Source organism: Brassica napus, chromosome C1 (genome assembly GCF_020379485.1).
Source record: "Brassica napus cultivar Da-Ae chromosome C1, Da-Ae, whole genome shotgun sequence".
NCBI classification, from domain to species: domain Eukaryota; kingdom Viridiplantae; phylum Streptophyta; class Magnoliopsida; order Brassicales; family Brassicaceae; genus Brassica; species Brassica napus.
Genome location: NC_063444.1, coordinates 50,576,683 through 50,693,830, shown reverse-complemented (window position 1 = coordinate 50,693,830; position 117,148 = coordinate 50,576,683). Strand labels below are relative to the sequence as shown.

At 31.7% G+C, this 117,148-nt stretch overlaps 16 protein-coding genes across 18 annotated transcripts; 10 read left to right on the top strand and 6 right to left on the bottom strand.

Moving 5' to 3' along the window:
- The first annotated feature begins 18,416 nt into the window (after window positions 1-18,416).
- Window positions 18,417-20,023, top strand: LOC106432871 (RING-H2 finger protein ATL51). Its single transcript, XM_048746318.1, has one exon. The coding sequence runs from the start codon at window positions 18,825-18,827 to the stop codon at window positions 19,845-19,847; it is 1,023 nt and encodes a 340-aa protein (XP_048602275.1). The 5' UTR covers window positions 18,417-18,824; the 3' UTR covers window positions 19,848-20,023.
- Window positions 20,024-22,924: 2,901 nt separating this feature from the next.
- LOC106387555 (non-specific phospholipase C4) lies at window positions 22,925-25,325 on the top strand. The gene is made up of 5 exons (XM_013827435.3): window positions 22,925-23,503; window positions 23,630-23,827; window positions 23,934-24,343; window positions 24,489-24,659; window positions 24,744-25,325. Exons 1-5 carry the CDS (start codon window positions 23,061-23,063, stop codon window positions 25,145-25,147), a joined length of 1,626 nt encoding a protein of 541 aa, XP_013682889.2. The 5' UTR covers window positions 22,925-23,060; the 3' UTR covers window positions 25,148-25,325.
- Window positions 25,326-26,222: 897 nt separating this feature from the next.
- LOC106386433 (uncharacterized metal-dependent hydrolase YabD) lies at window positions 26,223-28,304 on the bottom strand. Of its 2 annotated transcripts, XM_013826287.3 has the most exons (7): window positions 27,899-28,285; window positions 27,738-27,811; window positions 27,417-27,498; window positions 27,115-27,266; window positions 26,871-27,024; window positions 26,680-26,784; window positions 26,223-26,591 (listed from the first exon to the last, which is right to left on the bottom strand). In XM_013826287.3, exons 1-7 carry the CDS (start codon window positions 28,019-28,021, stop codon window positions 26,481-26,483), a joined length of 801 nt encoding a protein of 266 aa, XP_013681741.2. In that variant the 5' UTR covers window positions 28,022-28,285; the 3' UTR covers window positions 26,223-26,480. The 2 variants fall into 2 exon arrangements, with proteins under 2 accessions (XP_013681741.2, XP_048602273.1); XM_048746316.1 differs by having other exon boundaries at window positions 26,871-27,266; window positions 27,899-28,304.
- A 988-nt stretch (window positions 28,305-29,292) lies between these two features.
- Window positions 29,293-30,725, top strand: LOC106385288 (bromodomain-containing protein DDB_G0280777). Its single transcript, XM_013825215.3, has 2 exons — window positions 29,293-29,775; window positions 29,970-30,725. The coding sequence occupies exons 1-2, from the start codon at window positions 29,378-29,380 to the stop codon at window positions 30,547-30,549; spliced, it is 978 nt and encodes a 325-aa protein (XP_013680669.2). The 5' UTR covers window positions 29,293-29,377; the 3' UTR covers window positions 30,550-30,725.
- Window positions 30,726-30,811: 86 nt separating this feature from the next.
- On the bottom strand, window positions 30,812-34,197 carry LOC106387300 (U-box domain-containing protein 7). 2 transcript variants are annotated; one of them, XR_007318689.1, is made up of 3 exons: window positions 33,742-34,197; window positions 30,956-31,854; window positions 30,812-30,921 (listed from the first exon to the last, which is right to left on the bottom strand). XR_007318689.1 is itself a non-coding variant. In XM_013827131.3 (2 exons), exons 1-2 carry the CDS (start codon window positions 34,116-34,118, stop codon window positions 31,041-31,043), a joined length of 1,191 nt encoding a protein of 396 aa, XP_013682585.2. In that variant the 5' UTR covers window positions 34,119-34,197; the 3' UTR covers window positions 30,812-31,040. The 2 variants fall into 2 exon arrangements, 1 of the variants encoding a protein (XP_013682585.2); XM_013827131.3 differs by having other exon boundaries at window positions 30,812-31,854.
- A 688-nt stretch (window positions 34,198-34,885) lies between these two features.
- Window positions 34,886-35,287, bottom strand: LOC111210731 (polcalcin Bra n 2-like). The gene has a single exon (XM_022711288.2). It carries the CDS (start codon window positions 35,285-35,287, stop codon window positions 35,036-35,038), a length of 252 nt encoding a protein of 83 aa, XP_022567009.1. The 3' UTR covers window positions 34,886-35,035.
- A 104-nt stretch (window positions 35,288-35,391) lies between these two features.
- On the bottom strand, window positions 35,392-36,628 carry LOC106432866 (mitochondrial inner membrane protease ATP23-like). Its single transcript, XM_048746317.1, has 6 exons — window positions 36,389-36,628; window positions 36,183-36,304; window positions 35,957-36,094; window positions 35,793-35,876; window positions 35,571-35,707; window positions 35,392-35,457 (listed from the first exon to the last, which is right to left on the bottom strand). Exons 1-5 carry the CDS (start codon window positions 36,492-36,494, stop codon window positions 35,573-35,575), a joined length of 585 nt encoding a protein of 194 aa, XP_048602274.1. The 5' UTR covers window positions 36,495-36,628; the 3' UTR covers window positions 35,392-35,457; window positions 35,571-35,572.
- An 857-nt stretch (window positions 36,629-37,485) lies between these two features.
- Window positions 37,486-45,746, bottom strand: LOC106387295 (protease Do-like 7). Its single transcript, XM_013827125.3, has 24 exons — window positions 45,324-45,746; window positions 45,113-45,183; window positions 44,776-44,910; window positions 44,634-44,692; window positions 44,498-44,534; window positions 44,060-44,185; window positions 43,699-43,788; window positions 43,139-43,204; window positions 42,989-43,045; window positions 42,800-42,865; window positions 42,520-42,627; window positions 42,205-42,285; window positions 41,665-41,714; window positions 41,139-41,304; window positions 40,291-40,743; window positions 39,936-40,118; window positions 39,757-39,862; window positions 39,382-39,552; window positions 39,216-39,295; window positions 38,911-39,138; window positions 38,525-38,740; window positions 38,220-38,377; window positions 37,994-38,105; window positions 37,486-37,857 (listed from the first exon to the last, which is right to left on the bottom strand). The coding sequence occupies exons 1-24, from the start codon at window positions 45,589-45,591 to the stop codon at window positions 37,693-37,695; spliced, it is 3,252 nt and encodes a 1,083-aa protein (XP_013682579.2). The 5' UTR covers window positions 45,592-45,746; the 3' UTR covers window positions 37,486-37,692.
- Window positions 45,747-47,430: 1,684 nt separating this feature from the next.
- On the top strand, window positions 47,431-48,011 carry LOC106385385. The gene has a single exon (XM_013825308.3). The coding sequence runs from the start codon at window positions 47,628-47,630 to the stop codon at window positions 47,844-47,846; it is 219 nt and encodes a 72-aa protein (XP_013680762.1). The 5' UTR covers window positions 47,431-47,627; the 3' UTR covers window positions 47,847-48,011.
- A 7,468-nt stretch (window positions 48,012-55,479) lies between these two features.
- On the top strand, window positions 55,480-63,396 carry LOC106432881 (homeobox-leucine zipper protein HDG8-like). The gene is made up of 10 exons (XM_048746324.1): window positions 55,480-58,085; window positions 58,180-58,297; window positions 58,394-58,582; window positions 59,446-59,892; window positions 60,218-60,322; window positions 60,437-60,640; window positions 60,728-60,908; window positions 61,328-61,587; window positions 62,256-62,345; window positions 62,450-63,396. Exons 1-10 carry the CDS (start codon window positions 57,970-57,972, stop codon window positions 62,834-62,836), a joined length of 2,097 nt encoding a protein of 698 aa, XP_048602281.1. The 5' UTR covers window positions 55,480-57,969; the 3' UTR covers window positions 62,837-63,396.
- Window positions 63,397-64,290: 894 nt separating this feature from the next.
- Window positions 64,291-68,524, top strand: LOC106387293 (UTP--glucose-1-phosphate uridylyltransferase 2). Its single transcript, XM_048746161.1, is given in 21 exon segments — window positions 64,291-64,447; window positions 64,519-64,566; window positions 64,717-64,808; window positions 64,888-64,978; window positions 65,265-65,325; window positions 65,411-65,488; window positions 65,574-65,624; window positions 65,734-65,807; window positions 66,093-66,165; window positions 66,262-66,319; window positions 66,431-66,543; window positions 66,754-66,786; window positions 67,069-67,121; window positions 67,198-67,210; window positions 67,212-67,277; window positions 67,363-67,419; window positions 67,506-67,589; window positions 67,673-67,771; window positions 67,879-67,983; window positions 68,075-68,146; window positions 68,263-68,524. Coding segments are annotated over 21 exon segments (1,413 nt in total). The 5' UTR covers window positions 64,291-64,382; the 3' UTR covers window positions 68,290-68,524.
- An 828-nt stretch (window positions 68,525-69,352) lies between these two features.
- LOC125580760 lies at window positions 69,353-71,174 on the top strand. The gene is made up of 5 exons (XM_048745848.1): window positions 69,353-69,471; window positions 69,576-69,823; window positions 69,942-70,153; window positions 70,351-70,603; window positions 70,727-71,174. The coding sequence occupies exons 2-5, from the start codon at window positions 69,581-69,583 to the stop codon at window positions 71,018-71,020; spliced, it is 1,002 nt and encodes a 333-aa protein (XP_048601805.1). The 5' UTR covers window positions 69,353-69,471; window positions 69,576-69,580; the 3' UTR covers window positions 71,021-71,174.
- An 876-nt stretch (window positions 71,175-72,050) lies between these two features.
- On the top strand, window positions 72,051-73,948 carry LOC106385854. The gene is made up of 5 exons (XM_013825752.3): window positions 72,051-72,178; window positions 72,265-72,512; window positions 72,619-72,830; window positions 73,147-73,399; window positions 73,496-73,948. Exons 1-5 carry the CDS (start codon window positions 72,127-72,129, stop codon window positions 73,787-73,789), a joined length of 1,059 nt encoding a protein of 352 aa, XP_013681206.2. The 5' UTR covers window positions 72,051-72,126; the 3' UTR covers window positions 73,790-73,948.
- A 946-nt stretch (window positions 73,949-74,894) lies between these two features.
- Window positions 74,895-76,670, top strand: LOC106432856 (expansin-A13). Its single transcript, XM_013873703.3, has 2 exons — window positions 74,895-75,426; window positions 76,153-76,670. The coding sequence occupies exons 1-2, from the start codon at window positions 74,930-74,932 to the stop codon at window positions 76,463-76,465; spliced, it is 810 nt and encodes a 269-aa protein (XP_013729157.2). The 5' UTR covers window positions 74,895-74,929; the 3' UTR covers window positions 76,466-76,670.
- Window positions 76,671-77,589: 919 nt separating this feature from the next.
- LOC106385221 (NAC domain-containing protein 45) lies at window positions 77,590-81,167 on the top strand. Its single transcript, XM_013825163.3, has 6 exons — window positions 77,590-78,828; window positions 79,397-79,677; window positions 79,760-80,038; window positions 80,124-80,375; window positions 80,471-80,537; window positions 80,627-81,167. Exons 1-6 carry the CDS (start codon window positions 78,414-78,416, stop codon window positions 81,031-81,033), a joined length of 1,701 nt encoding a protein of 566 aa, XP_013680617.2. The 5' UTR covers window positions 77,590-78,413; the 3' UTR covers window positions 81,034-81,167.
- A 127-nt stretch (window positions 81,168-81,294) lies between these two features.
- On the bottom strand, window positions 81,295-82,759 carry LOC106385939 (vesicle transport protein GOT1). Its single transcript, XM_013825839.3, has 6 exons — window positions 82,533-82,759; window positions 82,177-82,268; window positions 82,017-82,097; window positions 81,808-81,905; window positions 81,644-81,725; window positions 81,295-81,554 (listed from the first exon to the last, which is right to left on the bottom strand). Exons 1-6 carry the CDS (start codon window positions 82,561-82,563, stop codon window positions 81,516-81,518), a joined length of 423 nt encoding a protein of 140 aa, XP_013681293.2. The 5' UTR covers window positions 82,564-82,759; the 3' UTR covers window positions 81,295-81,515.
- Between the last annotated feature and the right edge of the window lie 34,389 nt (window positions 82,760-117,148).

The following is a 117,148-nucleotide window of genomic DNA, read 5'->3' as shown; positions in this document are numbered from 1 at the left end:
TAAGGCTCAAAACCTCTTTGAACATCATTATATGTTAGTGTAGGATGCAACTAGGCATTATTAAAACAATATTGTCATTTTTTTTGAAATTTTCTCAAAATCTATGGGCTAACCCCTACAAAAATTGAGTTTTTGGTAAATACTTTATATACTGAAGCCTATAATCTTTAGTGTTGTTTTAAAATTCTACCATATTCTACATTTGTATTAATGTATGCTAAACTTTTTTCATGGTAATGAGCATCGTCAATTGTTTTTATCAATTAATTTAATAAAACTTCATAATACTCCCTAAATCGATGGAATAACCACTAAAAATATTATTTCTTGATAAACGGAGAGCACAAAGGCTCCAAACCTCTTTGAACATCATCATATGTTAGGCAGGATGCAACTAGGCATTAAAACAATATTGTCATATTTTTGAAATTTTCTCAAAATCTATGGGCTAACCCTACAAAAATATTGAGTTTTGGTAAATACTTTATATACTGAAGCCTATAATCTTTAGTGTTGTTTTAAAAATTTCTACCATATTCTACATTTGTATTAATGTATGCTAAACTCTTTTTCATGGTAAATGAGCATCGTTCAATTGTTTTTATCAATTAATTTAATAAAACTTCATAATACCCCTAAATCGATGGAATAACCACTATAAAATATTATTTTCTTGATAAACGGAGACGACAAAGGCACAAACCTCTTTGACATCATCATATGTTAGTGCAGGATGCAACTAGGCATTAAAACAATATTGTCATATTTTTTGAAATTTTCTCAAAATCTATGGGCTAACCCCTACAAAAATATTGAGTTTTTGGTAAATACTTTATATACTGAAGCCTATAATCTTTAGTGTTGTTTTAAAATTTCTACCATATTCTACATTTGTATTAATGTATGCTAAACTCTTTTTCATGGTAAATGAGCATCGTTCAATTGTTTTTATCAATTAATTTAGTAAAACTTCATAATACTCCCTAAATCGATGGAATAACCACTATAAAATTATTATTTTCTTGATAAACGGAGACACAAAGGCTCCAAACCTCTTTAACATCATCATATGTTAGTGCAGGATGCAACTAGGCATTAAAACAATATTGTCATTTTTTGAAATTTTCTCAAAATCTATGGGCTAACCCCTACAAAAATATTGAGTTTTTGGTAAATACTTTATATACTGAAGCCTATAATCTTTAGTGTTGTTTAAAATTTCTACCATATTCTACATTTGTATTAATGTATGCTAAACTCTTTTTCATGGTAAATGAGCATCGTTCAATTGTTTTTATCAATTAATTTAGTAAAACTTCATAATACTCCCTAAATCGATGGAATAACCACTATAAAATTAATTCTTGATAAACGGAGAGCACAAAGGCTCCAAACCTCTTTGAACATCATCATAGTTAGTGCAGGATGCAACTAGGCATTAAAACAATATTGTCATATTTTTGAAATTTTCTCAAAATCTATGGGCTAACCCCTACAAAAATATTGAGTTTTTGGTAAATACTTTATATACTGAAGCCTATAATCTTTAGTGTTGTTTTAAAATTTCTACCATATTCTACATTTGTATTAATGTATGCTAAACTCTTTTTCATGGTAAATGAGCATCGTTCAATTGTTTTTATCAATTAATTTAGTAAAACTTCATAATAACCCTAAATCGATGGAATAACCACTATAAAATTATTATTTTCTTGATAAACGGAGAGCACAAAGGCTCCAAACCTCTTTGAACATCATTATATGTTAGTGCAGGATGCAACTAGGCATTAAAACAATATTGTCATATTTTTTGAAATTTTCTCAAAATCTATGGGCTAACCCCTACAAAAATATTGAGTTTTTGGTAAATACTTTATATACTGAAGCCTATAATCTTTAGTGTTGTTTTAAAATTTCTACCATATTCTACATTTGTATTAATGTATGCTAAACTCTTTTTCATGGTAATGAGCATCGTTCAATTGTTTTATCAATTAATTTAATAAACTTCATAATACTCCCTAAATCGATGGAATAACCACATATAAAATTATTATTTTCTTGATAAACGGAGAGCACAAAGGCTCCAAACCTCTTTGAACATCATCATATGTTAGTGCAGGATGCAACTAGGCATTAAAACAATATTGTCATATTTTTTGAAATTTTCTCAAAATCTATGGCTAACCCCTACAAAAATATTGAGTTTTTGGTAAATACTTTATATACTGAAGCCTATAATCTTTAGTGTTGTTTTAAAATTTCTACCATATTCTACATTTGTATTAATGTATGCTAAACTTTTTTCATGGTAAATGAGCATCGTTCAATTGTTTTTATCAATTAATTTAGTAAAACTTCATAATACTCCCTAAATCGATGGAATAACCACTATAAAATTATTATTTTCTTGATAAACGGAGACGACAAAGGCTCAAAACCTCTTTGAACATCATCATATGTTAGTGCAGGATGCAACTAGGCATTAAAACAATATTGTCATATTTTTTGAAATTTTCTCAAAATCTATGGGCTATAATCTTTAGTGTTGTTTTAAAATTTCTACCATATTTTACATTTGTATTAATGTATGCTAAACTCTTTTTCATGGTAAATGAGCATCGTTCAATTGTTTTTATCAATTAATTTAGTAAAACTTCATAATACTCCCTAAATCGATGGAATAACCACTATAAAATTATTATTTTCTTGATAAACGGAGACGACAAAGGCTCCAAACCTCTTTGAACATCATCATATGTTAGTGCAGGATGCAACTAGGCATTAAAACAATATTGTCATTTTTTTGAAATTTTCTCAAAATCTATGGGCTAACCCCTACAAAAATATTGAGTTTTTGGTAAATACTTTATATACTGAAGCCTATAATCTTTAGTGTTGTTTTAAAATTTCTACCATATTCTCTATTTGTATTAATGTATGCTAAACTCTTTTTCATGGTAAATGAGCATCGTTCAATTGTTTTTATCAAATAATTTAATAAAACTTCATAATACTCCCTAAATCGATGGAATAACCACTATAAAATTATTATTTTCTTGATAAACGGAGAGCACAAAGGCTCCAAACCTCTTTGAACATCATCATATGTTAGTGCAGGATGCAACTAGGCATTAAAACAATATTGTCATATTTTTTGAAATTTTCTCAAAATCTATGGGCTAACCCCTACAAAAATATTGAGTTTTGGTAAATACTTTATATACTGAAGCCTATAATCTTTAGTGTTGTTTTAAAATTTCTACCATATTCTACATTTGTATTAATGTATGCTAAACTTTTTTCATGGTAAATGAGCATCGTTCAATTGTTTTTATCAATTAATTTAGTAAAACTTCATAATACTCCCTAAATCGATGGAATAACCACTATAAAATTATTATTTTCTTGATAAACGGAGAGCACAAAGGCTCCAAACCTCTTTGAACATCATCATATGTTAGTGCAGGATGCAACTAGGCATTAAAACAATATTGTCATATTTTTTGAAATTTTCTCAAAATCTATGGGCTAACCCCTACAAAAATATTGAGTTTTTGGTAAATACTTTATATACTGAAGCCTATAATCTTTAGTGTTTTTAAAATTTCTACCATATTCTACATTTGTATTAATGTATGCTAAACTCTTTTTCATGGTAAATGAGCATCGTTCAATTGTTTTATCAATTAATTTAGTAAAACTTCATAATACTCCCTAAATCGATGGAATAACCACTATAAAATTATTATTTTCTTGATAAACGGAGACGACAAAGGCTCCAAACCTCTTTAAACATCATCATATGTTAGTGCAGGATGCAACTAGGCATTAAAACAATATTGTCATATTTTTTGAAATTTTCTCAAAATCTATGGGCTAACCCCTACAAAAATATTGAGTTTTTGGTAAATACTTTATATACTGAAGCCTATAATCTTTAGTGTTGTTTTAAAATTTCTACCATATTCTACATTTGTATTAATGTATGCTAAACTCTTTTTCATGGTAAATGAGCATCGTTCAATTGTTTTTATCAATTAATTAATAAAACTTCATAATACTCCCTAAATCGATGGAATAACCACTATAAAATTATTATTTTCTTGATAAACGGAGAGCACAAAGGCTCCAAACCTCTTTGAACATCATCATATGTTAGTGCAGGATGCAACTAGGCATTAAAACAATATTGTCATATTTTTTGAAATTTTCTCAAAATCTATGGGCTAACCCCTACAAAAATATTGAGTTTTTGGTAAATACTTTATATACTGAAGCCTATAATCTTTAGTGTTGTTTTAAAATTTCTACCATATTCTACATTTGTATTAATGTATGCTAAACTCTTTTTCATGGTAAATGAGCATCGTTCAATTGTTTTTATCAAATAATTTAATAAAACTTCATAATACTCCCTAAATCGATGGAATAACCACTATAAAATTATTATTTTCTTGATAAACGGAGACGACAAAGGCTCCAAACCTCTTTGAACATCATCATATGTTAGTGCAGGATGCAACTAGGCATTAAAACAATATTGTCATATTTTTGAAATTTTCTCAAAATCTATGGGCTAACCCCTACAAAAATATTGAGTTTTTGGTAAATACTTTATATACTGAAGCCTATAATCTTTAGTGTTGTTTTAAAATTTCTACCATATTCTACATTTGTATTAATGTATGCTAAACTTTTTTCATGGTAAATGAGCATCGTTCAATTGTTTTTATCAATTAATTTAATAAAACTTCATAATACTCCCTAAATCGATGGAATAACCACTATAAAATTATTATTTTCTTGATAAACGGAGACGACAAAGGCTCAAAACCTCTTTGAACATCATCATATGTTAGTGCAGGATGCAACTAGGCATTAAAACAATATTGTCATATTTTTGAAATTTTCTCAAAATCTATGGGCTAACCCCTACAAAAATATTGAGTTTTTGGTAAATACTTTATATACTGAAGCCTATAATCTTTAGTGTTGTTTTAAAATTTCTACCATATTCTACATTTGTATTAATGTATGCTAAACTCTTTTCATGGTAAATGAGCATCTTTCAATTGTTTTATCAATTAATTTAATAAAACTTCATAATACTCCCTAAATCGATGGAATAACCACTATAAAATTATTATTTTCTTGATAAACGGAGACGACAAAGGCTCCAAACCTCTTTGAACATCATCATATGTTAGTGCAGGATGCAACTAGGCATTAAAACAATATTGTCATATTTTTTGAAATTTTCTCAAAATCTATGGGCTAACCCCTACAAAAATATTGAGTTTTTGGTAAATACTTTATATACTGAAGCCTATAATCTTTAGTGTTGTTTTAAAATTTCTACCATATTCTACATTTGTATTAATGTATGCTAAACTCTTTTTCATGGTAAATGAGCATCTTTCAATTGTTTTATCAAATAATTTAATAAAACTTCATAATACTCCCTAAATCGATGGAATAACCACTATAAAATTATTATTTTCTTGATAAACGGAGAGCACAAAGGCTCCAAACCTCTTTGAACATCATCATATGTTAGTGCAGGATGCAACTAGGCATTAAAACAATATTGTCATATTTTTTGAAATTTTCTCAAAATCTATGGGCTAACCCCTACAAAAATATTGAGTTTTGGTAAATACTTTATATACTGAAGCCTATAATCTTTAGTGTTGTTTTAAAATTTCTACCATATTCTACATTTGTATTAATGTATGCTAAACTCTTTTTCATGGTAAATGAGCATCGTTCAATTGTTTTTATCAATTAATTTAATAAAACTTCATAATACTCCCTAAATCGATGGAATAACCACTATAAAATTATTATTTTCTTGATAAACGGAGAGCACAAAGGCTCCAAACCTCTTTGAACATCATCATATGTTAGTGCAGGATGCAACTAGGCATTAAAACAATATTGTCATATTTTTGAAATTTTCTCAAAATCTATGGGCTAACCCCTACAAAAATATTGAGTTTTTGGTAAATACTTTATATACTGAAGCCTATAATCTTTAGTGTTGTTTTAAAATTTCTACCATATTCTACATTTGTATTAATGTATGCTAAACTCTTTTTCATGGTAAATGAGCATCGTTCAATTGTTTTTATCAATTAATTTAATAAAACTTCATAATACTCCCTAAATCGATGGAATAACCACTATAAAATTATTATTTTCTTGATAAACGGAGAGCACAAAGGCTCCAAACCTCTTTGAACATCATCATATGTTAGTGCAGGATGCAACTAGGCATTAAAACAATATTGTCATATTTTTTGAAATTTTCTCAAAATCTATGGGCTAACCCCTACAAAAATATTGAGTTTTTGGTAAATACTTTATATACTGAAGCCTATAATCTTTAGTGTTGTTTTAAAATTTCTACCATATTCTACATTTGTATTAATGTATGCTAAACTCTTTTTCATGGTAAATGAGCATCGTTCAATTGTTTTTATCAATTAATTTAGTAAAACTTCATAATACTCCCTAAATCGATGGAATAACCACTATAAAATTATTATTTTCTTGATAAACGGAGACGACAAAGGCACAAAACCTCTTTAGACATCATCTAATGTTAGTGCAGGATGCAACTAGGCATTAAAACAATATTGTCATATTTTTTGAAATTTTCTCAAAATCTATGGGCTAACCCCTACAAAAATATTGAGTTTTTGGTAAATATTTATATACTGAAGCCTATAATCTTTAGTGTTGTTTTAAAATTTCTACCATATTCTACATTTGTATTAATGTATGCTAAACTCTTTTTCATGGTAAATGAGCATCGTTCAATTGTTTTTATCAATTAATTTAATAAAACTTCATAATACTCCCTAAATCGATGGAATAACCACTATAAAATTATTATTTTCTTGATAAACGGAGAGCACAAAGGCTCCAAACCTCTTTGAACATCATCATATGTTAGTGCAGGATGCAACTAGGCATTAAAACAATATTGTCATATTTTTGAAATTTTCTCAAAATCTATGGGCTAACCCCTACAAAAATATTGAGTTTTTGGTAAATACTTTATATACTGAAGCCTATAATCTTTAGTGTTGTTTTAAAATTTCTACCATATTCTACATTTGTATTAATGTATGCTAAACTCTTTTTCATGGTAAATGAGCATCTTTAATTGTTTTTATCAAATAATTTAATAAAACTTCATAATACTCCCTAAATCGATGGAATAACCACTATAAAATTATTATTTTCTTGATAAACGGAGACGACAAAGGCTCCAAACCTCTTTGAACATCATCATATGTTAGTGCAGGATGCAACTAGGCATTAAAACAATATTGTCATATTTTTTGAAATTTTCTCAAAATCTATGGGTTAACCCCTACAAATATATTGAGTTTTTGGTAAATACTTTATATACTGAAGCCTATAATCTTTAGTGTTGTTTTAAAATTTCTACCATATTCTACATTTGTATTAATGTATGCTAAACTTTTTTTCATGGTAAATGAGCATCGTTCAATTGTTTTTATCAATTAATTTAATAAAACTTCATAATACTCCCTAAATCGATGGAATAACCACTATAAAATTATTATTTTCTTGATAAACGGAGAGCACAAAGGCTCCAAACCTCTTTGAACATCATCATATGTTAGTGCAGGATGCAACTAGGCATTAAAACAATATTGTCATATTTTTTTTAATTTTCTCAAAATCTATGGGCTAACCCCTACAAAAATATTGAGTTTTTGGTAAATACTTTATATACTGAAGCCTATAATCTTTAGTGTTGTTTTAAAATTTCTACCATATTCTACATTTGTATTAATGTATGTTAAACTCTTTTTCATGGTAAATGAGCATCTTTCAATGGTTTTATCAATAATTAATAAAACTTCATAATACTCCCTAAATCGATGGAATAACCACTATAAAATTATTATTTTCTTGATAAACGGAGACGACAAAGGCTCCAAACCTTTTTGAACATCATCATATGTTAGTGCAGGATGCAACTAGGAATTAAAACAATATTGTCATATTTTTTGAAATTTTCTCAAAATCTATGGGCTAACCCCTACGAAAATATTGAGTTTTTGGTAAATACTTTATATACTGAAGCCTATAATCTTTAGTGTTGTTTTAAAATTTCTACCATATTCTACATTTGTATTAATGTATGTTAAACTCTTTTTCATGGTAAATGAGCATCTTTCAATTGTTTTTATCTAAAATTTAATATAACTTCATAATACTCCCTAAATCGATGGAGTAACCACTATAAAATTATTATTTTCTTGATAAACGGAGACGACAAAGGCTCCAAACCTTTTTGAACATCATCATATGTTAGTGCAGGATGCAACTAGGAATTAAAACAATATTGTCATATTTTTTGAAATTTTCTCAAAATCTATGGGCTAACCCCTACGAAAATATTGAGTTTTGGTAAATACTTTATATACTGAAGCCTATAATCTTTAGTGTTGTTTTAAAATTTCTAACCACATTCTACATTTGTATTAATGTATTTGAAACTCTTTTTCATGGTATATGGGAATCGATATAATTTGTTTATCAATTAATTTAGTAAAACTTCATAATACTCCCTAAATCGATGGAATAACCAATATAAAATCACTATTTCTTGAAAATGGAGACAACAAAGGCTCAAAACACTTTGAACATCATCATATGTTAGAGAATGATCCAACTATGTATTAAAACAATATTGTCATATTTTTTGAAATTTTTTCAAAATCTATGTGATAACCCCCTAAGAAAATATTAGTTTTTGGTAAATATATTATATACTAAAGTCTATAATCATTAGTGTTGTTTTAAAATTTCTAACCACATTCTACATTTGTATTAATGTATTTGAAACTCTTTTTCATGGTATATGGGAATCGATATTATTTTTTTATCAATTAATTTAGTAAAACTTCATAATACTCCCTAAATCGATGGAATAACCATTATAAAATCACTATTGTTTTATAAAACGGTGACAACAAAGGCTCCAAACGTCTTTGAACATCATCATATGTTAGTGCAGGATGCAACTATGCATTAAAAAAATATTGTCGTATTTTTTGAAATTTTCTCAAAATCTATGTGGTAACCCCTACGAAAATATTGAGTTTTTGGTAAATACTTTATACACTGAAGCCTATAATCTTTAGTGTTGTTTTAAAATTTCCAACCATATTTTTACATTTGTATTAATGTATGATAAACTCTTTTCATAGTAAATGAGCATCGTTCAATTGTTTTTATCAGTTAATTTAGTAGAACTTCATAATTTCCTTAAATCGATGGAGTAACTATTATAAAATCACTATTTTCTTGAAAAACGGATACAACAAAGGCTCCAACCCTCTTTAAACATCATCATATCTTAGTGCAGGATCCAACTATGCATTAAAACAATATTGTCATATCTTTTGAAATTTTCTCAAAATCCATGTGTTAACCCCTACGAAAATATTAGTGTTTGGTAAATATATTATATATTGAAGCCTATAATCTTTAATGTTGTTTTAAAATTTCTAACCACATTCTACTTTTGTATTAATGTATTTGAAACTCTTTTTCATGGTATATGGGAATCGATATAATTTTTTTATCAATTAATTTAGTAAAACTTCATAATACTCCCTAAATCGCTGGAATAACCACTATAAAATCACTATTGTTTTATAAAACGGCGACAGCAAAGGCTCCAAACGTCTTTGAACATCATCATATGTTAGTGCAGATGCAACTATGTATTAAAAAATATTATCGTATTTTTTGAAATTTTGCAAAATCTAAGTGGTAACCCCTACGAAAATATTGAGTTTTTGGTAAATACTTTATATACTGAAGCCTATAATCTTTAGTGTTGTTTTAAAATTTCTTACCATATTTTACATTTGTATTAATGTATGATAAACTCTTTTCATGGTAAATGAGCATCGTTCAATTCTTTTTATCAGTTAGTTTAGTAGAACTTCATAATATTCCCTAAATCGATGGAATAACCATTATAAAATCACTATTTTTTTGAAAAACGGATACAACAAAGGCTCCAACCCTCTTTAAACATCATCGTATGTTTGTGTAGGATCCAACTATGCATTAAAACAATCTTGTCATATTTTTGAAATTTTCTCAAAATTCATGTGTTAACCCCTACGAAAATATTTAGTGTTTGATAAATATATTATACACTGAAGCCTATAATCTTTAATGTTGTTTTAAAATTTCTAACCACATTCTACATTTGTACTAATGTATTTGAAACTCTTTTTCATGGTATATGGGAATCGATATAATTTTTTTATCAATTAATTTAGTAAAACTTCATAATACTCCCTAATTCAATGGAATAACCACTATAAAATCACTATTTTCTTGAAAACGGAGACAACAAAGGCTCAAAAACTCTTTGAACATCATCATATATTAGTGCATGATCCAACTATGCATTAAAACAATATTGTCATAATTTTTGAAATTTTCTCAAAATCCATGTGGTAACCGCTACAAAAATATTGAGTTTTTGGAAAATACTTAATATACTGAAGCCTATAATCATTAGTGTTGTTTTAAAATTTCTAACCACATTCTACATTTGTATAAATGTATTTGAAACTCTTTTTCATGGTATATGGGAATCGATATAATTTTTATCAATTAATTTATTAAAACTTCATAATACTCCCTAAATCGATGGAATAACCACAATAAAATCACTATTTTCTTGAAAATGGAGACAACAAAGGCTCAAAAACTCTTTGAACATCATCATATGTTTATACAGGATCCAACTATGCATTAAAACAATATTGTCATATTTTTAAAAATTTTCTCAAAATCCAAGTGTTAACCCCTACGAAAATATTTAGTTTTTGGTAAATATATTACATACTAAAGCCTATAACCTTTAGTGTTGTTTTAAAATTTCTAACCACATTCTACATTTGTATTAATGTAATTGAAACTCTTTTTCATGGTATATGAGAATCGATATAATTTTCTTATCAATTAATTTAGTAAAACTTCATAATACTCCCTAAATCGATGGAATAACCACTATAAAATCACAATTTTATTGAAAACAGAGACAACAAAGGCTCAAAAACTCTTTGAACATCATCATATGTTAGTGCAGGATCCTACTATGCATTAAAATAATATTTTCATATTTTGAAATTTTCTCAAAATCCATGTAGTAACCGCTACAAAATATTGAATTTTTGAAAAATACTTAATATACTGAAGCCTATAACCTTTAGTGTTGTTTTAAAATTTTTAACCACATTCTACATTTGTATTTATGTATTTGAAACTCTTTTTCATGGTATATGGAAATCGATATAATTTTCTTATCAATTAATTTAGTAAAACTTCATAATACTCCCTAAATCGATGGAATAACCACTATAAAATCACTAATTTCTTGAAAACGGAGACAACAAAGGCTCAAAAACTCTTTGAACATCATCATATGTTAGTGCAGTATCCAACTATGCATTAAAACAATATTGTCATATTTTTTGAAATTTTCTCAAAATCCATGTGGTAACCGCTACAAAAATATTGAGTTTTTGGAAAATACCTAATATACTGAATCCTATAATCTTTGTGTTGTTTTAAAGTTTTTAACCACATTCTACATTTGTATTAATGTATTTGAAACTCTTTTTATGGTATATGGGAATCGATATAATTTTTTTATTAATTAATTTAGTAAAACTTCATAATACTCCCTAAATCGATTGAATAACCATTATAAAATCACTATTTTCTTGAAAAACGGAGACAACAATGGCTCCAACCTCTTTAAACATCATCATATGTTAGTTCAGGATCCAACTATGCTTTAAAACAATATTGTCATATTTTTTGAAATTTTCTCAAAATCCATGTGGTATAACCCCTACAAAAATATTGAGTTTTTGGAAAATACTTTATATACTGAAGCCTATAATCTTTAGTGTTGTTTTAAAATTTCTAACCACATTCTACATTTGTATTAATGTATTTGAAACTCTTTTCATGGTATATGGAAATCGATATAATTTGTTTATCAATTAATTTAGTAAAACTTCATAATACTCCCTAAATCGATTGAATAACTACTATAAATCACTATTTTCTTGAAAAACGTAAACAACAAAGGCTCCAAACGTCTTTGAACATCATCATATGTTAGTGCAGGATGCAACTATGCATTAAAAAAATATTGTCGTATTTTTTGTAATTTTCTCAAAATCCATGTGGTATAACCCCTACAAAAATATTGAGTTTTTGGTAAATACTTTATATACTGAAGCCTATAATCTTTAGTGTTGTTTTAAAATTTCTAACCATATTTTACATTTGTATTAATGTATGATAAACTCTTTTCATGGTAAATGAGCATCGTTCAATTGTTTTTATCATTTAATTTAGTAGAACTTCATAATATTCCCTAAATCGATGGAATAACTATTATAAAATCACTATTTTCTTGAAAAACGGATACAACAAAGGCTCCAACCCTCTTTAAACATTATCATATGTTAGTGCAGGATCCAACTATGCATTAAAACAATATTGTCATATTTTTTGAAATTTTCTCAAAATCCATGTGTTAACCCCTACGAAAATATTTAGTTTTTGGTAAATATATTATATGCTAAAGCCTATAATCTATAGGGTTGTTTTAAAATTTTAACCACATTCTACATTTGTCTTAATGTATTTGAAACTCTTTTTCATGGTATATGGGAATTGATATAATTTTTTTATCATTTAATTTAGTAAAACTTCATACTACTCCCTAAATCGATGGAATAACCACTATAAAATCACTATCTTTTTATAAAACGGAGACAACAAAGGCTCCAAACGTCTTTGAACATCATCATATGTTAGTGCAGGATGCAACTATGCATTAAAAAAATATTGTCATATTTTTTGAAATTTTCTCAAAATCTATGTGTTAACCCCTACTAAAATATTTAGTTTTTGGTAAATATATTATACACTAAAGCCTATAATCTTTAATGTTGTTTTAAAATTTCTAACCACATTCTACATTTGTAATAATGTATTTGAAAATCTTTTTCATGGTATATTGAAATCGATATAATTTTTTTATCAATTAATTTAGTAAAACTTCATAATCCTCCCTAAATCGATAGAATAACTACTATAAATCACTATTTTCTTGAAAAACGGAAACAACAAAGGCTCTAACCCTCTTTAAACATCATCATATATAGTGCAGGATCCAACTATGGTTTAAAACAAGATTGTCGTGTTTTTTGAAATTTTCTCAAAATCTATGTGGTAACCCCCTACGAAAATATTTAGTTTTTGGTAAATATATTATATACTAAAGCCTATAATCTTTAGTGTTGTTTTAAAATATCTAACCATATTCTACATTTGAATTAAAGTATGATAAACTCTTTTCATGGCAAATGAGCATCGTTCAATTGTTTTTATCAATTAATTTAGTAAAACTTCAGAATATTCCCTAAATCGATGGAATAACCACTATAAAATCACTATTCCACTATAAAATCACTATTTTCATGAAAGCGGAGACAACAAAGGCTCAAAAACTCTTTGAACATCATCATATGTTAGTGCAGGATCCAACTATGCATTAAAACAATATTGTCATATTTTTTTAATTTTTCTCAAAATCCATGTGTTAACAACCCCTACGAAAATATTTAGTTTTTGGTAAATAATTTATATACGGAAGCCTATAATCTTAAGTGTTATTTTAAATTTCTAACCATATTCTACATTTGTATTAATGTATGATAAACTCTTTTTATGGTAAATGAGTATCGTTCAATTGTTTTTATCAATTAATTTAGTAAAACTTCATAATATTCCCTAAATCGATGGAATAACCACTATAAAATCACTACTTTCTTGAAAAATGGAGACAACAAAGTTTTCAAACCTCTTTGAACATCATCATATGTTAGTGCAGGATGCAACTATGCATTAAAAAGATATTTTTATATTTTTTGAATTTTTTTTCAAAATCTATGTGGTTAACCCCTACGAAACTATTGAGTTTTTGGTAAATAATTTATATACTGAAGCTTATAATCTTTAGTGTTGTTTTAAATTTCTAACCATATTCTAAATTTGTATTAATGTATGATAAACTCTTTTCATGGTAAATGAGAATCGTTCAATTGTTTTTATCAATTTTTTTTTGTCATCAATTAATTTAGTAAAACTTCATAATATTTCCTAAATCGGTGGAATAACTACTATAAATCACTATTTTCTTGAAAAACGGAAAAAACAAAAGCTCCAACCCTCTTTAAACATCATCATATGTTAGTGCATGATCCAACTATGGTTTAAAACAATATTGTCGTGTTTTTTGAAATTTTCTCAAAATCTATGTGGTAACCCTCCTACGAAAATAATGAGTTTTTGGTAAATAATTTATATACTGAAGCCTATAATCTTTAGTGTAGTTTTAAAATGTCTGACCATATTCTACATTTGTATTAATGTATGATAAACTCTTTTCATGGCAAATGAGCAACGTTCAATTGTTTTTATCAATTAATTTAGTAAAACTTCATAATATTCCCTAAATCGATGGAATAACCACTATAAATCACTATTTTCTTGAAAAACAGAAACAAAAAAGGCTCCAACCCTCTTTAAACATAATCATATGTTAGTACAGGATCCAACTATGCATTAAAACAATATTGTCATATCTTTTAAAATTTTCTCAAAATCCATGTGTCCCTACCAAAATATATAGTTTTTGGTAAATATATTATATAATAAAGCTTGTAATCTTTAGTGTTGTTTTAAAATTTCTAACCACATTCTTCATTTGTATTAATGTATTTGAAACTCTTTTTCATGGTATATGGAATCGATAGAATTTTTCTTATCAATTAATTTAGTAAAACTTCATAATACTTCTTAAATCGATGGAATAACCACTATAAAATCACTATTTTCTTGAAAACGGAGACAAAAAAAGGCTCCAAACCTCTTTGAACATCATCATATGTTATTGCGGGATGCAACTATGCATTAAAAAAATATTGTCGTATTTTTTGAAATTTTCTCAAAATCTATGTGGTAACCCCTACGAAAATATTGAGTTTTTGGTAAATACTTTATATATTGAAGCCGATAATCTTTTGTGTTGTTTTAAAATTTCTAACCATATTCTACATTTGTATTAATGTATGATAAAATCTTTTCATGGTAAATGAGCATCGTTCAATTGTTTTTATCAATTAATTTAGTAAAACTTCATAATATTCCCTAAATTGATGGAATAACCACTATAAAATAACTATTTTCTTGAAAAACGGTGACAACAAAGGCTCCAACCCTCTTTGAACATCATCATATATTAGTGCAAGATCCAACTATGCATTAAAACAATATTTTCATATTTTTGTAATTTTCTCAAAATCCATGTGTTTAAAACCCCCCCCCCCCCCCCCCCCCACAAAAATGTTAAGTTTTTGGTAAATATATTATATACTGAAGCCTATAATCTTTTGTGTTGTTTAAAAATTTCTAACCACATTCCACATTTGTATTAATGTATTTTAAGCTCTTTTTCATGTAGGATGCAACTATGCATTAAAACAATATTGTCGTATTTTTAAAAAAAAATTCTCAAAATCTATGTGTTAACAACCCCTACGAAAATATTGAGTTTTGATAAATACTTTATATACTGAAGCCTATAATCTTTACTGTTGTTTAAAAATTTCTAACCACATTTTACATTTGTATTAATGTATTTTAAGTTCTTTTTCATGGTATATGATAATCGTATATATTTTGTTTATCAATTAATTTAGTAAAATTTCATAATACTCCCTAAATCGATGGAATAACAACTGAAAAGTCACTATTTTTTTGAAAAACGGATGGATGAAAATATCACTAGTATGTTATAGTGGTAGTATGTGTTTGGATCAGTTGTCTTGACTCTCTTTCTATCTGATTATGCAGTGATGGTAAGTGATATTGTTATATATATATATATATATATATATGTATAGAGAGAGAGAGAGAGGTCAAGCAACCTTTAATGTGCAGCTCCTGGTAAGTTTGAAACTCAGAGCTTGAATCAACTGTCTTGGATCTAATCACCTTTTTTTTGGTTTTGATAGATGGAGTCAACAGAGAGTTGGGAACCTGGTACTGTCATTTTGAAAAGATCAGGTCCCCTTATTAAACAACAACGTAGAAGCTGTGCTTCTAAGAGAAATACTCAAAGAGCTCCTGGTAAAACATCTCTTCACATCGAATTTTTTTTTAAAGAAAAAAACTTAAAACTATGTGTTTTGTTAATAGAATGTGTCTCATGAAAAAAAAATTGCAAATAAAAGTACCATGTGGAAAGTCAAAACAGTTTGTTTTGATAAGTTATGATGGATCTTCACATTATAAGCACTCCCAATGTTCGGTACATAATATAACAGCTCTTTTATTTTACTTTTCCAGTTTTATCATATTTTTGTTCTACAAATTCATTTTTTAAATCATTATTTTTTGCGTTTTGTTACACTAGTCTTGACTATGAGAATGCTTCAAAGCAAGGTAATGTATTTTAAGAATTACTGAAACTGACTTATCCTGTATTCATGTTGGTTCTATCTAATCGTATATGATATCTTCTATATATGCTCAATTATAACCATTACAAGTATATACTAATAAACTTTATTTTCATGAGGGCAGGCACTGGACGAACGCAGAAAAGGACGAGTTTAGAGTTAGTGTGACTACAGAACAGATCCATCCTCGAGTTTTGCAAACATGTTTACTTAATTCTGCGATTCATATTGAGCAATAATTGTTGTAGCTATTAGTATTTATATTGTTTATTGTCGTTTAGGTATTTGTTTCCCCTAATTACAGTAACCTATACATAAATTATTTTTGGGTTGAGCTTTGGTTTTAAACCGAGCTAAAAAGTATTTCTTCCAAAACATGAGTTTATATAATATAATGTATCTAATTAACTTTAACCAGTTGGCACAACAACAACAACAAAGGGACAACTCTAGCCATGTGCAAACAGTATGTGTAATCAATCATCTAAGATAATATCATATACTTAAATTTACAGTTATCTTAAACCCAGAAGAGGGTCATGTATATCATTAGATCAACCTTACTATGTTCTCGATTAAGTCATTCATAGAATGACAGGATGTTAACTTTTTAATGAATATGATTTCTTTACTTTTTGTTACACAAATGATCGTGTGTTTTGAATCGCAATTTAAATTCGATTACCGAGATTATATTAATGAGACATAACTCCTACGTACATATGTTATTTTGTAGCAAATGGTTGGACTCTGGAGAGTTCTTATCAATCATCGAGCGTCCTGCAAATTATAATTTATGGTTATTTAGGTTAGGAATATAATAATCGATGTCAAAACAAAAGGGGGTATTTTAGCAAAAAAAAAGGAGTATAATAAATTAATAATCATGGCAAGATTCTTCCTACAAAACATGTCGATGTGATAGACGTTATCAAAGATGCTATAGCAATTAACCTTTCTTGGAAAATTCTACATTGCTATTAAATTAGAAAACGGAAAATGAAAAAAAAAAATCATAATGCATGCAGCAGTGAAAATTGTTTTTATTACTACGTAGTACGTACGTTGATGTCGATAAATACTTTTGTAGACACTAGTCAGTATACACATGATGTAAACTGTACTGTATTTTCTGACCACAAATCCATAAATTACGTGAATAAACTCTGACATCCACGTGGCCCATGTTCACATTCGTCAACACTTCACCAACCATTGTTAATTACTTAATTATGCCTTGAAAAAGACTAAACCACTCTCCTTTTTCTTTGTTAACACTAACCTTTTCTTTACTCAAAATAAATACTCCCTCTGTTTTTAAATGTAGGTAGTTTTACCAAAAAAAATTTGTTTCACAATATAAGTAGTTTACATATTTCAATGCACTTTTTCATTTATTGGATATTGTGTGACCAATAAAATAATGTTAAGTTTTTTATAATTGGTTAAATTAATTGATTAAATGATATATTTTTTTAGATAACAATTTTCTAAATATTTGTGCTTTTATGTAAAACTAATTATAATTAAAAACAGAGGGAGTATAAATCACAATGTTTACTTATGATGTAGAGGTATGAATCATACGTAATAATTACTGGAACTTAATATCATTTACATTTTCAATTTTTTTGATAACTTAACTAACTCCATTTACTACACTAGCCCATTTCTCAAGGTGCATTATTTATGCCTAACCCACCCTCATTTTTCTTTGTTAACACTAACATTTTCTTACTCATAATATATAAATCGAACTTTCACTTTAACCATATGATATACGGTAATAAGCAGTGGAACATACTATCACTTACATTTCCAAAACTTTAAGAAATTAACTCCATTTATTCCACAACCCCATTTCTCAAGGTATGCATTATTTATTTCACAAAGATAAGAAGCATAAAGCGAAAGCTAAAGAACAACGAGAAATAAATAAATAAAAGCATATTCTGCACCTTTAGTTTATAAAAGAAGAACATTCACTTAATTAACAAAATCATCATTTCTTCACTAAATTAACATGATCATCATCATATAAAGCTACCATAACTTTGATTAATATATCTCTCTAATGATATCAATTATCTCAACACTTAACAGACAAGCATACCCCAAGAAAAGGAGATAGAGAGAAGAACACTTCACCTCTCTTATTCTTCTTCCTCCCTTCCTCTCTCCTCTGCAACAACAGCACCATCAATGAGTTCTACAGTAAACCCAAACAATCCATGGGCTACATACGATTCCTACAGAGACTGCTCACAAGGAATATGCAGCGTCTACTGCCCTCAATGGTGCTACGTCATCTTCCCACCTCCTCCTCCTTCCTTCTTCCTCGACGACGAAGATGATTCCTCCTCCTCCGACTTCTCCCCTCTCCTCATCGCTCTCATCGGAATCCTCGCCAGCGCCTTCATCCTCCTCGGCTACTACACACTAATCTCCAAGTATTGCCACCGCCGTCGCCAAGCCTCCTCCTCCACCGCCGCCTCTATCAGTATCTCTTCTTTCGTCACCGAAGCTCCGGAAGGAAACAACGGAGCTCCGGATCCGACCCGAGATGGACTCGACGAGACTCTGATTAAATCGATAACGGTTTACAAATACAGGAAGGGAGACGGATTCGTGGAATCTTCGGATTGTTCCGTTTGTTTGAGTGAGTTTCAAGAGAACGAGCGGTTGAGGTTGTTACCTGAGTGTAACCACGCGTTCCACGTGGCGTGTATTGATACGTGGTTGAAGTCTCACTCTAACTGCCCTCTCTGCCGCGCCTTCATCGCCGGGAACATTGAATCCGTCTCCGCATCTAATCAGCGGATCTCCGCCGCGAACGACTCGGTTGATCGCCACCGTCTGAGTGGAGATTCCGTCGTTGTTGACTTAGATCTGGAAATAGCCAGATCTCGAGATGAGAGGGTGGCTAACGAGAACGGCGGATCGACGCCGAAACCACCGGAGCGAGAAGATCGGAGATCGGCGTCGGTAAATTCAGGCTCCGTGGTCTTGATCGCCGATATACTGAGGGAGATTGAAGACGACGAGGAGGAATCAGCGGGTGTAGGGACGTCTCGGCGTGGAGGAGATGAGGAAGGAGAGAAGACGCCGCCGCCGTCGTCAGAGTCGGCGGCGAGTCAAGCAGGCGGAGGAATTTCGAATTTTCTGGGGCGGAGTTCAGTGGCGGGTAAATTTGTTAGAACCAGAAATTACCGTTTACCGAATTGAAAAAACGGTTAATATTAGGAAATTGGATGCGAATTGGCTTATCCGGTTGGTAATCTTATACCGGTTAGAGAGAATCATTGTTAAACCATTTGGAAACAGAGAGCAATTTTCTCTCCTTTTATGTAAAGTTTTGAAAATTACTGCCCATTTATTCTGAAGTATCTACTTTAAATTTATTCTGTATGCTTTTCTTTTTCTTTTCTAATAATGTTGCCAACTAGAATATAAGTAGCATATTTCATAGTTTCATACTATATACGTTTCATAGCAATTCATATATATTTTTCTAGTATTCAGAAATTTCTAATGATTGAACATATGTTTAGCATTTTTGTTGAGCTTTTTATAAGAAAAGCTATGATGTAACGCCAATCATTAACATCATTATGTAAACAAACATATAATATTACACAAATTATCCAACCACGGGAGTGTTTTCATATATTTCACTAAAACTTTTATTCCATTTGTAAATTGGAGTGTCATAAAAATATATATGTATATTAAAATAAGCCTAAAAACATTTGCATATATAGTAAGTTTTCTTGGTAAAGACATATAATAACCCGAAGAAAAATTCAATGAAAATGTTATTTGTAGTTTGATTTTCAGTACGATCTCTACGTCGAGGTTTTGGTTTCCAAATATAAAATGCTTAGTCATTGAATGTATATATGTTTATCAAGTTTTGGGAAGTTGATGATTTTTAAAAAATTTGGTAAGTTAAGCGGTAACACATTATCACCGCCGGTTCACCACAATGACATCATATAGTTCATGATCAAGCTATGTAGACACAAAATAAAAAGATGTCATCATTATTTTGAAGGCATTAATCCTCCTAAAATCAAGGGTGTTTGTATATCTCACACCTACACACACTATCACCCTATATATCTAAACACAAGTTCCAGAGGAAAACAATCATTCTAAATACTCATAGCATATCTTGATCTTCTTTTCGTGATGGCTAAAAGCAACCCAATCTCAATTCTTGTAGCTGTTATCTTCTTTGGCCTGATGATCGTGTTGTCATCGGCTAATAAAATGCATCGTCTAGACAACAACCGAAACAAAGCAAAAGTGATGAAAGAAGAAGATCCTCAACTTCAAGGGTTCCACCCTAGAGAATGTGTGGATGCCATCAAGAGTGTAGAAGGTTGTTTCGAGGCAATTCATGGGCTATTCAATGGACATCGTGGTGGGTTGAGGCATTCTTGCTGTAAAACGCTTAATGGGTTTTCTGATAATTGCTGGTCCACTTTGTTTCCCAGGAAACGTTACCTACGTATCACAATTAAATTGATGTGTCTTTTTAATGAAATGCATGTACACTGATCCGAAAGTTAAGTATTAACTAGTCCCTCGTAGTACTACTTTATATTTTAGACAACGTGGTAAATCACGTCATGATGTAACCTTCCGATGAATTCTTTATATCAATAAACTAGAAATCCTTTTAATTATTTGCATTTAACTTCAAATCATCGTTGATTATGGTGATGAACCACCCTATAAGGCTAAAACACAAAAAATTCAAAAATTAATATCCTTTAAAAATTCTGAAATGAAACATAACAATTATGTCAATAAAAAGTTTAAAGTCTTGTAATTTTTATTTTGACATCTTTTGTTGTTACGAAATATTTTGCCGATGTATTAAAAATCGTTTGATCGTCTTTTCTTCACGCACTTCTAATTATGGATGTGTTAGATTTTTCATTTTTGTATCGTACACTTCAGAGTTTTCCTGTATAATATTTTATTGTATAAGAACTAGTATATATACCTCCTGAAACTCAAATGGTTTGAGCTATGTAGTTAGCTGGTGTGAATTGTATATGTAAAAGAATGCTTGTAACCGTTTGAATAATATGTTAAATTGACGACAAAACAAAATGATTCATGAGACAAATTTCCATATAAATGTTATTGATATCCAATAACCTAGCTAATTGCTAACCTAAAAGAACAAAACTCCTGACGTAAGACATGATAATCGATCATGGTTGGACTTTCCAACATAATGATATAGAAGAAACTTAGGCTCGCCTTAATTTTCCATTTCTTGTATGGGACGTCACAAAAATTGATCGAGTACAAGTTACCCCCTTCGCTACTACGATACGATGCAATAGATTGACACTGTTTATTTTAGACAGAATTCATATCAGGAAATCTAAAGACTTGTCGTGGTATGTTGCAATATTGGTGGACTGTCAGAATCACAAGCAGAAATACAAATATACACCAAAATTAGTTAATATTCCAGTTTGATCGGAAGATCATACATATTCTATTTATCTTTCTTCCCACGGGTTCGAGTAATATATTTATTTTATGAAAATGTATCAACTGGAGGAATATGTTAGGTGTAGTCTTAATTAAATCTCCCACGTCTTGGCATATTCTCCGGTTGATATAGAACTATAAGCATATTCTCTTTATATTCGTTGCAATAACGTGTATATTTTTTTCTTGACAACTATCTTCTCATGTTCCTATCTGTTTAGAAGTCACAACTCACAAGTAATTAAAGTTTTGTATTATTTATTTATCTGCAAGAAAATGAGTCCAAAGAAAGAAACATTCAATTTAAGGATAAGTGACTACAAGAAAAGCACAAGAGTTGAGCTTAAACACTAATAATTCAGATTAATACGAACTAGCGAAACAGAAAAGACTTGGATACAATATCTAAGGAATTAACGTGTTGTATCTAATTATCTACAGAAATAAATTTCTAAAGAATTGATTAAAACTATAATTTTCGTCAAAATAAATTATATTAATATACGATAAATATAAAATAGTTCGAAAAGAAACCAATACATTTGCAGAGGAAAACTGAAATATAAATGAAAAAGTAAAGTATATTACATTTTTGTCATGAAATGCCACCCTTTCAAGTTACTACAAATGGTAACTTTCCATCTTTTGAGTAGTGTCGCTATCAATTACTACTCCTCACAAAAATTGGTAAAATTCAATGGATAATAGCCATGACGTGCGTCTTTTTGGTTTGCTACCTACTCATATAAAACTCTTTCTTGAAATCTTCAATGGGTACATATTCAACAGTATATTTGTACGAGTGTATATATAAAATGTTTATTATGTACATATAACGTGTTGGTCTATATATATATATTATAAATCCCAGTTTTTTTTTCCTTCTCAAACATTGAACATTCAAAATACAAACGAGGCAGAATGGCACAGACGACTTTAGGCTCAGGATCATATCCAATCAAAACCATCGTCGTGTTGGTTCAAGAAAATCGTTCTTTCGACCATATGCTCGGTTGGTTCAAAGAGCTAAACCAAGAAATCGACGGTGTCACGAAGTCAGACCCGAAATCTAACCCGGTTTCCTCCTCTGACCCAAACTCTCTCCATGTCGTCTTTGGTGATCAGTCTCAATACGTTGACCCAGATCCAGGTCACTCCATTCAGGATATCTACGAACAAGTGTTCGGTAAGCCATGGGATGCAAGTCACCCGGACCCAAACCCGGGTCCAGCTACCATGTCTGGGTTCGCTCAAAACGCCGAGCGAAACAAGACCGGGATGTCATCTGCTGTTATGAACGGATTTAAACCGGACGCTTTGGCGGTTTACAAAGAGTTGGTTCAAAACTTTGCCATATGTGATAGGTATGCCGTTTTGGCTCATCTCCCTTCTATATTACTTAAAATTATTTTCAGTTGTGACTTTGTTTCTGATATTAATTCTCACGGTTTATAGAAAATTTCATGTTCTTAACAATCTTGTTTGGAAAGGTGGTTTGCGTCGGTCCCGGCGTCGACCCAGCCAAACCGACTGTTTGTACACTCGGGAACATCACATGGAGCATCGAGCAACGATAGGAAACTACTAATCGAAGGGTTTCCACAAAAGACGATATTCGAGTCGCTGGATGAAGCTGGTTTTAGCTTTGGCATTTATCACCAATTCCCTCCTGCTACTCTCTTCTATAGGTTTATTTCATTCGTTACGACTATAACCAAATGATTTGCGTTAATACAGTTCAACAACCTTATAGTAAAAATTATATAATTTTATTAATATTTTGTGTGTTTTCAGAAATCTGAGAAAACTTAAGTATTTGACACATTTTCACCAATACGGATTACAATTCAAGAAAGATTGCAAAGAAGGGAAGTTACCGAACTATGTTGTGGTCGAACAACGTTGGTTCGATCTATTGTTAACTCCAGCCAACGACGATCATCCATCTCACGATGTTTCCGAAGGTCAAAAGCTAGTGAAAGAGGTCTACGAGGCCTTGAGATCGAGCCCACAGTGGAACGAGATTTTATTCATTATAACATATGACGAGCACGGTGGGTTTTACGACCATGTCCCTACTCCGGTCGAAGGAGTTCCTAACCCGGACGGTTTGTTAGGACCTGAACCGTATAACTTTGAATTTAACCGGCTTGGCGTTAGGGTTCCGACTTTCTTCATCTCTCCTTGGATTGAGCCTGGAACAGGTAAATTAAATGATTACTTTGTAGTCTCTCCAGGTTTCATTTATCAAATTTTATGTTTAGGAAACGTAGTAATTTATAATCAAACACATCTAATTTAGTTTAATCTTCTTAAAGTAAAATTTGATTATTTTGGTAAAATGTGTAGTTCTTCATGTTCCGAATGGACCGTACCCTAGGTCACAATATGAGCACTCATCAATTCCTGCAACGGTCAAGAAAATTTTCAACCTCAAAGATTTCTTGACAAAGAGAGATTCATGGGCTGGCACTTTTGAATCTGTTATTACAAGAGATTCACCAAGACAAGATTGCCCTGGTAACTATTGAGTCTTCATTTATTAATAGTTTCTATAAAAATTATGATTATTTCGGATAAAACTCGAATACTTTTGCTTTTTAGCAACACTGTCGATTCCGGTTAAACTGAGAGCGACGGTGGCAGAAGAAAGTGCACAGTTAAGTGAAATCCAAGAGGACCTCGTCATCATGGCTGCGGGATTAAGAGGAGACTACAAAAACGAAGAATTAATGCACAAGCTTTGCAAAGAAACTTGCGTTGCAGACGCTTCCAAATACGTTATAAACGCGTTTGATAAATTTCTAGAAGAGGCTAGAAAGGCAAGAGAAAGAGGATGTGATGAAAACGAGATCGTTTACTGCATGGATGATGATAATGATGATGATGATGATCATGCTGAAATGCCATCATCATCACAATCAGAAGCACCGCATGCTGGTCCTAAGCCGAAAACTCAAAGGTCTTTTTTCAACAAGCTGTTCTCTTGCTTTGCTAGTCATGATTGAGTGACTATAGCTGAAACTTCAATGTAATTAAAGTGCTTATTTGTGTGTGAGGGGATAATTGAGTGTTGTGTTGTTGTGTTTAAGAAAATAAAGCTCCAGTTTCTCTTGCATAATGATTTTTCTTTGATTATGAACTACTATACCTTAGTCCATAGATGAGATTAAATTGTTCGATTGATGATTTTAAAATATAACACATTAATTTTCATCTAAAACACATTTGAAACGTTTTGTCATATATCAACCACTAAAATTATTTATCTAAAATGAAATATTAAAAAATATATTGCGTGCTTCAATTAACAAAATGTATTAGCCGACAAAGGAAGTTAACAAAACGTATAATCTTTCATGTAAATGTTTTTTACTTAAAATGTGCTACGCACTGTAGTGTAGCAAATACTTTAGTCAAGACCAACTTTTTCATCGGTCAAGACCTAATTCATCTACTCGACTTATTTTACAAAGATAAAAGACTGGTACTTTTTATTTCTTTGTTCACATGACAATCTCGAATGTATTACATTAAGATTACGTATGCTCACGTTTTGAATAAAGGAAAAAAAAGCCAAAAAGAAGAGAGAGTGATGTTGTTATTTGTAGTGATGATAAGTCTTCCTCCTCTTCTTGATATGACAATTGCAAGCATCCACGGACCACAGTCAAAGAAGCCATGCAACCAATGAACCAAACTTCCTCTTCCTTTATCTTCGTTTTTTGATCTTCTTCTTGGCGTACATTCTAGATTCTCACTCTCTCTTTTCTTGATGTGATCAGATTCTACGTCGAGCCTCAAAAAGCTTCTTATTATTATTTTCTCAATTTAATATTCTTTCTCTAGCCACCTTATCGTGAAATTGCTTCTGAGAAACAAACAAAACCTGCCCAACAATTCTCAATGGAAGCTTATCGTCCTTTGAATTCACAAGCCTTTGATGAAAGCGTATTACATTCAAAGTTATATCATGCTTTAGGAGATCAGTCTTATTCAAGATCAGTTTCTTTTCTTTTTCCTTGATTTATAGTTTCACTCTCACACATTGTACTTATACATATAGAGACAAAGATTAAAACCTTATTAGATATCACTTTTATTATTACGACAGTAATAACAACATAACTGTTTTACACAAGACGAGAAAATTAAAGTACATATTGGTCAAAGAACCTCCACCAAGTTACAGAACCAACAATTAGTGAAAGATGGTTTTGGTAGATGGCTTAGTTTTATTAACAACAAACAAATAAGCAACAGCAGAAGCAGAAGATGATGAGTTTTCTGTCCCTTTGATGTTGTAGAGACACACACATACACACACACCATTTATTGGTCTTAAAGCAATTTAGAACCTGGATAAGAAAACAATCTTACAGTGTTCCCATACGTTAACTCCGCAAGGTCTTCTTTCTTGATGTTTGACAGGTTTGAAACATATTCTAGTACCTGTTAATCACGTAAAACATCCGACAATAAAGGTGTAATATATTTTCAGAAGAAACAAGAAAAAGGTAAGAATAATTTAATATCATACAGCAACAATGTTTGCAGGTTCATTGAGAGTTGGCTCCGAGCTCTCATCTGATTTTGGTAACCCGTCAGGAGAATCTGTCTCTAACAAGAACCTATCGGAAGGAATCTACAAAAGACCGGAGGAATATATATATAAATCATTTTTTTTTCTTTATCAAGTTGTTGTATAGTTATTGAGGGAATAAAACAAACCGATTTCAAAGTGTTCTTTGCGATTTTCTCATCAATGTAAGTGAACCAGCCTGATAAGGAGAAGTATGCACCAAGCTCAGCAAGTTTAGGAACAACTTCAGCTGTACCATTGAATGAATGAAGAATCACACCAGCAGGAAAAGGCCCTACGGATCTGCATATATTTATATCGAGGAACTTAGATGCTACATACGGAACAAAAAACATAATGGGTTTTCCCTTCAATCGTTGTATAAACATATACCTCATTATCTCGAGCAGATCATCGAATGCATCGATGCAATGAACAGCTACTGGTTTGTTCAGTTCTTTGGCAAGTTCAAGCTGAGGGCGAAACACGGCAAGTTGGTCTGAGTAATCAATGCCTGCTGCTAAGGGACTTTTGTCCAAACCAATCTGCGCAAAAATGTTATTAGTTTGACATCAATGCTCTTTAGAGATATCAGACAAAAAGGGTTTTTCAATATACTCTCCAAAACCATATATTTAAAAACATATCGTTTCAGTTTTGATGAACCAAGTATCAAAGATATGAAGAGGCTTAACCTCCCCAACAGCAGCCGTAGGAGTTGTCTCAAAGAGCATCCTCAATGTGTTAAGCCAATGAGGGCTCCTATCTGCAATAAACCTGAAAAAAAAAAAAACATGAATGAAAAGAAAAAGGTCTGATCTGAAAGATCATTTGCAATGTTCAAAAACTCGGTATGCGTAATATTAGACGTCTTATAAGAGACTAGTGCTTAGACGGGCGCATAGACCGATTTTTTGAACAATTAGACTGATTTTTTTTTTTAAATCATTATAGAATAAATGTTTCTGTTATGACCATTTTTATGACAATGATTTATTTGCATACAACATCCATACCAAGGATGAATTCCAAAGCAAGGAATCACAGAAGGATACATCTCTCCCATCTCTTTCACCAAGTCCCAATCTTTCTGCTTCCAAAAAGACAAAACCGGTTAATAAAGTATCCACCATTTTTGTAACAGTGTCCGAATGATTATAAAAATGTTTTAAAATACCTCAGAGGTTCCATTGACTGCGAAATTGGTAACACCAACAGCTAAAGCAGCAGATATGAGCTCAGGGGCTTTGTCGATGACTCTCTTATCTTGAAGGTGACAGTGAGCATCAAACAACTTCATTTTCACCGCGAGGTTCTTGTCTCTGTGGCTCCTTTCTTCTTTTTTGAGGTCTATATATAATAGAATGGATATGCAAAAACGTATATAGCTTCACCCCAAAGACATGGTCTCATCAATGAACAACACAGAGCGTTGACTTTTGAGATAGTTTGAGGTTTAAGTAACAGAGACTACAAGGCTCTGATCTGGATTTTCATGAGACAGAAGACTATAGTGGCAACCTTTGTGAAAACAAATAATTTCCGTAAAAGTATATAATAATATAAAATTTTGTGTGAGATTAAAGAAAGGAAGAAAGATAGGTTTAAATAAGAAAAAGACAGCTAAGAATCATAATCCACAGATTTAAATATAAGAAAGACAACTCAAAATCATTATCAAATCCGAAAACCTAAATCAAACCAAGCTTGATAAAAATGAATCTAAACCGAATCAGACATAAATACCAAATGAAACTTGTTTTATGGTATTTTGGTTATGGATTTTATCTGAACCAAACCCAAACCGATGGATATTCGAAAAACCCCGAAAACATCAAAATTTTGAAAAATACTAATACCAAACACGTACTCAGTTCCGAATAAGTACTCAAAATACTCTAACGATATCATTGAGTATCTAAAATAAATATCTAGCTATTACATGAATAATTAACTCAAATACTTAGTTTAATATATTTTAGTATTTGGCGATATTTATTTTCTGGTTTGATATGTTTTTGTTTTGGATTATCGGATATAATATGTTTTCTAAGTTTTGTTTCCTTGTTTTATTATTATTATTTTTTTTAATTTTACTTATCAAAAATTATATTAGAACCAAAAACAATCGTCTTAAAAGCATTTCTCATTTCAGTTTTGTTTTTTAGTCTTTGTTTCACTGGATATTTATTTTATTTTCGGGTTTATGTTAACTAAGTACAAAACAATATTTTAGAACTGGAAACTCGATGAAGATACAAAACCCAAAATTATGTTGGGTTAAACCGATTTTTGGAAGTGTTACTAAATCCAAACCAAACCCGATTAAACCTAAGTTCATGAACCGAATCCAAACCGAATTTTTTAATATTTGAAAAGGGTTGAAATTCATAAATCTAAAAACCCGTCACGAGAATGAAAGCGAATCGATCCCGAACGAGCAAATGCATAGAGAGAGAGGAATTTATTTTATTGATCAAAAGCCCATTGGGTTTCGTAATTATCTGTTAAGAACGAAATGGGCCTTTAATGGGCTTTGTATAAATCCCAGTACGAGAAAGTCACACGTATCTCATGTCTTTTTCTCCTTCCGTTCAAAATCATTTTCATGGCGGAGAAGAACATCTGCAAACCGAAACCCTAAAAAACTCGAAAAATGGAGGAATCGAACCAACAACACCAACTCTTGCTCCAAATGCAGCAGCAACAACAGATGCAGCAGCGTCAGCAACAGCTCTTCCTGATGCAGCAACTCCAGAGACATCAGCAGCAGCAGCAACAGCAACAGGCGGCCATGTCGAGGTTCCCCAACGCTCCGGGTTTAATCCAGAACCGACCCGTTAACCCGGCTTTTCATAACCCTAACGTTCAGCAGCAACAACAGCGACCGATGGTGATGATGATGCAACCCTCACAGCAACAACAGCAACAAGAGAAGAAGCAGATGCGTCCGTTGAATCAAATGGAGTTACAGTTCGCTTACCAAGACGCGTGGCGTGTCTGCCATCCTGATTACAAGCGTCCTTTCGCTTCTCTCGAAGACGCTTGCGAAAGGTTCGACCTTTATTCAATTGGTTCATTCTTGATTTCATGAATATCCAAAAAGGCCATTCCTTTTTTTTAAAAAGGTTGATTATATAATATAAAGTCTTGAACTTTTTATCTCTCTGTAGATCCAAAAGTCCACCCATCACTGAAAAGTTCATTTTTTTAATACAATGATGTTTGCTATTTCTCTATTTATGCAGGTTGTTACCTTATCACGTTGTAGCAGACTACGAAGCAGAAGAAGACGAGATGATCCTCCATTCAGACACAACGGTGTCACGCAGTCAGCAATGGGACGACAACATTGCAGCCAAAGTGGGCGAGTTCACGGAGACGTTTGAGAAGCAAGTCCAAGCTTTCAACGCTATAACTCAAAAGAGGAAGGAGGGTGAGTTAAGGTCCGAGGAGAGGTTGATCGTTGAGCAGCTTTTGCTAATGGAGGAGAGGAAAGCATGTAGTGAGGTGGATAGAGAGATGAAGGCTCATGAGGCGAGGTTGAGGATGGCGGCTATGGCTCAAGCGGGACAAGGGATGGGTTATAACCCGTTGAGAGGTAATGCGTTTGGGAACTATGGAGAACAGCAACAACAACAGGGACGGTACATGGACCCTGATGAGATGATGATGAGGATGCGTGGTTGGGTGAATAGTAATAATAATAATAGTATTAATAGTCAGAGAGAAGAGAAGGAGCCTGAAGAAGACTTCTTGAATGATGAAGAAACTGGTCAACATGGGAACTGGAGAGGGAATGGTGAATTTGATTTGAATACTCGGTAAAAAAATGGAACAAAGAGGTTAAAAACTTTTTTTTTGGGTGATTGAGATACTTTGCAGTTTGATGATTGTGTAGACTTGTAGTTAACACTTGAAAGGATAGTGAGGGATAAGGTGTTTCTTCTTCTCAAACTTTGGTTAATAGTTTACAGTGAAAGAAAATGACTCTGATGAAGTAACTTGAACTGCGTGCCGTTTATATTAGCTACCATTGATGCAACTTGAACTACGTGCCGTTTTATAGCTACTAGATGCGTGGCCATGATGATGCAACTTGCAAGTCAAATTCAAAGTTGTTCAAATGGCTCAACAACATACTGTACACTGAAACTTTTAAGTTAAAAAAAAAACGTTTCTATAGAAATATACCAAAGACTTTTCAACTTACAAAAAGCTTTTTATTATGAACACTTTTGAGGAAACCAGTCACTAAGAACCAAAACGCCGGCACTGGACTGGCATATATAATGCATCCTTCAATCTTTTCATCACCCTTAGGGACGGACAAGAGTGGAAGCACGTTCTTGCAAATGTCTCAAGCTCTTCTCCATGCTAACTTGCACCATCTCAGCCAACATCTTCTTCGCCTTACCAGACTGATCATCTCCATCTATATGAGAGATTAAGCTCGACACTATGTTCTCTATTGTATCCGGTTGAACCTCTGATCTCGGGCTATCCGAGTCCCTTAGTAAACAGAGAAGTCTCTGAGCTTTGGTACGAGACTTCGATGTCCCTTGAACCGTGAGCTCGAGCAGTCCCGGTATTACACCTTCTTTCAGAATCGGCTCTCTGTATTTACTCCTATCGCTTTGGCACAGTGTTAAGAGCACACCAACGGCGTGCTCCTTAGCTTGTAGTGACCCGTTTTCAAGAACTTCCACCACTGCCAACACACCTCCTTCGTCTGAGACTAAACCCGTTCTCGCCTCCTCGTTAGAAACCATCAAGGATTCTATCAGGGAACAGCATTTCTCAGATGTTTTCGACGATTTTTTACTTGATTTTAGAAGGTTCAGGATCGGTGAGAGTGGTTTGGTCGCTATGATCGTTGTTAGGTTAGTGGAGAGTGTAGAGAGGTTGGAGAGTGCCATGACTGCATCAGCTTTAGCTTGTGGGCTTCCGTGTTTAATGACTTTGACTAATAGTGGAATCACTCCGTTAGCTCCGATGATGGGTTTGTTGTTAGCGGATGCGGAGAGAGTGAGGAGAGATGCAGAAGCGTATTCTTGAAGTGTTGGGCTGTTAGATTGTAAGAAGTTCATGATTGGCTCTAAAGCACCTGCTTCAACTATGCTCACCTTGTTCCTGAGATTTAGAAAAATCAAACAGCAAAACTCAGAATAGTCTCTTAAAGACAATGACACATAAGCAAACAGGCAGAAACCAATCTTTTCAAGACTTTAGTGCATTCAGATTCTCAGTCATATGAATTGTAATAAAGAGAAACAGAGTTGTAGCCATCTACCTAAAGGTACTTATTTAATTGATTAGTGATTAGGGACACAAAAAAAATTTATAAGTAGGAGAGGAAAAGTGGCTTTGGGTTTAGCTTATCTACTTTGATTGTTCCTCTTTTCTCCACTATATGGTTCACATCCCATTAATAAAAAGAAAAAGTGTTGATGATATCAGAACTTAGACCAAAAGAAGAAATTGACTACAAAGGTCGATTGCGTATAAATTAAGGAAGATTCAGCAGCAAGGAACAAAAAACATCATAAAATACTAAGTCTGGTAAAGCAGGGTCCTACAGGTGTACAAAGAGCTAATAAATTAAGTTAGGCAAAACCTACTCCCAAAGAAAGAGTTAGTTAGCCTCAGTTGATTTCCATCTAAACTACTACTTGACTTAACCCATCCTCAGTTTCCAAAAGCTAAAAGCCTTCTTGGATCAAAGATTCTTGAGATGCATTGAGATTGGATTGTTAATTTTCCTCTGTTTCTGATGTTAACTAAAGGGAGAGGGAATTTGCGGCTAACACGTCATGATTCCCTCTCTGTTTAGGGAGATTAAAAAAAAGATTATTGTTCTTATCTTGCAACTTGATTCTTCGCTTTCTTATGGACTATAGAAAAAGAAAGAAAAAGCTACGGTAAAACATGACTCTAGCTTTTGTGTAGATCAATAAAAAATATCACCCCCAACTAGAAACCAATCAAACCTCACAAATTATAACGATCAAAAGAAAAAAGAATAGTCAGAGTTCTCCAGAAACCGCATAAACAAAAGAATAGTTTAAAAGTGAGAGAAGGAATAAAGAAGAGTACTCTAGTAAATGGATGAACCCTAACAAAAATCATTCAAAAAGAAGCAAAAAGGAAAGGTAGAGTACACTCCAAGCAAACAAAAAGCACTTGCCAGCAAAGATAAGTAACAAAAAAAAGTTTGATGGATCCACCAAATCTGATTAAAGAAAGTGCTTAAAGCAGAAAAACAGAGTTCGCTAAAATCGAGAGATTATCCATCAGATGCAATCATCCAATCATGAACTTACACGAGACCGACCAAAAGGCAGACGAATTGACACCTTTTGGTTTAAAATGATGACTTGATTTTCTCCCCTAATCTATTGATACAATTGAGCTAATGATCAAATCAGATCACTAATCTAATATTCAGATTTGATTAATACACACGGCCCGATCCAAAGACATAACAAGATGAAACATTAGCTTTAGCTCCCTAAACTCCCACCTCAGGAGTTTATCTACTGACTAGATAAGTAATAACTCCTTCCGTTTCGATTTAATTGTCGTTGTAGAAAAAAATGATCGTTTCAAAATAAGTATCATTTTAGAGTTTCAATGCAAAATTTATTGATAAGATTATCTACTTTATTTTTCTATTGATTGAAATATGGTTAGGTGTATATGTAATTGTGTTTTTTTTTTGAAAATATACAAAATTATATGTTTTCTTAATCGTGTGTTTGCACTTAAAATAATAATTAAAATAAAACATAGGGGGTATATAAATGGACATGATCAATTCATTTATCATCTATTGGTTTTAATTTGAAGTTTAAATCGACGAAGGAATGAATATGTATTGATGATTTAGCCTTTTTAATTTGTTTTCAAACAATATGAATCTCAGGATCGGCCTTGTTGATTTTTTTCCACTAATTTCAAGCTTAGAAACCGTTAATCAGATAACAATTCGAATTTTGAGTAAGGAAGGAAGAAACGTACTTCTCGTATTTAACGGCGAGGTTAAGGAGAGCAAGCAGAGCCGCCTCGTGGTGCGATTCAGGCGAGTCTAACAACCTCAGCATCGAAACGAGCGGCTCGACGGCCTGCGAAAAGTGTCGGCGGCACCTATGCGACGTCTTCGTCAGCCGACGGATCTCTCTAGCTGCGAACAGCCTCGAATCCGGATCCTCCGATCGGATCAAACCGAGGATTCTCTGAATCGAGGCCGAAGACGACGAGGAAGAAACAGAAACCGACGCGTGGAGCAGTTCGTGATCTGCGTCTCCGCCGCGCGGCGAGTCGCAGTCGTGGCTCGTGTCGATTGATGAAACGGAGGAAGAGGAAGAAGAAGAAGGGACGGTGGAGGCGAGGTCCATTTTGAGAGAGAAATGGACGAAAGATCTGTTTTCAGAGAGACGTATTGAGTATGGCGTTAGCTAACAGTTACATACTACGTGTGTATATATAATACACCATGGGCAATATCTATTATGTAATATTTATATTTTAAACTATAGTTTTCTGTTATTATAAAAAGGCATATTGTATGAAGCAAAATATTTATGAGAGAGGAGGTTTGGAAGACTTTTTAGGGATGGCTTTAATTTTCCTAGTTTTGTTTGTTGAAAATTAGATATTTTTTGAACATATGTGATGTAGATGGGCCAAAGATTGACCGTGGGATTTTGTTCTATATTTTATTATGCTAAAGTTTGGTTCTCCTCAATGTTAAGACCAGTTACCAACCATTCTTTGTTACACTGTCTTTATCTTATGTATAGATATATTTGGCTAAGTAATCTAAAGGCTATAAAAGGGAGAGCTAAAACAAATTTTTTATGTTAAAGTTTTATAGAGTCTGATAAAGATATATTTATCTAAGGATTTTTAAGAAAAATATCATCACACTTGGCACAATTCATATATAAATATATAACTGTGTTTTATAATTTAACTGAAATGTTAAGTGCAATATATTATTAATTTATTTCAGTAAATCATTATACTGGTTTTTTGGGTATTTATTCTCAAGAATTAGAGATGGGCTTGGGTAATATAAATTATTGCCTATAACCAATGCCCTTTACTATTTCAGCCCACACTGAAACACAAACCAGATTATCAAATATCTAATCATTGTCTATAACCAAAGCCCTTTACCACTACATGAAATGAAAGCATAATGAAAAAGTAACATACATAATCTGATAATCAATGATTGTCATTACAAAAAACAAGGGAACAAATTAAACATGATTAAAACATCACATGAATATAGATTTTAAATTTTGGCTTAGAAAATCTTGGCTACATCTTTCATGAGACCACGGTTAGCCTTTGCGAAATCAGAAAACTCTTGGTACGATATGAATCCATCACCATCGGTATCGATCTCAGCCATCATACGCTTGATGTCATCGTGCGTGACCGAGCCAAGGTTCTTGAGAGCATCTCCAAGCTCGGTGGAAGAGATAGTTCCATCTCCATTAGCATCAAACTTCTTGAAAACACGGTCGTGCTCAGCTTTTTCTGTTGCGTCCGCCATTCTTTTATAGGGGGTTGTGTTCTTTTTGATCGTGAGAGTTATTATATAAAGAGATTTTTAATGTGAAGAAAGCTGAGGCTATGCTTCAAACTAGGCGCTCTAAGGAGGAGGAAACTGAAGTTACTAAAAATAGAATGTGACTCGGTCTTTTCATTAACCGAACTTGTATTCTGAACAATACAATGCCAAAAAAAAATGGACTGCTGAATCCAAAGGTTTCGCCAGCTTTATATCGATCTTCAAAGATCAGAACTTAGAAGCAGAAGTCAAAGAGATGTATTACCTTCAAGGAGCTCTGTCAAAAGGCTTAGTGTCATTGTAACAAGTATCCCACACTGCCTCCATGGCGTCTTTGGCTGCTACTTCAGAGCAATACGGGTTGCCACGAAGCGATTTCAACACTCTTCTTTTTATACATTCCTTTTCAAAACACAAAGAATCAGGTTAATATCAACAACAACCATACATGATTCCACAAGCAATTTTTTTTCTTATAGTCACTTACTTGTTCATGCCCTCTTAACTTAATGAAACCCCTCAAAAGTTCTCTCTTGAAATGGCAATCACCGCTTAAATGGCCAGCACGTATCTGTTTTAAAGTATACACACACAAGAACTATCAAGAACTGGACTTGACATGGTAAAGCTTTAAACTAACAATGTAATGACCTCGCTGCAAGCATGATGAGCACAGTTAGTCCAATCCAGATTCTTGGCGCGGCACTCGTCATAAGCATGGATCAACTCATGTATAACCACTTGGTTCACTTCATCTTGAATAGTCAGATAGTTACTGCACACAGTGATCTTCAAACAAACATAGATAACAAAAGAAACTGAGCATCATCAACACATTAACAAATAACCAAAAAGCATTGTTTAGAGCAGTGTTTACCCCTCTTCCTTTAGTGAAGCCACCAGCTACAGGACCAGTACACACAACCGCCTTGACGAAGTTATCGCCAACTCTGCACCCAGACTTCTCCATCTGCTCCATCAGAAACTTCACAATCGGATCTAATCAAAACACACGAAACGAAACTAGTTTCAATACACAGAGATTGCTAAACCAATGGATTCAAGATTTGCGGGAAAATATACTTCGGAAACTTCGCTGAATCATGTCTTCGCATTCTTCGATTGATTTACCGCGTTTTCCTCCGAGGTTCAAATCGGAACCTGAGTTAGGAGCGGCGGCATCTTCCATTTCCGATATCTCGAAGCCGGAGATTGCTCTTCCCAACGCGAGTGTGGCGGCTTGTGATCGGAGACGGAGAGAAAATGAGACGGGAGGGTAAACGTGTCAATTACATTAGCATCCTTCCTTCCCTCTCTTTCTATCTATCAAAAACGGTTAACGTATTCGATTCGGTTTGCCAAACCATCATCTCAGACCGGGTTTAATTTAATCGGTTTAATATTCATGAACTCTAAAGAGCCGGCCTGATCCAAACCTAACATAGTGAATCAATGAATCCTATATTTAGAAGAAGAGTAATGTATATGGTCTCATTTTGATCAAAATCTACATACATCTATGTGTTGGATTCTTATTCATGCAAGATATAGTATTGTAATTTATCAACATTCTTGAGCTATGAATGTTTAATAAGAATAAGCATTCAATATACATACCCAAGTTATAGTATTGTAATTTATCAAACATTCTTGAGCTATGTGTGTTTCTCATATTTTTCCTCTTCTATTATTTGAATTGAAAATTTATATTTATACCTTATCTTTTTTCCTGTACATATTTCATTATTTTAGTTTTGTAGAGTTTGTATGCATAAATTGTAAGATTAACATGTGTCAAAGTCAAAATCCAATCTAAATAATAAAATATGCAAAGTAAGAAATCACATTAATTTTCTTGTCCTAAAAATAATTTATTTAAGAGATTAGAGATTAATATCACCCAATTTTTACATGTAAATACAGTATACAATATCTTGGAATCTTCATATTCTCATCCTTTTGCAATCTACATATTATCTCCCTTTCACAGATTTGAGGAGTTTAAGACTTTGCATTCAATTCAGAGGACTTGAAGCCTAGATATTGCTCACTGTAATAATGTTTTAATTGCTGAGGCGTTTGGTTAAATGATTTGATTTCACAAGAACTATTCAATTTCAAAACAAAAAATGATTGTACAATTAGAAGAAAAAAACATTAACATGAATTAGGACACGGAAAGTTTAAATTTGATCAATTTTAAACTGGATGTAAAATCCTTATTGCTTAGTTTCTTTTTACTGTAAATTGTAGTGACAGTTCTTCTAGTAATGTTATATAACGAGGTTTTGAGTATAATTTCGATAAAAATACAACAAAGTTGGAGTATGCATTTGAGAAAAGACCATAAGAGCTTTTCAAAGAAATGGATCAACTAAAGAGGCTTTTTACTTCAAGGCTTTCAATATGTTTCTACGCCAAAGAGCAGTCTCTGGGTCGAACCTCAGCTCCCAAGTTGGCCAATAATGAAGATCTTGTTTCAGAGTCAACACTCGTGGCTTGCCGTTTAGATGAACAGTCCTTATACGCACAAATTGCCCGTGTTCTAGCTCCTGTTGCAACCAAATCGCAAAGAAGATTTTAAAACTTCAAACCAAAGTGAAAGAACAATCTAAGATATGGCTGCATCACTTTTCTTCAGAGCCAAAGTAAATGGAAGTGTGAATTGTGTAAGGAATGAGACAAAACCTTAGTAGCATCTGCAAATGCGTTTAGATCAGGAGTCTTCTTCCCGTTAACTTCCACAATCCACTGAAGTGCATACAGGCCATATCGGTGTGCCGGACTCCCATGACACCATCTGAGAACAAAATTTGTCAGAGATCAAATCCAAATCTAGTCGGTTAAGATTAAACTAGTTTTTTTTTTGTTGAACCAAATTGAGATTCAATATATAGGTCAAGAACTAGTATACCTGGTGACATAGACACCATGACCTTCCTCAGGAAGAAACCCAAGAGCGCGAACCGCAGAATGAGGATCTTGAACAACGCAACCACACCAGTTTATCGCTCTTGTAGTTCCGTTTCCATCTCTTTTGTCAGTTCCAACTACGAGCTCCATTTCTCGACCCTGACAAACAACCAAGAGTCTTGAGTATATACTAGTAAACCTTTTCTCTTCACAGGTGCTGTGATCAATCAACACAAGGACTAGGATGATAACGGAGAAGAAAATAAACAATAAGATGTCTCAAGAGCCAGGAGTTAAGGGTGTCACCTGTCGAAGGATTGTTAGATTGAGATTCTCATCGCTGTGGCTACCAGTATCCAATGTTCGGCAAGCGGCTTCAATGTCATTGTAGCATGTAACTGGCATTTTATTGACTGCCAAAACCATGTCGCCTTGTTCTAGAAGATTTTCAGCTTTTGATCCTGCCAAGCAACCTTTAACACGCAGAACTTGTCGTCTAACAGGATCCTTCTTGACTAGAATCTGCAAGAACAATCAAAAGAGTATATGGATTTGAGACTATCTGCTTTTAGTAAACTAACATTCTCTCAAGTAAGCATTATAACAAGTTTCACCATATGTTATAAATTCTACATGCGCAGATAGATGTGTATCGATATTATCACAGAATATATAAACAAGAATAGGCTTACTTGGATCCATTCATCGCTCAGACCAAAACTCCGGGCCTTTGAGAGCAAAGTAGAATACAACTCAACTTCCAGAATCCGAACGAGTGGCATTGGCCTTTTCACACCATTTATTAGAAGTTCTGGTCCATTTCCACCAGTTATGATTTTCTCGAGGACTTGGCTGATCGCATATATTGGGATACCTCTGACAAACTGATGGTCTTCGGACGAAGTGGAACTATATTTAACCTGTGATCAATTCACAAGACAGTAGCATGTTAGAAAAAACGTAACAGTTATGAAGACTGCAAAGTGGGAAGATGAACCTGAGTCGAAAAGCTTCCCCAAATGGCCCGAATCCTCCCCTGCTCATCAGTCAGTGCTCCTGAAAATGAGCTACCAAAATCTGCAACGTAACATGAAGAAAATAAATTGAGATTCGAACAACTTTATAGTATCTAAGTTTGATGTGAAAGGCTTTGAGTTCCTCACCTGTATCAAGCTCGATAACTTCCATATTAGTAGCTCTGTAGCGGGGAGAATCAGCAGACCCAATGTTTAACGCTGCACATGGATTGGTAACAATAGATTTTCTTGATGTAGCTTGAAGGTTCCTACTCAATCCGACAAGATAAACTGAATCTCCACGTTGCAGTGCAGGTTCTGTTTTCAGTAAAGACATTGCAACATGAACACGTCCCATTAATTTAACTAGATAAATGAAAGTTTCAACAAGAGGCAATATCCAAACAGAGCAATGGTGAACTTTGAAATGGTTAAAAAAATAGTAATAGCCTAAGCATCATCCAACCAGCATATAAATTTGGAACCCCAAGGGTATTTTGCTACAGATTTGTACTAACATACCAGGTAGTAGCTCAGCTGCACGAATAACTGAAGCACTGGCCGGACCCATTGCTGACGGATTGTAGGCAATAAGAGCATAGTTGTGAACAGGATGAAGAAATACCACCTGCAGTTCAGTTAAGAAAGATCAATATTAAAGCTTCCTTCCACGAACTGTAAAATCTTCAGGGTAATCTAACCTCTCCAGGAATCTCGACTGGAAAAGCAGCAAAGGACAACATGACATCAGATGCAGAAATCGCAACAGTGTTTTTGTCCACCACAGCAAGTCCCATGTTTGAAGAATGGTAAATAATAATGCCAGTCCCAAAGAAATGTTGTGAATGTACACCATCAAGACTACACGATGGTGGCACATGAACCTGCATAAGAGAACTTAGTTTCAGCAGATGCAAGTTGCCCTTAACCACAATAAGAACTATAATCACAGTAATTCCGATCACCAGGTCATACTTCCATGGTTTTCTTATAAGCATCCATAGATTATCATTTATCGTTGTAGAAATAGTTACCAAACATGATGTTAATATTTACCTCAAACATGACAAGAGCCGGCTCAATAGCACGTTCAGCCAAAGAAGCATTAGCAGACAGTGCTGCTGCGCTTTCGTAGTCTCTTAAAACCGAATTATCTGTTGCCATTGCATCATCAGATTTCAATTCACTCCCATGTAAGGAACCGTTTGCAACAGTTCCATCTGAAGAATCATCTTCCACTCTTTGTTTCTTCGCTTCTGAGCCTAAATCATTCAGAGAACCATCCCCACTAGAGGCTTCCATAGTAGCCGCAGTATCAGTAACCCCACGAACGACTTCATGCATGGACTCTGTATTTTGGCATATAGGCAAACCACTATTACCAATAGATGGTGGAACAGCAGCAGGTTCGATTGCAGGTTTCACATCCCATAAACCAGAACTGTCATTACGGGTATACAACTGTGGAGGAGCGTACCATTCATGACGATCAATTGTGACTAACACAGACTGCACGAAATGGAACCCAAAAATAAGTACTTTCTCATTTGAGTAAATATTATAGAGTTCAAAAAGAAACATGGAACAGCAAGTCAACAACCATGTTAATGACAGGAACGCTTAAAGAAAAAACGATCCATTGTGGAAATCACGACTTTAAAGATATCTATTTTTCATAGACAGTGATCATAGTACTCTATCAGCACGACAGCAGCAAAAAAAAAATCACATACTTGGAACAGCCAGAGAGAGGTAATATTATCACAGAATTAACAGATCAGATTTCGATTTAGAATAGCCTAACACAATATCATATCTAAACCAGCACGTAGGTTTGACAAGCATAAGATTACAGTGGGTTAGGACGTCTTACAAAAAGAACTTTCAAACAATATATATAGCACCTTCTTGCGATGACGATCAGTGTGAGACATATATTCCAAGGGGACACGAGCACCCCTAGAGAGCTTCGAAAGAACGGATATCAAATCCGCAAGACAGGAAATATCTTCATTAGCAACCTTCTTTATGATGGCATGTCGTGGGACCCCAGCTCTAAATAGCATGTATCTGCATAGAAAATAGCACATCCAAGTAAATCCAGAAATACAGAGAAAGTTCTGAAAATGATTCACAATAAGCTTACATGTAACAATATTGACACATCAGTCAAGAAGATAGAAAATAAGTCAACAAGCTAAACGTGAACTATCTTAAGATCTCTGATGAAGAGATAAAAATTATAATTTTCAATTAAGTGGCGTATTAGAAGAAGTTACAGCTCACTTCTTGTACCGAGTATGTAGATAAATAAATTTTAGAACCAAATGAACATATAAGGAAACACACTTTTCTGTTGGAATCTATTAGAGAATTGCACATGGTTCAAGAAAATGTGAAAATTTTGATGGAGGAAGTTGAGCGGCTTACCCAGGGTCCGAGACATAAGCCAGGCCACAAGGAAAACGAAAATTACGAGCCTGTTACATCAACAACTTTTAAGATCAGCTAATGCCCACAAGAGAGTCATTATATGTTTCCACATTCACTCTAGCAAGCCAGTGTGGGCTATGGAGGATAAAGTCAATGTTTCTTCAAAGCATTATTATATTTTCAAAGCTTACTACGAATAAAATAAGTAGCATATTCATACAACTTTCCAGGCGATACTACAATAACAAGTTTCAGGATCATACATATAGCATTATTACTATATTCACAAAGAGCATCCTCTCTGCAGATAGATATTATGAACCAACTAACATTTCAGCTATGTCACTTTGAAAAACGGAAAAGTGCTCTCAATCATCATTTGGGTAGATCAGTACGCAAATTCATGAAAGAAAAACCCTAACCCCAAGCACTAACCTATAAAAACAACAATTCGACCTGCAGGAGACAAGAATATCATGCATACAGGCGCAGGGCAACAAAAAAAGATTCAGATATATCTCTTCAAGTAGTAGTTACCTGCTGATAAGACAACGGATGAATTACAGCACCACTTACTTCCAGGAAGTGATCTGGAGTGATTGAGTGTAAATCCTGAACCTGTGTCAGGAAAACATAAACACAAGGATCGAGATCATTATGAAAGAGAGTAAGTATCAATCCCAGTTAAGCAGATTATGAAATCCTACATGGAAGGTACAAGTAAGATACTGAGAACTTTTTTCTCAGGGGAAAAGAATTGAGCAGCAATAACGAATATAATAGCCAAGAAAAAAGATTAAAAAATGGTTACATGTATCCTAGAAACAGAACTTACAGAAGAATGGAACTCACCGATACACTAACAGTTATTTGCTGTCCACCCCTTTCAATTTCCAGTTCAACTATCTGGCCAACACCGTCATCAATCAGATTCTCCAAATTCAGAAATTGCGTAAGCACCTACGATAAATGCATAGCGAGAGATTTAGTAAAACGAGGAACAGAAAGAACTAGACATTGAAATTGTATTGATTAATAGGTTATAACTAACTTTTAACCCATGCGTTTCAGACCAATGTTGCAACAAAGATATCAAAATTCTCACTAAAAAGATGCGACTGAGATGACTTACTGTGCCGTTCACGCGAATAAGAACATCTCCCGGCTCTAAATGTTTATCAGCAGGGCCATTTGGCACCTACCACAAGTCAAGACATCATATATAAGATGTAAATTTTTAGGCACCGCTTAAACAATCTTTTTTTTTTCTATAAAAAAGAAATTATTGTTCTGTGTGTTAATAATAAATCAATGCACTCACTACAGAATCAACAACAAGCATTCCAGTTTCCCCAGGTGGAGATGCATGCCGAACCACCTACATGGCCAAGATACAGTAAGTTTAAGGTGTCCCTGTGTAGCACAAGGACGGCTAATGCCCTCCACGATGGTAGGAAGGAAAATCATGTACCTGTTCAGTTTCGCTCCTGAGACCAAGTCGACGTATCTCATCGAAGCCTTTGTGAACAAATGTCATCTAAATACAAAAGCAAACAGATAAAACCTTGCATAAGCAACCCCAAAACTCATATCAGCTAACAGACATTGAACTTCCTATAAATCTCTGCATCTGTCAATCGGGGGAAAAGGAATAGAAATAAAACATGAGAATTATTCCAAATTAAACCACGAACTCATTCAGATCCCACGGTAATCACAAGGATAACCTTTCTAGAATAAAAAGAAATCCTTAAGGTATAAATTCTTTCTAGAATTTGAGCACTACACTAGTGAAAATTTATTTTAGAAAAATTATGATGCTCAGAGCGTAACTACAACAGTAGTCTAAATGTTACCCAGGAAAATTTCCAGCTCCTTGGTATTTTTTCAACTGACAAACCATGTAAAGTACGGGTATTTTTTTCGGACAAGCTGAACACAGCTGCTTAAAAAGGGTCAAAACTGATAGTCGTGGAAATTTTCCTAACTGCACTATGAAGAGTCTCAAAATCCGATTGGTGGAAAACAAACCTGAAGCGTACCACGAGGAATATGAACTGCTTTTGGCTTATCTGTGCACGAGTCGATACTTTTCTGCAGGAAACTTAACGCCCTGACAACCTTCCAAAAACGAAAACCATACTTGATGAAAAGTTCTAAGCAAATTTCCAACAAAATATCAAATAAATTCCGGGGTTATGAATGATATGACGCAACACTAAAAAAGAGACGAGGAACTATGTCTGACTTTCTCAATGTCTCAGACTAGATACTCAGGGCCTCGCTAATGAAAAGAAGAGATCATAAATAAACGTATAGTTCACTTGTAACATTCTATAAGCCATCTAGTCTTAACTAAAGCATGAATATGAGTATGAAAAGAGTTGCTTACTCGTTGAAGTGGTAGGAAGAAGGCTGATGCACTTGAGGATTTGCTGCCAGCATTCAAAGCTACCGCCCTGCCTTGCCAGTCAATAACAGGAGAACCGCTTGATCCACCTTTAGTACCTGACGCTGCCTGTAAGCACAGAAGCGAAAATATTAGCAAGGTAGCATGTGTAACGGTTAGGCTTCGAATAGCAGTAGCATAAAACAGCTGAGTATTGCACGATAAGCTACAAAGAGGACGTTTTAACTCTAGTAGGTGATATTTAATGAAAACACGCGTGGGAGGCACATATGTAGTGGAAATGGGAAGTAATCATAAGCACGACACGACTAGAAAATATAAAAAACAAGGTTTTGACTCAGGAGAGATGGCATGCAATTCTGCTCATATACGTTAGTAATTAAAAAGAGCAATAAAAACTAAAGACGAATAATCACTTACTTGCATATAAAACGTGTTGAAGTCGTTGTAACCATCTCTGCAACAAAAACCAATTAATTATTACAAAGTGAGTAACCATGAAACAAGCAGAGTTGTAGAACTATAAAAATATGACGGTGAAACAGATAATACTTACTTCTTATACTGTGGAGCATCCCTATCCAACCGAGCAAGAGTACCAGCCAGTATAGAAACCTGCAAATCCACACCCCATTAACCAGAAGCATTACTTCTCTCTTTTATACTTTGAATAATATAGAACAACCTATTTATGTTACCTTCTCTCCGCTATCATTGCCAACAACCCTAATCTCCAGTCCAACAGAAGCAGCCTCTGGAGCAAGGGGAATTTCCTCATAACTCAGAAACTGTACTGCACTGGGATCATACGAAAAGAAGCCAAAGTCGTGGACCTGAAAAAGATACAAAAGAATGTCAGCCTGATGAGGAGACACGAATTCAAAATACTAAAATAGAAATATTTTAGAATTCACATGAATGCTCATTTCAATAAAACCATGGCTTCTACCATACCAAGATATTCTAAACTGTGATGCAAGTTTCCTCATACTCAAATCTAATCTAGGGATTAAAAATTTAGAATGAGAGAGTTACCGGATCCCTATATACAGGATAGATTGGGATCTCTTCGCGGTTTACAAACATTGCCTCCGCAACTACTGGGCCTGAAGAATAAGATAAATTCTCAGTCTACCATTATATCTCCACATTGATCTATCAGAACATTGTCTATACCAAGCCTAGCTGAGCCTTATTCTACACCACCTAATCAAACAGTTAACTGCTAAGGAATCTATGCGCACACCTGGCTTCACCACGTGGCGATTGGTGAGGATGATCCCACGCCTCTTATCAACGATAAACCCAGTAGCGTAGCTAGCGCCCGCCGATACGGTGTCGAAGGCGCGACACGCCGTCGTCCGGAGCACCACGACGGCGGGAACCACTTTGCCGAGAGCGCGACGCCAGTCTTCGGCGGTGGCGACGGTTTCGGTCGGCGGAGGATCGATCTCTAAGCACAAATCCGATTTGATGCCGGTCTCCGTCGCGAGTGATGCCAACGGATCTCCCATTTGAGCTCGCTTTCACTCCCGCGGGAACGGGTTTAGCGTTTTTGGATCTCTTCTCTAATCTCTATCAAAGATTGGGGGAAAATGAAATTTAATGATGATGATGATGATAATCTTCGTCTCTCAGAGTTAGTTTTTATATTATTTTTTTTAGTGCGCAGAATAAATTTAAATATAGTACATACGGATTAAATTATATAATATGCTTTTTAATATTTTAATTAGAAAAAAAACTTAAAAAATGATTATTTGAAGAATTGTCCTTTTAACTATTTATATGGTTATATATAGGCCCTGTTCGAAAACGCGGGTACTACGGGCGATTAGTCGGCGAGGAGGCGCTCGGCGGTGCTTGGCCGTGGCGAATTGGCTGTAGTCGGCCAATAAATCGGCAACAACAAATTTTTTTTTTTTTGAGTTTTGAATGCTTAAATCTTGTATTTTATGACAGGTCTATAGGTTTTAAGTATAAAAACATGAAAACACACTAAAATCCGATGATATGTGTGATTGTAAGCGTTTTACGGCCATGGAAAAGCTGTAAAATCGAAAACCCTAAACACAGTTGGAGAAGATGAAGACGAAATGACGCTAGTACCCTTCATTAAAGGCAAATAAAATAAAAAGAAAAAAATCGCGTACCTCTAAGGTCGAACCCAGGTCCTTACGATTAGCCAAGATTATGTTAACCACCAGACTACTTCAAATAATTGTCTATTGTCATGCAAACTTATTAATGATTCATAATATATTTATAAAAATAAAAAAAAATATTTAAAACTAGGCCCCGATTAATCCCCGATTACTCCCCGATTAATTGTTAACTCGCTAGGCCCGTCTCGTCCGCCCGACTAGCGCCTAGCGTAGTTTCTAACAGGGTATATAGGTGAGCCCAGATAAATCTTGAAGAGAGACACGAATACCGAAGCCACTCCAAAGAAACTTACACACACAACATGGCCAACAAGAGTTCCTGTAAATAATCTAAAACCAAAGATGATTTAGGCTTTTTTCTATAATAAAATAAAAATATTAGATACTTTGTATTACTTGTTAATTTGGTAGTGGAGATTTTGCATGCATGTCTAATGTCAATTATACAAAAGTCAACACTAAAGTCTTTTTATATATACTTTAACATCCACCAAACTCCAAAGTCTTTACTTTAAACATTCACATTATAAATCACTTTATCACAACGAATATTCTGCGCTTTGGCAAAACTAGTATACGATTACAAAATTATAGTATAGTTTTGTTAGACAATAACAACATACAATTCAGTAACTCGAACATACATAATATGAAATGAATACCATATTTCATTCAGTTGAGCTACGCTAACAACGTTAATAGCATTTTGTTTTCACAAATTTATAACAACCCCGTAATTATAAATTACTAACCAAGAGATGCTTAATAAAATTCCGGGTTGCACTGGAATAGTGGCCCCATTGATTATACGGTTTAGTCTGGTACAGTTAACCAGGCAACCCGATCGCGTATATAATGGACTGGCCTGGTTGATTCAGAGTCTATCCTATTTGAGGCCCATTTCGGTTGGTCATGATAGTCGACCCTGTACCTGAATCTGGTGACGAGCCCAGAATATTTCATATAGCCATTTTCAAGGTCCAATATCTTGTAAAGATTTTCAAGAACAAACCGACGATATCATCAGCAATTTGTCACCAATGATACGAGACACGATGATTAAGATAGAAAGAAGACAACACGTATCCTCCTCAAACCACATGTACATCTTCCTCACACACCACCTGTCAAAAGTTTAAATAAAATACTCATGAACCGACCCTACGTATAAAGATCATAAAAAGTAAAACAAGAAGAAAAAGTGTAAAGAACTCAAATGATTCGCTTGTCTCTCTATTTAAACATCACGATCAATCTCTCCATAATCCTACACCAATTATTCTCCTCATATTCCATACATCACATCTCTATAACATCCACAAACATTTCACCTCTTTGATCCCTTTTTCGTATATATAACAATAGTATTTGAAGCTATCACAAGGATGATTCCTATATGCGTGCAGTGCGGAACGGGAGGAAACCCATGTAGATGCAAAGTGGTCGGACCGACGTTAGGGCTTGTGGCGTTTTTAGCAGCCGGAGTGGTGGAGTGGCCGGTGGGAGCATTGGTTTATATCTTTAAACATGCCAAAGGTCGACGTATTATGGGTCATCCGGCTACCCACGTTTATCCCAAAGTCTCCCGTTCCATTCCCATATGATTTTGAATCTCACTTTTGTATGAGATTTGAGTAATTTTATGTTTCTTTGTCGTCGTAATAATGTATTGTATGTTGTGTTTTATTTCGTTTCCTTTCTACTATGAACGTTAATGATTCAGCTGTACTTTTATTCTCGGACAAGGTTAATAAATCTTCGTTTTTAATTGAACTAATTGATATTTTTTTTTTGCAACTGATTTTTCATATTAAAAACGTAAAGGAGAAAATAAAAGTTTACAAGCTGAAAAGCTTCAGTTTTTTCTTGCAAGAGCCCAGCCCAGACAACAAACACAACCCAATCAAGAATCATAAGTTAATATCAAACTAAGGCCCACTAGGAAGCATAGGAATTAACGGGAAGAGGAGGAGACGCACTCCGTAGTCGTGACGGTGAAGAGAAAAAAGACGTGACGGTGAGGCAAAAGGGGTGGTGGAGCTAGCGATCAGAAAACAACAACAGAATCAGGACAGCCATTGCTGCATCATGACCGAGGAAGATGAGGGGTTAGCACTTCGGAGAGAGAGAATCCTGTCCCTAATTTGCCTATCAATACGTTTGATAAGCGAATCAGGTGAACGGAAAACGTTCAGGTGCAATCTTGTATTTCTTTCAGACCAAGACCAGTAGAGACAAGATTGCCAGCAAAGTAGGGAGAGGATACCAATCGGAGATCTTCGGTTTTGACGTTGAAGCTGCTCCAGTACTCTAGTCCAGTCTCTTTCCGGTTGAAATCCACACCGCCGGAAAAGGACACTCCAGATACTCCAGGTGTAAGGACATTCAAAGAAAAGGTGGTTTCGACTTTCACATTGCAGATTACAGAGCAGACAGAGGGGTGAGGTAGGAAGGCCCCAACCTATGATTCTGTCCCTAGTCGGGCACCTGTTCAGCACTAGTAGCCAAGAGAGAAAGCTATGCCTCGGGATCCCTCCCTTGTTCCAGACCGTTTGGTGCCAAGGAACTGAAGCTTCATGAATCCTCAGGTGATCATACACTTGCCCAATTGAGTATTTTGTTGTAGTCTTTCCTTCAATCTCCCAGACATAATAATCATCTTCTTCGTTTAGGTGCAGAGTAGTGAGAATGGCGTGAACCTGAACTTGTGTCTCAGAGCGAGCAGGGGGCATCTGCCAACCACCATTAGTGTAGAGGGTAGCCAGAGTTGCCTGCTCTGAAATCCCTAGTGAAGTGTTTCCTAGTTGGAGATACTGCCTCATACTGCCAAGAGAAGACCAGTTATCAGTCCAAAATCGACAGTTAATTCCATTGGAGACTCGCAATTTGATCCACTGATAAAGCAAAGGGCTCAGCTTCAGTAGTTTATTGACTTGCCAAGAGAACCTCCTATTTGGCATTGTTGTCCATAGGTTGCTGAGGTTACCTTGCAGCACTTCCGCAACAAACCAAGCTACCCATATTGACCCCGATTGGAAGAAGAGGAGCCATATGAGTTTGAGACAGCAAGCCTTGTTCCATGTAGATAAGTCCTTAATCCCTAATCCTCCTTCTTCCTTTGGTTTTGTAACCACTGCCCAAGAAACTCTTGCAGTATGATGACTTTCTACATTGCCTTTCCAGAGGAAAACACCGCACAAGGAGTTGATACGATTGACACAAGCCTTCGGTAGGATGAAGGTGGAGCACCAGAACGTGTTTATGCCTGCTATGACTGTTTTAATGAGCAAAAGTCTTCCTGCGAATGAAAGTGATTTGGAGCTCCACGAAGAAAATTTACTTTTTATCTGCTGGAGGAGGACTTCGCAGTTCAGTAGAGTCAGCTTCTTAGTGACGAGAGGGACACCTAAGTAGCGAACAGGGAGAGAACCGAGAGGCATACCCGTGGAGAACTGGATCGTGTTAGCTTCGTCAGCGGTGAGACCCGAGGCAAAGAAGGTCGTTTTATGCACACTTACCGCCAGTCCCGATCGCAATTCAAATTCTCGAAGAACCTGGAGCACTGCTTGGACAGACTCAATATTCCCATCTACAAAAATAAGTAAGTCATCTGCAAAACACAAGTGGGTCATTTTAGTAGTTGAGCATTTGAGATGGTAACCAAACTTCCTATCCTGCGCAGCTTTCTTCAACATCAATGATAAGTTATTGAGTGCTATGACAAAGAGGTAGGGCGACAAAGGGTCCCCCTGGCGCAGGCCCCGTGTTCCTTTGAAGTATCCGTTGATCGCACCATTGTATCCGACCGTGAAGCTAGTTGTGCACACACAAGCCCGCAGCCAAGTGATGAAGACAGATGGCAAGTTCAAACCCTCAAGGCAAGAGAAGAGGAAGGTCCATGACAAGGTATCAAATGCTTTCGCAATATCAACCTTTATAGTGATGCGTTTCTGGCCATTAGTTTTGTGGTAACCATTAATCAGTTCTCCTGCCAATGAAGTATTCTCCACTAACAGCCTTCCTCTTACAAATGCCGTTTGGTTAGGTACGATGAGAGGAGTGAGAATTGGTTTTAGTCTCTTCACAAGCAACCGGGAGACCACCTTGTATAGGGTGTTAAGGCACGAGATCGGCCGGTAATCTGTGATCATGGAGGCGCCTGTATGTTTTGGAACCAGTGAGAGGATAGTTGAGTTTGTAGCCAATGGCATGAAGGAAGAGTTGAAGAAGTGGCGAATGGATGAGACAACTTCTGGGCCAATAACACTCCATGCTGCCTTATAGAATCCTGAGGTCAAACCGTCAGGTCCCGGGGCCTTGTTAGGATTGAGCCTGTGGAGAACAGAGGTGATCTCATCGTTAGAGGGGATAGAGATCATAAGCTGGCCTTGGGGCAGAGAGCAACGGAAGGGAGAAAGCTCCTGGAACCATTCTCTAGTTGAGAAAATTGTCAGAGGCAAAAGAGGCGTAGGACCTAGGATCTTAGTGAAGTGATGAATAGCATGAGAGCTCATATCCAAAGGGTCTGAGAGAACGACGCCTGATGGGAGGATGAAGGATCGGATGGTGTTATAGCTGAGGCGAGTCTGAACGATCCGATAGAAGTAGGTGGTATTCTGATCACCTTCTTTAAGCCAATTTATGCGAGATCTTTGCTTAAAATAGCTCTCCTCTATCATACGCAGGAAGTTCCATCTTTCCAAGGCTTGTTTCTCAAGTTCAAACAACTGCTGCGTCGGGGATTGCATCACCTGTACCTGCACATCTTGCAACAACTGGTTAGCCTCACTCACTCTCTTTTGTATTTGTGAAAAATTCTCTCTGTTTAGTGTTTTTAACTCTCTCTTTATCTGTTTCTGTTTCCAGCAAAACGCTGTAAGGTTCCAAGCAATGCTTCCGGCTTGTGTCCAGGCTTCATTTACCACCTGAAGAAAGTCTGGGTGTTTGGTTAGATAGTTGAAGAATTTAAATGGACGGGTACCATGGGAAGGGGTTTTATAGGCCAGATCAAGGAGACAGGGACAGTGGTCGGACGTGAGGGCGGGTAGGAAAAAAGATGAGCAGTTTGGAAAGAGGTTAAGGAGTTGGCTGTTGATGAGAAGGCGATCAAGCTTTTTAGCTACGGGAGACTCAGGCTGCTTGTTCGTCCAAGTGAAGACAGGACCTTGATATCGGAGATCATATAGACCCATTTGAGTCATACAATCCTTAAGCTCAACCATTCGACTGGTCATGGAGTTTACATCATCATTTGAGTGCTCCGAGGGATGAACTATTTGGTTAAAATCACCCCCCATCATCCATGGGACAGTATCCAGCGAAAACGTTTGGCAAGTGTTGAGGAGTTCAACCCACAGGTCCGTTCTCTCCGCACTTTCATTTGAGGCATAGATCGCTGTGTAGATAAAAGGAGGTGATCCTAACAGCTTAACTTCACATGTAACTGCTTGCCTTGATTGTTGCAGAACACGAACTGCAACTGAGTCTTTCCAGAGGATAATGATACGACCATCATCATCCATAGAGTGGTTGGAAGTGTAGTTCCAGCCTCTACAAAGTTTGCTCATGAGGTGACTTAAGTTGTGATCCTTGATGTGGGATTCCAAAATGATTCCAAAAGATGGCTGATGACTTGCAAGCCATTGACAAAAAGGGATATGCTTGTCCGGGTCATTCAATCCGCGGACATTCCAAAAAAATATTTTAGTATTCATAGATGCTAATCAATGACCTCTTCTGGAGGAAGAGGACCATGAGTAGACAACACATCAAAAGGGTTGGGGCCAAAAGAGGTTTGAAAAGAGATAGAAGGCAAGGGGGTTGGTGGCCTAATAGGAGATTTGGGGAGGGAGAAAAAATTTAATTGGTCAGTAAAGGAAGGGAAGGGCTGAGAGCTGCAAGGGCGAGGTCTTTTCTTTGGTTGTTCAGGAGGAGAGGTGGGGGAAACAAAAAGGGAAAGAGGCTGGACAGTAGCTGAAGGTGGATCATTTGGTGGGGGAGGGTGGGACTTTTTGGTGGTTGAACAATTAAGGGCAAGGGGGTAACAGCAGGAGGCAAACACGTAGGGGTAGAGACAGGGGGCTCATGGAGGGGAGAAGGGGGTTTCTGTGGAGTAGGAGAGGCTGCAGGAGACTTATGTGGAGTATAAGAAGCTGCAGAAGACTTCTCAGGAGGAACAGAGGAGGAACTTTCAGCCACCTTCTTTGGTCCAGAGGCAGGATTAAGCCTATCAGATTTTGAAGTTCTCTGCGACTTAGGGGCCGTATCATTTGTTTCAACTTCTTTACCCTGACGGCGAGGAGGGTTCTGCTTTGGAGGAGGCTGTTGGAGACAATTCTTCATGATGTGACCAAGTTCATTGCAATGGGAGCATGTAGGTGGCACCCATGGGTATGTGACTAACACCTCCACCACTTCTCCTGATTGCCTAGTATATTCCACCACGGATGGCAAAGGCTTAGTCAAATCAACCGCCACTTTGACATGGGACATAGTCAAGCTGACTAGGTTAAGTGTGAAGTCGTCCGTTTCTTTAGGATCTCCCACTAGACCGGCAATCAGGCTTAGACCTTCCTCGTGACGAAGGTCTAAAGGAATGCCTTTGAGGTGGGCCCAAATCTGAATGGATTCCAGTGGAGGAGAGGCAGTGGAAGCCGATGATGTCCATTGAACAGCCTGAAACATCGAGTCTCCAATATACCATACACGTTTTTCTAGGATCTTTTGTCTTAGATAGTCAGACGGGATTCTTACTAGCATAGAACGTGTGTGGGGATTAGTATGTATCTCTACACGAGTACCCTTCCCCCATAAGTGGTTTAGGACATTTTGAGTATGGTTGAATGGCGGAGGACGACCGTTGAAGTAGCAGATGATAAAGTCTTTATGCAGCTCCGCACCCTTCTGAAACACACTCTCCGGTATGAGGACACGAGGACGGCCTGAGTCCGAGACAGTTACCGGTGCAAGCCTACGGAGTGTTTTATCCACAGATTTTCGGATCCTTTCTGCTATTGGAGGAATGGGCTGAGACGAGCTTTCAGTGTTTGTCGGCTTAGTTTGTAGGGGAACATGAGTGAAGGGAGGAACCTGAAAGACAGGAACAGGGTTAGGGTTAGGGACAGTTTTAGGGTTATGATTGGCATTTTGTGGGGCTTCAGAAGGAGGGGGAAGCTTAGGGAGGGGGTTTGAAGCTCTGTTAGTATGGATTGGAGATGAAGTTTTTGGGGGAAGAATTTTGAAATTATCAAAGTTTGGAACAGTGTTCCCAGATCTAGGAAGAACAGGATCTGAAATTGCTGAAGTTGAGGTTTTTCCGTTGAAGGATTCAGTTGGTGGTACGCTCGAACTCTTTGATGCTGTAACTGAACAAGATTGCAACAGAGTACGAGAAGTTTTTGAGGATTTAGAAGTAAGAGAGCTGGGGGAGTTAAGGGGGGGGAAACGAGCAAGAGAGAGAGGGTTATCAGGGTCAGGGTCAGGAGGGTCGGGGGGGGGGGCGCGAGGAAGCGACGATCACCAGGGGTGAGAAGCGGAGGAGACAAGGCGGAAGCACTGTTGGCAGGGAACCAGGGGTTCGCCATCGGCGAGAGAGGATAGATTTTGGGTATTTTTGTTATACTTTACTACTAATTGATATTTCATGTGTGGTTGTGAGCCTGTTACCGAAGATCGAGGCATAAAAACAAAAATCTTAAAACGAAATTGAATGGCGTGTGCATGTTGGAATATAATTCTGTGTACTGATAAGATAGAAATATAAGATTAGGATTTTGTGTAGTTAATTAGAGCATTTCCATTGCAAAATTCTATTTTTTTTCTTCAAAAAAAAAAAAGAAAAGAATAGAGTAAAATTACTTCAATTTTACTTCATTTTGTATACTATAATAGAGTCTTTATTGATGAAAAAAAAATTATTTTATTTATGAAATAAATTTTACTATAAAGTGAGATATAAAATTAGGTTGGAGTATTTTTTACTCTATATTTATTTTTACTCTGTTTAAAAAAAAATAGAGCAGAAATGGAGATACCCTTAGAATTCTACGTATAAGCAAAAATAGAATTTTATGTATACTAGAATTTTATGTATTGAATAAAGACAAATCTATGTACTAAGATATCAGTAAGTGAGAAATTATGACAAGCCATATTTTAGCTAGATAGCTTATAAATAAAGGAAGAAAAGTTGAAGAAGTATTTGCATTTTCTGAAAGTTGACAGAATATTATTTTCTCTAAAAAGAGAGTGATAAAAGAGAAGTTTACGAACACACAACCTAATGAAAATATACATCTCTTGGCTTTCATAAACTCACAATATTTTCGGCCTAAAGGCCAAACAAACACTTCAAGAGTTTGATTAATTTTATCATATAGTTTTTCTTTACTAATTAAAATTTTTATATCCCCTATATATTATTTGAGAAACATTACTACTTCTTTTTGTAGCCATGTGTCATCACTAGGATGATTCTTAGAATCATTAGAGAAATATGTTGGTCCATCTAATTATATAATAAGCTTTTTATTAAACTAACAATAAATTCATTATTAATGTACTTTATTATTTCCTTAAATAAAATTTACGGAATTGCCTAATGTGGCTAAAGTATATATGGCAATTAATGATTTTGGATAATAAAGATTTGATAAAAAATAATGTATCTTCTATCATATTTTTTAATTTAAAAATATTAAATAAATTAAACAACCACAATGACCAAATGATTACAAAATTATATAAGTAAAAAAAGTCTAATTTAATTAATTATATTAATATATATATATATATTGTTTTAAATTAAACTATAAACCATATAAAATACATAAATATTTTAGTTTCAATACTTTGAACAATTTTTTTGATAAAAGTTTTGAACGAACATTGACAACTTATTTAAAAAAAAATATAAATTACTAAAACTATTAATCTCACAATGAAAATTTTGTTATCAGTATTTAAATTTTTTTCTATAAAAGATACATATGATCAAAAAAATATATGAGTAGAAATCATCATTTAATAGACATTAATATTAAAAAATACTAAAATATACTATGTATGTTAGTATCATTTAAATTTAATTACTTATCCTATCAAATATAAAAAAAATATTTTTTGGATTAATAAAATTGATTTATATGTTCACACCAATTTAATTATATATCTAATAGTTACCGACTTTTAATTATTCAATATATATTTATTATTCATAATATGTAAAAATATTTAATACATAAAATAATTTTTATATATAATGTTCATCTCGCGCAAGGCGCGGGTCTTAACCTAGTAGTTAGATACTTACATTACATAGCTAAACAAACGAGAAAAATCAATGCATACGCTCACATCACTGCAAAACGAAAAAGCCAATATCAAACTATATATGTCCAAAAGCAGTCACATGTAGATCATTCTTTTATGTACTCAGCAATATTTTCGTTTGCGCCAATTGTTATAAAATATTAGACTTGGATCCATGTATATTTGTCTATTTTGATTTTTTTATGAAACTATATGTCAAAAAGTATATATTTTCCAATTAAAAAAGAACTTTAGCCCAAAGATTAACAAATACTTTGAGGGCTCCAATGCAATGTTTGTATGGACCAGCATCAAAGACCGGTAGCCAGGGGTGAATCTAGAACATATTATTGGGGTGAATCTAGAACATATTATTAGTGGGTGCGTATATTAGTACATTATTACATATACGAATTAGTAGGACAACATCAGAAATATACAGAATTTGGGTGCACAATTGTGTTTTGGTTAAATAGCAAAATTTAAACAAAATTCCTTATAAAACTTTTTTTTTAGAAAAGAATGGGTGTACTTGCACTTTTAGTCCTCTATCTGCATTCGCCATTGTCGGTGGTGATAAACCAAGAATATTTTTTACCGAAAATAAACTATCAATTTAAAAGAAACAAAACCCAAAAGTCTAGGATTCTAACTTTGTTTTTGAAAATCCTGATAAGAAATTTTACAAGCACTACTAGTGACTCTTTAGCAATTTAGTGTACAAATAAATATCTATGAAAAATTAACACGTATCACATATACACCATATTTCCATAAATCTGCCACTAAACGACTTTTAGTTAAACATACATCAATTGGTTTACTATAGTACTTAACACTTTAAATCATACTAGCTAGTACAATCTAGTTAAATTGTTCAATAAATTTGATGTAAGATAAACAAGGAGGTAATCTGTGGATATAATTTTTGGATGGAGACAAATCTTCGGATAACAAACTTAACATAATTGACCAAATATTCTTTCGATGAGTCTAATGCAAGAATATCGTTGGTCAAATATATGTGGTATTTGAATATGGAAAGAGATACTAAGCTTGATTCTCAGTGAGAATAAATAAATTTAACCGTTGATTTGATTGGACAATGGTTAATCGGATGATATGTTGTTGATTTAGAGTAACTTAAATATGGAATTGGCCGTTTGGTATAAAAACAAAAAGAAATGCAAGATTTTAACCTTAAATGTTGATTTCATCAATAAAATATGTTTTGGTAAAATGATTGATAACAATTGTGGGTAGATTGCGATTATAGTTTGGTAGGAGAAATTAAAAATATTCATTAAACATTGTTTTGACGATGAACTAATCCGCAATAAAAATACTAAATAACAAGTGAAACACACATTTGCCAATAGAGATAGTGAGTCTCTACCAATTATAAGGATATGATTATTATGATCTACAAATGTTTCATAAATCTATTAGAATTTATGTACCATTTTGACACCAATTTTTCTAAGATCATTTTTAAAAGTAGAATAAACTTAAAGATTCAGTTAAAATCTCCAACTTAAAAAAAAATATTGTCTTTAATTTATTTCTTCTAGGTTACACAGTAGTTGAAACAAAAGAAAACATATTATGAGTATACTTATCTGTTCTTTAAGAAAAAAAAAATTCGAAAGTGTTTTCACTTTACTTAAAATTTCTATTATCAAAGTAATGGCTATGTAATTCCCCAAAATTTTGTATTCTCATGTAATATGTCAATTTATTAGCAGTAAAACTAGGTGATGTTATTCGATTAGATTAAAGGAAACAAAAAGTAATAATATAAATTATTTATTTATTAAATATGAATTTTAGTTCAATGTGATTCTTTTTGATGTTAAAATAATATTGAAACATAATAAAATGTATATGATAATAATATTTTATTAAATTTATTCTTGTATCTATAGTAGGTAAACAAAAAGACAAAGATTTTTAAATTGGTTTGAGTACATCGTAGAAATGAATTTACATATAATAAAATATAAAATATATCTTCTCAAAATAAATTATATTTTGCTTCTTATTTTTTAACAAAAACATATATTTTTCTTAGCTTAAACTTTTATATATATATATACACATAATTGGTACTCAGTACTTTGTATAAGAGGTAGTATATATCTCTAATACGTATTTGAATGAAATAGAATTGGAATGGCCATTTATTCTCATTTGTAAAATATAGTATGTATGACCTTCTCCAATAGAAATATATATTTTTTTCTTTATATTCCCATTTATAAAATAATTTTATTTTGAATTATTTTCACACCACCATTTTTTTTTTGAAAGAACGCACCACCATTTTCTATATAACTGGTGATTAGTTTGTGAATTTACCAAAAAAAATATTCTTACAAACTATAACAACAAAAAATTACTTTCTGTGGTAGAGAACAAATGGATCATAACGATGGTGGAAACTCAAGCAGTGAACATACTTCGGTAAATGCCAAGAAAAGAGAGAAAAGAACTTATCGTCGCCACACTTTTCAACAAACCCAGAGACTTGAAGCGTAAATTTTTTTTTATCACTTTTTTGTTGATTCAAACCTATTGAAATTTTTGATTTGACTAATTGATTTTTAATTTTTTTATAAATGAATGAAGTTATTTCATGGAATGTCCTAATCCAGAAGAATCACAACGGCTCAGTTTAGGTGAAGAGCTGAATCTTGAGCCAGACCAAATCAAATTTTGGTTTCAAAACAAGAGAACTCAAAACAAAGTATTCATCTCAACAAATATTTTAATATGTAATTGTATAAGTTGTTTCAACAAATTGATATTTCAAATGTTATTAATTACTTTTCATATGTTATAGACTCAGATTGAAAGAAATGCTAACATCTTACTTCGTGAAGAAAATAAAAAGATCAAATGTGAAAACGAAGCTATGCTAGAGGCTTTAAGGATCGTGACTTGTCCAGATTGTGGTGGTCCTCCTCTTGGTGTAGAACGCGGCCACAATTTCCAAAACTTGAGTCTAGTAAACACTTTTCTCACAGAACAGGTAATCATTTTATTTAAATTTCTGTTACCAACAATTATATCACTAGTATACATTTTTGTTATTATTTGTTTCATCCACCATCATATTTTTATATAAATTGCAAAATGATATTCATCCGTATTTAAAAAGCAATTATATAAATGATAATAATTTAAGTTGTGCATAAACAATAATATAATAATAAATTATTATATGGCATGTTTAGAGCATTAGCAGTTGATTAATTCTTAAAATGAGTCTCTAATTTTTATTATATTAATATTTTATTTTTCTTTGGTTTTGTATTTATTTTTCATATAATGTATTAATGAAAGAAAGACACTTGGCACAAGAGTCCCTTTAGAATTGTTCAAAGTCTCTTCTCTGAGAGATCACTTTCATCTTTTCTACATTCTCTTTCTTTTTTTTGCATTATTAAAATATTTTTTTTTACCAAGAGATGAAAGGAATAAACTCCCACTGCTGATACTCTTAATAACTTTTGAATGTTTTGTATGCTGACTTTATAAACTTTATATCAATGAAATAATATATCGTTCTTTGTAAAAGAAATTGTTAAAAGTTAGACCCTAATTATAATAGTGAAACAATAACGTAACTTTAACTAAATGGTCTTAGCTTATTGGTAAAGGGGTTCCAACTGGAGCTTCCGCCATAGATTCAATTTTTCTTGACCACCCATAGATATTTTAAATAGTAAAAAAGTTCGGATTTTTATGTTTTTTTGGTGATTGGTCCTTGTGCTTAAAAAACCTTTGAAACAACACTAATGTTACTAAAAAAAACATAACCATGAAAATGCATTTTTTGTTTGTTTATGACAGAATCTATAATAATATATATTTTTCTTTTTTGAAATTTAGCGTGACGAAATGGCAAACACTGTATCCATGAACCAGCACCAACAAAACATGGTGAACTTATTCGCTTCTGTTCAGGGACAACAAATCTTTGATACTCACACCTCGTATGGAACTATTCCAAACAGTCTCATGAACGATCCATCGAACTCAGTAGGATCATCAACTTCTCAAGACATCCAACTACAACTGATATCCCAAATGGATATAACGCAATTGTCTGAAACTGCGACAAGAGCCGTTGAAGAGCTCAAGCGGCTATTTGTTACGGAAGATTTGTGGGTTATGTCGTCTATCGATGGAACATATGTGATTGACCAAGAGAGTTATGAGAAGTTCTCGCACTCGATCAAACATTTCAGGAAATTGAGTGCTCGTGTCGAGTCTTCCAAAGATGTCACGGTGGTTCCTATAGAAGCAACGAACTTGATTGAAATGTTCTTGGATTCGGTATGTATTCTATTATGCATCATCAAACAAATATTAGGATTATGTCAATTAGGCTTAAAACTATGTGGTGCAGTTGATGTCTGATTGTTTAAAACGACTTTTGAAACAATATATACGTCTTTGTCTAAATCATTTATCAAAAATCTTTTAATTAGACCTCTTTTTGTAGTTTTCTCATTGTTTATATAATTTTGGAAAAAATGATAAAATTTCAACTCTTAATATATGATGGTTACGTTGTTACTAACAATTTTTTGACAAAAATAAAAATCTAAGGGTTGCACTTAATTATACACAAATCTGAACATGTACTTCTCTGTTGTAGGAAAAGTGGAAAAGTCTTTTTCCAACGATCGTGGCCAAGGCCATGACGATTCACAAGCTCGGATCCGAGCTTCCCATCAACGAAAACTGCAATAACTTGCAAGTGGTAAGACCTATTTTCATTGTGGTGTTACCAATCAATTTTTAACAACCGTTACATCAGTTCATCAACTCGGATCTTAATATGTGATATGTTCTTGAATGTGAATGAAATTGATAGATATGGGAGAAACTACACATTCTGTCGCCGCTAGTGCCACCAAGGGAGTTTATGATCGTCAGGTGCTGCCAAAAGATCGATGAAGGGATCTGGATTGTTGCTGATGTGTCACAAAGAATCGTTGACTCTGACCAAATCAACTCTTTTTGCTATAAACGTCCTTCTGGCTGTCTCATCAGAGCATTTCCCGGTGCTCACTCCGAGGCATGTCTTCATTGCCTTGATCTCACATGTTTCTCTATTCTTAAAATGTATACGTTATATAATTTGAAGTTAAACGAAATAATGCAGGTAACATGGATAGAGCATGTGGAAGTTGACCATAAACCCGATGCACATTGGTTATATAGAGAGCTTTTATGTGGCGGCTCAGGATACGGGGCTAAGCGTTGGACCACCACTCTGGAAAGAATGTGTGAGAGGATGGCTCTCTCCTCCATCCTAACCATTCCGGCTACTGACTGGAGCGAAGGTACGTTTCATCTATGACTAACTTTACTAATCAAATATAAATTATATAAAGAAAATCCTTCGCCAAATTAATGCTTAATTTTTCTATCATTTTCGTTGAGTGAGGCTACTGATGATATATATCGTTTTTTGATCGATATAAGACCTAACTGAACCAGTTCGTCGTCTCTGACCTTTTAGTAAAAGACATAACATCTTTTAGTGACAATAAGTCTGAGCAGGTTCGGTAAATGAACTGGTCGATTAGGTTTTATTCGATAATTCTAGTTGTATGTATGGTATTATGAATTTTTTTTATAAAGAATAAGGACATAAACATTTTTGTACGTAGAACATTATAAAAAAAATTAAAATGTTAGATCGGCATTATGTCTAAGTGTGATGTTAATGATGATAAAGCAATGTGTAATGTTTTGGCAGCTATAGCGACAGTGGAAGGCAGAATGAGTGTAATGAAATTAGGGGAAAGAATGGTGATGAACTTCAACGAGATGCTGACCATGTCCGGGAAAGTTGACTTTCCACAGCAGTCCAAATGTGGAGTCAGAATCTCGATCAGGATGAACCATGACTCCGGTCAACCATCCGGTTTAGTTGTCAGTGCTGCGTCTTCTTTCTCAGTTCCGATCACTCCTTTGCAAGTCTTCGACAGCCTGCTAAACAATGAGACTCGTCACCAGGTTCTTCTTTCTTTTCTTGACCTGCATGCATCATTGTCGAATGGATATGTAACATTAGGAGTGTTGCTACGGGTTGATGTGTTAACTGACATAGAGTTAAATTAAATTTATTATAAAACAGTTCAGCACGTAATCTCTAGTTTTCAAAGTAATTAGTATTTTTTTTCTCTTTAAAACTTATTTTAAACTCAAAATTCAGTTGGGTTAGATTGGCTTTGACACTTCAAATATAGAAAAAAAAAAATCTAATTGTTTTCAGCAATTTTAACTCCTTATAGTTTTTATTGTTTTAGTTTTGGGGAATATTGAACATCACATATAAGTACAGTTATATTGAACGAACATATTACGGAATTAGTTCAAAAACATCATATATTAGAAAAATTAGTTCAAAAAGAATACTAGTTCAAAAAACATATTATAGAATTTTAACATGGTTGGTATGACTTGTGAGTGAAAATATGATTTACATAACCTTTTTGCCTGAATAGGCTGAATTCATCCACGCCATTAGTATACGATGATGGACCTATGGTCTGAAACATATATGTTAGTGTTACCATTCAAAAAAAGAAACATGGTCTACTTATACCACTTCGCATGTTTTTTTATCTCTTATTGTTGTCTTAAGTCGCGTCTTAACAAAAACTCACGTTTGCATGCAACAGTGGGACGTTCTTTGCTATCGATCCGCAGTCTCTGTGACCGCTCGCATTCTCACCGGATATAATGAAAACAACTACATCACCATTCTCCAGGTACACACATTTCCTTCACGGTCTCTTAATAATTAATCTTTGGTTGTTATAGATACATAACTCATCTCACAATCTTTACTTGTTATATACTATATATATATCAGCCCACACAAAGAGAGGATGATGTCATATCTATGTCACAAGGCCCAACGAGGAACATGATGATGCTACAAGAGTGTTACATGGACGCATTAGGAGGCATGATAGTATACGCTCCTCTCGACATGGCTTCAATGAGTCTCGCTACTTCAGGTGAAGTCGACCCTTTGAAAATTCCAATCCTTTCTTCTGGTTTCACCATCTCAAACGATGGCCGGCGATCCATGGTGGCTGAGGAGGGTGGAACTATACTCACGGTGGTCTTTCAGATCCTTGTCTCTGAAGACAGAAGGATAAGAGGGCTGACTGAGCAGTCAGTGGACACGGTGACGAGTTTGATCAGCTCCACTGTTCGAAACATCAAGCTCTTGCTCAATTGTCCTCTTGAGTGAGAATGGAAGATTCTCCTTTTCTCTTTTTTTTACAACTGTTTGAGATGTTTTTATTTATTTTCGGATTTTGCATGATTTTCTATTGGTTATGATGATTTTTAAGGACATGTTTATGTTTTTAATTTAATTTTTTTCGGACCTTTTGGTTGGTTATAATAATTATCCCATAGTTTGAATGATATATGTTTTGATTGTAATGTTAAGTCATTGCTCAGCAAAGCAAATGGGACTATTTTCGTTTCACAAAAAAAATGGAAATATTTTCAAAGGAAAAAGAATTTAGTGAACTCGAAAACAACACCATATATTGATGATTTCGTATATAAAATGTTTGAAATTAGAGAAATAGATAAATGGTGAAATTATTGTTAGCTATATGTAGAACTAAATAACAGTTCAAAAACATATAAACACTTTTTCAAAAAAAAAAACATATAAACATACTGAAAAAATCATAACACTGTCTTTGTCAAGTGTCAGTCCTTCATGCATTCCCAAATGAACCAAAATATAGATGCATATTACTAATATATTTCTTTTATTTATAAATGAGTTAGTACGAATTACTTAAATATTTTTTGTCCAAAATAATTACAACACCATGAAAATGTTCAAAAATAAGATTGAACTAATTGTCGATACAATAAAAAAACGAAACCGGACAATGTGGAGAGGAGGCTTTGCGATCAATATTGGTATTTGCTCAGCTCCATTGGCGGAGTTGTGGAGTGCTTACAGAGGTGAAGCCAGAAGAATTATTTAATGGGTGCATTATTAGTAATAAAAAATAAATCTGCATGTTATGGGTTTTGAACTCAGGACATTATGGGTGCAAATCCCGTTTTTTACCAATTGATCCCCTGAAACTATAGTAACTCTAGGTGTAAAATTTCAAATATCAATAAATAAGGGGGTGCACATGCCACCACACCACTAAACGTGGCTTCACCCCTAGGTGTTTATTACGGCCTCTGTATAGCATGGGATAAGGGGATCCGACGGTTAGAGGTGGAGATTAATTCCGAGAGTGTGGTGAGTTTTCTTAAGACATGAATTCAGGATTCTCATCCCCTGTCATTTTTAATACGTTTATGCTATGGCTTCATATCAAGAGATTGGTTCGTCAAAATTTCGCATGTATATAAAAAGACTAATTGTCTAGCAGATGGATTAGCTAACTATGTTTTTCTTTATCTTACGATTTACATTATTTTGAGTTTGTTCCAGAGCATGTTTTTTCCATCTTGTCGGATGATATTCATGAGATTGCTAGAGCTAGACAGATTTTCTTGTAACGAAGTTTAGATTTGAATAAAAAGTAGGAGACTATGGTAGTCTCTTGCCATCTACCAAAAAAAAGAAGAAACGAAACCGGACAGACATGAATTTATGCCACGTGTAAATTTCCAATTGGTAAAGAGAAAACATCGTATATATAACCACGCATCGTCATTCGTCACTTCACTTCATCACCACTACTCCTTTGAAACTCTCTATTCGTCTACAAATCTTCTCCTCGTGAAGAAGCTCTAATCGATAATCGACAATGGCTGCCACGACCGCGAATCTCCCCCAGCTCAAATCCGCCGTCGATGGCCTTACCGAAATGAGGTTCGCCTTTCGGATTTGATTTGAACTTAGATCTGACATTATTTTCGACTGAATCTGTTTGTGTGTTTCAGTGAGAGTGAGAGGAGCGGATTCATCAACCTCGTCTCACGCTACCTCAGGCTTGTCTCTCTCTCTCTCTCGATATGATCAAACATTGTATCGTATCTTATCGGTAGTTTCTGGAATTTTGAAATTCGATCAGTTCTTGATTGTTGTTGTTGTTGATGTAACCGTTAGACTAATTAGTTGATTGCATATGGATTTTGAAGCGGCGAGGCACAACACATCGAATGGAGTAAGATCCAGACACCCACTGATGAAATCGTTGTTCCTTACGAGAAAATGGCTTCCGTCTCTGAGGGTATTATATCATTTGTCTCCTGCTTGTAGTTTATTTGTGATACTAAAACGATGTTTATGTTTATTACAAATGATGGTAGATGTTTCCGAGACCAAGAATCTGTTGGACAAGCTTGTTGTTTTAAAGCTTAATGGAGGTCTTGGGACAACCATGGGATGCACTGGCCCTAAGTAAGCTCTTCTCTCGTTCATCCAAGGTTGACATTGACATTCTCTTTGAGATTTCAAAATCGATGTTTAATATGAATTTGTTTTGCCTATTATTCCTCGGTGCTATTCCCTTTCTGGAGATCTAGTTCATGTTCTCTTGTTCTGTAGTATATATTTGTTTTCATTGCTAGTGGATGTCACATTCCAAATGAAGCTAGTTACAATCCCTTGTGAATTTTTGGCGTAGTAGTCATTCCAAAATTTAGGATGTGAAGAAATTGTATCTTGCTTTTTTTTTTATGTGCAGGTCGGTTATTGAAGTTCGTGATGGTTTGACGTTTCTTGATCTTATTGTTATCCAGATTGAGGTTTGTTATTTTGTTTATCACTCTGCTCTAGGACCTACTTAATGGTTACCAATCTTAATGTATCTAATGTATTGCTTACGCACAGAATCTCAACAACAAGTATGGCTGCAAGGTCCCATTGGTTCTCATGAACTCCTTTAACACACATGATGACACACAAAAGGTACTTCTGTTTTACTGTGTGGATCACCACTTTTCACTTCCGAATTTTTGTTATTTTTTTGGCTGACTGTTTTCTTCGTATTCAGATTGTAGAAAAGTATACCAACTCAAACGTCGACATTCACACTTTTAACCAGGTTAGTGGTGTGTGTGGATGCATATATCTAATTAGCAAATCAAAATTTTGTATGTATGAAAAAACGGACATCAGATCTGCAACTAATTATGTTTACTTCGGTTTTCTAGAGCAAATATCCCCGTGTTGTAGCAGATGAGTTTGTGCCATGGCCCAGCAAGGGAAAGACCGACAAGGATGGCTGGTATGATTTTGTTTTGTTATACGATTCGAACCACACAGTAGTACCACTGTCTTTTACAGAGTTTTTTTTTGTTATACGATTCAAACGACAAAACTATTGAAATGTATCAAGTCACATTAGATCGTCTTTTGCAAGTCGAAACAGTTTAATCTGCCTACGTCAGTATCACAACTGATAACTGAAATTATAATGCCGTGTACTATCTGAGACCAGTCCATGATTGCAGAGAACAAGAACTTGTGATGTTTCTAAAAGGTTAATCTGAATTCTATTATTTTTGTGAAGGTATCCTCCCGGTCATGGTGATGTATTCCCATCCCTCATGAACAGTGGAAAGCTCGATGCTTTCTTATCACAGGTTCATTCTCTAATGCAGTCGACACCTGTTTTTCCCAGCATGTAAGATGTGCATCAGTACATGTTTATTGAAATTTTGGTTTTCTTGGAATCACAGGGTAAAGAATATGTGTTCGTTGCAAATTCAGACAACTTGGGTGCCATCGTTGACTTAAGTATGTCTTCTTTGTAGTTTGTTCATTGTTGTTTACTCATTGGTATGCATAGTTAATCTGAAATGACGTACTAACGTCCTGCTTGCCTTGTACTTGGTCTAATTGCCGCAGCAATCTTGAAGCACTTGATCCAGAACAAGAACGAATACTGTATGGAGGTTACACCCAAAACCTTAGCTGATGTAAAGGGAGGAACTCTCATTTCTTATGAAGGCAAAGTTCAGGTAACTTCTTGTTTCCGATATACCTTTTCTTATTCATCGTTATTAAGAAAACTGCCAAGCAGATTCGGTTGTACCGGCTGTTGATTGTTTTTGGATCTCTAGAAGTATTTTATTGCAAAACAAAAAATATTGTGTCGATATGTATGTCTATAGAACATAACTCGTTTTCTTGAACTCTATAATTGATTTTGTTTTTCTGGTCTGTCCCAGCTTTTGGAGATTGCTCAGGTTCCTGATGAACATGTAAGTCAATACTTTCGTTTTCCTTCCTGTTACCACTTGGATTTCATTAGAGATTGGTTAAAACTTCTAGCATATTCATTGGATATGTGGGAAATGTTAGAACGAGCTTAGTTTTTAGAATCTTAATATGTTAAAAACTCTTCAAAACGATTTCTCCCTCTGCATTAAATTGTTCTTTAAGGGGAAACTGTACACTCTTTCTGGTACCTCTTTCCTGCTTACTTCCACTTGTATGACCTGTTTAAAAAATCTACTGCACTCATGTTTTGATTCTTGTGGTAGGTCAATGAATTCAAATCAATTGAGAAGTTCAAGATATTCAACACAAAAAACTTGTAAGTAGATCATGTCCTTAAGTATTCCAAAAGAAATATTAACTTATCTGTAGACTTTAACTCTCTAAGTTTACAGATGGGTTAACTTTTTTGAAGGCCATTAAAAAGCTTGTAGAAGCTGACGCACTAAAAATGGAGATCATTCCTAACCCAAAGGTGCATGCCTGGCCTATTGCATAGCTTTTTCTTATTGCAATTTTCATGAGTGTTTAACTGAAAAAGGACTGGAAAATTTATTCAGGAAGTTGATGGAGTGAAAGTTCTACAACTGGAAACTGCAGCTGGTGCTGCAATAAGGGTAAAAGGCATGTCCTAGTGGCACAAGCGCAAATTGTAATCTTCTTCTAACATCTTTTCGTTCTCTGATTCTCTATCTCAAAACAGTTCTTTGACAATGCCATTGGTGTTAATGTACCTCGCTCACGGTTCTTGCCAGTGAAGGCAACTTCAGACTTGCTGCTCGTCCAGGTAAACACCATATTTTAAAGCGAAAAACAGAGACATCGTTTGAAATATTTGAGTAATTGATTAAAGTTTTCATTCTTCCGCAGTCTGATCTCTACACACTAGTCGATGGCTTTGTCACCAGAAACAGTGCTAGAACTAACCCCTCGAACCCATCAATTGAATTGGGACCCGAGTTCAAGAAGGTAAAGAAAACAAAAAAAAAAACTCTGGACAAGTCCTGTTTGTTTCTCTAAGACATTAATTTGCCTCATAAAGCTTCACTTGGTGTATTTACATATATTTTTAACAGGTGTCTAATTTCCTAAGCCGGTTTAAGTCCATCCCTAGTATAGTCGAACTCGACAGCCTTAAGGTGTCTGGTGATGTCTCGTTTGGCTCTTCAGTTGTTGTCAAGGTAATGCATGACTATACATGTAAACATGTCTAAAATATAAGATATTAGTTTCCCGATTTGTTGTTTTAACATTCATTTTTGGTTATTGAAGGGAAAGGTAACTGTGACTGAAAAATCCGGGGTAAAACTGGAAATCCCTGACGGAGCTATGGTCGAGAACAAGGTACTCTAACGATTTTTATATTTTAGGAACCGGAAGGTTTGGTTTGATTATGTTATGGTTTGATGTTGGTTCAGCTAAATCGATAGAGACTAATATGTGTCTTTTGTTATTTGTAGGACATCAATGGTCCCGAGGACCTCTGAATAAGACACATTCAGAGTCTTCTTCCCTTTCTCATGGAAGACACATGGTGATACACTGATACTCCATTCGTTTGTGAAAAATAATAATTAATTTTGATCTTTAAATTATCCACAAGTACGATCAAGTTTGAGTTTGTTCTTCTTTCTTTCCACGATCATTTTGTTCTCTTTGATAACCGACTATTTGTTTATGTTCTGATTCAGTACTTATACAAGTTTATTACATTTGAGTCTACTACCACTGACATTATACTCCCGTGGAGGTTGTTATAACGCTAAGACCACTATGATGACAGCATAAAAATATCTTTACTATAATGTCTTTATTATAATCAGAAGATAATATATTAAAATCTAAAGCAATAACTTACGGGAGTTACAAAATTCTTAATAGCAACAAAAATGCAAAAAGTTAAACAAATTCATTGGTAATGTAGAATACGTTACAAAGCTTCTTTTTATATATATGTATTTAGCACCAAATTAAGATTTTGTTGAAATATCTGATTAATTTTGGAGGGACAAACCAATAACAAAGAGGTTTTCCACAAATATTTTTGAACAAATCTATCAATGTTTTAGATTTTCTATGTGTAAAATTTAGAAAATCTCCAATGTACATTTCTATTTTTTCCTAAAATAGAGAACTCTAGTTTGATCCAATGTAAGGGCTTATAATAGAGTTTATTTCTATTGTAATAAAAAATATAAAGAAGTGCACTTTTATTTTCTATTTTTAGGAATGAAAATAGTATTTATCTATATTTTTTTCCTAAAAATAGAGTAATTATATTAGAAAGTATACATTGGAACAAATCCATTTCTATAATAGAATTTCTATAATATAGAGATCTGTTGGAAATGATCTCAAGAATGATAACCTTTTTCTTTTTTCAGTGGCTATTTTATTAATTCAAAATCTGTTTATAAATTTTATTAGTTTTTTTTTTTTTTTTTTTTTTTTTTTTTTTTTAATTTTATTAGTTTAATATAATATTTTATTTATGTAATATAATGAGGGGAGCTACACAATTGATGATAAAAGTAAAAAATATATACCAAATTTAATAATATTAAGAAGCCAAAAAAAGTTACATAGACTATGTAACTAAAAGTAAAAATATTACTCTTATTTAAGAGATCATTACTTCACAACATTAACTACATCTTCTAAATCATCAGGTTGGTTTTCTCTACTATTATTTGTTCGAATCATTAGACATATTCTTAAGTTTCATCCAAAGACAATGGTCTCACAACATTATTTGTATATGTATTGTCCGCAGGTGTAATGATGTTTCTGCTACTTGCGATTGTGGGATTAATAAGCTATTATGTATATAAGTCGATAAAACCGCCACCACCAATTCCACTACCGGAAAACGTTTCCAAGAAATCTCTAAGAGTCGAGCTAAGTGATGGCAGACATATAGCCTACAGAGAATTAGGGTGTCCAAAGGACGAAGCCAAAAACAAAATAATAATCATCCATGGATATGCAAATTCCAAAGAAGTAGATTTATACACCACACAGGTATAAACGTTATGATTAAATGATTGTATTGGGGTAGCTTATAATTCATTTTAATCATTTAATGATTGTTTTGTAATAATATATTTGAACCTACAACGTTTTTATATGGCTTCTTCAGGAAATGATTGACGAATTCAAGATATATTTTTTGTTCTTCGATAGAGCTGGTCATGGAGAAAGCGATCCTAATCCATCAAGAACATTGAAAACAGATACATACGATATCGAAGAACTTGCTGACAAATTGCAACTTGGTCCAAAGTTCCATGTTCTGGGCATGTCACTTGGAGCTTACCCAGTTTATGGTTGCCTCAAATACATTCCTCATAGGTAATCTATATTTATAGAATATCTCTTAAGAAAATTATCAGAAAACTGGTGTTACTTCTCATTGGTTATCAATACTTTAAGGTTTATAGATAAACATTTTACATAAAATGTGGTTAATCAATTTTTAATAAGATTGTTCTGTTTATAATTTACAACTTTAAATACACAATGTTTTCTCATGTTTTATCTATTTACAGACTAAGTGGAGCTTCATTGGTGGTTCCATTAATAAACTTTTGGTGGAGACGTATTCCTCAAAACTTGTTGAATGCAGCAATCAAGAAATTACCATTTGCGTTTCAAATGATACTTCGAGTCGCACACTATTGTCCATGGTTGCTATATTGGTGGATGACTCAGAAATGGTTTCCAAATGATCGAGATCCCAAGAAAATTTGGACTGAACGTGATATAGAACTTTCGAAAATATATTATAAAAAATCGTACATGGTATGTGTGTATATATAGAGTGATTCAAATAGTCGTGTAGTTGCCAATATCTTTTAGATTTATCCTGAAAGTATACGTTAAACATATACTCATGAAAGCTAATAATGTATAACTTATATATAGGACGCTGTTAAACGACAAGGTGAATATGTGAGCTGCTACCAAGACATCATCGCCGGTTATGGAAATTGGGAGTTTGATCCAACCGAACTGAGCAACCCGTTCACGGATACTAACAAAGGATCAGTCCATATGTGGTGTGCACTCGATGACAAACAAATATTGCGAGAAGTTCTAGTTTATATATGCGATAAACTTCCATGGATAAAGTTCCATGAGGTCCCTCATGTTGGACACTGGATTATCCATGAGAAGCATCATTTCGAAGCCATCATCAAAGCCGCTTGTACTGAATGAAAAATGGACAATGAAGAAAGGAAAAACTTTATCAAATTTTTATGGGATGCTTAAGTTTGAGAATGTTTATATAAGTTTAATAAAAATATTATGTACATGTCAATATTAATATATAAATCTGGTATGCTAATGTCAGATGCAACTATTTATATTATTTCGATGAACTTAAATATTTATGCATTAAAATGCATTTTTCTTTCAGTTAAGTAAGATGTGCTATAAAAAGATGATCTAAAATTAATTTTTTTTTTTGCGTGTCCCATTTACAGCAAATACAAAAATAGATAAGTTAGAAAAATTGCTAATTTTACCTATTTAATATGAGATATATATATATATATATAAAAATTATTTATTTTTGGTTCATATTTAAAATTAATTATTTTTCAAATTTTATTGAGCTATTTACACAAAATTTAACAACAAGTTTAGATTTATATATATGAGAAGAACAATACTTAACCAATTTCTGTATATAATTAAGAAAGTAATAGAAATTAAATTAAATCCAAGAATTACAATATACTATAGTAAAGCAAAAGGGAGTTATACAACCTTTTTATTAGTACATCAATATTTTAAATACAAAGGAACTATAATCAGAAGATAATATATTAAAATGTAAAGCAATAACTGACTGGAGTTACACAATTTATAATAACAACAAAAATGCAAAAGACAATAAAATGCATTGGTAATGTAAGATACGTTACAAAGCTCTTTGTTTAGATTTAGATACCAAATTATGATTTTTTTTGAAATATATTAATAACTTTGTGGTGAACAAACCTTTTAACAAAGAGTTTTCTACAAACATCTTTGAACAAATAAATCAATGTTTTTCATTTTTATATATGTATAATTTAAAAAGGATAACCTTTTATTCTTTTTAGTAGCTGATTTATTAATTCAAAAATATTTTTATTAATTTTATTAATTTAAGATGTTATTTTATCAATGCAATATACGTGAGGGGAGTTACACAAATGATGATAAATGTAACAAGATAACAAAATTTAATAATTGTAAGAAGGCAAAAGAAGTTACAGAGACATGTGTAACACACAAAAAATAATATAAAATATATATTTTCTATTATATAAGAGATGTTTAAACCAGAGTTTTACTTCACATTAACTACATCTCCTAAATCATCAGGTTGGTTTTCTCTCCTATTAATTGTTCGAATGATTAGACATATAGAGGCATCTCTAACAAAATGTTTGGATATGTATTATCTATAGGCCAAATGATGTTGCTGCTACTTGCGATTGTGGGGTTAACAAGCTACTATGTCTACAAGTTGATAAAACCGCCACCACCAATTCCACTGCCGGAAAACGTTACCAAAAAATCTCCAAGAATCAAGCTTAGTGATGGCAGACATATAGCATACAAAGAACTAGGGTTTCCCAAGGACGAAGCCAAAAACAAAATAATAATCATCCATGGATACGCAAATTCCAAAGACGTCGATTTATACACCACTCAGGTATAAACGTTATGATTATATTGGGGAAACTAATTCATTTTAATCATTTAATGATTTTTTTGTAATACTATAAATGAACTTTACAACGTTCCCTTGGTTTCTTCAGGAAATGATTGATGAATTCAAGATATACTTTTTATTCTTCGATAGAGCTGGCTATGGAGAAAGCGATCCTAATTCATCAAGAACGCTGAAAACAGATACATACGATATCGAGGAACTTGCTGACAAATTGCAACTTGGTCCAAGGTTCCATGTTTTGGGCATGTCACTTGGAGCTTACCCAGTTTATGGTTGCCTCAAATACATTCCTCATAGGTAATTAACATTTATCAAATAACAAGAAATTTAAAGATTATTGGTTTAAGAATTGTGTTACTTCCCATGTAGGTTATCAAAACTATAACGCTTATAGAGACAAATTTACATGAAATACACGTGGTCTACCCAGTTGTAATAATATTTTCGGTTTAATAATATACAATGTTGTAGAGATAACGTAAATATATGTGATAATTTAGTAGTTTCCATTAGTGTTGTTGTTTTGTCACTGATTCAAATTCACATGATTATGGAATTGTTTGAAAAGGTTCAAAAGTTAGACTAATGTGTACATGTTTTATTATATTTATAGATTAAGTGGAGCTTCATTGGCGGTTCCATTAATAAACTTTTGGTGGAGACGCATTCCTCAAAACTTGTTAAATGCAGCAATCAAGAAATTACCATTTGAGTTTCAAATGACACTACGAGTCGCACACTATTGTCCATGGTTGTTATATTGGTGGATGACTCAGAAATGGTTTCCAAGTAATCGAGATCCCAAGAAAACTCTGACTGAACGTGATATAGAACTTTCGGAAACATATTCAAAAAAATCATACAAGGTATGTGTAACGTCTAGGTTGTAATGAATATTATCTACTTTTATATTTCGAAAAATACACTCATGAAAGTTATCAATATGCATAACTTATAAATAGGACGCTGTTTTACGACAAGGTGAATATGTGAGCAGCCAACGAGACATCATCGCAGGTTACGGTAACTGGGAGTTTGATCCAACCGAACTGAGCAACCCGTTCTCGGATACTAACAAAGGATCAGTTCATATATGGTGTGCACTCGACGACAAACAAATATTGCGAGATGTTCTGGTCTATATATGTGATAAGCTGCCATGGATAAAGTTTCATGAGGTTCCTCATGCTGGACACTGGATTATCCATGAGAAGAAGCATTTCGAAGCCATCATCAAAGCCGCTTGTACTGAATGAAAATTGGAGAATGAAAAAATGGGAACTCTACCAAATTTGCATATCGAATAACTGAGTTTAAGAAAACCGTGTGTATGTTAAGAAAAATATTATATATGTCATTGTCAATATATATAACTTGTATGATAAATATTAAAAATGCAACTATTTAGATGATAACCACGTGTTAACAGTCAGGTGGTACATAGATTCAAGGATCGTGAGTTTGAACTCGTTATTCTCAGATTACCCTAGCGTGTGGCCAAGCGAAATGGGTTTGCTCGGGTCTAATTTTCGCCGGTGCTCACACCCCTAAAGATTAGTCGGTTGGGTCACGGTCTGCCCGTGTTAACAAAAATTAAAACTATTTAGTTGACAAATCATGAATTTATATATTTTGCAAACATGTGTCTCTCTTTCTATTAATTATTTGTATATGAATTTCGTTTAGTCTATTCGAGCTGAATAAGATCAACCAATCATTCAAAAACTAAGGTGCACTAACTATTGGGACACTAAAGTTATTCACAACCATCAAAAGAAAAATGTTCGAACTAAAATCCAAAATACAAGTAGTGGGCTTTGCACTGACAAATGAAAAACGGACAATCCCGGCTGATTAACCATAATGGGCCCTATGCAAGGTTTACAAAGGACCTTTAATTTGGAGGTAATTTATACAAAATCCCCTAAATTCAAATTTGAGCAGAAGTATAAGTTATAAATTAACTTTGAAACAAAGCAATCAATGTTTTTCATTTGTCTATAGTAAATTTTAACAAGGATAACTACTGTTTCTTTTAGGAATACTAGTAGAAAAATGAAGGTAAACGCAAAGATCACTCGGTATATGAATATACAATTTGTTACTCCATTCCAGCTGAAGACAAAAATGGATCATATATATGATTTTTTTTTTGTCAACGGATCATATATATGATATTAGAGCATGATTAAGACGAAAGATAAAGTTGTCTGATAAATATTAGACTAATTAAACATGTCTACATTTCGATGTGATTTGATTTCAAAAAGCTCTTTAGATTGAGGGTAATAACGTGATTTCATTATACCGACAAACCGGTAAAAAAAAAAAGCAAAATGTTTTCCCACTTAAAAGAGTAAAGACATAACCCAAAGCAGAACATCAAACATCGGAAGATGCAACTCTCTCTCCCTTTACTCCTCCTCCTCCTCCTCCTCCTCGCCGCACTATCACCTCCTGCGACTTCCCACTACTCCTCCTCAACCTCATATCCTTCCTCTGTATCTTCCTCCGCCTCCGAATGGCGTCCCGCGCGAGCCACCTACTACGCCGCGACCAATCCCCGCGACGAAGTAGGCGGTGCGTGCGGATACGGAGATCTCGTCAAATCCGGATACGGCATGGCTACGGTCGGTCTGAGCGAGACTCTGTTCGAGCGTGGTCAGATCTGCGGCGCTTGTTTCGAGCTCAGATGCGTCGATGATCTGCGCTGGTGCATCCCCGGGACTTCGATCATCCTCACCGCCACGAACTTCTGCGCTCCTAATTACGGTTTTGACCCCGACGGTGGCGGTCACTGTAACCCTCCGAACAAGCACTTCGTGTTGCCGATCGAGGCGTTTGGGAAGATCGCTATTTGGAAAGCTGGGAACATGCCGGTGCAGTATCGAAGGTGCGTTTAACTCAAAAAAATGGTATACTTTAATTCGCGTTTCTAGATAAATGCGTTTGCGTTAGTGGAAACGCGATTTTTAATTTGAATTTTTTGTAAGCAATTCATTACAAGCGGTGATTGTTGCTTTTGCTTTTGTCTTCTTCGATATCCGTGTGCTTTATATGAGCTGTGTTTCCCCTAGATGCTCTCCTGGATTGGCAATTTACTTTATTGCCCTTGGTCGTGTAACTTGAGTAGGACTAGTGCTTCAACAAGATTCAGCTATGGTAGTTAAAGCAGTGTTCTACAAATTGGTTTATGCGTTAGAATCAGCAAATTGGAAGTAAATGAAACGATTTTTCTAGAATAACTTTTAAAAAGTCGGTTTAGGCCTAAACGAAACAATTTATTTAAAAATCCGGATAGGCCTAAACGAAAAGATTTTTCTAGAATGATTTCGGTATAGGCGTTAAAAATCGGTTTAGGCCTAGCCTAAACAATAGTCACTTATAAACTCTTATAAAGCGCTAAGTTACCGGCTAGTAATTTCTTGAATATTGATTTAAATTGTGGTTTGGATTGGTTGCATATTGTAGCTAATAATTTGAAAAAGTTCTAGGCACTAGGCATCACTGTTCTTTAGTTTTTATGGTACTATGATTCACTGGATCCTTACTAGTTTGTGGTGTGTTTTGTGGTTAGAGTGAACATAATAAACATGGCTACTGGTTTTTGTCTACACAGGATTAACTGTAGGAGGGAAGGAAGCATTAGGTTTACAATAGATGGTGGAGGCATTTTCATTTCTGTTTTGATCACCAATGTTGCGGGATCAGGTGATATATTTGCTGTGAAGGTTAAAGGGTCGAGAACCGGGTGGTTACCAATGGGTCGTAACTGGGGACAGAACTGGCATATCAACGCCGATCTCAAGAACCAAGCTCTCTCGTTTGAAGTGACTGCTAGTGATAAATCAACCGTGACAGCTTACAACGTTGCTCCCAGAAACTGGGACTACGGACAAACCTTTGAAGGGAAACAGTTCGAGACTCCGTGACACACAGAGAAGGGTACACGGAGATATAAGAATTTTTTGATGGCAAGATCTAAGGTTACATGACTAAGGAGTGTTCTTTTTGCATTTCATAGTTTCACTCTCCGACGCATAGGTACAAAAAGTCACCAATGTACTAAGAAGAGTGATCACACAAACATCACTATCGTATCTTTGCATTACTAAGGAGCAAAAGCTTCCTCTCAAATGCTTAAAGCTAATGATGACAAAAACCACTAGTGCACTGTTGTAAAAGAAGCTAAGAAAAGAATACAAAATGAGTAACAAGAATCATAATGGTAACTAAAGGTTATACCCCTTGAAAGTCAAAAGATATTATAATCCTATAGTCAAGAATGTATAATCTATACTTCCAATGTGGAGATCATTTACATGAAAAATTTCTATGAACATCCCACTTCTCTTATAACTCTACAAGAAAACTCCAACCAAAAAGAAAAGAAAAACAAACCTGTGTCAAGAAATAAAACTTTTTTGCTTTAACTTTCCAGTTTTGTAATAAGATCTCCATTTATGTTATGTTGATTTCTCAGAGCTCACCTTTGTCAAGAGCTTGGAACTACTCTAACGTGCGCTCTGTGTTGGATATCACGTGACCGCGGCGCTTTATATCTTCCTTGAGATTACAAATATATTTTAAAGGCCCGGCTCATCTAAAATTAAGGCCCCGTTCTAGCCCAAAATGTTTAAGAACTTTAACTTTTGTAGATTTACAAATTGTATGTGTTTCTAAAAAACAAATTGTAATAATTGGGACAAATTGTATGTGTTTCTAAAAAACAAATTGTAATAATTGGGCCCAATTTTGTAAACTTGAGGGTAATCTAAAGAAAATTACCTCCAATCAATCCTCGTTTTATATAAGTCTAGGAGATCTCTAACCGTTTCAATCCATTTTAGATATTTTATTTTATGGTTTTCTCATTCTCTTGTGGTGTAACAAATATATATATATATATATATATATATATATATACCTTAATATATATACACCATGTTAATGTAGGGATAATAGTAGTTATAGAGATGAGTGTGAACGCCATTAAAAAGAAGTTAAGAACCAAAAGATGGATTCATGTAAGGGAAATGTGTCAAGAGGGGGTATGTATGTACACATTGTAATTAGATGCAGATATATTTAATGTGCTTGTATATATGATTGTACAAACAAAAGAGAATATGGAATTGGAATAAGAAGAGAAAAAAGTTATGACGATGATGAGAAAGGTTGAGAAGTGATTCTCCATGGTTGGCCCATCGATAGCTTCCAAGGATTTATTCACATGTTCACAACTGATGGACCCACATGATCATCTTTCACACATACTTTTTTGGTCTTCTTCTTCGATTTTTTAATATTAAGTTGGATCTCACCAAGTGGGGTACAATTGAAAGACACAGTTATTTCAGTTAGAAGTGCCGCCAAAGAACAAAAAGAGAAGAGAGATTGCAACAGTTTTGGGGTAACCCAATATTCCATCTCCCATGCAACCAATATAGTTTTGACACGTGTAATTATATTCCAGACCGACCACTCTTGGAGAAGCATGGGATCATTGATGAGACCACTTGATGAAGAAACACGGTTTTGCATTTTGGGTGGCAATTATTTTGATTGATTGTTCCGGTTAACTACATAATCCCTCCTGGTCATGTTGTTTTTTTTTTGTTCATTTTGATAATAATGCTTTTCTTCAAACTTTTTATCTATTCATCAATTTTGATAGAGACATTAAACCTAATAACTAACAAGAGAAATGAACAAATGAAACTTATATATGGCGCTCTTAAAGAAAAGTTCAATAAATACACGTTACAATCAAACGGTATGTTGATTAAATCTAAATGTATGTGAACAAAAATATCAGAAGGGAGAACTTCTTGTTGTGTGTATATAAAGCTATAATATGAAACCTTGAGTTAGCACATTATGAGTCAGCCAAAAAATAGAAAAATAAATAGACAATTAAAAATATTAAAACTAATTCTTAATATTATTTGTTGTTTTGGGATGGGGACCTTCCTTTTATTCACTTTTGTCTCTCCTTTTTCATTTCTTCTGTCTTTTCCCTCTTTATATATAGCCTCACTCTCCAAACCCTCAACGATTACAAAACATTTCCATTCTCTAATTTTTCTCTCAAGTCTCTATTCTCTCCGCTCTTTCTTGAAATTGATCCAAGATTCTATGGCTCCTGTCTCGTTACCTCCAGGTTTCAGATTTCACCCAACTGATGAGGAGCTAATTACTTACTATCTCAAAAGAAAAATAAACGGTCTAGAAATCGAACTTGAAGTTATCGCTGAAGTTGATCTCTACAAGTGCGAGCCATGGGACTTACCAGGTACGTAATATTATATATTCTCCGTGCATATATGTATGCATGAATTATTTACTAAGATTCATCAATCCTTTACAAAATATGATGAAATTTAATTTAATAAACGTTACAAGATTAAACTGCTATTTTCAAAATTTTACAAATCTTATATCGATGATTAATAACACAGCCTTTGTAATTAAGAATCATTATTTGTTCTGTCTATAACCAACAGAAGCAAGAGAGGCTGAAGAAAAGAATAAGAATATAACAATGATGAAGAAACCCTAAATATACTTTAACTTCCACAGGAGAATACCACATACAATGTTTTTGCATAACTATTTCTATTCATTTGTTATGATTTCAACTAAAACTTTTTAAACTAAATCCTAAGTTTTTAGGGGAAATAGTACGTAAACGTTAGTTATTAAAAGTTTTTTTTTTGTTATTATTTCAAATGAACTTTTAATAAGATGCGTTTAAACATGACATGTATCTACTGAGCTATTCTTGAATTTTGGATTATTTCTTTTGGCAAACTATTATTAGAATTTTGGATTTAATTTTGGTTAAAATTATTCAATGATAGGGAAAGCTTTGCTTCCAAGCAAAGACCAAGAATGGTACTTCTTTAGCCCACGGGACCGGAAGTATCCCAACGGCTCGAGGACAAACCGAGCAACCAAAGGTGGGTATTGGAAGGCAACGGGCAAGGACCGCCGGGTTAGTTGGAGAGACCGAGCCATTGGAACCAAGAAGACATTGGTTTACTACCGTGGACGTGCGCCGCATGGTATTAGAACCGGTTGGGTCATGCATGAATATCGACTCGATGAAACTCAATGCGAGCCTTCTGCATACGGCATGCAGGTTCGTCACGTCAATTAGCCCATTAATTATGCTAATCATTTTTGGTATATATAGCCTAAAGTTTTTATGTTTTCTTTTTCAGGACGCATATGCACTTTGTCGTGTGTTTAAAAAAATTGTGATTGAAGCTAAGCCAAGAGATCAGCATCGGTCTTACGTCCACGCGATGTCGAATGTGAGTGGCAATTCGAGTTTTGACGCTTGTTCGGATCTAGAGATCAGCTCAACTACTCATCAAGTTCAAAACGCATTCCAACCGCGATTTGGAAACGGACGTTTTAACTCAAACGCAATGATCAGTAACGAAGATTGGTCACAATACTATGGTTCTTCTTATGCACCGTTCCCTACTCCATATAAGGTATAAAATATCCTTGCAACCTAATAAAATAGGATGATTAAATTATATAACAAAATTTTAATGATGGAATTATATGATTATGTAGGTTAATAATGAGATTGAATGCTCAATGTTACAACACAATATGTCTCTACCACCGTTGCGTGTAGAGAACTCGGCGGTCAGCGATTGTGATTTCTTTACGAGTATGACTCAAAACAACAATCATGGCGTTTTGGAGGACTTTACTTTCGCTACAAGTGGCTCCAACCATTATAATAGCGTTGGTGATCAAGTGATCCACATAGGCAATTATGATGAACCACCATCGATGATGTCAAATCATCATATGAACCAGGTATTTAATATATGTAAAAATCTACTATAGTTTCATACGTTAGAAATTATTTTTTCAACCTTGGATAAACTAATTTTTGCATGAATATTGAAAAGGGATATACCGAAGAGCAGAAGATCATATCTACTTTGGATGATACTGAACAAGACCTTGGATATCATGGTGAGTATGATATATAATTTGGGCTTACATTCAAGATTGTTTAGGTATTTTTCTTATCTAACCATAACTACAAATTGTTTAATTTACAGGAGATAATACTAATGACAACATAAACATTGATGATTTCTTCTCGTTTGATATATATAACGAGGAAAACATAAATCAAGTAGAAGGTAACGAAGAAGAAGTGAATACAAATGAAACCCTTGATTCATCTCATTTTGAGGTGGTCGAAGAAGAAACTAGGTTTAACAACCAAATGCTTATCTCGACATATCAAACAACGAAGATTCTATATCACCAAGTCGTACCTTCTCACACGTTGAAAGTTCATATCAATCCTATTAATCATAATGTGGAAGAGAGAACATTGTTCATTGAAGAGGAGGACAACGATTCTTGGTTGCAAAGAGCTGAGAAGATCACCAAGAAAAAACTCACTCTTGTTGGTGTAATGGCTCAGCAATGTTACAAGTATCTTGCGATTTTCTTTTAATTTTTTTTAAACTATTGATTTATATACGCCTTGAATAAAGTGCGTCTATATATACTATACACTAACATACATGTACATCTCATTCTTGTAATTGATTACTATTGGAAATATATATTATGTAGTATAATTACCAATATGGAACATTTGACAACGTTAGTGCATATACATGCTGTTAAAATGGCCCAACAAAGATCATAACTGATCTAATCGGTAACATTTAACACAAATACCATTAACCTATTTATAAACTATACAAGTCTCTAAAATAGAAGAAGCTTTTAAAATAGTAAGAGAATTACAAGAAGAGAGGAAAAGCCAAAGATATTAGACTACATGTAAATATTATTCACAAACCCAATTACAAGAACCATTTACAACGCACTAATGATGAGTTGCTAGAGTGTTATATGCATATGTACCTACGTATCGTATAGACAGTAGTTTACAGGGTATTTACAGGGTATGTACTTCAAAAGAGAGGATTAGACAGGAACACGCCTTCCACGGTAGCGATCCAGCAACTGATACAATTTCAAATGAGATTAAGTCAGGCACATATGTCTCGATTTAGAAGGCTGTGAAAGTAAATTGAAATCAATGCAAAATGTACCGATCTGATGTATGGATGCTGCAAAAGCCACCCTAGTATAGGTATCCTTTGAAGGAAAACAGCGAGTGTAGGCCAGAAACCACTTAAACATGACAAAAAAGAATGGAGAAAAGACATCAATAAAAGAACCAAAACTACATAATGAAATGATGGAACCAACAAACCTGAAGAGCACAAGGAATCCATAAGATTCTAGAAGCAAACCGAGAATAGGCCATCCAAACACAACCAACAAGAAACCCAAACCAAACGATATAGTTCCCTGTATAGCAACAACAAGTAGACAAAAGAAGAAGTTATATTACCAGCAAAACAAAACAGCGAGTTATTGTGGGATCAGGATGAAAGCAAAAAAGGTTACTAGAGAAAGAACCTTAAAGTTGCGCCGTTTTGTAAAGAATTGGATGGCTGGTTGAATCCCAATGGTTAGAGTGACACCCGCCAAGAAGAGGATCTGATTCAAATATATAAATGATCACAGAGAGTTAATATAACCTTTAAAAGCTTACTACAACGATTGTACATATACTTACATTTCCCATGGCGATGAGTCCCTTGTCAAACACAAATATCACTCCCAAGAATGTAAAGAAGACACCAAATCCAGTCAAGCCTAGCCCTATCTCTGCCCAAAAACATCATCACAATTTTCAACGACATGACTTTGAAAATTATGCACAACTCAGTAATCGTTACATCATGAACAAACACAACAGAACACATGACAGAACCATAACCAAGAAACAGAGGAAAACCAAGTAGTACCCTCATAGTCTAGCATCGGTAACACAAACAAATAACTTCGAAGCACCTCTACAGCTTACGACATCGATGGATTACTACTATTTCATGATTACATCCCAAAGACTTAAGAGTTGTCAGAACTTACTTTTAAGGTCATTCATCTCGAAGGAAGCCATATTATTGGACAATCAGCAACCTCAAACGCAGAATTCAGGCAACTTCGGATCTAATAAAGTTGTCTTTTGATGTCTGAAATCGATGAACGAGTTTGAATAGATCAAAGACTGAATCGTGGTGCCAACTTCTGGTGGAAGCAATGTTCTGTTTTACGGCAACGCGAGTCAAAGCCTCGTCATACTTCCTTCCTCCACGTCATCTCGACCGATTAATACTTCATAAATTAGAAAGAAGCCCCTCAATTTTTGTGCTTTCATAATATTACCCATCTGATTTTTACGAACCCATATGAGAGAACACTAGAGTGTTTTAACTGAAAATGGTCTATTTCATCATGAAATTGACCCCTCATGCATATTCCTTCATGAACTTTGTAGTACTGCATATTCCGTACTGAATTAAACAAAACTTTAAATATACTACATGAACATTAATGCATCGTGCCATTTTATTACCGAACTTTTAGTAGTATATATTCCATACCGAACTAAACAAAAATTCAAAAATACTACATGAATTCTTAAAATCGTGCTTCTATATATATTGATCGTCAAAGGTGTTAATCATTCATTCTGTAAAATTAAAAATACTACATGAACTCTCAAAATCGTGCTTATATATATTGACCATCAAAGGTGTTAGTCATCCATTAATTTATCAAAACGCGTTTTTTTTTCTTTTGTGAAGCAAACGATTCTGTAAAAAAAAAAGGGAGTACTATGAAGTTTTACTAAATTAATTTATAAAAACAATTGAACGATGCTCATTAACCATGAAAAAGAGTTTAGCATACATTAATACAAATTTATAATATGGTTAGAAATTTTAAAACAACAGTAAAGATTATAAGGTTCAGTATATAAAATATTTACTAAAAATTCAGTATTTTCGTAGGGATTAACACATAGATTTGAGATACAATTTCCAAAAATACGACAATATTGTTTTAATGCATAGTTGCATCATCCACTAACATTTGATGATGTTCAAAGAGGTTTTGAGCATTTGGTTGTCTCCGTTTTTCAAGAAAAATTGTGATTTTATAGTGGTTATTCCTTCGATTTAGGGTGTATTACGAAGTTTTACTAAATTAATTGATAAAAAATTATAAAGATTTCCATATACCATTAAAAAAGCTTAAAATACAGTAATACAAATGTGTAATGTGGATAGAAATTTTAAAACAACACTAAAGATTATATGCTTCAATATTTGGTTGTCTACATTTGTATTAATGTATTTTAAGCTATTTTCCATGGTATATGGGAATCAATATTATTTTTTTATTAATTAATTTTGTAAAACTTCATAATACTCCCAAAATCGATGGAATAAACACTATAAAATAACTATTTTCTTGAAAAACGGAGACAACAAAGGCTCAAAATCTCTTTGAACATCATCATAGGTTAGTGCAGGATGAAACTATGCATTAAGACAATATTGTCATATTTTTTGAAATTTTCTCAAAATCCATATGTTAACCCCTTCGAAAATATTGAGTTTTTGGTTAATACTTTATATACTGAAGCCTATAATATTTAGTGTTGTTTTAAAATTTCTAACCACTTTCTACATTTGTATTAATGTATTTTAAGCTCTTTTTCATGGAATATGAGAATATTTATAAATTGTTTATCAATTAATTTAGTAAAACTTCATAATACTCCCTAAATCGATGAAATTACCACTATAAAATAACTATTTTATTGAAAAAGGGAGACAAAAAAGGCTCCAAATCTCTTTGAACATCATAATAGGTAAGTGCAGGATGCAACTATGCATTAAAAAAATATATTGTCATATTTTTTGAAATTTTCTCAAAATCCATGTGTAAAATATTGAGTTTTTGATAAATACTTTATATATTGAAGCCTATAATCTTTAGTGTTGTTTAAAAATTTCTAACCAAATTCTACATTTGCATTAATGTATTTTTAGCTCTTTTTCACGGTATATGGGAATATTTATAATTTTTTTATCAATTAATTTAGTAAAACTTCATAATTCTCCCTAAAACGATGAAATAACTACTATAAAATAACTATTTTCTTGAAAACCGGAGACAACAAAGGCTCCAAACCTCTTTGAACAGCATCATAGGTAAGTGCAGGATGCAACTATACATTAAAAAAATATTGTCATATTTTTTGAAATTTTCTCAAAATCCATGTGTTAACCCTTTCGAAAATATTGAGTTTTTGGAAAATACTTTATATACTTAAGCCTGTAATCTTTAATGTTCTTTTAAAATTTCTAACCACTTTCAACATTTGTATAATGTATTTTAAGCTCTTTTTCATTGTATATGGGAATCATTATTATTTTTTTATCAATTAATTTAGTAAAACTTCATAATACTCCATAAATCGATGGAATAACCACTATAAAATAACTATTTTCTTGAAAAACGGAGACAACAAAGGCTCCAAATCTCTTTGAAGATCATCATAGGTTAGTGCAGGATGAAACTACGCATTAAAACCATAGTGTCATATTTTATGAAATTTTCTCAAAATCCATGTGTTAACCCCTTCGAAAATATTGAATTTTTGGTAAATTCTTTATATATTGAAGCCTATAATATTTAGTGTTGTTTTAAAATTTCTAACCACTTTCTACATTTGTATTAATGTATTTTAAGCTCTTTTTCATGGAATATGGGAATATTTATAAATTGTTTATCAATTAATTTAGTAAAACTTCATAATACTCCCTAAATCGATGAAATTACCACTATAAAATAACTATTTTCTTGAAAAAGGGAGACAACAAAGGCTCCAAATCTCTTTGAACATCATAATAGGTAAGTGCAGGATGCAACTATGCATTAAAAAAATATTGTCATATTTTTTGAAATTTTCTCAAAATCCATGTGTTAACCCCTTCGAAAATATTGAGTTTTTGGTAAATACTTTATATATTGAAGCCTATAATCTTTAGTGTTGTTTAAAAATTTCTAACCAAATTCTACATTTGTATTAATGTATTTTTAGCTCTTTTTCACGGTATATGGGAATATTTATAAATTTTTTATCAATTAATTTAGTAAAACTTCATAATACTCCATAAATCGATAAAATAACCACTATAAAATAACTATTTTCTTGAAAAAGGGACACAACAAAGGCTCCAAATCTCTTTGAACATCATAATAGGTAAGTGCAGGATGCAACTATGCATTAAAAAAATATTATCACATTTTTTTGAAATTTTCTCAAAATTCATGTGTTATCCCCTTCGAAAATATTGAGTTTTTGGTAAATAAATTATATACTTAAGCCTATAATCTTTAATTTTGTTTTAAAATTTCGAACCACTTTCTACATTTGTATTAATGTATTTTAAGCTATTTTTTCATGGTTTATGGGAATCTTTATTATTTTTTTATCAATTAATTTAGTAAAACTTCATAATACTCCCTAAATCGATGGAATAACCACTATAAAATAACTATTTTCTTGAAAAACGGAGACAACAAAAGCTCCAAATCTCTTTGAACATCATCATAGGTTAGTGCATGATGAAACTACGCATTAAAACCATAGTGTCATATTTTATGAAATTTTCTCAAAATCCATGTGTTAATCCCTTCGAAAAAATTGAGTTTTTGGTAAATTCTTTATATATTGAAGCCTATAATCTTCAGTGTTGTTTAAAAATTTCTAACCAAATTCTACATTTGTATTAATGTATTTTTAGCTCTTTTTCACGGTATATGAGAATATTTATAATTTGTTTATCAATTAATTTAGTAAAACTTCATAATTCTCCATAAATCGATGAAATAACTACTATAAAATAACTATTTTCTTGAAAACCGGAGACAACAAATGCTCCAAACCTCTTTGAACATCATCATAGGTAAGTGCAGGATGCAACTATGGATTAAAAAAATATTGTCATATTTTTTGAAATTTTCTCAAAATCCATGTGTACCCCTTCGAAAATATTGAGTTTTTGGTAAATACTTTATATATTGAAGCCTATAATCTTTAGTGTTGTTTAAAAGTTTCTAACCAAATTCAACATTTGTATTAATGTATTTTTAGCTCTTTTTCACGGTATATGGGAATATTTATAAATTTTTTATCAATTAATTTAGTAAAACTTCATAATTCTCCCTAAATCGATGAAATAACTACTATAAAATAACTATTTTCTTGAAAACCGGAGACAACAAATGCTCCAAACCTCTTTGAACATCATCATAGGTAAGTGCAGGATGCAACTATGGATTAAAAAAATTATTGTCATATTTTTTGAAATTTTCTCAAAATCCATGTGTTAACCCCTTCAAAAATATTGAGTTTTTGGAAAATACTTTATATACTTAAGCCTATAATATTTAGTGTTGTTTTAAAATTTCTAACAACTTTCTACATTTGTATTAATGTATTTTAAGCTCTTTTTCATGGAATATGGGAATATTTATAAATTGTTTATCAATTAATTTAGTAAAACTTCATAATACTCCCTAAATCGATGAAATTACCACTATAAAATAACTATTTTATTGAAAAAGGGAGACAACAAAGGCTCCAAATCTCTTTGAACATCATAATAGGTAAGTGCAGGATGCAACTATGGATTAAAAAAATATTGTCATATTTTTTGAAATTTTCTCAAAATCCATGTGTTAACCAACCCCCTTCGAAAATATTGAGTTTTTGGTAAATAATTTATATATTGAAGCCTATAATCTTTAGTGTTGTTTAAAAATTTCTAACCAAATTCTACATTTGTATTAATGTATTTTAAGCTCTTTTTCACGGTATATGGGAATATTTATAAATTTTTTATCAATTAATTTAGTAAAACTTCATAATTCTCCCTAAATCGATGAAATAACTACTATAAAATAATTATTTTCTTGAAAACCGGAGACAACAAATGCTCTAAACCTCTTTGAACATCATCATAGGTAAGTGCAGGATGCAACTATGGATTAAAAAAAATATTGTCATATTTTTTGAAATTTTCTCAAAATCCATGTGTTAACCCCTTCGAAAATATTGAGTTTTTGGAAAATACTTTATATACTAAAGCCTATAATATTTAGTGTGGTTTTAAATTTTCTAAGCACTTTCTACATTTGTATTAATGTATTTTAAGCTATTTTCCATGGTATATGGGAATCAATATTATTTTTTTATTAATTAATTTTGTAAAACTTCATAATACTCCCAAAATCGATGGAATAAACACTATAAAATAACTATTTTCTTGAAAAACGGAGACAACAAAGGCTCCAAATCTCTTTGAACATCATCATAGGTTAGTGCAGGATGAAACTATGCATTAAGACAATATTGTCATATTTTTTGAAATTTTCTCAAAATCCATATGTTAACCCCTTCGAAAATATTGATTTTTGGTTAATACTTTATATACTGAAGCCTATAATATTTAGTGTTGTTTTAAAATTTCTAACCACTTTCTACATTTGTATTAATGTATTTTAAGCTCTTTTTCATGGAATATGGGAATATTTATAAATTGTTTATCAATTAATTTAGTAAAACTTCATAATACTCCCTAAATCGATGAAATTACCACTATAAAATAACTATTTTCTTGAAAAAGGGAGACAACAAAGGCTCCAAATCTCTTTGAACATCATAATAGGTAAGTGCAGGATGCAACTATGCATTAAAAAAATATTGTCATATTTTTTGAAATTTTCTCAAAATCCATGTGTTAACCCCTTCGAAAATATTGAGTTTTTGGTAAATACTTTATATATTAAAGCCTATAATCTTTAGTGTTGTTTAAAAATTTCTAACCAAATTCTACATTTGTATTAATGTATTTTTAGCTCTTTTTCACGGTATATGGGAATATTTATAAATTTTTTTATCAATTAATTTAGTAAAACTTCATAATTCTCCCTAAATCGATGAAATAACTGCTATAAAATAACTATTTTCTTGAAAACCGGAGACAACAAAGGCTCCAAACCTCTTTGAACATCATCATAGGTAAGTGCAAGATGCAACTATGGATTAAAAAAATATTGTAATATTTTTTGAAATTTTCTCAAAATCCATGTGTTAACCCCTTCGAAAATATTGCGTTTTTGGAAAATACTTTATATACTTAAGCCTATAATCTTTAGTGTGGTTTTAAATTTTCTAAGCACTTTCTACATTTGTATTAATGTATTTTAAGCTCTTTTCCATGGTATATGGGAATCATTATTATTTTTTTATTAATTAATTTAGTAAAACTTCATAATAGTCCCAAAATCGATGGAATAAACACTATAAAATAACTATTTTCTTGAAAAACGGAGACAACAAAGGCTCCAAATCTCTTTGAACATCATCATAGGTAGTGCAGGATGAAACTATGCATTAACACAATATTGTCATATTTTTTGAAATTTTCTCAAAATCCATATGTTAACCTCTTCGAAAATATTGAGTTTTTGGTTAATACTTTATATACTGAAGCCTATAATATTTAGTGTTGTTTTAAAATTTCTAACCACTTTCTACATTTGTATTAATGTATTTTAAGCTCTTTTTCTAGGAATATGGGAATATTTATAAATTGTTTATCAATTAATTTAGTAAAACTTCATAATACTCCCTAAATCGATGAAATAACCACTATAAAATAACTATTTTCTTGAAAAAGGGAGACAAAAAAGGCTCCAAATCTCTTTGAACATCATAATAGGTAAGTGCAGGATGCAACTATGCATTAAAAAAAATATTGTCATATTTTTTGAAATTTTCTCAAAATCCATGTGTTAACCCCTTCGAAAATATTGAGTTTTTGGAAAATACTTTATATACTAAAGCCTATAATATTTAGTGTGGTTTTAAATTTTCTAAGCACTTTCTACATTTGTATTAATGTATTTTAAGCTATTTTCCATGGTATATGGGAATCAATATTATTTTTTTATCAATTAATTTAGTAAAACTTCGTAATACTCCCTAAATCGATGGAATAAACACTATAAAATAACTATTTTCTTGAAAAACGGAGACAACAAAGGCTCCAAATCTCTTTGAACATCATCATAGGTTAGTGCAGGATGAAACTATGCATTAAAACAATATTGTCATATTTTTTGAAATTTTCTCAAAATCCATGTGTTAACCCCTTCGAAAATATTGATTTTTGGTAATACTTTATATACTGAAGCCTATAATCTTTAGTGTTGTTTTAAAATTTCTAACCACTTTCTACATTTGTATTAATGTATTTTAAGCTCTTTTTCATGGAATATGGGAATATTTATAAATTGTTTATCAATTAATTTAGTAAAACTTCATAATACTCCCTAAATCGATGAAATAACCACTATAAAATAACTATTTTCTTGAAAAAGGGAGACAAAAAGGCTCCAAATCTCTTTGAACATCATAATAGGTAAGTGCAGGATGCAACTATGCATTAAAAAAAATATTGTCATATTTTTTGAAATTTTCTCAAAATCCATGTGTTAACCCCTTCGAAAATATTGAGTTTTTGGAAAATACTTTATATACTAAAGCCTATAATCTTTAGTGTGGTTTTAAATTTTCTAACCACTTTCTACATTTGTATTAATGTATTTTAAGCTCTTTTCCATGGTATATGGGAATCAATATTATTTTTTTATCAATTAATTTTGTAAAACTTCATAATACTCCCAAATCGATGGAATAAACACTATAAAATAACTATTTTCTTGAAAAACGGAGACAACAAAGGCTCCAAATCTCTTTGAACATCATCATAGGTTAGTGCAGGATGAAACTATGCATTAAAACAATATTGTCATATTTTTTGAAATTTTCTCAAAATCCATGTGTTAACCCCTTCGAAAATATTGATTTTTTGGTTAGTACTTTATATACTGAAGCCTATAATATTTAGTGTTGTTTTAAAATTTCTAACCACTTTCTACATTTGTATTAATGTATTTTAAGCTCTTTTTCATGGAATATGGGAATTTTTATAAATTGTTTATCAATTAATTTAGTAAAACTTCATAATACTCCCTAAATCGATGAAATTACCACTATAAAATAACTATTTTCTTGAAAAAGGGAGACAACAAAGGCTCCAAATCTCTTTGAACATCATAATAGGTAAGTGCAGGATGCAACTATGCATTAAAAAAATATTGTCATATTTTTTGAAATTTTCTCAAAATCCATGTGTTAACCCCTTCGAAAATATTGAGTTTTTGGTAAATACTTTATATATTAAAGCCAATAATCTTTAGTGTTGTTTAAAAATTTCTAACCAAATTCTACATTTGTATTAATGTATTTTAGCTCTTTTTCACGGTATATGGGAATATTTATTAATTGTTTTATCAATTAATTTAGTAAAACTTCATAATTCTCCCTAAATCGATGAAATAACTACTATAAAATAACTATTTTCTTGAAAACCGGAGACAACAAAGGCTCCAAACCTCTTTGAACATCATCATAGGTAAGTGCATGATGCAACTATGGATTAAAAAAATATTGTAATATTTTTTGAAATTTTCTCAAAATCCATGTGTTAACCCCTTCGAAAATATTGAGTTTTTGGAAAATACTTTATATACTTAAGCCTATAATCTTTAGTGTGGTTTTAAATTTTCTAAGCACTTTCTACATTTGTATTAATGTATTTTAAGCTCTTTTCCATGGTATATGGGAATCATTATTATTTTTTTATTAATTAATTTAGTAAAACTTCATAATACTCCCAAAATCGATGGAATAAACACTATAAAATAACTATTTTCTTGAAAAACGGAGACAACAAAGGCTCCAAATCTCTTTGAACATCATCATAGGTTAGTGCAGGATGAAACTATGCATTAACACAATATTGTCATATTTTTTGAAATTTTCTCAAAATCCATATGTTAACTCCTTCGAAAATATTGAGTTTTTGGTTAATACTTTATATACTGAAGCCTATAATATTTAGTGTTGTTTTAAAATTTCTAACCACTTTCTACATTTGTATTAATGTATTTTAAGCTCTTTTTCTAGGAATATGGGAATATTTATAAATTGTTTATCAATTAATTTAGTAAAACTTCATAATACTCCCTAAATCGATGAAATAACCACTATAAAATAACTATTTTCTTGAAAAATGGAGACAAAAAAGGCTCCAAATCTCTTTGAACATCATAATAGGTAAGTGCAGGATGCAACTATGCATTAAAAAAATATATTGTCATATTTTTTGAAATTTTCTCAAAATCCATGTGTAAAATATTGAGTTTTTGATAAATACTTTATATATTGAAGCCTATAATCTTTAGTGTTGTTTAAAAATTTCTAACCAAATTCTACATTTGCATTAATGTATTTTTAGCTCTTTTTCACGGTATATGGGAATATTTATAATTTTTTTATCAATTAATTTAGTAAAACTTCATAATTCTCCCTAAATCGATGAAATAACTACTATAAAATAACTATTTTCTTGAAAACCGGAGACAACAAAGGCTCCAAACCTCTTTGAACATCATCATAGGTAAGTGCAGGATGCAACTATACATTAAAAAAATATTGTCATATTTTTTGAAATTTTCTCAAAATCCATGTGTTAACCCTTTCGAAAATATTGAGTTTTTGGAAAATACTTTATATACTTAAGCCTGTAATCTTTAATGTTCTTTTAAAATTTCTAACCACTTTCAACATTTGTATAATGTATTTTAAGCTCTTTTTCATGGTATATGGGAATCATTATTATTTTTTTATCAATTAATTTAGTAAAACTTCATAATACTCCATAAATCGATGGAATAACCACTATAAAATAACTATTTTCTTGAAAAACGGAGACAACAAAGGCTCCAAATCTCTTTGAACATCATCATAGGTTAGTGCAGGATGAAACTACGCATTAAAACCATTGTGTCATATTTTATGAAATTTTCTCAAAATCCATGTGTTAACCCCTTCGAAAATATTGAATTTTTGGTAAATTCTTTATATATTGAAGCCTATAATCTTCAGTGTTGTTTAAACATTTCTAACAAAATTCTACATTTGTATTAATGTATTTTTAGCTCTTTTTCACGGTATATGAGAATATTTATAATTTGCTTATAAATTAATTTAGTAAAACTTCATAATTCTCCCTAAATCGATGAAATAACTACTATAAAATAACTTTTTTCTTGAAAACCGGAGACAACAAATGCTCCAAACCTCTTTGAACATCATCATAGGTAAGTGCAGGATGCAACTATGGATTAAAAAAATATTGTCATATTTTTTGAAATTTTCTAAAAATCCATGTGTTAATCCCTTCGAAAATATTGAGTTTTGGAAAATACTTTATATACTTAAGCCTATAATCTTTAGTGTGGTTTTAAATTTTCTAAGCACTTTCTAAATTTGTATTAATGTATTTTAAGTTCTTTTCCATGGTATATGGGAATCATTATTATTTTTATATTAATTAATTTAGTAAAACTTCATAAAACTCCCAAAATCGATGGAATAAATACTATAAAATAAATATTTTCTTGAAAAACGGAGACAACAAAGGCTCCAAATCTCTTTGAACATCATCATAGGTTAGTGCAGGATGAAACTATGCATTAAAAAAATATTGTCATATTTTTTGAAATTTTCTCAAAATCCATATGTTAACCCCTTTGAAAATATTGAGTTTTTGGTTAATACTTTATATACTGAAGCCTATAATATTTAGTGTTGTTTTAAAATTTCTAACCACTTTCTACATTTGTATTAATGTATTTTAAGCTCTTTTTCATGGAATATGGGAATATTTATAAATTGTTTATCAATTAATTTAGTAAAACTTCATAATTCTCCCTAAATCGATGAAATAACTACTATAAAATAACTATTTTCTTGAAAAAGAGAGAGAACAAAGGCTCCAAATCTCTTTGAACATCATAATAGGTAAGTGCAGGATGCAACTATGCATTAAAAAAATATTGTCATATTTTATGAAATTTTCTCAAAATCCATGTGTTAACCCCTTCGAAAATATTGAGTTTTTGGTAAATTCTTTATATATTGAAGCCTATAATCTTTAGTGTTGTTTTAAAATTTCTAACCAAATTCTACATTTGTATTAATGTATTTTAAGCTCTTTTTCATGGTATATGGGAATATTTTTAAAATTTTATCAATTAATTTAGTAAAACTTCATAATTCTCCCTAAATCGACGAAATAACTACTATAAAATAACTATTTTCATGAAAACCGGAGACAACAAAGGCTCCAAACCTCTTTAAACATCATGATAGGTAAGTGCAGGATGCAACTATGCATTAAAAAAATATTGTCATATTTTTTGAAATTTTCTCAAAATCCATATGTTAAAACCCTTCGAATATATTGAGTTTTTGGTAAATACTTTATATACTTACGCCTATAATCTTTAATGTTGTTTTAAAATTTCTAACTACTTTCTACATTTGTATTTATGTATTTTAAGCTCTTTTTCATGGTATATGGGAATATTTATAATTTGTTTATCAATTAATTTAGTAAAACTTCACAATACTCCCTAAATCGATGAAATAACTATTATAAAATAACTATTTTCTTGAAAATCGGAGACAACAAATGCTCCAAACCTCTTTGAACATCATCATAGGTAAGTGCAGGATGCAACTATGCATTAAAAAAATATTGTCATATTTTTTGAAATTTTCACAAAATCCATGTGTAACCCCTTCGAAAATATTGAGTTTTTGGTAAATACTTTATATACTTAAGCCTATAATCTTTAATGTTGTTTTAAAATTTCAAACCACTTTCTACATTTGTATTAATGTATTTTAAGCTCTTTTTCATGGTATATGAGAATATTTATAAATTTTTTATCAATTAATTTAGTAAAACTTCATAATACTCCCTAAATCGATGAAATAACCACTGTAAAATAACTATTTTCTTGAAAAGCGGAGACAACAAAGGCTCCAAATCTCTTTGAACATCATCATAGGTTAGTGCAGGATGAAACTATGAATTAAAACAATATTGTCATATTTTTTGAAATTTTCTCAAAATCCATATGTTAACCCCTTCGAAAATATTGAGTTTTTCGTAAATTCTTTATATATTGAATCCTATAATCTTTAGTGTTGTTTAAAAATTTCTAACCAAATTCTACATTTGTATTAATGTATTTTTACCTCTTTTTCATGGTATATGGGAATATTTATAAATTTTTTTATCAATTAATTTAGTAAAACTTCATAATTCTCCCTAAATCAATGAAATAAATACTATAAAATAACTATTTTCTTGAAAACCGGAGACAACAAAGGCTCCAAACCTCTTTAAACACCATCATAGGTAAGTGCAGGATGCAACTATGCATTAAAAAAATATTTTCATATTTTTTGAAATTTTCACTAAATCCATGTGTTAACCCCTTCGAAAATATTTAGTTTTTGGTAAATACTTTATATACTTAAGCCTATAATCTTTAATGTTTTTTAAAAATTTCTAACCACTTTCTACATTTGTATTAATGTATTTTAAGCTCTTTTTTTATGGTATATGGGAATATTTATAATTTTTTTATCAATTAATTTAGTAAAACTTCATAATTCTCCCTAAATCGATGAAATAACTACTATAAAATAACTATTTTCTTGAAAACCGGAGACAACAAAGGCTCCAAACCTCTTTAAACATCATCATAGGTAAGTGGAGGATGCAACAATGCATTAAAAAAATATTGTCATATTTTTGAAATTTTTTCAAAATCCATATGTTAACCCCTTCGAAAATATTGAGTTTTTGGTAAATACTTTATATACTTAAGCCTATAATCTTTAATGTTGTTTTAAAATTTCTAACCACTTTCTATATTTGTATTAATGTATTTTAAGCTCTTTTTCATGGTATATGGATTTATTTATAATTTGCTTATCAATTAATTTAGTAAAACTTCATAATTCTCCCTAAATCGATGAAATAACTACTATAAAATAACTATTTTCTTCAAAACCGGAGACAACAAATGCTCCAAACTTCTTTGAACATCATCATAGGTAAGTGCAGGAAGCAACTATGCATTAAAATAATATTGTCATATTTTTTGAAATTTTCTCAAAATCCATGTGTTAACCCCTTCGAAAATATTGAGTTTTTGGAAAATACTTTATATACTTAAGCCTATAATCTTTAGTGTGGTTTTAAATTTTCTAAGCACTTTCTACATTTGTATTAATGTATTTTAAGCTCTTTTACATGGTATATGGGAATCATTATTATTTTTTTAGTAATTAATTTAGTAAAACTTCATAATACTCCCAAAATCGATGGAATAACCACCATAAAATAACTATTTTCTTGAAAAACGGAGACAACAAAGGCTTCAAATCTCTTTGAACATCATCATAGGTTAGTGTAGGATGAAACTACGCATTAAAACCATAGTGTCATATTTTATGAAATTTTCTCAAAATCCATGTGTTAACCCCTTCGAAAATATTGAGTTTCTGGTAAATTCTTTATATATTGAAGCCTATAATCTGTAGTGTTGTTTAAAAATTTCTAACCAAATTCTACATTTGTATTAATGTATTTTTAGCTCTTTTTCATGGTATATGGGAATATTTATAAAAAATTTATCAATTAATTTAGTAAAATTTCATAATTCTCCCTAAATCGATTAAATAACTACTATAAAATATCTATTTTCTTGAAAACCGGAGACAACAAAGGTTCCAAACCTCTTTAAACATCATCATAGGTAAGTGCAGGATGCAACTATGCATTAAAAAATATTGTCATATTTTTTGAAATTTTCACAAAATCCATGTGTTAACCCCTTCGAAAATATTGAGTTTTTGGTAAATACTTTATATACTTAAGCCTATAATCTTAATGTTGTTTTAAAATTTCTAATCACTTTCTACATTTGTATTAATGTATTTTAAGCTCTTTTTCATGGTATATGGGAATATTTATAAATTTTTTATCAATTAATTTAGTAAAACTTCATAATACTCCCTAAATCGATGAAATAACCACTGTAAAATAACTATTTTCTTGAAAAACGGAGACAACAAAGGCTCCAAATCTCTTTGAACATCATCATAGGTTAGTGCAGGATGAAACTATGCATTAAAAAATATTGTCATATTTTTTGAAATTTTCTCAAAATCCATATGTTAACCCCTTCGAAAATATTAAATTTTTGGTTAATACTTTATATACTGAAGCCTATAATATTTAGTGTTGTTTTATAATTTCTAACCACTTTCTACATTTGTATTAATATATTTTAAGTTCTTTTTCATGGAATATGGGAATATTTATAAATTGTTTATCAATTAATTTAGTAAAACTTCATAATACTCTCTAAATCGATGAAATAACCACTATAAAATAACTATTTTCTTGAAAAAGGGAGACAACAAAGGCTCCAAATCTCTTTGAGCATCATAATAGGTAAGTGCAGGATGCAACTATTCATTAAAACCATAGTGTCATATTTTATGAAATTTTCTCAAAATCCATGTGTTAACCCCTTCGAAAATATTGAGTTTCTGGTAAATTCTTTATATATTGAAGGCGATAATCTTTAGTGTTGTTTAAAGATTTCTAACCAAATTCTACATTTGTATTAATGTATTTTTAGCTCTTTGTTATGGTATATGGAAATATTTATAAATTTTTTATCAATTAATTTAGTAAAACTTCATAATTCTCCCTAAATCGACGAAATAACTACTATAAAATAACTATATTCTTGAAAACCGGAGACAACAAAGGCTTCAAACCTCTTTAAAAATCATCATAGGTAAGTGCAGGATGCAACTATGCATTAAAAAAATATTGTCATATTTTTTGTAATTTTCTCAAAATCCATATGTTAACCCCTTCGAAAATATTGAGTTTTTGGTAAATACTTTATATACTTAAGCCTATAATCTTTAATGTTGTTTTAAAATTTCTAACCACTTTCTACATTTGTATTAATGTATTTTAAGCTCTTTTTCATGGTATATGGGAATATTTATAAATTGTTTATCAATTAATTTAGTAAAACTTCATAATACTCCCTAAATCGATGAAATAACCACTATAAAATAACTATTTTCTTGAAAAAGGGAGACAACAATGGCTCCAAATCTCTTTGAGCATCATAATAGGTAAATGCAGGATGCAACTATGCATTAAAAAATATTGTCATATTTTTTGAAATTTTCTCAAAATCTATGTGTTAACCCCTTCGAAAATATTGAGTTTTTGGTAAATACATTATATACTTAAGCCTATAATCTTTAATGTTCTGTTAAAATTTCAAACCACTTTCTACATTTGTATTAATTTATTTTAAGCTCTTTTTAATGGTATATGGGAATCATTATTTTTTTTTATCAATTAATTTAGTAAAACTTCATAATCCTCCCTAAATCGATGGAATAACCACTATAAAATAACTATTTTCTTGAAAAACGGAGACAACAAAGGCTTCAAATCTCTTTGAACATCATCATAGGTTAGTTCAGGATGAAACTACGCATTAAAACCATAGTGTCATATTTTATGAAATTTTCTCAAAATCCATGTGTTAACCCCTTCGAAAATATTGAGTTTTTGGTAAATTCTTTATATATTGAAGCCTATAATCTTTAGTGTTGTTTAAAAATTTCTAACCAAATTCTACATTTGTATTAATGTATTTTAAGCTTTTTCATGGTATATGGGAATATTTATAAATTTTTTATCAATTAATTTAGTAAAACTTCGTAATTCTCCCTAAATCGATGAAATATCTACTATAAAATAACTATTTTCTTGAAAACTGGAGATAACAAAGGCTCCAAACCTCTTTAAACATCATCATAGGTAAGTGCAGGATGACAATATTTTTTTGAAATTTTCTCAAAATCCATATGTTAACCCCTTCGAAAATATTGAGTTTTTGGTAAATACTTTATATACTTAAGCCTATAATCTTTAATGTTGTTTTAAAATTTCTAACAACTTTCTACATTTGTATTAATGTATTTTAAGCTCTTTTTCATGGAATATGGATATATTTATAATTTGCTTGTCAATTAATTAAGTAAAACTTCATAATTCTCCCTAAATCGACGAAATAACTACTATAAAATAACTATTTTCTTGAAACCCGGAGACAACAACGGCTCCAAACCTCTTTAAATATCATGATAGCTAAGTGCAGAATGCAACTATGCATTAAAAAAATATTGTCATATTTTTTGAAATTTCTCAAAATCCATATGTTAACCCCTTCGAAAATATTGAGTTTTTGGTAAATACTTTATATACTTAAGCCTATAATCTTTAATGTTGTTTTAAAATTTCTAACCACTTTCTGCATTTGTATTAATGTATTTTAAGCTCTTTTTCATGGAATATGGGAAAATTTATAATTTGTTTATCAATTAATTTAGTAAAACTTCATAATTCTCCCTAAATCGATGAAATAACTACTATAAAATAACTATTTTCTTGAAAACCGGAGACAACAAATGCTCCAAACCTCTTTGAACATCATCATAGGTAAGTGCAGGATGCAAATATGCATTAAAATAATATTGTCATATTTTTTGAAATTTTCACAAAATCCATGTGTTAACCCCTTCGAAAATATTGAGTTTTTGGTAAATACTTTATATACTTAAGCCTATAATCTTTAATGTTGTTTTAAAATTTCTAATCACTTTCTACATTTGTATTAATGTATTTTAAGCTCTTTTTCATGGTATATGGGAATATTTATAAATTTTTTATCAATTAATTTAGTAAAACTTCATAATACTCCCTAAATCGATGAAATAACCACTATAAAATAACTATTTTCTTGAAAAACGGAGACAACAAAGGCTCCAAATCTCTTTGAACATCATCATAGGTTAGTGCAGGATGAAACTATGCATTAAAAAATATTGTCATATTTTTTGAAATTTTCTCAAAATCCATATGTTAACCCCTTCGAAAATATTAAATTTTTGGTTAATACTTTATATACTGAAGCCTATAATATTTAGTGTTGTTTTATAATTTCTAACCACTTTCTACATTTGTATTAATGTATTTTAAGTTCTTTTTCATGGAATATGGGAATATTTATAAATTGTTTATCAATTAATTTAGTAAAACTTCATAATACTCCCTAAATCGATGAAATAACCACTATAAAATAACTATTTTCTTGAAAAAGGGAGACAACAAAGGCTCCAAATCTCTTTGAGCATCATAATAGGTAAGTGCAGGATGCAACTATTCATTAAAACCATAGTGTCATATTTTATGAAATTTTCTCAAAATCCATGTGTTAACCCCTTCGAAAATATTGAGTTTCTGGTAAATTCTTTATATATTGAAGGCGATAATCTTTAGTGTTGTTTAAAAATTTCTAACCAAATTCTACATTTGTATTAATGTATTTTAAGCTCTTTTTCATGGTATATGGGAATATTTATAAATTTTTTATCAATTAATTTAGTAAAACTTCGTAATTCTCCCTAAATCGATGAAATATCTACTATAAAATAACTATTTTCTTGAAAACTGGAGATAACAAAGGCTCCAAACCTCTTTAAACATCATCATAGGTAAGTGCAGGATGACAATATTTTTTTGAAATTTTCTCAAAATCCATATGTTAACCCCTTCGAAAATATTGAGTTTTTGGTAAATACTTTATATACTTAAGCCTATAATCTTTAATGTTGTTTTAAAATTTCTAACAACTTTCTACATTTGTATTAATGTATTTTAAGCTCTTTTTCATGGAATATGGATATATTTATAATTTGCTTGTCAATTAATTAAGTAAAACTTCATAATTCTCCCTAAATCGACGAAATAACTACTATAAAATAACTATTTTCTTGAAACCCGGAGACAACAACGGCTCCAAACCTCTTTAAACATCATGATAGGTAAGTGCAGGATGCAACTATGCATTAAAAAAATATTGTCATATTTTTTGAAATTTCTCAAAATCCATATGTTAACCCCTTCGAAAATATTGAGTTTTTGGTAAATACTTTATATACTTAAGCCTATAATCTTTAATGTTGTTTTAAAATTTCTAACCACTTTCTGCATTTGTATTAATGTATTTTAAGCTCTTTTTCATGGAATATGGGAAAATTTATAATTTGTTTATCAATTAATTTAGTAAAACTTTATAATTCTCCCTAAATCGATGAAATAACTACTATAAAATAACTATTTTCTTGAAAACCGGAGACAACAAATGCTCCAAACCTCTTTGAACATCATCATAGGTAAGTGCAGGATGCAAATATGCATTAAAATAATATTGTCATATTTTTTGAAATATTCTCAAAATCCATGTGTTAACCCCTTCGAAAATATTGTGTTTTTGGAAAATATTTTATATACTTAAGCCTATAATCTTTAGTGTGGTTTTAAATTTTCTAAGCACTTTCCACATTTGTATTAATATATTTTAAGCTCTTTTCCATGGTATATGGGAATCATTATTATTTTCTTATTAATTAATTTAGTAAAACTTCATAATACTCCCAAAATCGATGGAATAACCACTATAAAATAACTATTTTCTTGAAAAACGCAGACAACAAAGGCTCCAAATCTCTTTGAACATCATCATAGGTTAGTGCAGGATGAAACTACACATTAAAACCATAGTTTCATATTTTATGAAATTTTCTCAAAATCCATGTGTTAACCCCTTCGAAAATATTGAGTTTTTGGTAAATTCTTTATATATTGAAGCCTATAATCTTTAGTGTTGTTTTAAAATTTTTAACCAAATTCTACATTTGTATTAATGTATTTTAAGCTCTTTTTCATGGTATATGGGAATATGTTTTAAATTTTATCAATTAATTTAGTAAAACTTCATAATTCTCCCTAAATCGACGAAATAACTACTATAAAATAACTATTTTCATGAAAACCGGAGACAACAAAGGCTCCAAACCTCTTTAAACATCATGATAGATAAGTGCAGGATGCAACTATGCATTAAAAAAATATTGTCATATTTTTTGAAATTTTCTCAAAATCCATATGTTAAACCCTTCGAAAATATTGAGTTTGGTAAATACTTTATATACTTACGCCTATAATCTTTAATGTTGTTTTAAAATTTCTAACCACTTTCTACATTTGTATTAATGTATTTTAAGCTCTTTTTCATGGTATATTAGAATCATTATTATTTTCTTATTAATTAATTTAGTAAAACTTCATAATACTCCCAAAATCGATGGAATAACCACTATAAAATAACTATTTTCTTGAAAAACGGAGACAACAAATGCTCCAAACCTCTTTGAACATCATCATAGGTAAGTGTAGGATGCAACTATGCATTAAAAAAATATTGTCATATTTTTTGAAATTTTCACAAAATCCATGTGTAACCCCCCTTCGAAAATATTGAGTTTTTGGTAAATACTTTATATATTTAAGCCTATAATCTTTAATGTTGTTTTAAAATTTCTAACCACTTTCTACATTTGTATTAATGTATTTTAAGCTCTTTTTCATGGTATATGGGAATATTTATAAATTGTTTATCAATTAATTTAGTAAAACTTCATAATACTCCCTAAATCGATGAAATAACCACTATAAAATAATTATTTTCTTGAAAAAGGGAGACAACAATGGCTCCAAATCTCTTTGAGCATCATAATAGGTAAATGCAGGATGCAACTATGCATTAAAAAATATTGTCATATTTTTTAAAATTTTCTCAAAATCTATGTGTTAACCCCTTCAAAAATATTGAGTTTTTGGTAAATACATTATATACTTAAGCCTATAATCTTTAATGTTCTGTTAAAATTTCAAACCACTTTCTACATTTGTATTGATTTATTTTAAGCTCTTTTTATTGGTATATGGGAATCATTATTTTTTTTTATCAATTAATTTAGTAAAACTTCATAATCCTCCCTAAATCGATGGAATAACCACTATAAAATAACTATTTTCTTGAAAAACGGAGACAACAAAGGCTTCAAATCTCTTTGAACATCATCATAGGTTAGTTCAGGATGAAACTACGCATTAAAACCATAGTGTCATATTTTATGAAATTTTCTCAAAATCCATGTGTTAACCCCTTCTAAAATATTGAGTTTTTGGTAAATTCTTTATATATTGAAGCCTATAATCTTTAGTGTTGTTTAAAAATTTCTAACCAAATTCTACATTTGTATTAATGTATTTTAAGCTCTTTTTCATGGTATATGGGAATATTTATAATTTTTTTTATCAATTAATTTAGTAAAACTTCGTAATTCTCCCTAAATCGATGAAATATCTACTATAAAATAACTATTTTCTTGAAAACTGGAGATTACAAAGGCTCCAAACCTCTTTAAACATCATCATAGGTAAGTGCAGGATGACAATATTTTTTGAAATTTTCTCAAAATCCATATGTTAACCCCTTCGAAAATATTGAGTTTTTGGTAAATACTTTATATACTTAAGCCTATAATCTTTAATGTTGTTTTAAAATTTCTAACAACTTTCTACATTTGTATTAATGTATTTTAAGCTCTTTTTCATGGAATATGGATATATTTATAATTTGCTTGTCAATTAATTAAGTAAAACTTCATAATTCTCCCTAAATCGACGAAATAACTACTATAAAATAACTATTTTCTTGAAACCCGGAGACAACAACGGCTCCAAACCTCTTTAAATATCATGATAGGTAAGTGCAGGATGCAACTATGCATTAAAAAAATATTGTCATATTTTTTGAAATTTCTCAAAATCCATATGTTAACCCCTTCGAAAATATTGAGTTTTTGGTAAATACTTTATATACTTAAGCCTATAATCTTTAATGTTGTTTTAAAATTTCTAACCACTTTCTGCATTTGTATTAATGTATTTTAAGCTCTTTTTCATGGAATATGGGAAAATTTATAATTTCTTTATCAATTAATTTAGTAAAACTTCATAATTCTCCCTAAATCGATGAAATAACTACTATAAAATAACTATTTTCTTGAAAACCAGAGACAACAAATGCTCCAAACCTCTTTGAACATCATCATAGGTAAGTGCAGGATGCAAATATGCATTAAAATAATATTGTAATATTTTTTGAAATTTTCACAAAATCCATGTGTTAACCCCTTCGAAAATATTGAGTTTTTGGTAAATACTTTATATACTTAAGCCTATAATATTTAGTGTTGTTTTATAATTTCTAACCACTTTCTACATTTGTATTAATGTATTTTAAGTTCTTTTTCATGGAATATGGGAATATTTATAAATTGTTTATCAATTAATTTAGTAAAACTTCATAATACTCCCTAAATCGATGAAATAACCACTATAAAATAACTATTTTCTTGAAAAAGGGAGACAACAAAGGCTCCAAATCTCTTTGAGCATCATAATAGGTAAGTGCAGGATGCAACTATTCATTTAAACCATAGTGTCATATTTTATGAAATTTTCTCAAAATCCATGTGTTAACCCGTTCGAAAATATTGAGTTTCTGGTAAATTCTTTATATATTGAAGGCGATAATCTTTAGTGTTGTTTAAAAATTTCTAACCAAATTCTACATTTGTATTAATGTATTTTTAGCTCTTTGTTATGGTATATGGAAATATTTATAATTTTTTTATCAATTAATTTAGTAAAACTTCATAATTCTCCCTAAATCGACGAAATAACTACTATAAAATAACTATATTCTTGAAAACCGGAGACAACAAAGGCTTCAAACCTCTTTAAACATCATCATAGGTAAGTGCAGGATGCAACTATGCATTAAAAAAATATTGTCATATTTTTTGTAATTTTCTCAAAATCCATATCTTAACCCCTTCGAAAATATTGAGTTTTTGGTAAATACTTTATATACTTAAGCCTATAATCTTTAATGTTGTTTTAAAATTTCTAACCACTTTATACATTTGTATTAATGTATTTTAAGCTCTTTTTCATGGTATATGGGAATATTTATAAATTGTTTATCAATTAATTTAGTAAAACTTCATAATACTCCCTAAATCGATGAAATAACCACTATAAAATAATTATTTTCTTGAAAAAGGGAGACAACAATGGCTCCAAATCTCTTTGAGCATCATAATAGGTAAATGCAGGATGCAACTATGCATTAAAAAATATTGTCATATTTTTTGAAATTTTCTCAAAATCTATGTGTTAACCCCTTCAAAAATATTGAGTTTTTGGTAAATACATTATATACTTAAGCCTATAATCTTTAATGTTCTGTTAAAATTTCAAACCACTTTCTACATTTGTATTAATTTATTTTAAGCTCTTTTTAATGGTATATGGGAATCATTATTTTTTTTTATCAATTAATTTAGTAAAACTTCATAATCCTCGCTAAATCGATGGAATAACCACTATAAAATAACTATTTTCTTGAAAAACGGAGACAACAAAGGCTTCAAATCTCTTTGAACATCATCATAGGTTAGTTCAGGATGAAACTACACATTAAAACCATAGTGTCATATTTTATGAAATTTTCTCAATATCCATGTGTTAACCCCTTCGAAAATATTGAGTTTTTGGTAAATTCTTTATATATTGAAGCCTATAATCTTTAGTGTTGTTTAAAAATTTCTAACCAAATTCTACATTTGTATTAATGTATTTTAAGCTCTTTTTCATGGTATATGGGAATATTTATAAATTGTTTTATCAATTAATTTAGTAAAACTTCGTAATTCTCCCTAAATCGATGAAATATCTACTATAAAATAACTATTTTCTTGAAAACTGGAGATAACAAAGGCTCCAAACCTCTTTAAACATCATCATAGGTAAGTGCAGGATGACAATATTTTTTTGAAATTTTCTCAAAATCCATATGTTAACCCCTTCGAAAATATTGAGTTTTTGGTAAATACTTTATATACTTAAGCCTATAATCTTTAATGTTGTTTTAAAATTTCTAACAACTTTCTACATTTGTATTAATGTATTTTAAGCTCTTTTTCATGGAATATGGATATATTTATAATTTGCTTGTCAATTAATTAAGTAAAACTTCATAATTCTCCCTAAATCGACGAAATAACTACTATAAAATAACTATTTTCTTGAAACCCGGAGACAACAACGGCTCCAAACCTCTTTAAACATCATGATAGGTAAGTGCATGATGCAACTATGCATTAAAAAAATATTGTCATATTTTTTGAAATTTCTCAAAATCCATATGTTAACCCCTTCGAAAATATTGAGTTTTTGGTAAATACTTTATATACTTAAGCCTATAATCTTTAATGTTGTTTTAAAATTTCTAACCACTTTCTGCATTTGTATTAATGTATTTTAAGCTCTTTTTCATGGAATATGGGAAAATTTATAATTTGTTTATCAATTAATTTAGTAAAACTTTATAATTCTCCCTAAATCGATGAAATAACTACTATAAAATAACTATTTTCTTGAAAACCGGAGACAACAAATGCTCCAAACCTCTTTGAACATCATCATAGGTAAGTGCAGGATGCAAATATGCATTAAAATAATATTGTCATATTTTTTGAAATTTTCTCAAAATCCATGTGTTAACCCCTTCGAAAATATTGAGTTTTTGGAAAATACTTTATATACTTAAGCCTATAATCTTTAGTGTGGTTTTAAATTTTCTAAGCACTTTCTACATTTGTATTAATATATTTTAAGCTCTTTTCCATGGTATATGGGAATCATTATTATTTTCTTATCAATTAATTTAGTAAAAACTTCATAATACTCCCAAAATCGATGGAATAACCACTATAAAATAACTATTTTCTTGAAAAACGGAGACAACAAAGGCTCCAAATCTCTTTGAACATCATCATAGGTTAGTGCAGGATGAAACTACACATTAAAACCATAGTGTCATATTTTATGAAATTTTCTCAAAATCCATGTGTTAACCCCTTCGAAAATATTGAGTTTTTGGTAAATTCTTTATATATTGAAGCCTGTAATCTTTAGTGTTGTTTTATAATTTCTAAACACTTTCTACATTTGTATTAATGTATTTTAAGTTCTTTTTCATGGAATATGGGAATATTTATAAATTGTTTATCAATTAATTTAGTAAAACTTCATAATACTCCCTAAATCGATGAAATAACCACTATAAAATAACTATTTTCTTGAAAAAGGGAGACAACAAAGGCTCCAAATCTCTTTGAGCATCATAATAGGTAAGTGCAGGATGCAACTATTCATTAAAACCATAGTGTCATATTTTATGAAATTTTCTCAAAATCCATGTGTTAACCCCTTCGAAAATATTGAGTTTCTGGTAAATTCTTTATATATTGAAGGCGATAATCTTTAGTGTTGTTTAAAAATTTCTAACCAAATTCTACATTTGTATTAATGTATTTTTAGCTCTTTGTTATGGTATATGGAAATATTTATAATTTTTTATCAATTAATTTAGTAAAACTTCATAATTCTCCCTAAATCGACGAAATAACTACTATAAAATAACTATATTCTTGAAAACCGGAGACAACAAAGGCTTCAAACCTCTTTAAACATCATCATAGGTAAGTGCAGGATGCAACTATGCATTAAAAAATATTGTCATATTTTTGTAATTTTCTCAAAATCCATATGTTAACCCCTTCGAAAATATTGAGTTTTTGGTAAATGCTTTATATACTTAAGCCTATAATCTTTAATGTTGTTTTAAAATTTCTAACCACTTTCTACATTTGTATTAATGTATTTTAAGCTCTTTTTCATGGTATATGGGAATATTTATAAATTGTTTATCAATTAATTTAGTAAAACTTCATAATACTCCCTAAATCGATGAAATAACCACTATAAAATAATTATTTTCTTGAAAAAGGGAGACAACAATGGCTCCAAATCTCTTTGAGCATCATAATAGGTAAATGCAGGATGCAACTATGCATTAAAAAATATTGTCATATTTTTTGAAATTTTCTCAAAATCTATGTGTTAACCCCTTCAAAAATATTGAGTTTTTGGTAAATACATTATATACTTAAGCCTATAATCTTTAATGTTCTGTTAAAATTTCAAACCACTTTCTACATTTGTATTAATTTATTTTAAGCTCTTTTTAATGGTATATGGGAATCATTATTCTTTTTTTATCAATTAATTTAGTAAAACTTCATAATCCTCGCTAAATCGATGGAATAACCAGTATAAAATAACTATTTTCTTGAAAAACGGAGACAACAAAGGCTTCAAATCTCTTTGAACATCATCATAGGTTAGTTCAGGATGAAACTACACATTAAAACCATAGTGTCATATTTTATGAAATTTTCTCAATATCCATGTGTTAACCCCTTCTAAAATATTGAGTTTTTGGTAAATTCTTTATATATTGAAGCCTATAATCTTTAGTGTTGTTTAAAAATTTCTAACCAAATTCTACATTTGTATTAATGTATTTTAAGCTCTTTTTCATGGTATATGGGAATATTTATAAATTTTTTATCAATTAATTTAGTAAAACTTCGTAATTCTCCCTAAATCGATGAAATATCTACTATAAAATAACTATTTTCTTGAAAACTGGAGATAACAAAGGCTCCAAACCTCTTTAAACATCATCATAGGTAAGTGCAGGATGACAATATTTTTTTGAAATTTTCTCAAAATCCATATGTTAACCCCTTCGAAAATATTGAGTTTTTGGTAAATACTTTATATACTTAAGCCTATAATCTTTAATGTTGTTTTAAAATTTCTAACAACTTTCTACATTTGTATTAATGTATTTTAAGCTCTTTTTCATGGAATATGGATATATTTATAATTTGCTTGTCAATTAATTAAGTAAAACTTCATAATTCTCCCTAAATCGACGAAATAACTACTATAAAATAACTATTTTCTTGAAACCCGGAGACAACAACGGCTCCAAACCTCTTTAAACATCATGATAGGTAAGTGCAGGATGCAACTATGCATTAAAAAAATATTGTCATATTTTTTGAAATTTCTCAAAATCCATATGTTAACCCCTTCGAAAATATTGAGTTTTTGGTAAATACTTTATATACTTAAGCCTATAATCTTTAATGTTGTTTAAAATTTCTAACCACTTTCTGCATTTGTATTAATGTATTTTAAGCTCTTTTTCATGGAATATGGGAAAATTTATAATTTGTTTATCAATTAATTTAGTAAAACTTCATAATTCTCCCTAAATCGATGAAATAACTACTATAAAATAACTATTTTCTTGAAAACCGGAGACAACAAATGCTCCAAACCTCTTTGAACATCATCATAGGTAAGTGCAGGATGCAAATATGCATTAAAATAATATTGTAATATTTTTGAAATTTTCACAAAATCCATGTGTTAACCCCTTCGAAAATATTGAGTTTTTGGTAAATACTTTATATACTTAAGCCTATAATCTTTAATGTTGTTTTAAAATTTCTAATCACTTTCTACATTTGTATTAATGTATTTTAAGCTCTTTTTCATGGTATATGGGAATATTTATAATTTTTTTTATCAATTAATTTAGTAAAACTTCATAATACTCCCTAAATCGATGAAATAACCACTGTAAAATAACTATTTTCTTGAAAAACGGAGACAACAAAGGCTCCAAATCTCTTTGAACATCATCATAGGTTAGTGCAGGATGAAACTATGCATTAAAAAATATTGTCATATTTTTGAAATTTTCTCAAAATCCATATGTTAACCCCTTCGAAAATATTAAATTTTTGGTTAATACTTTATATACTGAAGCCTATAAATTTAGTGTTGTTTTATAATTTCTAACCACTTTCTACATTTGTATTAATGTATTTTAAGTTCTTTTTCATGGAATATGGGAATATTTATAAATTGTTTATCAATTAATTTAGTAAAACTTCATAATACTCCCTAAATCGATGAAATAACCACTATAAAATAACTATTTTCTTGAAAAAAGGAGACAACAAAGGCTCCAAATCTCTTTGAGCATCATAATAGGTAAGTGCAGGATGCAACTATTCATTAAAACCATAGTGTCATATTTTATGAAATTTTCTCAAAATCCATGTGTTAACCCCTTCGAAAATATTGAGTTTCTGGTAATTCTTTATATATTGAAGGCGATAATCTTTAGTGTTGTTTAAAAATTTCTAACCAAATTCTACATTTGTATTAATGTATTTTTAGCTCTTTGTTATGGTATATGGAAATATTTATAATTTTTTTATCAATTAATTTAGTAAAACTTCATAATTCTCCCTAAATCGACGAAATAACTACTATAAAATAACTATATTCTTGAAAACCGGAGACAACAAAGGCTTCAAACCTCTTTAAACATCATCATAGGTAAGTGCAGGATGCAACTATGCATTAAAAAAATATTGTCATATTTTTGTAATTTTCTCAAAATCCATATCTTAACCCCTTCGAAAATATTGAGTTTTTGGTAAATACTTTATATACTTAAGCCTATAATCTTTAATGTTGTTTTAAAATTTCTAACCACTTTCTACATTTGTATTAATGTATTTTAAGCTCTTTTTCATGGTATATGGGAATATTTATAAATTGTTATCAATTAATTTAGTAAAACTTCATAATACTCCCTAAATCGATGAAATAACCACTATAAAATCATATTTTCTTGAAAAGGGAGACAACAATGGCTCCAAATCTCTTTGAGCATCATCATAGGTAAATGCAGGATGCAACTATGCATTAAAAAATATTGTCATATTTTTGAAATTTTCTCAAAATCTATGTGTTAACCCCTTCAAAAATATTGAGTTTTTGGTAAATACATTATATACTTAAGCCTATAATCTTTAATGTTCTGTTAAAATTTCTAACCACTTTCTACATTCGTATTAATTTATTTTAAGCTCTTTTTAATGGTATATGGAATCATTATTTTTTTTATCAATTAATTTAGTAAAACTTCATAATCCTCGCTAAATCGATGAATAACCACTATAAAATAACTATTTTCTTGAAAAACGGAGACAACAAAGGCTTCAAATCTCTTTGAACATCATCATAGGTTAGTTCAGGATGAAACTACACATTAAAACCATAGTGTCATATTTTATGAAATTTTCTCAATATCCATGTGTTAACCCCTTCTAAAATATTGAGTTTTTGGTAAATTCTTTATATATTGAAGCCTATAATCTTTAGTGTTGTTTAAAAATTTCTAACCAAATTCTACATTTGTATTAATGTATTTTAAGCTCTTTTTCATGGTATATGGGAATATTTATAAATTTTTTATCAATTAATTTAGTAAAACTTCGTAATTCTCCCTAAATCGATGAAATATACTATATAAAATAACTATTTTCTTGAAAACGGAGATAACAAAGGCTCCAAACCTCTTTAAACATCATCATAGGTAAGTGCAGGATGACAATATTTTTTGAAATTTTCTCAAAATCCATATGTTAACCCCTTCGAAAATATTGAGTTTTTGGTAAATACTTTATATACTTAAGCCTATAATCTTTAATATTGTTTTAAAATTTCTAACAACTTTCTACATTTGTATTAATGTATTTTAAGCTCTTTTTCATGGAATATGGATATATTTATTATTTGCTTGTCAATTAATTAAGTAAAACTTCATAATTCTCCCTAAATCGACGAAATAACTACTATAAAATAACTATTTTCTTGAAACCCGGAGACACAACGGCTCCAAACCTCTTTAAACATCATGATAGGTAAGTGCAGGATGCAACTATGCATTAAAAAAATATTGTCATATTTTTTGAAATTTCTCAAAATCCATATGTTAACCCTTCGAAAATATTGAGTTTTTGGTAAATACTTTATATACTTAAGCCTATAATCTTTAATGTTGTTTTAAAATTTCTAACCACTTTCTGCATTTGTATTAATGTATTTAAGCTCTTTTCATGGATATGGGAAAATTTATAATTTGTTTATCAATTAATTTAGTAAAACTTTATAATTCTCCCTAAATCGATGAAATAACTACTATAAAATAACTATTTTCTTGAAAACCGGAGACAACAAATGCTCCAAACCTCTTTGAACATCATCATAGGTAAGTGCAGGATGAAAATATGCATTAAAATAATATTGTCATATTTTTTGAAATTTTCTCAAAATCCATGTGTTAACCCCTTCGAAAATATTGAGTTTTTGGAAAATACTTTATATACTTAAGCCTATAATCTTTAGTGTGGTTTTAAATTTTCTAAGCACTTTCTACATTTGTATTAATATATTTTAAGCTCTTTTCCATGGTATATGGGAATCATTATTATTTTCTTATTAATTAATTTAGTAAAACTTCATAATACTCCCAAAATCGATGGAATAACCACTATAAAATAACTATTTTCTTGAAAAACGGAGACAACAAAGGCTCCAAATCTCTTTGAACATCATCATAGGTTAGTGCAGGATGAAACTACACATTAAAACCATAGTGTCATATTTTATGAAATTTTCTCAAAATCCATGTGTTAACCCCTTCGAAAATATTGAGTTTTTGGTAAATTCTTTATATATTGAAGCCTGTAATCTTTAGTGTTGTTTTAAAATTTCTAACCAAATTCTACATTTGTATTAATGTATTTTAAGCTCTTTTTCATGGTATATGGGAATATGTTTTAAAATATTGTCATATTTTTTGAAATTTTCTCAAAATCCATATGTTAAACCCTTCGAAAATATTGAGTTTGGTAAATACTTTATATACTTACGCCTATAATCTTTAATGTTGTTTTAAAATTTCTAACCACTTTCTACATTTGTATTAATGTATTTTAAGCTCTTTTTCATGGTATATGGGAATATTTATAATTTGTTTATCAATTAATTTAGTAAAACTTCAAAATTCTCCCTAAATCGACGAAATAACTACTATAAAATAACTATTTTCATGAAAACCGGAGACAACAAATGCTCCAAACCTCTTTAAACATCATGATAGATAAGTGCAGGATGCAACTATGCATTAAAAAAATATTGTCATATTTTTTGAAATTTTCACAAAATCCATGTGTAACCCCCTTCGAAAATATTGAGTTTTTGGTAAATACTTTATATATTTAAGCCTATAATCTTTAATGTTGTTTTAAAATTTCAAACCACTTTCTACATTTGTATTAATGTATTTTAAGCTCTTTTTCATGGTATATGGGAATATTTATAAATTTTTTATCAATTAATTTAGTAAAACTTCATAATACTCTCTAAATCGATGAAATAACCACTGTAAAATAACTATTTTCTTGAAAAACAGAGACAACAAAGGCTCCAAATCTCTTTGAACATCATCATAGGTTAGTGCAGGATGAATCTATGCATTAAAACAATATTGTCATATTTTTTGAAACAATATTGCCTTCGAAAATATTGAGTTTTTGGTAAATTCTTTATATATTGAATCCTATAATCTTTAGTGTTGTTTTAAAATTTCTAACCACTTTCTACATTTGTATTAATGTATTTTTAGCTCTTTTTCATGGTATATGGGAATATTTATAAATTGTTTTATCAATTAATTTAGTAAAACTTCATAATTCTCCCTAAATCAATGAAATAAATACTATAAAATAACTATTTTCTTGAAAACCGGAGACAACAAAGGCTCCAAACCTCTTTAAACACCATCATAGGTAAGTGCAGGATGCAAATATGCATTAAAATAATATTGTCATATTTTTTGAAATTTTCTCAAAATCCATGTGTTAACCCCTTCGAAAATATTGAGTTTTTGGAAAATACTTTATATACTTAAGCCTATAATCTTTAGTGTGGTTTTAAATTTTCTAACCACTTTCTACATTTGTATTAATGTATTTTAAGCTCTTTTTCATGGTATATGGATATATTTATAATTTGCTTATCAATTAATTTAGTAAAACTTCATAATACTCCCAAAATCGATGGAATAACCACTATAAAATAACTATTTTCTTGAAAAATGGAGACAACAAAGGCTCCAAATCTCTTTGAACATCATCATAGGTTAGTGCAGGATGAAACTACGCATTAAAACCATAGTGTCATATTTTATGAAATATTCTCAAAATCCATGTGTTAACCCCTTCGAAAATATTGAGTTTTTGGTAAATTCTTTATATATTGAAGCCTATAATCTTTAGTGTTGTTTTAAAATTTCTAACCAAATTCTACATTTGTATTAATGTATTTTAAGCTCTTTTTCATGGTATATGGGAATATTTTTAAAATTTTATCAATTAATTTAGTAAAACTTCATAATTCTCCCTAAATCGGCGAAATAACTACTATAAAATAACTATTTTCATGAAAACCGGAGACAACAAAGGCTCCAAACCTCTTTAAACATCATGATAGGTAAGTGCAGGATGCAACTATGCATTAAAAATATTGTCATTTTTTTTGAAATTTTCTCAAAATCCATATGTTAAACCCTTCGAAAATATTGAGTTTTTGGTAAATACTTTATATACTTAAGCCTATAATCTTTAATGTTGTTTTAAAATTTCTAACCACTTTCTACATTTGTATTAATGTATTTTAAGCTCTTTTTCATGGTATATGGGAATATTATAATTGTTTATCAATTAATTTATAAAACTTCATTATTCTCCCTAAATCGATGAAATAACTACTATAAAATAACTATTTTCTTGAAAACCGGAGACAACAAATGCTCCAAACCTCTTTGAACATCATCATAGGTAAGTGTAGGATGCAACTATGCATTAAAAAAATATTGTCATATTTTTTGAAATTTTCACAAAATCCATGTGTAACCCCTTCGAAATATTGAGTTTTTGGTAAATACTTTATATATTTAAGCCTATAATCTTTAATGTTGTTTTAAAATTTCAAACCACTTTCTACATTTGTATTAATGTGTTTTAAGCTATTTTTCATGGTATATGGGAATATTTATAAATTTCTTATCAATTAATTTAGTAAAACTTCATAATACTCTCTAAATCGATGAAATAACCACTGTAAAATAACTATTTTCTTGAAAAAACGGAGACAACAAAGGCTCCAAATCTCTATGAACATCATCATAGGTTAGTGCAGGATGAATCTATGCATTAAAACAATATTGTCATATTTTTAGAAACAATATTGCCTTCGAAAATATTGAGTTTTGGTAATTCTTTATATAGAATCCTATAATCTTAGTGTTGTTTTAAAATTTCTAACCAAATTCTACATTGTATTAATGTATTTTAGCTCTTTTTTCATGGTATATGGGAATATTTATAATTGTTTTATCAATTAATTAGTAAAACTTTAATTCTCCCTAAATCAATGAAATAAAATATAAAAATAACTATTTTCTTGAAAACGGAGACAACAAAGGCTCCAAACCTCTTTAAACACCATCATAGGTAAGTGCAGGATGCAAATATGCATTAAAATAATATTGTCATATTTTTTGAAATTTTCTCAAAATCCATGTGTTAACCCCTTCGAAAATATTGAGTTTTTGGAAAATACTTATATTACTTAAGCCTATAATCTTTAGTGTGGTTTTAAATTTTCTAACCACTTTCTACATTTGTATTAATGTATTTTAAGCTCTTTTTCATGGTATATGGATATATTTATAATTTGCTTATCAATTAATTTAGTAAAACTTCATAATACTCCCAAAATTGATGGAATAACCACTATAAAATAACTATTTTCTTGAAAAACGGAGACAACAAAGGCTCCAAATCTTTTGAACATCATCATAGGTTAGTGCAGGATGAACTACGCATTAAAACCATAGTGTCATATTTATGAAATATTCTCAAAATCCATGTGTTAACCCCTTCGAAAAATATGAGTTTTGGTAAATTCTTTATATATTGAAGCCTATAATTTTAGTGTTGTTTTAAATTTCTAACCAAATTCTACATTTGTATTAATGTATTTTAAGCTCTTTTTCATGGTATATGGGAATATTTTTAAAATTTTATCAATTAATTTAGTAAAACTTCATAATTCTCCCTAAATCGACGAAATAACTACTATAAAATAACTATTTTCTTGAAAAACGGAGACAACAAAGGCTCCAAACCTCTTTAAACATCATCATAGGGTAGTGCAGGATGCAAATATGCATTAAAAAATATTGTCATTTTTTGAAATTTCTCAAAAATCCATATGTTAAACCTTCGAAAATATTGAGTTTGGTAAATACTTTATATACTTAAGCCTATAATCTTTAATGTTGTTTTAAAATTTCTAACCACTTCTACATTTTATTAATGTATTTTAAGCTTTTTTCATGGTATATGGGAATATTTATAATTTGTTTATCAATTAATTTAGTAAACTTCATTATCTCCCTAAATCGATGAAATAACTACTATAAAATAACTATTTTCTTGAAAAACGGAGACAACAAATGCTCCAAACCTCTTTGAACATCATCATAGGTAAGTGCAGGATGCAAATATGCATTAAAATATATTGTCATATTTTTGAAATTTTCTCAAAATCCATGTGTTTTTTGTTAAATTCTTTATATACTGAAGCCTATAATCTTTAGTGTGGTTTTAAATTTTCTAAGCACTTCTACATTTGTATTAAGTATGTATTTTAAGCTTTTTCCATGGTATATGAGAATCATTATTATTTTTTTAGTAATTATTTAGTAAAACTCATAATACTCCCCCAAATCGATGGAATAACCACTATAAAATAACTATTCTTGAAAAACGGAGACAACAAAGGCTTAAATCTCTTTGAACATCATCATAGGTTAGTGCAGGAGATGAACTATGCATTAAAACCATATGTAATATTTTATGAAATTTTCTCAAATCCATGTGGTAACCCTTCGAAAATATTGAGTTTCTGGTAAATTCTTTAATATTGAAGCCTATAATCTTTAGTGTTGTTGTTAAAAATTTCTAACAAATTTACATTTGTATTAATGTATTTTAAGCTCTTTTTCATGGTATATATGGAATCGTTATAAAAATTTTATCAATTAATTTAGTAAAATTTCATAATTCTCCCTAAATCGATTAAAATAACTACTATAAAATATTATTTTCTTGAAAAACCGGAGACAACAAGGTTCAAACACTCTTTAAACATCATCATAGGTATAGTGCAGGATGCAACTAGCATTAAAAAAATATTGTCATATTTTTTTGAAATTTTCACAAAATCCATGTGTTAACCCCTTCGAAAATATTGAGTTTTTGGTAATATTTATATACTTAAGCCTATAATCTTTAATGTTGTTTTAAAATTTCTAATACTTTCTACATTGTATTATGTATTTTAAGCTCTTTGTCATGGTATATGGGAATATTTATAATTTTTTATTATTAATTTAGTAAAATTCATAATACTCCTAAATCGATGGAATAACCACTATAAAATAACTATTTTCTTGAAAAACGGAGACAACAAAGGCTCCAAATCTCTTTGAACATCATCATAGGTTAGTGCAGGATGCAACTACGACATTAAAACCATAGTGTCATATTTTTTGAAATTTCTCAAATCCATGTGTTAACCCTTCGAAATATTGAGTTTTTGGTAAATCTTTATATATTAAAGCCTATAATCTTTAGTGTTGTTTTAAAATTTCTAACCAAACTACATTTGTATTATATGTATTTTAGCTCTTTTTCATGG

Bases quoted from the DNA above. Each gene is read 5' to 3' on its own strand.
- LOC106432856 (XM_013873703.3), top strand. From the start codon at position 74,930: ATGCAACTCTCTCTCCCTTTACTCCTCCTCCTCCTCCTCCTCCTCGCC. The intron at 75,427-76,152 runs GTGCGTTTAACT...TTGTCTACACAG, and splicing joins ATGCCGGTGCAGTATCGAAG to GATTAACTGTAGGAGGGAAG.
- LOC106385221 (XM_013825163.3), top strand. From the start codon at position 78,414: ATGAGTCAGCCAAAAAATAGAAAAATAAATAGACAATTAAAAATATTA. The intron at 78,829-79,396 runs GTACGTAATATT...ATTCAATGATAG, and splicing joins CGAGCCATGGGACTTACCAG to GGAAAGCTTTGCTTCCAAGC. The intron at 80,376-80,470 runs GTATTTAATATA...AATATTGAAAAG, and splicing joins CAAATCATCATATGAACCAG to GGATATACCGAAGAGCAGAA.
- LOC106385288 (XM_013825215.3), top strand. From the start codon at position 29,378: ATGGAGGAATCGAACCAACAACACCAACTCTTGCTCCAAATGCAGCAG. The intron at 29,776-29,969 runs GTTCGACCTTTA...CTATTTATGCAG, and splicing joins CTCGAAGACGCTTGCGAAAG to GTTGTTACCTTATCACGTTG.
- LOC111210731 (XM_022711288.2), bottom strand. From the start codon at position 35,287: ATGGCGGACGCAACAGAAAAAGCTGAGCACGACCGTGTTTTCAAGAAG.
- LOC106432866 (XM_048746317.1), bottom strand. From the start codon at position 36,494: ATGGAAGATGCCGCCGCTCCTAACTCAGGTTCCGATTTGAACCTCGGA. The intron at 36,305-36,388 runs GTATATTTTCCC...TGTTTTGATTAG, and splicing joins GATTCAGCGAAGTTTCCGAA to ATCCGATTGTGAAGTTTCTG. The intron at 36,095-36,182 runs GTAAACACTGCT...GTTTGTTTGAAG, and splicing joins GCTTCACTAAAGGAAGAGGG to ATCACTGTGTGCAGTAACTA.
- LOC106387555 (XM_013827435.3), top strand. From the start codon at position 23,061: ATGGCACAGACGACTTTAGGCTCAGGATCATATCCAATCAAAACCATC. The intron at 23,504-23,629 runs GTATGCCGTTTT...TTGTTTGGAAAG, and splicing joins AACTTTGCCATATGTGATAG to GTGGTTTGCGTCGGTCCCGG. The intron at 24,660-24,743 runs GTAACTATTGAG...TTTGCTTTTTAG, and splicing joins ACCAAGACAAGATTGCCCTG to CAACACTGTCGATTCCGGTT.
- LOC125580760 (XM_048745848.1), top strand. From the start codon at position 69,581: ATGATGTTTCTGCTACTTGCGATTGTGGGATTAATAAGCTATTATGTA. The intron at 69,824-69,941 runs GTATAAACGTTA...TGGCTTCTTCAG, and splicing joins TAGATTTATACACCACACAG to GAAATGATTGACGAATTCAA. The intron at 70,604-70,726 runs GTATGTGTGTAT...ACTTATATATAG, and splicing joins ATTATAAAAAATCGTACATG to GACGCTGTTAAACGACAAGG.
- LOC106385385 (XM_013825308.3), top strand. From the start codon at position 47,628: ATGATTCCTATATGCGTGCAGTGCGGAACGGGAGGAAACCCATGTAGA.
- LOC106387295 (XM_013827125.3), bottom strand. From the start codon at position 45,591: ATGGGAGATCCGTTGGCATCACTCGCGACGGAGACCGGCATCAAATCG. The intron at 42,286-42,519 runs GTGAGTTCCATT...TTCCTGACACAG, and splicing joins AAATAACTGTTAGTGTATCG to GTTCAGGATTTACACTCAAT. The intron at 39,139-39,215 runs GTTCATCTTCCC...AATTGATCACAG, and splicing joins GGGGAAGCTTTTCGACTCAG to GTTAAATATAGTTCCACTTC.
- LOC106385939 (XM_013825839.3), bottom strand. From the start codon at position 82,563: ATGGCTTCCTTCGAGATGAATGACCTTAAAA. The intron at 82,098-82,176 runs GTAAGTATATGT...TATTTGAATCAG, and splicing joins GACTCATCGCCATGGGAAAT to ATCCTCTTCTTGGCGGGTGT. The intron at 81,906-82,016 runs GTTCTTTCTCTA...GTTGCTATACAG, and splicing joins CAAAACGGCGCAACTTTAAG to GGAACTATATCGTTTGGTTT.
- LOC106387300 (XM_013827131.3), bottom strand. From the start codon at position 34,118: ATGGACCTCGCCTCCACCGTCCCTTCTTCTTCTTCCTCTTCCTCCGTT. The intron at 31,855-33,741 runs GTACGTTTCTTC...TCTAAATCTCAG, and splicing joins CTCGCCGTTAAATACGAGAA to GAACAAGGTGAGCATAGTTG.
- LOC106432881 (XM_048746324.1), top strand. From the start codon at position 57,970: ATGGATCATAACGATGGTGGAAACTCAAGCAGTGAACATACTTCGGTA. The intron at 60,641-60,727 runs GCATGTCTTCAT...GAAATAATGCAG, and splicing joins TTCCCGGTGCTCACTCCGAG to GTAACATGGATAGAGCATGT. The intron at 62,346-62,449 runs GTACACACATTT...TATATATATCAG, and splicing joins ACTACATCACCATTCTCCAG to CCCACACAAAGAGAGGATGA.
- LOC106386433 (XM_048746316.1), bottom strand. From the start codon at position 28,021: ATGAAGTTGTTTGATGCTCACTGTCACCTTCAAGATAAGAGAGTCATC. The intron at 27,267-27,416 runs GTTAAGCCTCTT...ATTTTTGCGCAG, and splicing joins CTACGGCTGCTGTTGGGGAG to ATTGGTTTGGACAAAAGTCC. The intron at 26,592-26,679 runs GTATGATATTAA...CGTGATTAACAG, and splicing joins AACCTGCAAACATTGTTGCT to GTACTAGAATATGTTTCAAA.
- LOC106432871 (XM_048746318.1), top strand. From the start codon at position 18,825: ATGAGTTCTACAGTAAACCCAAACAATCCATGGGCTACATACGATTCC.
- LOC106385854 (XM_013825752.3), top strand. From the start codon at position 72,127: ATGTTTAAACCAGAGTTTTACTTCACATTAACTACATCTCCTAAATCA. The intron at 72,179-72,264 runs GTTGGTTTTCTC...TATTATCTATAG, and splicing joins TACATCTCCTAAATCATCAG to GCCAAATGATGTTGCTGCTA. The intron at 72,831-73,146 runs GTAATTAACATT...TTATATTTATAG, and splicing joins CTCAAATACATTCCTCATAG to ATTAAGTGGAGCTTCATTGG.